The 144,179-nt window shown below is 40.5% G+C and overlaps 1 protein-coding gene and 1 long non-coding RNA gene across 6 annotated transcripts; one reads left to right on the top strand and one right to left on the bottom strand.

The window, feature by feature from the left end:
- Positions 1 to 71,378: 71,378 nt before the first annotated feature.
- LOC140121755 (uncharacterized) lies at positions 71,379 to 123,355 on the bottom strand. Of its 5 annotated transcripts, none has more exons than XR_011854174.1 (5): positions 121,341 to 123,355; positions 120,189 to 120,320; positions 108,310 to 108,396; positions 76,001 to 76,071; positions 71,379 to 71,858 (listed from the first exon to the last, which is right to left on the bottom strand). It is a non-coding gene; the product is annotated as an uncharacterized lncRNA (long non-coding RNA). The 5 variants fall into 5 exon arrangements; XR_011854176.1 differs by having other exon boundaries at positions 71,379 to 71,733; XR_011854178.1 differs by having other exon boundaries at positions 121,968 to 123,355.
- Positions 123,356 to 123,404: 49 nt separating this feature from the next.
- On the top strand, positions 123,405 to 126,694 carry MARCKS (myristoylated alanine rich protein kinase C substrate). Its single transcript, XM_072141760.1, has 3 exons — positions 123,405 to 123,559; positions 123,734 to 123,841; positions 124,738 to 126,694. The coding sequence occupies exons 2-3, from the start codon at positions 123,740 to 123,742 to the stop codon at positions 125,491 to 125,493; spliced, it is 858 nt and encodes a 285-aa protein (XP_071997861.1). The 5' UTR covers positions 123,405 to 123,559; positions 123,734 to 123,739; the 3' UTR covers positions 125,494 to 126,694.
- The last annotated feature ends 17,485 nt before the right edge of the window (positions 126,695 to 144,179 follow it).

Raw genomic sequence — 144,179 nt, 5'->3', positions numbered from 1 at the left:
TCCTTCCAGTGTTTTCTGAGGAGTCATGTCAGTAGCCACAGCGTCACCAGGTATTCCCGAGAGAGTACTTTCGGATGGATAAATATGAAGATTTAAAGAACATAAAATGAGTAGCTAGATTCTTAGAGTTGAAGGTTGATTGTTTATGGGAAGAATCCTCCTCACTTAGACTATTAGTTTCCAAAAACAGGCAGCACTCCGAGGTAGTGAAAAAACGATGGGGTGTCTTTTATTCCATGTGCAACGTTTCAGCTCACACAGAGCCTTTATCAAGCATAGTGTGCATGGCCAGTGTGCAAACATATAAGGGCCAACATTACATCTCATTGGTCCATATTCGGACCGTGACAATTGTTTACATAAGTTTACAAAACAAGAAAATCCTTATTACAAGTGATAGAGGTTAGACTATTAGGTTATATGATAGGGTCTGGTTCCAGTGTATGCTGATTTATGACTAAAGCATCCTGGCCTGGTTTAGGGACAAGTAGAGGTATTCGAAGGGAGGGGGCACTTACGTCCAAAAAATGTTGTTTCCCTATTTTTATCACCACAAAAGTCATCCCTGAATTAATGACATTACAAAAAGAGCCGTATTCGGAATTCTTAAGAAATTATATTATGAACAGTGGTTGACCCCCTTCCTCAATTAATTACAATATATATTGCACATCAGGGAAAAATGTACATTATTCTAACCTCATTGATTAAATAAATATATATATACATAAATGTAGAAAAAATAGATTATATGCACACTGAATTAGTTATGTTTGTAGGTTTATTGCAAAGTTATTGTTTATTTGGGAGACAAAACAAAAACATTTAACATTAGGTTGTAAGTCTCCATTATTTGTACATTCTGGGACCATCCAATGCGTACATTCACATACTGCACTTCCTGGACAGATGGCAGGCTGTATAATATATGTCTCTTCACTTCCTGTTGGTACTGGTATGTGTATTTTTACCTTGTGTTTGGGGAGAGTAATGCACACAGTTGGCAGCAGCATAAAGCATAATTTCCAGACACACATGTACTTATAAGCTTGGTGTGGCCCATAGCGGAACAGGTGAATCCCCCAGCAGGTCCATGAGCTAAGGGGCTCCTTCAGCACCTGTATGATAGGTGCATGTCAAAGGGCATTTATTGTTCATTTACATTTTCAGCATACATCTCAACCATCGTTTGCATTTCTTAATAAACTTATTTAACAAACTCCCCAGTCTATTGTGATATGCCACTTATAAGTAGAATGCAGGGACTTATAAAAGTAATAAATCCATTGAGAAGGCCTTTAATACTAGCTTGAATAGAGAGCAAAATACATAGTTGACCAACTAGAAGTTGTCACGGGTGCTCCTGTGACCCACATCCCAGGTTCGCAGGCGCACCCGTGCCCCTCTCCGCGGCTTCCGCTCCTCCCGGCATCACTGACCTCTCCACACTCCTGCTCCCGTCCTGGCTCATAGGGAACGCGCGTGTGCCAGCACTCGTACATTTAAAGGGCCGGCGCAACGCTGATTGGCGCTGGCCACTTCCTGGAATTAGTTAAAAGACAGCTTCTGCCAGCATCCCCTGAAGAATGTTCAAGCTTTGTCTTGTGCCTGTGATTGGATTCCCCATTGTGACCCCGGACCTGTTCCTGTTTTCGCTCCTCCGCTGCCAGTACCGACCTTCCCCTCCGTCTCTGACCCTGAAAATTTGCCACCTGTCTTGAACTCAAGCCTGTCCCTGGCCAGGAACTTGACTGCTGACTTTGTACCTTGACCTTGGATGCCACTGCGGACAAGTCGCACCTGTGGAACGACCTGGTGGTTCCACGCCGCAGCAAGTCCAACCCTTTTTGCGAAGGGCTCTGGTGAATACCGGGTGCCACTTAGATTCAGGGACTAGGTGTCACCTTGTGTCATCGTCTGCTGTGGTCCAGTGAGTCCACTACTCCAGAAGCCTGAAAGAAGTCTTCCCTATTTACATTTTAATATATAATTTATTTTTCTTTAAAATGATTAATAAAAATTAATAGACATGCGTAATTATATGCAGTATATGTCATAAATCTTAATTGTTAACATAAAGTAACAGATGAAAATTAAAATGAGAAGCAAATAAGACAGTATTTCTACAAAGCAGGTGCTATACCAACTGAAGCATAGGGAGCATGGCAGTGTTTCAAGTACAGTGGTTGAAAAGCCATAAGTAGAAAAGCTTCATTCCTTTCCTCTGAACATCCAGCTGTGTGACTCCGTAAGCTGTTGAAACAGCTGAAGCTGCAAAGACACTGACACCTTGTCGCTTGTTCTGATGCTAGAGGGAAGACTTCTTCTGAGGAATAAACTGTCTTCTGAGGAATAAACTGAAGCTAAAGGTCTAGGAGCAATGAATAAAAAGATCTCCATGTAAATGTTGCTCAATATCAGAAAAGTTTGAGTATTTCTATATCTTCTGTTTTTCATGCACATATGGGTAACGTTGAAAGGAGTTAAATTAATATGGGTTGTCACAAATCTCAGACTCTGTAGCTCTATATACATTCCCATGTAGATGGCTTTTTAGTACAGACCAGTTTGGACCTGTCCCAATGACAGGTGTATTCATTAATAGATTAATTATTAAGTAGTAATAACATCTGTATAATGAAGGGATTTGTGCTTTGTGGAAACACTTAAACAATTTCCCAAAAATGTAAAATCAGTGTTCCACTATAAATGCACAGCATGTACAAATATGTAACGACCTTCATATGTTCTGACACATAGGTTAATACACAATAAGCATATTTACCAATAACATGCAACAAAATATTTCTGAAAAAAGGAGCTTTTACCCATTGGTTTTAGATGAGAAGCCCTTCAGCTATGGGCTCCCTTCTGGATCTAAACATGACACACATGACTGCTGTAGCTATTCACTGGTCCCAACAAATATATCACAAGACTAGTGAGGCCTTTAATTTGAAAAAAAATCTCTGTAATTGAAGTATGAAAAATAGATGATTGACCCCTTTATGACCACCGTGTCTGCTTTTTACGGTGGTCATAAAAGGTACTTATTCCAAAGCAATGACTTTCTATGTGCCGCCGCATCAGAAGAAGTTTTCAGGACATCAAGAGCTGCTGCTGCCAGAGCTGGGCTGTGAAAAGCTCAGATCCCGGGTGTTTAACCCCACAGTCCCCGCAGTCAAAGATAGACTGCTGTGCCAAAGGATCTGCAGGCATTCACAGGTTGCCAATGGGCACCTTCAGCCTGGCCTAATAGAAGCCTAATAGATGTCAGGGAGTGTATAATGCACTGCAGTGCTTTAAACAAAATGATCTCAAATGATTGTCCTCTTGTGAAACAAAGTAATGCCAAATAACTTCTTTCATTGTAGACTGTGAAGAATAATCATATGGAATCTTTCACCAGCTTCATGTACAAGAGATTCTCCTCCTCCTTCCTTTGTCTCATATCCCTATGAAATCTAATTCCACTGAGGAGGCCAACATCAGGCCTACACAGGACACTCTCTCCTGTACTATGTGTATCAAAGTCACAGCTGTACAGTACATACTTCAGTAAGTGGTAACACATTGCATTCCATATTTTGCATTCTCTTTTCTACAAAGATGCCCCTATTTTTGCATGTTACAGTGTATGAAAATTGTGTCTTTTGTTAGAAGAATATAAAAACTAGTTGAAATGCTGAAGGGTTTGAATTTCCTCTGCTATGCATAAAATAAACAATATCAGGGTCATTAACTTCAACAGATTCTTAACAGGGAACATACGAAGAATTTGTGAAAAATGTACTCAGAAAGGCTGCAGTTCTCAGGGCGCTGGAATATTTACTTGTTCCTAACCACATAATGCTAATTGTATGTATATACTTATAGTAACTAAAAAAAGGAAAATTAGATCAGTTTAACCCTTTCCCACAGAGGCCCTTTTTTGTTTTAGTGTTTTCATCTTTCACTCCTCACATTCAAAAATCTATAACTTTTTTATTTGTTGATGTAAAGAGCTGTATGCTTTTTTCTTTGTAACAAAATGTACTTCGCAGTGAAAGTATTTAATATTCCATGCCGTGTACTAGGGTTGCAAGATGCATCAAAACCTCGATACTTTTATACTCAGAACGGTTCAATACCAGGATTCTGTTATTTCCAGTACTGAATGACTTCTGCTTTTGTATAGATGTGTCGGGTCAGCGGCAGAGCAGGAGCCACGTTATCAGGGAAATATCTTGAACTGTCAATATATGGGGTTTGGACATCTCCCAGGGCTTCCCCTGACACAAGGGTCTAAATTATTTCATGTTATTAAATTAAATAAATTTTTGCCCCGATAGGAATTTGAACTCACAACTTCCACACTGTACATACCATACTGGTTGCTAATGGGAGGATTTTTTCTGACTACAGCTTTCATAGAGTCACACTATGACACAAGGTCAATGCACTGATATATAGAGATGCATCCCCTCAGAGGTCTTTCTATATATTATACTACATTATCTGTTTTTGTTTGTTTTTTTAACATATAATTATTAAAGTTAAATTGAATTAATTAAATGTATAAGACACAAAATAAATTATACATTTTATATTAACATTACCAGGACAACCTTCACCCTGATCTTTACTGATTGCATGCATTTAATTGGAAACACGTATGCGATTGGGCCGAGTGCCGCCCCAAGACATTAGTTTTGCGTTTCTAAACATAATGTAAATGCCCCATGTTACCACACCCTAAACATTGAATCCTGATAATACTTTTTTTCTTTTTTTCAAAGTAACATTTTAACATTTCAAGTATCATGATGCTTCTCTAGGTATCGCACTCAGAATTCTGGTATCAGTGCACCCCTACCATGTACTGCATTTCAAATGCAGTGTAATTGGTGAAAGATGTCTCCTATTTTCTGTGTCTCCCTCACAGGGATTCCTTTCCCCCTGGAATTGGGGCTCTTATAGATGCCCCAGTTACAGGGGAACACTTGTAAAAATAAAATGAACTTAAAAAAGAACCTGTGAAAAACACACAAACAAGTATAAATAAATATTTAAAAAAATACATTTACATTTCCCAATGTAATAAAAAACATCCCCTGCTACACAAAAAAAAATTCCCATAGTCGCCCCATTTGCCCAAGACTATGCATATTATATACTTTTAACCCCAAATAGAACTAAAAATGAAAAAAAAGTCTTGAAACTGTAATTACATTTTAACTAACCCTATGGGTCCCGAATATTTTCCATTTGCCCTGAATTGCACAGGGGTTTTTGGTGCGCACGATCAGATTGTGGTGCATCGGCCCCGGCTTGCATGTGACACAAATTGGGGGGCGTGGCTGTTGGACAACCCAACTGATGCTGATAAACAGCGGAATTTAAAATTCAAATTGTGCCGCAAGATCAGCACTCACATACACCGGGAAGAAGATGGTGAACTCTGGCGGACCTGAGCTGGGAAGCGACACATTCAAGAAATCGGGCGCACGCTGTAAGTGAATCGGGGCAGCTCCGAATCCTCGTCGGACATTCCGGATTGGCGAACACAATGGGATGGGTAAGTAAATGTGCCCCTATGTGTCCCAAAAAAACGCTGCAAAAAAATTTAAGGTAGCACGCAAAAAGAAGTTATGGCCCATAAACCATCACATACAAAAATTCGCTAAAAAATGCCCCAGTTATAAAAGGCTGCGTCATTAAGGGGTTAAACAAGAAGCACAGCTATTATTTCCCATAGTAGAATGTGGGGCTTAGGGTGCAAGCAAGATAACTTCCCAGGAAAAATGACACCCAGACTCATTACCAGTATTTCGCATTGATGTCAGTCTTTTTCTATTTTGACTGTGCATATATTTTGTGTGTTATTCATTAGGCTGCTACCACACAAGTGCAAATCTTCACATCCTGAACAGTTGGTTGAATATCTGTCTGGAAGCCAATGTTTCTAGCAGTCATATATTTGATCATAATAAACACTAGATTGGGGACAACTGATGAGTTTTTACAGATGGAGCCATATCAGAATGCCAAGCAGACGATTTTCTCTTCTTCCAAAAGGGTCAGGGATTTTCAGAATGAAAACACCATACTGAGAATGTATATAAAAGGATGACTAGCAGTCTTAGTCCCGTGGATAACTGACATACTTTATATTGTTAGACATTCAGTTAGTAGAAATTAGAATATTAAAATGGCATATCTGTAATGTGAAATGGTTACACAAAGCTTGAAATACTACCGCAGTTGGACGGAGATCCTATCATGGGTGTTCAACGTTTGAAAAGCTATAGCCCGCTTGGCCGCAGCATTTACATTCCTTCAGTGGGACAGCAGGACCAGATGACTTTGAGGAGACGGTGCTTAGGCTGAGAGTGATAAATACTTTGTAATACTAATTTATTGCAGGGTATTATAATGAACAAGCAATAGAATGATTGCTTGTTTATGTCCCATTGTGGGACTGGTAAAAAAGTTAAATAAAGTAAAAAAAAGTGTTTTTAAATAAAAATAAATGAATATATTAATAAAAATGGCCTAATTGCATATAAATTTTACATATAATGGGAAAAAAGTTATAATCATCACGTAAACCCTACCCATATGGTATAAACACATACAATAAAACTGTATCACTATTGAATCTATTGCACTATGAACACTACCAAAAAGTTTTACCTATCTTGTCTCACAATAAAAAGTTAAAAAATGTATCTGCTCCAGAAAATGTATCTGTTGTAAAGTACAATTTGTCCTACAAAAATTAGCCTGCAACCAGCTTTGTAGACAAAAAGTAATGAAAGTAAACAAAAACAAAAAATTGGCATTATGTGGTGCTAGGATCTATAAAGTGAGGAGTGTCATTTTTTAATGTTGACACGCCTCACTACATAGATGTCAGTGCCGCTATAGTGCCAAGTTTTTTGTTTTTGATTACTTCTATTTGCTACTTTCTACAAGCCAATTTGGGATTCAGGTTCCTTTGGCTAAAGTCAGCTTTTTTGAAACATCTACTGGTTACCTAAGACTGTACCTGCGAAGAACACTGATCTGGTCTGCCTGTCACCCAATTTGGGGCATTTGGCATAAATCAAGTGAAAACCAGTTTTGGTTTATTCTACTAAAGAATATCATCTGTGGCACTGTTCTCTATGGGGCAGATTTACTTACCCGTCCTGTCACGATTTCCGAGGTGCGTTGTCAGACGAGGATTTGGATCTGCCGCGATTTACGTAGCTCGTGCGCCAGATTTCCTACATCTATTGCTTCCCCAGCTGTGGTCCGCCGGAGTTCACCTTATTCTTCCCGATGCTTGTAAGTGCATGTCTTGCGTCACAATTTGAATTTTAAATCCCGCATGTAGTCCGAATCCGTTGGGTTGTCCGACAGCCACGCCCCCGATTTGGGTCGAATGAAAGTGGGCGCGATTGCACCAAAATTCAATCGCGTGAGGCAAAAACCCTGTTAAATGCGGTGGGAAACCCAATGAAAATGCGGTCCGCGGACCCTTAGTAAATGAACCCCTATATGTTCTTTGTTTCCTTTTTTGAATACAATTTGTTACACCTCTCTGAATACAAAAACAGATTTTTTTTCTCACATTAAGATTTATTCAGCAAAACTTGTAAAACGTAATAAAAATTTGAAATATGGTGTCGCTGTAATCATGATGACCCACAGAATGTGGTATATGGGGGATATGTTTTCATATGTGAAAATTTGCCGACTGCGTTTATTTCTACGCCAAGTTAAAAACACATCAGAAACCAGCTAATTTTGTCTGGTTGTGGAATTACCTCTGTATACATGGGGAAATAGTCTAAATCTGTGCAACCACAGATATAAAAGGTCTTGTTACAACCTTAAATTGCTTCTAAACGGCTTATCGCCCAAGTGCAATAAGATATTGTTATAGAAAAAATCACCATTGATTTGTTCACAACAGCCCTAGTGACAGCTGTCAGGGAAAGCTCATCAGTGGTTTAGAGCCCACATAATGGGCTCACTCCTTACACTTACACTGAATCAATGCGTACATGCTTCCAGCATTACTCACTCAATGTTGCATTACAGGGAAACAAGATGACTATGGAAAAATGGCAGTGACAGATTAATGACAACAGAAGTGGTAAGATGAACACACGTAGGCTTTGCTGTGCTCTTCAATGAAAATCTTGAAACACAGTCACACTTTAGGAAGCCAAGTCACATCTTTCTGTCAAAATAAAACAAGCTACATAAAATATTAAGTCAATTACACTATTTACATGTTCCAAGAAAGTACACATGAATTATCGCTATATAAACTGTCTACACATCCATCAATTTTCCACAATTTAAAAGATGTTCCAGCGCTCTAATAAATCAATTGAAAAATAATAAAAGGTGTTTTTCTACAGGTATTTTACAGAGCCCAAACACTCTGTAATCCAACAGCTATGCCCAATAACTTGTTATTTTTACGTGAAATAAATGATACAGTCAAAAACTTTTAAACTCAGCATATTTGCCTATTGGTTAGCTAGTTAACATTAGAGCTGCTATTTTGACATGGATTATAGGGTAGCAGGAAAAGATCACAATCACTTGCAAAGAAAACTATAACTCATCACAGATGATTTTGTCTGAGCAGGCCACACATGAGTAGGCAAACCAAACAAGGACATGTCATTCAGTCCTGAGCTTGACTGGCCAGTTCCCTTCTAGAACAAGAAGATAATAGAGCAATAAGAAACAATTGAGTTAATATAAGCCTCCTGAATAGAAAGGAGGCCAAGAATGAAGGAGGAAGAAAACAGTGTAGATCAAGGAAAAGGAAGGAGGGGTTAGGTGAGAGGGGGAATTGAATCCGTGTCTCATTCCAGGTTGGGAGGGAAGAGGGTAGGGAGGGGCCGCCATGTTCCAGGCTTCCTAAGGATGAAGACATGAAAATATGAAAGGCCAAGTTAATTTCCAGGAATCACAAAAGTATATGCATCAGACCGTCAAGTTTTTTTTTTTTTCGAATGTACTGACAATTGCGGCTGTTAGTTCTGACATGTGCATTATATTGTTGACCTTCGAAAACCAGAGGGACACAGATGGAGCATTCGCTTGACACCACAATAATGGAATATAGGAACATGCTGCCATTACGAGGTAATGGAACAGGGAACAGTTATAAACCTGGATAAAGGTCTTGCAATGCTAATCGAATAGGAATAGGGCAGCTTCAAGAGGGAAAGTGTAGTCCACAATCTGCCTAATGGCAGACTGAACAACATCCCAAAAAGGTGGTAACACTGGGCAGGACCAAAAGATATGGAGAAACATGCCTTCCTCCAACCCAGCAGGTCAGGTCAACCTAGGAAAATATACAATGGTAATCGGTACCATCTAGACAGCAGTTTATAGTTGCCTAAAAGTGGAATCTAATTGAACTTTTGTGAGCTAGAGTGAAAATCTGATTCCTCAGCTCAGGTGAAAGTGTCAATTTGAGGAGGAAGCTGTGCCTCTGCTCTGCTGCCCAAATATGAGAGTGCCTCAGTAGACTACCTGAAGGGAAAGGAAGTATTCCTTTGTACCTGCTTCAGGTAGCATGATTCTAAGTGCTTGAGAGTTAGTGAAATTATTTTTGAAGTTTGACCAGTGAGAGTATTCAGTGAGATGACTCATAAGGTTGGGCGAAGAAATCCCTGGATTGGACACAAAGAATAACAGGTTGCCAGGATAAACCGCTACCTTCGATTCTCCACCCCGCAGAGCCAAACCAACAATGTCTGTGTGCACTCTGATAAGATGGAGGAGAAGCTTGAGAGTAAGGAGGAAAGTCAAGGATAACTATATCCAAAAAACACGTGTTAAGTAGCAAACAAAATCCAATTTTTATTGATACAAAAAATTAATATATACACAAATCAGAGACATCAAACGGACGAAGGTAAAAGCAATTAAAAAGGGAAACAATGTATGCTCCCATATACAAAGGTCACAGCAGGTACCCGGCACCTGATAGAAGCCAGTATACCCACTGAAGGAGTCCCCAGTGCAATACTACACAAATAAATATACACTCACCGGCCACTTTATTAGGAACACCTGTCCAACTGCTCGTTAACACTTAATTTCTAATCAGCCAATCACATGGCGGCAACTCAGTGCATTTAGGCATGTAGACATGGTCAAGACAATCTCCTGCAGTTCAAACCGAGCATCAGTAAGGGGAAGAAAGGTGATTTGAGTGCCTTTGAACGTGGCATGGTTGTTGGTGCCAGAAGGGCTGGTCTGAGTATTTCAGAAACTGCTGATCTACTGGGATTTTCACGCACAACCATCTCTAGGGTTTACAGAGAATGGTCCGAAAAAAAAAAACATCCAGTGAGCGGCAGTTCTGTGGGTGGAAATGCCTTGTTGATGCCAGAGGTCAGAGGAGAATGGGCAGACTGGTTCGAGCTGATAGAAAGGCAACAGTGACTCTAATCGCCACCCGTTACAACCAAGGTAGGCAGAAGAGCATCTCTGAACGCACAGTACGTCGAACTTTGAGGCAGATGGGCTACAGCAGCAGAAGACCACACCGGGTGCCACTCCTTTCAGCTAAGAACAGGAAACTGAGGCTACAATTTGCACAAGCTCATTGAAATTGGACAGTAGAAGATTGGAAAAACGTTGCCTGGTCTGATGAGTCTCGATTTCTGCTGCGACATTTGGATGGTAGGGTCAGAATTTGGCGTCAACAACATGAAAGCATGGATCCATCCTGCCTTGTATCAACGGTTCAGGCTGGTGGTGGTGGTGTCATGGTGTGGGGAATATTTTCTTGGCACTCTTTGGTCCCTTTGGTACCAATTGAGCATCGTTGCAATGCCACAGCCTACCTGAGTATTGTTGTTGACCATGTCCATCCCTTTATGACCACAATGTACCCAACATCTGATGGCTACTTTCAGCAGGATAATGCGCCATGTCATAAAGCTGGAATAATCTCAGACTGGTTTCTTGAACATGACAATGAGTTCACTGTACTCAAATGGCCTCCACAGTCACCAGATATCAATCCAATAGAGCATCTTTGGGATGTGGTGGAACGGGAGATTCGCATCATGGATGTGCAGCCGACAAATCTGCGGCAACTGTGTGATGCCATCGTGTCAATATGGACCAAAATCTCTGAGGAACCATGGTAATGACAGAAACTGACGCATTTCGAACTAAATGCTGTTCTTAATCATAGTCAACACATCACCATACTATGTAAAAAGTTATATAGAAAAAGGAAAGGAAGTGGGCGGAAAAGAAAGTCGACAATACGTCACAAATTAAATGCAGCTGAGTGGCAACAGGAAAACATCAAAAAACAGAGTAAAGAAAAGCATGGTTTAAACATGATTAGTAAATGTACATTACATCATTCCTGGAATTTAGACCTAGTGGTATTCTAGTTTTCATGGTTAATATCCAGTAGGCTTCCCTATTTCGGAGAGCTTTGATCCAATCCCCGCCTCTTTTAGGGCGATTAACCCGTTCTATGGGTACTACTGATAGATGTGAAGTGTCTCCGTTGTGTAAATCCCTGCAGTGTCTGGAAACTGCTGAAATGTTATGTATATTGCTTCCTACATGCATGGTGGATGGATCATAGCGTGCCCCTGATATATGTTCTGCTATTTCTGTTTCAAAGCCCGTTTAGTGCTACCTATGTATTGCAGCAAACATTCATTGCAAATAATAGAATACACTACATATGTAGAGTTGCAATTTATAAACGAGTTTATTTTGTAATTAGTGTTGTTTTGTATAGATGGTGCAAATTGAGTTTTGGAGATGTATTTACATGTGCCACATCTTGGTTGAGCACATTTGAAACTACCTTTACTGTTTAACCATGTGGGATTCGTATGTGAAGAAGAAAATAAATTGGGAGACAAAACATCACCAAGGGTGGCGGAATTTCTAACCGAAAAACGGCATCCTGATTTTAATATTGTGTTTAAAATGGGATACTGGTATAAAATGGGAAGATGTCTTTTTATTATATGTATTACTTGATTAGATTGGCAAGTGTAATCAGTGGAAAAAGTTACCTGGTCAGTACTTTTATTTTTTCTATCTGTTTTAGTGTTGGTGGAACGATTAGTATAAAGTAACTGAGACCTGGATTTGTTTCTTAGGGTATCTTTTGTACGTGAAATAAGGGTTTTATTGTATCCTCTTTCGTATAGACGTTGAGTAATATTACTAGAGGTTTCTAAATATTGTTTTTCCTTTAGGTAAATTTCTGACTACATGTGGTGGGTGACAGCTAGTGGCATGTAACAAAGTTTTGCCTGCAGTGGGCTTTCTATAAAGGTTACATTCTACTTTGCGATTTTCTGGAACACCTGTCAAACATAAATCCAACAATGCTATAGAGGTGGCTGAAAAAGAATAGGTGAAATGTATATTATGATTATTGTCATTGAGATATGAAATAAAACAATGTCTGTTTCTCTACCAGTCCATATTAGAAGACAATCATCTATAAATCTTCCATAATACTTTATGTTGTGACGATAGGGATTAAGAGTAGAGAAAACTGTCTCTTCTTCAAACCAGGTCATAAACAAATGCGCTAATGAAGGTGAAAATCTCGAGCCCATGGGGCATCCTTGTTTCTGTAAATAAAAATTTTTGTCAAAAACAAAATAATTATTTGTAAGCAAAAATTGTAGAATGTCCAGTATGAAAGCAATATCCAGTTCAGAAAAAACACTGTACTTGCAAAGAGGCTACATGGCTACATGGCATGTAGGAGGCTACATGGTAACCTTTGCAAGCCAACAGCACTCATGGAGAAAGCCTATCAACATCTACTAGTCAGACCATAAAACAATGTGCAACAGGGGGAGAAAAAAAACTTGTAGGGCATACCAGTTAACCCTCCTAATAAAGAAGGTTTCAGAAGAACCCTATAATGAACAATGGCCATAACAAGGGTAACTTCATAGAATACCGCCTTAGAGCACATGTCGGATATTGCTAACTTGAGCCAAATTTACCTGGGCCCTACATACGTCCCCCTTAGAACAGCAATGGTCGCCCAGAGTGATACGGTGCCACACGTGCAGCACCATACAGCTCTGTACACAGGGAATGATAGGACATGTCCATTCTTGACTGGCCCAGCCAGAGCCCTGACCTAAACCCATTTGAGCATCTCTGGAGAAACTTGAAAATGGCTTCTACCAACGTTATCCATCCAACCTGAGGGAACTGGAGAGGATCTGCAAGGAATAATGGCAGAGGATCCCCAAATCCAGGTGTAAGAAACTTGTTGCATTATTACCAAGAAGACTCATGGCTGTACTAGCTCAAAAGGTGCTTCTACTTACTCAAAGGGTCTGAATACCTGTGACCATGTGAAGTTTCATGTCCATGGAGATGGGAAGGGGTCACCCCTCCTCCTCTCCATCACGGCTGACGTATGCCGTATACGTCAGTGTGCATGTAGTTTTATAGCAGCGCTCCCTACTGCAATGATGCCGGAACTAATGCACATGTGCAGATCTCTGATAGAGCCCTTTAACAGCAGGAGCATTAACAACCAAGACCAAATGCAGGAAGAAGGGCAACAAAGTGGTTAGGAAAAGTGGGTGACAACCAGAGTAGGTCCAAAACACTCACTAGAAAATAATAATTTCAGCTTGTCTAATAAATTATCAGAAATATCTACATTTCTGTTTTATCTGTCAAGATGGGGGGCACAGTGTACATTAATGAGCTAAAAAATTAACTTTTTGAACTTACAAATTGGCTGCAATGAAAGAAAGAGTGAAAAGTGTAAAGGGTCTGAATACTTTCCATAGCCATTGATTGTATATATAAAATAAGTCATGCCTATGTAAGTCATGCCCATGTTACTCTGCGCCTGCACAGGAGTCAGAGCTACTACACATACACAGTAGATCCTTAGAAGGCAGCTATGTCTGAAAAAAGAAGGAGACTGCTACAGAACATGCAAGTGGGAGTGCCTGCAGAGGCTACTGGGGTGTAGAGTAGCCTCTCCAGGCCGCAGTAGCCTCTCCAGTAGCCTCTCCAGTTAATTTACCTAAAATTAAGATTAGGGCAGATTTAGGAAGGAGAAATCTACTATCAGATATACTTCTGATCGTAGATTACTCATGGTAGGTTTCCATTAGTAGGTACATTTCTGACAGTGAATTTTCTTTAACATTTAACCCATGTATACATTTACATGATCAGCACATGTTAAATTTGTTTTAGATACATCACATTAAAATGTTAAAAATATATTTGTGTAGAGATTGTTTTAACAGGAAAATGGAAGTTCTTATAATATGCATACTAAACACACAAGTGACCTTAACAAAACGCTTTTCCATCATAAAAGGTATCTGTGTAAAATTTTAATGAGTTAAATACATGACATGACAGAGCTGCTGCATTTAAGTGATGAACATTTAATTTGAACATGACTCTATTGTTGTATGTGAAAGGCACTAAAAGATGGTTTCCTCAGAGGAGATGATGATAGGATTGCAAGGAAGGAAGACAGGAACTCATTGATCACAGCAATACTAAAGCGGAAGATCCATGCAAATATTTGACATATGACACAGTGGTAACAAAAAAGGAGAAAGGGCGTGTAAGTCAAAAGTGCAGTAACAAAGTTATAGATGAAACTGAAAATTTCTTTTAAGAGATATGAGGCCAATGCTATTAGATAGGTGTTTTATAGATATTTATTTTTTGGGAAACCTTTCAGACTTTTTTTTTAATTAGGTGATGCTTTATTACAGAAGGTTAAAGGTCAACATGGTTTAACATGTGTTCATCATTATCACCTTTGTATCTGTTAATCTGTACATGATGCTACGCAGTGACATATGGCACAGTCACTTACATAAGGCTGAACATTCATACAGTAGTACCATCACATTTATTTAAAAAGATCCCTACATGTTGCAAATAACTACACTGTTATCAGTCATCCATGTCTTCAAGTGCCAAGAAACTGAGGACTTTGTAGAAAGAAGTCCACTTCTCTCTTTAGATAAAAAAAACAAACTGGACTTACACAGAGGGATAATGACATTAGAGTCTGTGGTTAGAGAAACAGATGTCTCACAGGTCCAGAGGTACAGCAGTAGTTTCCTTTTTAGTGAATTCTGTGTTCATAGAAGGTGTGGTTCCATTGTTCTGCATGCTTTATTCACTAGCTGGAATAGACTTTCTGCTGGGAGAGCCTGGAATGTTTTACTTTATACAGACATCCATTGATTTTTAAGGAAACCTGTCACCTTGCAAAAGCTGTGCAATACGTGGACATGTGACTGAATAAGAGCTACTGTGCATATTGACATTTGTTGTTTTGGAAAAAGATTTTGTAGAACTTGTATTTTATTTTCTTAAAGAAATGCTTTTTGAAAGATTATGGGCCACATATGTTCAATTCCAATGAGTAGTCTCACCACCTTCCCTCAAGTTAAAAATGGAAGATCTCCTTGCTTCTCTCTTTCTTGCTTCTCTCTCCTTTCCCCTCCACCAGATCCAAATGTAGTCCCCGTATCACTTCCGTGTTCATGGTGTACTGCTGGTCCTATGTTGGGAAATTAGTGGATAGATAGTGCAGGTTTCCATGGTAGAAATTTTTATTGTATATATTCACAAAAATATGGTTAAAAACAGCAAACACCTTGCCAGACCCGGGTTTTCGCCTCTTCAGGCTTCTTCCGGGGCTTAAGCCTAGCAGTGCAGAAGTAGTGCATATTGCTTTAACATTTAACACAAGTATACATTTACTTTAACATTTACATGATATAATTCAGTGCATGTTAAATTTGTTTTAAATACATAACATGCCATTAATATGTTAAACAGTAGCTCTCTGCATCATGGTATGTAATACATTAAATGTCAGGTTGAAGTTTGGTATATTTGTGTAGATAGATAGATAATTGATACCAGGAAGCAGAGTGGCAGCAGACTAAATTCACCAAATCAAAGTTAAAGTAGGATAAAAATTTCAGAGTTAAAAACCAAACGTCAAATGAGAATGAAGAGATAAAATAACAGAAGCCAGACTATACAAAAGCTAATGACCTCACAGCTAGCTGATGTCAAAAGTTTCCTCAGCAGCATACTATAACAAGGGTCAGACCTATCATTGTGGTTATGGGTTGTTGAGTGACAAACTCATAAGTAAACAAGTGACAACATTGGACCAGCACTGGGACATGATCTGACCACTCATTCATGAACTATAAACCCTAGTGCCCACTTTAACCAGTATATAGCAGTAGAATCATATTGTGCAACATTGTGAATCCTCAGGTTGTGTTACCCTAAGTTGTTGTAATAACACTAAAAGCTAGCTTTTCTAATGGCAGCTAAAGTTTATGATAGCAGAAACTGATCCTTGAAGCAACACAAGCTAAGCTTCAGGAGTGTCTGTGGGACTAGCAAAAGCCATACCTCAGGAATGCTTCAACTGTGCAGCAGGTGGAATCAATAAAAAATTGTCCCAGCTTGGGTTACCGCCAGCTTTCTATAGAAAATTACATGAATACTATATATTAAACCTCTTCTTCAACTACACTGACCAGTTTGGTATAATTTTTCACAAAAATGTTAGGGCCTAATAGAAAGACCTTAGAAAAGAAACTCTTTGAGTCCCAAAGCTTTACAGTAGTGGATTTTCACTGAAATACAGGAGTAATGGAGGGATATACATAATGGGAATTATAGATTACTCAATCTATAAGAAATTCATTTGGCAAAACCCTGGTCATATAAGGGTTGCCGTGTGGTATAATAAGGATGAGTTGGTCAGCCACTTGCATCAAAGAGCTCAGGACCTTCCAGGCCACCTGCACTAATAGATGTAGGTCCTGTCCACTAGTACAAACGTAAACAGCTCCCGAAGTCTAAAAAAGCAAATACAGTTTGATTCCTGCTAGGTATATTTTATGTCCCTTAATAGCAGCCATAACAGTGGTCACTTACTGAGTATTCCCACTTACACACCCTGCACAGTGCCGACAAAGAGACACATGTAGTAAATATACTGAAACATACAGTAACATAAAGAAAGCAGAAGCCAAATACGGCTCAAAAGCAGAGAATAGCTAAAAATGAGTAATGATGAACAGGAGTACTAAGGAAGAGTATGGCTGTGAAGCAGAAAAGAGGCAAAGCAAAATTGTTTTTGATTTTTTAAGGGCCTTTTATTAAGTGAATGGAGCTAACAAAAGTCTCTCCAACTTTATAAACTTTGGAAACTGCTGATTTAAGTTATTCTTTGTAATATTATATCAAATATCTCATTCTATTGTCCTTCTATAATCAACATATCAACTTTTAAAATTATGCTAATGAGCCAGAAGGGCTTTACTGGGATGTTTATAGACTGATACTGCACTTCCCCCACATTGGTCCACATTTATTAATAATTATATATGATTATGGTTCAACTGAGTGCACCAGTTTTTTTCTAATGCTTCATTAATACATGTGCAAGCAGTTTGCACATGTATTTATGTGCAAAATGCATCTGAAAACTGGCATAGCCAGTTTGATAAATGTGGACCAGAGTGTGCTAAAACTTCCTCTGCTGCAGTGAGATTACATTGAGGGAACAGGGGGCGAGTGAGACAGTATAACAGCTTATGAAAGTGTAGCACAGAGGGACTCTGGTAACACCCCCAGGGGCTCTTCAGGCTTATTGGCATAATTGTTTAGTTGATTTTAGATGGAAGGAGGCCATGATTAACAAATATAAGAATATTACCACAGTTACAATGTCTGGATCTATGAGTAAGTGTCCCTAGTTTATCATGCTTGGTTTGATGGTAGATTTCTTTTAAAGAATGTGGAACAATTATATTTTTTTAAAATCTGTTGAATGGCCGGTATGTTACATAGGCCTTGCTACCACAAGAAGCATAGCGATCATGGTCTCAGGGGTGGAAACGGCAACTGAGCCCTGGGACGTAAGGGGGCTCGCAGTCTGCCAAACTACAGGTCCATCAGAGGGGAACCATGACTATACATCTAGGTATATATATGTAATTTTTATAAAATCTTGTTAAAAAGAGAGCAAAAGGGGCGTGGTTTTCTAAATTGTATTTCATAATGGGGAGATGTATTAAAGTGTCTATATTTAGACCAGTGCAAAGTAGAACTAGACAGTTTTGTGCCAGATTAATCCCTGTGTCTGATGCTGTATGATGAATCTGGTGCAGTATAAGACTGGTGAGTCCTACTTTGCACCTCCTATTAATTGGTCTAGTTTTTTGTGCCACAATATTTAATTTTCTGGTGCACGGACTGAATTTACTGGCGCATGGATTATTTTCTACGATGCCATGCCCCTAGTTACCAATACCACGCCCCTAGTTACCGAGGACACGCCTCTTTTCCGGACAAGTCGGAAATCTGCCTAAAAGTGGTGTAAAACCTTCAATAGATGTGGTCCATGGTATTTCAGGTCCAAATTACTCCAGTTTTTTTGCATAGACAAATTGATACATCTCCCCCACTGAGTTTTAATGTTAACCTTTACTCTTCCCAAAGTTTCACTTTCTTGAAACATTTGCTTGTTTCCACCATACCTAACTAATGAGTAAACAGCATTAAGTGGGAACAATATGTAAATTGGCAATAAATCGAACATACTGTCCCAAATCTATTAAAGTGGCTGTGTGTTTTCTGTCTAACTTTGAACTAGAAAGAGCTTCTTTGGAGATTACACATGTATTAATGAAGTGTTTGCGCCAGATTTATGTTGCTGCTGCACTGTGTCCGACACTTTAGAAAAATGTGTAATTAAAGCGGTGTGTTAGTACTAAGTTGGCGTTTGTGACACATTTATTATTGCAGCAACTAAATAGAATTGTGTTGCATGCTGTATGTTAAAGGTGCTCCCAAAAAAAAAATCAGTGCAGGGTGTGCCAGATAATTGAAGACCATGCACCAGTACTCAATTATCTAGTGCACCCTACACATTCGTGAGGCAAAGAGCTCTAAGGCAGCCTGCCTCACTTTTGATATATCAGGGCCACTGTGTATAAAAGCAAATAGAAGACAGCACTCTAAATATTTCTAGTCAATAATTGCAATATACACTGAAATGTTAATGGTTAATGTTAATAGTAAAAAGCCCCACAGTCCCATTCAGTTTTTTTGGATAGTTGGATGCAGTAGATAAGAGATCAGTAGCCAAATGATAAGGGATAGGCTACTTAAATTATTAAATATCTGGTTCTTTATCATGTGAAATGCAAAACATTGTTGCAAATGAGTAATGGGAAATGCAAATCAATCTCTACCGCATGTTTGTAGGCAGAAAAACCCTGCTCTGAAAAGGCAGATACGAAACATTATTATTCTTATTATATGGTTTTGCTGGTAAATCTATTATTACTCTGCTGCAAAGAGTAGATTTATCATAGCATATACAATGTAGTTAGCTGTATATGTTTCATGCAAATGAAGCTGAAGATGAATGAAAATGGACCTAAGCTGCAACTGCCAGGTGTATTTCGGCCAATGCGACTCTGTGGAACAAGCCATGCCAGTCAACGTCTCCTAGCAACCAGTCCATCCATGATAAAGTCTTTCAGTGTGCAGCTGCTGTGGAACTAAAACTGACATATCATCCTTCTAAACATTTCCTCAGACTCATTATTAGGTCGCTTGGCTGGCTACAGAGTCAGGAAATGAATAACCTGGGGGAAGCTTGAAAGAAAGCGAGTGTAGACCTACATTGCTATATCCCTTCTCCTAGAAGTGATATGGAAATTATACTGTACAGTAAAGTTACCAAAGTTATATATAGTATAGTAATATTTTGTCGAATAATCTAATTTTAAATATATAAGAGGTTTTATGCTATGATCTGGAAAGTGTAGAGATAACCTGTCAACAAGAAACAATGCGGGATAATGGGGCACATTTACTTACAAGGTCACTCGAGCTTACTAAAAGTGCATTGTCCATCTATAATGCTTTGTGCAGTGATTCCCTAAAATCGTAAGCTGGAAATCATTAGCCTGGCGCTATCCCTCAAAAGCCCGAAAGGGTCCACCAGCTTTTTTGTGGGGCACCTTTAACATAGGGCGTGCAACACAATTTAAAATTTAAAGGGGTATTCTCGTCTGGTCATTAACATTCAGTTTCTTTAATCTGCCATATATAAACATTTCTTCAATTAGATTTTATAAAAAAAAAATTTACCTGTGTGAAGAAAATTTCTCATAAATGTAGTGATATGGTCCCTTAGAAACAAGATGGCTTCCTCAGATACGGCCCCATCTGCTGGAGGGATTGCACAAGGAAACAAAAGTTTTTGTATATAAAATGTCCAGGAGTTACTACATGTCCCGCAGCCATCCTGTGGTAATGATTGCTGAATCCAGGAGGTCAGGCAGGACTCAATATTGCATGTCTGGCCACTGCTGCCAGAGTGTGGGGTGGTCGTATCCGAGGAAGCCATCTCGTTTCTAAGGGACAACATTACTACATTTATGAGAATTTATCTTCACACAGGAACATTTTTTTAATAACATCCAATTGAAGAAATGTTTATATATCATATTAAATCTGATTGCTGAGATGAGAATACCCCTTTAAATATGGCGCTCAGTTCGAAGTAGTCAGACCATCTGATGGCACGCCCCCTAATTTGTAATTGCCAGATGTGTTAATTGTAACAGTCACTTTATTAATCAATATAGTTGTAAACAAAATCACAAAAAATACATTATATGATAAAGAACATGGACCAGCTCAAACCTAAATTGGTATGTATATACAGGGAAATAAAGTATATGTAATGGGGACACTGGACTGTACAACAGACAGGACAGGAAGCCCTAACCTCCAGCCCCCAACAACCTTGCCTGCTTGCCTTCATGTATTCAAAGGATAGTCACAAAAAAATCAAATACCAGGAATACAGGATTAGTGAACTACAGCAAGTAGAGAATATAGCTATCAAATTAAGTTGACCAGTAGGGAATGAGCTGAGCGCAGGGTATTTATAATGAGCAGGAACTCTGCCCCAGGTAGGAGCAGGCACTCACAGTCACATGGCATTAACCATTGCTGGTTTAGAACCTTGCTACAGAGAGACGGGAGTGGTGAATACATTTAACAGCCAGCCACTTGAACATAGTTCACACTACTGGATGACGTAAACCACAGGGAAAGTAATTGTTTCCTCAACCTATTAGCGTAGCTGAGGAAGGCACAGATGTAACAGTATGGTATGTATCCTCCTCATTAGATGTATAGCATGCACAGCTGTATTAAACCCATATAAAGATGAAATAAGTAAATACAACACAGACACCAATCAATTGTGATATACCCAGATCCTAACCAGCATGATTGTAGGAATAAATATATGACCATCATACAGTGTAATACCTGTGGACATTATGATGGAGTTCCAAGGACCAAACCAGACTGTTGCTACACAGTTTTGTCAGGAAACCTGTCAACAATTTTTGTATGCATGAATCTATGGTAATGCAATACCTGGACTTGTTCTTACAACAGTAACTCAATAAAGGCAAGTCTCACTGTAAAAAAGCAAAGAGTAACTGATGGGTTAAATGGAATGCCTAGTAGGACTTTTTGCCAAACTTTCTTTCAATATCCATTGTGCCATCCCCCAGAAGATAGCAGCGTAGTGATCAGTGGGACAGTGTACAGGACTACCCATGGAGACAAGATGGAATAAAGACTACTCCTGTCACTTCTATGTTGAAGTCAAAATCAATATAACATGACTAGGCCTGCCACTCATTGGTGATCAGCTGTTGAGGTTAAGCTACATGGTAATGAGTGGCAGTAACAAACCATAGTGTTAAAGCACAAACAATACGGCTCTATCTTCATGGTGGAGTTGAGGCTGTTAATAGAGTAGATTTGTACTGTGTTAGCCATGGAGAGCAGAAGAAGACTGAAGAAATCAGATTGTACCTTTTTAGTCTAACTGAGTATATTTGATGGCGGGCTTTCTAAAATACTAGTTCTCTTCGTCAGACATGATGTTAATAACATCACAGCCCACCATCATATATACTTATCCTCCAAAAGGTATCACCTGATTACTTCACTCTTCTGATGCAGTTAGGTGAAGTTTTGCCATACATTCACCATGATTACCACAAAACTGCAGAAAAATTTAAACAAAACCATAACAAAATCACATGACACTGCCTAAGGGTTTATTTATCTTTAGTCAGGACATTTGTACATGTCTTTTTTTGTTTTGTCCGGGTGTTGGGCTTGTTTGATTTATATTAGAGGGTGATATAGTAGGCAGCTGTTGGTCTTTGTGGGTTTTTTGTGACATTTTTCTTTAAGTCTAAAATCTCCTGCAACCCCTACTAAACTTTTTCCTATACCTGCTTGGGACTAGAGTTTATTTGCACAAAAGTCGCAACTTTTCACCGCAAGCAGTGCCAAAAGTGCAACTTTTTCATACATCCAAATCTGGATCTGAAAGATCTGAAAGATATATAAGGCCCAACAATTAAATATTCTGGCACAGCTAACTACATCAGGCAAGTGGAAAAGTCATAAATATAAGGGAAAAAAACAAGATAAATGACTCCATTTATGTTCCAACCAATAAAGCAGATTTCCATCTGATCATTTTAATAATTATGGTATATCCAAATAAAATCAATATAATTGACAATACTGTTATTGATATGGCAGTAAATGAAAACATAAGAATAATTATTCATTTGAATATATTGTCTTAATTTATGAATTCAGTATGAAGGCTTCTTATCATTAGCAACTTTTTTGAGTGAATAGCCTTAAGTCAAAGACCTTCATATTGGATTCAGAGCAGATGCTATAGAAACTCTAAACAAAAGGTCATACAAGGTTAATGAAGTATATGGCAGATTCACTATTTTATGTTAAGAGCCATGTAAAGGGCTTAACATGATGTATTTTCAGAACATTGCATATTTAGAAAGGTGCAATTTTAGGTTTGTAATTGTAGATTAACCTGACACATGAAAATAAATTTTCTTCACTTTTAATTATGTTATTATGTTTGCATCATGCAAAGGATTAGAAAACAGATACAAATCAACCATCACTATCAGTTTTCAGATGGGAGTAAGTGATCTGCTTGAATGCACCCCACCCATTGTTATACAATTGGGAATGACATGTGTTAGTAATCTCAGTAACCTCACTTGATGATGAAGACCCAGATGTTACTGATAATGTACATGGGTTGGGAAAATGTATCCCTTCTGGGGAATCCTTGGACAAATAGAAACAGGCAATACATCAAGAATTACAGTAGTTTGCAATGCATTGCTTTAAGAAACCATTTTTAAAAAATATACCGGTATGCTAAAATATTTAGATACTTAATTAAAAGTATTTCCAACTACTAAAGATATTTATTAAGTAATCATATTGTAAGATGGATACATCTCATTTTAAAACAATTGCAATTAATCTTAAGTTAGCCCCCTATCCTGACCTGCTTCACCACATTTTTTTTTTCATTCCAGATATTTATGTCCTTACAGCCTAAAAAAACAAAGTATAACAATTACCTATGTTAGGAGTTCAAGTGTAACTTAAAAATGCTAAATTCTATGGCTGTGTTTTAAACTTAAAGGAAATCTAGCCGCAAATCAGACATGATAAACCCAGGGACACTTACTCATAGATCCAGGAACAGTGGCTGTGGTAATTTTATCTTATTCCTTCTAAAAGCAACTTCAGATATTCCTTCTAATATCAACTTTTTACATTATGCTAATGAGCTAGAAGAAGCCCCTCCATGCTCTGGATTCACAGGTTGATACACTGTCTCACCCTTGCCTATGTTCCCTTAGTACTTCCCCCTCCACCTGTCTGACATTATCTCATGGAAGCAGAGAAAGTTGCAGCACACAGTGGCAGCTAACAACCCCCAGAGCCCTTCTGGCTTGTTGGCATAAATTAAAAGTTGATTTTAGAACAAAGGAAGCCATGAATAACAAATATAAGAGGATCACAATCACATTTTCTAGATCTCTGAGTAAGTGTCCCTGGCACTTTATTTTTAAATAAAGAAATCATTCTTTATTTTGATGGTAGATTTCCTATAATACTTCTTTGTTTCATGATATAATAGTTCATCTGGGAAGGATGTGCATCAATGAGAACTAACATATTATTACATCATGAAAATGAGAATAGCTCAGGAGCAGACAGCTTGTTTCGATGTGCAAGATAAGAAATGACACTAATTAGGCTACATTCACACGATGTATGCCCGCTGTACCGTAGTACGGTGGCCATACATCGGTGCCTGGAGAGGAGCAGGGGATGAGCGCTGCTCACCCCACCCCTCTCTATAGGAATACACAACACACGGTGCCGTATTTCGTCGAAAGATACGACATGTCCTGTCTTTCTACGGCTATGGAACGTGTGCTGCACTGTACTGCTCCTTTACGGCGCCGTGAGGCCATAGAAGTGTATGGGGGACGTATAAACGCTGTATATACGTTGGCCGTATATACACCCCCGATACGTTCTTGTGAATGTAGCCTTACATGTATAATGATTAGGCATCAAGTCAGCTAAAAAGCTAGATTAAAGTTAACTCTATCAACAACCGTGCAAACGGACTGCATATTACTGATGGGTTCACGGGACAACCCAACCTTAATTGCTCTTCACCGTGAATTAAGCAAAGTAAAAAACACAAAGAAGCAATGCTAGAATTTGGCATTTTAAAAATTTTAAAAAAATTGTTAAAGGGAATTTTTTTCTCCATTCTTTTTCATACTCATCAGGCAGCAATAGACTGGAGTGGACATGTTGAAGCTTATAGGAGAGTTTTTTTTAGACCTGCTTTATGTAGGTAGGGTGTAAGCCTTTACATCATAATTTGAATTGGATATAATGAATGGTGTGTGGTGTAAGTGTTTTTTTCCATTGTACGCTATAAGGTCATAAGAAAAAACCTACAGAATAAGCAAGTGTTAGTCAATTGTTAAAGAATTAAATACTTTTAAATGCCACTTAAGAAGAAAAATATTTGTGTAAACCATTGGTACATAAATGGAAGTAATTGTTCATAATAAATGTTGTTTGCATATATATTTAATATCTGGCATCTAAAGGCAGTAAAAAAACATTATTATATTTAGAAAAATCTGTCATTTTCCGATGCTGCAATACCTAATGTCTTTATGATTTTTACTGTTTATTTATATTTATATCAGTTCTAGGGAAAAGGTGGGTGATTTGAATGTTTAGGTTTTTTTATTATAATTTTTTTTTACTTTAATTTTTTACTATTTTTCAGACTCCCTAGGGTACATTAACCCTAGGTTATCTGATTGATCCAATCATATACTGCCATACTACAGTTTAGCAGTATATGGGGATTTTCCTCCTCATTCATTACAATGTGCTGATCGCAGATCGCCGCTCCCAGATGTGTTTAATGACAGTGAGTTGTATTCATTTATTTATAGCATTCTGTGTTTTTGTATCAGACGTTCAAATTCCAAGAATACCACTTTAACCCTTTCTGCACTCTCCATGGCTGTAGCATGCTTAACCAAACACAGGGAGATTAGATGTGAGCACAAGAAGCCTCCATAGAGACACACTATACAGGCTGGAATGGGAATCTCTATGGGAGGGAGTAGCCTGAATTTTTTTACAAACTAAAAGCAAAATTTGTTTATGAAGTACCATATATACTCGAGTATAAGCCTAGTTTTTCAGCACAAAATAAATGTGCTGAAAACCCAAACTCGGCTTACACTTGAGTGTAAACCTTTCCAGATTCCCCCCCTGCTGGCTATTTAATGGAGCAGGGGGCTGGCTATATACTGGGGCAGAGGGCTGGCTATATACTGGGGGATATGGGGCAGGGTCCGGCAGGCTATATACTGGGGAGGCTGTGACCAATGTATTTCCCACCCTCGGCTTATACTTGAGTCAATAGGTTTTCCCAGGTTTTTGTGGTAAAATTACAAGCCTCGGCTTATACTTGGATCAGCTTATACTCGAGTATATACAGTATATTAGAAAAATGTCCCCCGCAATACTAAAAATTATCTCAAATGACAGTTGCCCTTTAACTCCTTCGCGGGCCGTGCAGCAAAGGCTTACCGGTAACATCCGCGATCGGTGGTAGCACCGATCGCGGGTGCTTTCACGCCGATCACCGCCAGCAATGCTGCCGGCGACTTGTCTCGTTTTAACCCATTCATTACAATTGTAATGAATGAGGAGTAAAATCCCCATATTGCAGTATGGCAATATATGGTAGGATCTATCAGACAACCTAGGGTTAAAGTACCCTAGGGAGTCTGAAAAATAGTAAAAGTAAAAATAAAAAAAGTAAAAAAAAAAAATTAAAAAACCTAAAAATTCAAATCACCCCCCCCCCTTTCCCTAGAACTTATATAAATATTAATAAACAGTAAAAATCATAAACACATTAGGTATCACCGCGTCCGAAAATGGCCGATCTATCAAAATATAATAACGTTTTTTCACTGCGCTTAACCCCGTAACAGAAAATAGAGTCCAAAGTCAGTTTTTTGCCATTTTGAAAAATATAAAAAAAATTTATAAAAAGTGATCAAAAGGTCGCACAGTCCTAAAATTTAAAGCAATGAAAACACCATCAAAAGTTGCAAAAAATGACACCACCCACAGTTCTGCACACCAAAGTATGAAAAAGTTATTGGCGCCAGAAGATGGCAAAATCTCCCCCAAAAATTTGCTACAGGTTTTACTTTTTTTAAATGTATGAAACCGTTATAAAACCTTTAGAAATTTGGTATGCATGTAATTGTAGCGACCCAAAGAATAAAGTAGACATGTCATTTGGTACGCCCAGTGAAAGCTGTAAAATCCAAGCCCAGAAGAAAACGTTGCAAATGTGTTTTTTCACCATTTTCACTGCATTTGGAATTTTTTTCCCACTTCCCAGTACATGGCATGGAATATTAAATACCGTCACTACGAAGTGCAATTTGTTACGCAGAAAATAAGCCATCACAGAGCTCTTTATGTAGAAAAATAAAACAGTTATAGATTTTTGAAGGTGGTGAGTGAAAAATGGAAGTGAAAAAACTAAAAAAGGCCAAGTCATTAAGGGGTTAAGAAGGCTACCCTGGGTACAGATGGGTAAATAAGAGAAGGATCACTATTTGCAATGCTCAGTGATGTTTACAAATCAAAGGTAATTTTTAACCCCTTACTTTACAATTTTAGTCAGTTTTATTGCTGTTTTAGCTCATATCACTCAATGATGGTCAGTGTAAAATGGTCAGTGTAAAATTTCAGAGTGTGGTCAGAGACTCTCTAAGCAGACACATTATGATCCCTTTAGTTCTGTAAGGTGACAATGTGGTTAGATCTTCAGGGTACAGGTTTATATATACTTTCATGTGGCTTCTCAACATTGTATAAGTATGTGACACATAGAAAAAGAAATGAGACAGATCAGAGATGAGAGATGATGAGATCCATGAGATGGATATAACACACAATTACACTCTCAGCACTGCTAAGTCAAATATAACACCCACAGTTCTTCTATATACCTCCCTCCCCTTCCCCTGATATAAAGATCTAATCTGCCTGTAGCTTTACTCTCCTCAGGATGTGTTGCTGTGTTGCCGGCAGGAAGTCTCTCTGTATGTGTGAGCTCGCCCTGGAATGCAAGGGTGGGGTCTAGAGGCAGAGGAAAGCACAGCTCTGCTTCAGACAGAAAAACAAGATGTCTGCCAACCCAAATCTCAGTAGATCCACGGTTGGGTCTAGGGGCAATCAAAATTGTGTACACCAGGACTGATAGAGACAAGTTGGAATTATAAATGTGAAATGCAGTATTTTTGTTAATAACAGTGAATTAGAGAATGTGTTATTTTATTATGCTGAGTACATTTAAGAAACTTGTCTTCGTGGGAACATGGTGATTTTCAGATTTTTAATTAAACATTGAACAAGCTATAAATGGTTTATTTTTCTATAGCACAAACCAGCAGCAGTGCCTTGTGCAGCATGTAATCTGCTTTCCTTATAACCACTTGCCATAGTTAAAGGGGTTGTCCGACAGCTAAAAAAAATGATATTTGGCTGGGAGGGGGCTGCATTAAAAAAAAAACATTTACTTACCTCCGTGTTCCCTCCTGGTCTCCTGCCCCCACCATCTCTCTGGTCCGCAATACAGCTCGGAGTGCAGCTTTCATGTCCCTGTAAACAAAAGGGGCACAGACCTGATGAGACGGCGGCTTGGGACACCAGGAGGGACCGTTGTGGTAAGTAAATATTTTTTTTAGAAGCCCCCTACCGGCCACATCTTATTATTTTTTTAGCTCTCGGACAACCCTTCTTAGCTCCGCGTCCCCCTCCATTGTGAATGATGTTTAAAGCTGCACAGATTTCCAGATGATTCAGACATGTGACATGTCTGTTGGATGCATTCTGGTTGCAGTGTGTGAACAGTGCATGCGCGCAGGGGCGTAATTTGAGGGGGTGCAGAGGATGCAGTCGCAATCGGGCCCAAGAGGTTTAGGGGGCCCATAAGGTGTCAATTTCCCTTATGAATAGATTAGTATTATATACCATACATAAAGTCGGGGGGCCTTGCACAGACTTTGCACTGGGGCCCAGCAGCTTCAAGTTACGCCACTGCATGTGCAGCAATCCAAGGTACACAACACATGCAGAAAACACTTCAGAAATGCTGGACACTTTGAAAGTAGAGAAGTCAATCACAATGGAGGAGGCGCTGAGTCTGACTTTCGCTTTCAGTTCCCGCCTCCCTGACTATGATGCTTCTTAACCGACAGGTTTAATTTTCATTTTTTCAACACTGCAACAGGAAAAGTGGATGACTTGCTGCACACGGCACTAGTTACTGGGAAACTCCCTGCTGACACATTCCTTCTACATATAAACTGTTTTATTTCTGTATATTACCCCCAGATATCTTACATGCTGCACGTCTATCCATTTTCCAAACTGTTTCCCATCATGAATTTTAGTACTGGGCCCGCTAAAATTATACACACTGGGCCCCCTCATGGATTTTAAACACTGGACCCCGTCATGAATTATAAACACTGAGTCCCCTAATTTATTATATATACTGACCCTTATACACATTGCCTCCCCCCCTGAATTTTACATAATGGGCACCCTCGTTATGCATACTGCCCCACCTTAATTTTATATACTGGCCCCCCCCCATTATTTTTTATACTGGGGCCCATCATTATACACAGTGCCCCTATGAACTTTACACAGGGCTCCCTCATTAGACTCACTGCCACCCCATGAATTTTACATAGGCCCATTCATTTTACACACTGCCCCCAGGAATTTTACATAGGGCCCCTTCATTTAACAATTTTGAACAGGTCCCCTCACTATACACACTTCCCTCCCATGAATTTCAAATAGGCTCCCTCAGTATACACACTGCACCCCCATGAATTTTACATAGGCCCCTTCATTCACATTGCCCCCCCCATCATTTTACACACTACCACCCCCCATGAATTTTACAAAGGGTCCCCTTTTTTCACACATTACCCCCATAAATTTTTGATAGGGCCCTCTCATTTTACACACTATCCCCCAAATTTAAAATAGGTCCCCTCATTGTTCACATTGAACCCAGTGCCCATGAATTTTACATATGGTCCAGGCCCCCTCACACACTGCCCCCCCCCCATGTATTTTACACTAGGCCCTGCATACACACAACCTCCCCCATGAATTTTAGACTTGGCCCCGCACACACACTGCCCCCCATACACACTGCCCACCCATGAATTTTAAACTGGGCCCCGCATACACATTTCCCCCCATGAATTTTACATTGGGCCCCCATGTACACACTGGTATTTATACTAGAAAATAGAGCATTTATGTTAGTTTATTTTGACTTTATTGGAGTTTATGTTATGTTATGTAAGATTTCCTATATGGTCTCACTATTGGACTAAATCAGATGGCCATTTGCAAGAATAAAACACTACAATACTAATAGGCATTGCAGTAGCTGTGTCTAGAATGCTGACAGAAAACCCTGGAGTCCTTGTTTAGACTATGGGCAGCCATGTAGCCATAAAGAGGGGCAGAAGGAGGGGGTCGATCGGGGTTCACAATCTTATAAAACACCTGTAATGATATATGATGTTAATTTAAAAAAAGATGGAATTTGATAAAAACCCAGTATTGCCCCACATGAAGAAGCTGCACCATCAAGAGTTAACTATTGGCTCAGCACCCCTTCAGCTCCCCTACTCTCCCAGCATACCACTAGCAGCGTGTAGGGAGCTGGGAAAGAGTGAATTGATCACCCAAGGATCGCCATCTTGGGATTAATCATGCACGGCTTTTTCATGTCCATCTTTTGACACAATGGGGCACATTTACTAAGGGTCCGTGGACCGCGATTCTGTCGGGTTTCCCGACTATTTCTATTCTGTACTGAATCGAACAGGGGATTGTGTCACACGATTGGATTGTGGCACATCGGCACCAGCTTGCATGCGACACAAATCGGGGGCGTGGCCGTCGGACAACCCAACTGATTTGGACAAACCGTGGAATTTAAAACTCAAATTGTACTCACGTACACTCACATACACTGGGAAGAAGATGGTGTACTACGGCGGACCTGAGCAGGGAAGTGACACATTCAAGAAATCTGGCTGGAATTGAAACGCGGCAGCTCCGAATCCTCGTTGGACATTCCGGATCGGCGGACGCAACGGGATGGGTAAGTAAATGTGCCCCAATAATTGGGACGTGAAAAGAGTCAAGCAGTTAAATTATATGGCTGTAAACTGAGGGATTTCTCACCAATAATAAATGGACACGTCTTACTCTATAGTACAGGATAGATGTAATACATAATCTATTTTATAAATAAAAACATATGATAAAGAAGGAAAATAACATTACTTAGGCACGGCTCAGGCATAAACACTCCATTAACTGCCCTCATAAAAAATAGAAAGATTAAAATGTTCCATTTTAACATTGAAAGTTCTCATAATACAAATACGTTGAAACGGCAGATAACAAACAGGTTGTGCCAAATCTAGTGTTAAGTGTTGAAACCAAAGTTGGCAAGCATCTATTATATAGCATTACCTTGTATTGTTGGTAGTAAAGAATTATTAATAGCCTCCAGCTTCTGCTTGGCACTGTAATTCTAACTAGTGCCAACATTCTTCCAGAAGGATGTGGATTGGTGCAGAAAAACAATTCATAGTTCAGCGGACTATCCATATGCCCTTAAAGTCATACAAGGCAGTTCCTCAGGCAAGTATTTGAGAACCTTTTAGAGACTGGGTGCCCAAACTGCAACCCAAAACTCACTTGTTTAATGCAAACATGGCAATTAAAGATGTAGTTTGTTGCTCCCTGCTCTGATACGGCTGGTAAGATCAGTATCCTGAAGATACCAATTACACCAAAAGTGTAGATTTTTGCTTTAATTTTAGGACCCACTGAATGGGAAGAATCACAGGGTCGCTGCAGGAGTTCCAGTAATACGACCCTGTGTTTACCTTGTCAATTTTCCTGGAGTCTCAGCGGCTTAGGATGTTGCATGTCCTGGGTCCTGTCTGTCAAAATAGTTGGTTGGGGGGCGGCCAGTGTGTCCACAGAGAGGATTTACCACCACTGTTTACAAAAAATAAGAGAAGCCAACAGGGCTCAATGGAACCCACTGACTACAATGGCCCAGATTTATTAAAAGCTTTGCACCAGTTTTCTGTTTGACTTTGTACATTCTTTACAGTGCAAACCGCTTGTACATGTAAGAAGCTGCACTATGCCCGATAATTAAAGGGGTATTCCGGGAATATGAACATCTGGCACAAAAACCCATGATGATATAAATAAATGAATACATAAATAATCAATGTCATTAGTCACAAAACAGAGCTTAAATAGTTTGATTTTATGATTTACAAAATTTATTGCCTCTCTAAAGTAGGTGGAGTTATCACTAAGATGGCCGCCACTGGATACTGCAAGTTCCATGATCCTTTAGTTCTCAGTAACTCCTCCTCCCTTTTATGGTCTGTTCCCAGTGATGATGTAACAGATTTTCTTGCTCTGTTACCATAGTAATGATGTGTAACTGCCATCACCACAACACTTGCCATACTGGATGCACTGCAACCAACCCACTACAGCCAAACATAGTGGTGATCACATGACCTGCTCAGGCAGGTGAAGGACATGTGATGTGGACATGTGACCAGCGGCCATCTTGTGTCCTGTGTATGCTCTGCAACGGACCGCGCGGAGGAAATTAACGGACTGATTAAAGGGCCAGTAGCATTTTAATTATTCATTACAGTCTATGTCACCAGCATTTTCTGCTAAGGGGAGCAATATTTTAAATAACAACTAATTACAAATTAGCTTATATTTTGACTACCCACCTGTATGTGAATTATGCTGATTCCTGGAATAACTGCACTGAAATGAGCATTCTGTTGCTCTGTGTGCGCCACATGCAGTGATAGAATTGTGTTGCAATGGGGGGCAGAGTGCAACTTCATCCAGCCAGGATATATATGTAGTAATGTTTACTTATACTCTGTTGTATTCATCTACCATTGTATGTAACATTATGTTTACAGGATTGGCTGTGCACTTTTTTTGTCCACCTGGGATTGTTTTATGGGTTGATTTTAATTGTGGTGATTAAACATGTGTTATTGGTTTGTATCATGAATAAAATTTATTGAATCTTGCATAAACTGCTGTTTACAGTCTTTTGAATAGTTTGTACGAGACCTGTATATAGGTATGCAATGTTAAAGGTGCACTCTGTAAGAGTAGTGCAGGGGCGCCAGATTTATGAAGATCATGCACCACAATTCATGAATCTGGTACACCCTGCACACTCCCAGCAAGGAGTAAGTCCAAAAGGGAGTCAGAGATAGGGCCCATAGAGGATAGAAAGTTGGGGGAATTGTTAGAACAGGTACGTTAGCTGTGGCTCAGTATTAAACACTGATTGTCTCATATATACCTGTTTCACAAAGTGTATTGAATGCTGCAATTTTGTCTGAAATGGATGGAAAGATGCAACGTGATCTAGATGTGATGTAGATACAGTGACCTCGTGGTGAAGGAATAATTCCTAAAAGGGGTAGGGTATTCCCATGAAGACAAAATTTTTAAATATACTTAGTATAACAAAATAACACATTCTCTAACTCAATGTTATTAACAAAAATACAGCATTTCATAAACATAATTCCAACCTGTCCCTATCAGTCCTGGTACATTTTGGCTGTCGCTGGATCTGACCATAAACCCCTGACAATAGTCGGCAGATTACTTTCTCAGGAATAGCTTCTCTTGTATTGCAGGGGAAGTGGCAGAAAGCAGAGAGCACTGTGTGTGGAGACAAGACCAGCTCTGCAAATAACAGACAAGCAGCATGCAGAGACCGGCTTTACAAATTACAGACAAGATAAGGTCTTGATCCAAGGGCAGGAGGTGACACAGCAGTGCTTGTGTGTTTTATAGGTGAGATATCCGAGCTGAGTGTTTTATTGTGTCTTATATGCATCTCATGACTCTTATCTGTCTCATTTCTCTTCTTCTGTGTCAGATATAAGTAGAATATTCAGAAGCTAAATGAAAGTGTAGTAAACCCTGTACCCTGATAATCTAAGCATATTGTCAGCACACAATATCTCATAGCACAGAGGAATCATGAAGTGTCAGCTTAGAGAGTCCTCGCCCACATTCTGGAATTTTACACTCCCCATCACTAAGGATGACTGATACGACCGTAAACAGCAATAAAAATAAAATTGTATGGGGGTTAAAAATTATCTTTATTGTATAAACATCACTAGGGGATTAAAATTTGAGAACTTCCTTTCTTTAATGGAAAGTTTAATGTAGTATGGATTCTCTATATTGCCAGGAAGTTGATCATGCAGAATTGGGTTAGCGGTTCCAGTACAACAGAATACATCAACAAAGTGAGTTGTTTGGTGAAAATGGAGTGTACTGCAGGAGTCATGTGATGGAGAATTTTGAATTTTAATACCTCGGGTTGGCTTCTATGGAACAACTTCTATGGAACAACTACAGTACAGGGTGGCATAGTTAAATTCATTCACATGGGGGTGTACTCTTTATTATCAGTATTATCATAGGGCCTATATGAAGGATTTACTTTATGGACTTCAAGTTAAGCAACGTGTTCTACCTTGGGAATCTTGGGTGGTGGGTTGGTAGAATGGGAATTTGTATTTATATTGTTAGACTGTTTCATATTGTGATGAAAAATCTTTAATGAAAATATGCAATTAAGGAAGGGTAATTAAGTATGAAGCAGTCATGAGATTCCAATTGTAATAACATGCATATTTGGTCAATAAAAAGCTGCATTCTATCACAGAAGATTAAATGAAAGTTTTTGCTGAGAAATTTTCCATTTCTTATCTATGATGGAATCAGGCAAATATTAAAATACCTGTTGTATCCACAATTTCCATAATGTTTACTGCTTGGCAGTCACTGTGTTCAACATTGTCTAAATTCAGTACAAAATCTAATGTCTATTAGTACATATCACTTTATTGCATTTACATATAACCAGTTAACAACATAATAAACCCAAGTTGATGATTATTATGTACCGGTAAGTATGGTTACACCATAAAATAAACTGTCTTTAGTATGCTTGTGAACAGGTGCAAGGCGAACCTAGCAGGTCTGGTTATTGCCCAGCTGTCATTGAAGCAAACAAGCTAAGGCACAAAAATGCAGATAAAATATTTCCAAGAAAGACCAACAACAATAGTAAGTAACTAGGTGTACACATAACACCCACCCTTCTCTACTCACCTTTTATGAATGCAATAATTGACAACAAAATAATGTGAACTATTGAAAAAAAGTTTATTACTAGAGATGAGCGAACACTAAAATGCTCGGGTACTCGTTATTCGAGACGAACTTTTCCCGATGCTCGAGTGCTCGTCTCGAATAACGAACCCCATTGAAGTCAATGGGAGACTCGAGCATTTTTCAAGGGGACCAAGGCTCTGCACAGGGAAGCTTGGCCAAACACCTGGGAACCTCAGAAAAGGATGGAAACACCACGGAAATGGACAGGAAACAGCAGGGGCAGCATGCATGGATGCCTCTGAGGCTGCTTAATCGCACCATTATGCCGAAATTATGGGCAACAGCATGGCCATGACAGAGTGACAGAATGAAGCTAGATAGCATGTAAAACATCCAATAATTGACCCTGACACTATAGGGGACGGCATGCAGAGGCAGAGGCAGCGGCAGCAGGCTAGAGAGTGGCATGGCGACATACCCTAATTGGACTCAGGCTTCAAACCAATGGGTGTCAGAGAGGAACCAAAGGAGGTGAGCAAGAAGCGCTCAAATAATATCGGTACATGATAAAAGTTTGCCAGTATATTTTGTGGATTACACAGCAGGGTGGCGACAAAGTTAACATGGAAGCCATGAAAACAACCCAAAATTCTGCCTGACACAGCTCGTTTGATAAGGGGACCATGTATGCTTACAGTTCATGCCAGTCGCTGCACTGGCTGCCAGTCTCCTTTCGAATACAGTTTAAAATAATAATAACCCTCATCCATAAAGCTCTGTATAATGCTGCACCCCCCTACCTCTCCTCTCTTATCTCAGTCTATCGCCCAACCCGTGCTCTTAGATCCGCCAGTGATCTTAGATTAACCTCTACCCTAGTGCGGACCTCCCACTCGCGTCTCCAAGACTTCTCTAGAGCTGCACCAATTCTATGGAATGCTCTGCCCTGGACTATCAGACTAATACCTAACCTCCAAAGTTTCAAACGTGCTCTTAAAACCCATTTCTTTAGGCAAGCCTATAACACTCATTAACTGCATGAAGTTTTAACTCTTCTACTAACCCGTCCTGTGTCGTCCTCCCATCTGTTATCCAGCAACCAACAGGCACCAGACTTCTCTGCAGTCCCATTCACCCTGGACCTGGTATATAAGATGACGGCTGAGTGGTTCAAGCGACAGCAATTCCATTTATTATATTTTTTTCTATTCCCTAAGAAGAATGGCTTGACCATTAAATATTCTTTTACCTCGTGTTACCCCATCATCTTCATAAACCGTAAGCTCTGGCGAGCAGGGACCTCACTCCTGTTGTTCCATACAAATGTTGTGCTCTGTTACATTACATTTGTATTTGTTTCCTATGATTTGTAAAGCGCTACAGAATATGATGACGCTATATAAATAAAGATTATTATTATTATTATTATGGAGGCAGTGAACTAGTAGTAGATTAAAGGTGCTGCAACTATGTTAGTTGGATCTTGGGATGGAGCTGGCGCTCTGCAGCCAGGCGAGCTTTTGCCAATCCAAGCCCCTGTCTCTAGGCTACTCCCCAAACAGCACTTCTAAGAACCTTTTGTATAAGATCAAGTGTAGTAGCGTTCTTATAAGTTTAGGATATGGCGGGTGAGGGGAATGTAAACAGATGCGCAAGAAGCGCTGAAATAATATCCCTAAATGGTAAAAGTTTGCAAGTATATTTTGTGGATTACACAGCAGGGTGGCGACAAAGTTAACAACTTTGATGTGGAATGCCCTGTAATAGCTCTTGGGCGGTGTGCCTTTTATCGCCTAGGCTCAGCAGTTTCAGCACCGCCTGCTGTCGCTTAGCGACGGCACTGCTGCTGTGCCTAGAGCTACCGACTGATGGCGCCATGCCCACGGATGGTAATTCGGAGGAGGAGGAGGTGGAGGAGGGGTGGGAGGAGGTATAGTAGGCCTTTGAGACCTGGACCGAGGTAGGCCCCGCAATTCTCTGCGTCGGCAGTATATGACCAGCCCCAGGGTCAGACTCGGTCCCAGCCTGCACCAAGTTAAGTGTAGTAGCGTTCTTATAAGTTTGGGATATGGCGGGTGAGGGGAATGTAAACAGATGCGCAAGAAGCGCATGATGCGCATGGAGCTGGCGCTCCGCTGCCAGGCGAGCTTTCGCCAATTCAAGCCCCTGTCTCTAGGCTACTCCCCAAACAGCACTTCTAAGAACCTTTTGTATAAGATCAAGTGTAGTAGCGTTCTTATAAGTTTAGGATATGCCGGGTGAGGGGAATGTAAACAGATGCGCAAGAAGCGCATGATGCGCATGGAGCTGGCACTCCGCTGCCAGGCGAGCTTTCGCCAATTCAAGCCCCTGTCTCTAGGCTACTCCCCAAACAGCACTTCTAAGAACCTTTTGTATAAGATCAAGTGTAGTAGCGTTCTTATAAGTTTAGGATATGCCGGGTGAGGGGAATGTAAACAGATGCGCAAGAAGCGCATGATGCGCATGGAGCTGGCGCTCCGCTGCCAGGCGAGCTTTCGCCAATTCAAGCCCCTGTCTCTAGGCTACTCCCCAAACAGCACTTCTAAGAACCTTTTGTATAAGATCAAGTGTAGTAGCGTTCTTATAAGTTTAGGATATGCCGGGTGAGGGGAATGTAAACAGATGCGCAAGAAGCGCTGAAATAATATCCCTAAATGGTAAAAGTTTGCCAGTATATTTTGTGGATAACACAGCAGGGTGGCGACAAAGTTAACAACTTTGATGTGGAATCCATGAAAACAACCCAAATTTCTGCCTGACACACCTCGTTTGATAAAGGGACGATGTATGGAGGCAGCTATATGGACGACTTTTGGAGGTAGCAATGGAGACAACGTGTGGAGGCTGCTATGGAGACAATTTAATTTGGATAGTGCCTGTATGTGGCAGTCCCAAACATTTTTCAAACCAGAGGAGCAGGTAGGTGGCCCTCCAGTAAAATGGAATAGATTGAGTGCCTGTATGTGGCAGTCCCAAAAATGTTTCAAACCAGAGGAGCAGGTAGGTGGCCCTGCAGTAAAATGGAATAGATTGAGTGCCTGTATGTGGCAGTCCCAAAAATTTTTCAAACCAGAGGAGCAGGTAGGTGGCCCTCCAGTAAAATGGAATAGATTGAGTGCCTGTATGTGGCAGTCCCAAAAATGTTTCAAACCAGAGGAGCAGGTAGGTGGCCCTGCAGTAAAATGGAATAGATTGAGTGCCTGTATGTGGCACTCACAAAAATTGTTTCAAACAGAGGACCGGGTAGGTGGCCCTCCAGAAAAATTAAATGCATGAAGTACTATAGCAAGAGCCAGTGGGCCCTGTCAAAAAATAGCCATTTTCCTCTGCTTTACTGTACAAAGAGGAGGAGAAGGAGGAAAATGAGGAGGAGGAGGAGTGGATCAATTATTCAGGTTGAGCTTCCTTCACCTGGTGGAGATTGGAAATTCTGAGAAATCCAGCCTTTATTCATTTTAATAAGCGTCAGCCTGTCAGCGCTGTCAGTCGACAGGCGTGTACGCTTATCGGTGATGATGCCACCAGCTGCACTGAAAACCCGCTCGGACAAGACGCTAGCGGCAGGGCAGGCAAGAACCTCCAAGGCGTACAGCGCCAGTTCGTGCCACATGTCCAGCTTTGAAACCCAGTAGTTGTAGGGAGCTGTGTGATCATTTAGGACGATGGTATGGTCAGCTACGTACTCCCTCACCATCTTTCTGTAAAGATCAGCCCTACTCTGCCGAGACTGGGGACAGGTGACAGTGTCTTGCTGGGGTGACATAAAGCTGGCAAAAGCCTTGTAAAGCGTACCCTTGCCAGTGCTGGACAAGCTGCCTGCTCGCCTACTCTCCCTCGCTACTTGTCCCGCAGAACTACGCACTCTGCCGCTAGCGCTGTCAGAAGGGAAATACTGTTTCAGCTTGTGCACCAGGGCCTGCTGGTATTCATGCATTCTCACACTCCTTTCCTCTGCAGGGATGAGAGTGGAAAGATTTTGCTTGTACCGTGGGTCCAGGAGAGTGAACACCCAGTAATCGGTGCTGGAATAAATTCTTTGAACGCGAGGGTCACGGGATAGGCAGCCTAGCATGAAATCTGCCATATGCGCCAGAGTACCAACGTGTAAGAATTCACTCCCCTCACTGGCCTGACTGTCCATTTCCTCCTCCTCCAACTCCTCCAACTCCTCTTCTTCTGCCCATACACGCTGAACAGTAAAGGACTCAACAATGGTCCCCTCTTGTGTCTCACCAACATTCTCCTCCTCTTCCTCCTCATCCTCCTCCACCTCCACCTCCTCCGATATGCGCTGAGAAACAGACCTGAGGGTGCTTTGGCTATCAACAAGGGAATATTCTTCCCCTGTCTCTTGTGACGAGCGCAAAGCTTCCGACTTCATGCTGACCAGAGAGTTTTTCAACAGGCCAAGCAGCGGGATGGTGAGGCTGATGATGGCGGCATCGCCACTGACCATCTGTGTTGACTCCTCAAAGTTACTCAGCACCTGACAGATATCAGACATCCACGTCCACTCCTCATTGTAGACTTGAGGAAGCTGACTGACCTGACTACCAGTTCTGGTGGAAGTTGACATCTGGCAGTCTACAATCGCTCTGCGCTGCTGGTAAACTCTGGATAACATGGTCAGTGTTGAATTCCACCTCGTGGGCACGTCGCACAACAGTCGGTGAGCGGGCAGTTGGAGGCGGCGCTGCGCTGCCCTGAGAGTGGCAGCATCTGGGCTGGACTTCCTGAAATGCGCACAGATGCGGCGCACCTTCGTGAGCAAATCAGACAGATTGGGGTATGTCTTGAGGAAACGCTGAACTATCAGATTTAACACATGGGCCAGGCATGGCACATGTGTCAGTCTGCCGAGTTGCAGAGCCGCCACCAGGTTACGGCCGTTGTCACACACAACCATTCCCGGCTTGAGGTTCAGCGGTGCCAGCCACAGATCAGTCTGCGCCGTGATGCCCTGTAATAGCTCTTGGGCGGTGTGCCTTTTGTCGCCTAGGCTCAGCAGTTTGAGCACCGCCTGCTGTCGCTTAGCGACGGCACTGCTGCTGTGCCTAGAGCTACCGACTGATGGCGCCGTGCCCACGGATGGTAGTTCGGAGGAGGAGGTGGAGGAGGGGTGGGAGGAGGAGGAGGCATAGTAGGCCTGAAACACCTGGACCGAGGTAGGCCCCGCAATCCTCGGCGTCGGCAGTATATGAGCAGCCCCAGTGTCAGACTCGGTCCCAGCCTCCACCAAGTTAACCCAATGTGCCGTCAGCGATATATAGTGGCCCTGCCCGGCAGCACTCGTCCACGTGTCCGTGGTCAGGTGGACCTTGTCAGAAACGGCGTTGGTCAGGGCACGGATGATGTTGTCTGACACGTGCTGGTGCAGGGCTGGGACGGCACATCGGGAAAAGTAGTGGCGGCTGGGGACCGAATACCGAGGGGCGGCCGCCGCCATGAGGTTGCGAAAGGCCTCGGTCTCTACTAGCCTATAGGGCAGCATCTCCAGGCTAAGCAATCTGGAGATGTGCACATTAAGGGCTTGGGCGTGCGGGTGGGTTGCACTATATTTGCGTTTCCGCTCCAGCGTCTGGGGTATGGAGAGCTGAACGCTGGTGGATGCTGTGGAGGATCGTGGAGGCGACGATGGGGTTTTTGTGGCAGGGTCCTGGGCAGGGGGCTGACTAGCAGCTGACACAGGGGAAGGAGCAGTGGTGTGCACGGCCGGAGGTGAACGGGCTTGTTGCCACTGAGTGGGGTGTTTAGCATTCATATGCCTGCGCATACTGGTGGTAGTTAAGCTAGTAGTGGTGGAACCCCTGCTGAGCCTGGTTTGGCAAATGTTGCACACCACAGTCCGTCGGTCATCCGGTGTTTCCTTAAAGAACCTCCAGACTTCTGAAGATCTAGCCCTCGCCGCAGGAGCCCTCGCCACGGGAGCTTCACTAGTTGACACATTTGGCGCTGATGCACCAGCTCTGGCCCTGCCTCTCCGTCTGGCCCCACCACTGCCTCTTCCAACCTGTTCTGGTCGAGGACTCTCCTCCGTCTCAGAAGCACTGTGTTCACCCGGCCTCTCAACCCAGCTTGGGTCTGTCACCTCATCATCCTCCGATCCCTCAGTCTGCTCCCCCCTCGGACTTCCTGCCCTGACAACAACTTCCCCACTGTCTGACAACCGTGTCTCCTTATCGTCGGACACCTCTTTACACACTTCCACTACGTCAAGAAGGTCATCATCACCCACAGACTGTGACTGTTGGAAAACCTGGGCATCGGAAAATTGCTCAGCAGCAACCGGACAAGTGGTTTGTGACTGTGGGAAGGGTCCAGAAAACAGTTCCTCAGAGTATGCTGGTTCAAATGCCAAATTTTCCTGGGAGGGGGCAGACTGGGGGGGAGGAGGCTGAGGTGCAGGAGCTGGAGGAGTGGCGATTTCGGTGACATGGGTGGACTGCGTGGAAGACTGACTGGTGGTGGACAAATTGCTCGAAGCATTGTCAGCAATCCACGACATCACCTGTTCGCACTGTTCTGGCCTCAACAGTGCTCTACCACGAGTCCCAGTAACTTCAGACATGAACCTAGGGAGTGTAGCTCTGCGGCGTTCCCCTGCTCCCTCATCAGCAGGTGGTGTCTCACCCCGCCCAGGACCACGGCCTCTGACCCCTGCAGTAGTTGGACGCCCACGTCCCCGCCCTCGTCCTCTACCCCTAGCCCTCGGGTTAAACATTTTTAAAATGAGAGTTATAACTTTATTTTTTTTTTTACTTTTTTTTGTTTTTTTTGTGTTTTTTTTTTTTTTTGTGTTTTTTGTTTTTTTTTGAGTTTTTAAAACCAAACAATGCTATCCTATTGCTATGGCTATTTTCTAGCCAAGTATCAAAGCACACTACTATGCCAGATGAGATGACACTGAGTTAGTGCCTAATTGAAATCCAACCCCTACTAAATTTTCCCACTTCGGTCTTTGCTATGGATATGTGCGTCACTAAGCGCAGAACACAGCGGTCGCAAGTCTCACTACAAATTGCTCAGAATTGGCTAGTACATGCACTGCAGAAAGTACAGCCACCAGCAGATCAACCAGAAATCAAATATATAGAACGCTACTGTATGCGTAAGTAAGCTCTTTGTATTCTCCTATGGCTATTTTCTAGCCAAGTATCAAAGCACACTACTATGCCAGATGAGATGACACTGAGTTAGTGCCTAATTGAAATCCAACCCCTACTAAATTTTCCCACTTCGGTCTTTGCTATGGATATGTGCGTCACTAAGCGCAGAACACAGCGGTCGCAAGTCTCACTACAAATTGCTCAGAATTGGCTAGTACATGCACTGCAGAAAGTACAGCCACCAGCAGATCAACCAGAAATCAAATATATAGAACGCTACTGTATGCGTAAGTAAGCTCTTTGTATTCTCCTATGGCTATTTTCTAGCCAAGTATCAAAGCACACTACTATGCCAGATGAGATGACACTGAGTTAGTGCCTAATTGAAATCCAACCCCTACTAAATTTTCCCACTTCGGTCTTTGCTATGGATATGTGCGTCACTAAGCGCAGAACACAGCGGTCGCAAGTCTCACTACAAATTGCTCAGAATTGGCTAGTACATGCACTGCAGAAAGTACAGCCACCAGCAGATCAACCAGAAATCAAATATATAGAACGCTACTGTATGCGTAAGTAAGCTCTTTGTATTCTCCTATGGCTATTTTCTAGCCAAGTATCAAAGCACACTACTATGCCAGATGAGATGACACTGAGTTAGTCCCTAATTGAAATCCAACCCCTACTAAATTTTCCCACTTCGGTCTTTGCTATGGATATGTGCGTCACTAAGCGCAGAACACAGCGGTCGCAAGTCTCACTACAAATTGCTCAGAATTGGCTAGTACATGCACTGCAGAAAGTACAGCCACCAGCAGATCAACCAGAAATCAAATATATAGAACGCTACTGTATGCGTAAGTAAGCTCTTTGTATTCTCCTATGGCTATTTTCTAGCCAAGTATCAAAGCACACTACTATGCCAGATGAGATGACACTGAGTTAGTGCCTAATTGAAATCCAACCCCTACTAAATTTTCCCACTTCGGTCTTTGCTATGGATATGTGCGTCACTAAGCGCAGAACACAGCGGTCGCAAGTCTCACTACAAATTGCTCAGAATTGGCTAGTACATGCACTGCAGAAAGTACAGCCACCAGCAGATCAACCAGAAATCAAATATATAGAACGCTACTGTATGCGTAAGTAAGCTCTTTGTATTCTCCTATGGCTATTTTCTAGCCAAGTATCAAAGCACACTACTATGCCAGATGAGATGACACTGAGTTAGTGCCTAATTGAAATCCAACCCCTACTAAATTTTCCCACTTCGGTCTTTGCTATGGATATGTGTGCCACTAAGAGCTAAACACAACGGTAGCAAGTCCCCCTGCTAATTCCTCACAAAATGGTACTAGATGCAAATTAAAATAAAAAAAGTAGAACGTTATTGTAGCCCTAAGAAGGGCTGTTGGGTTCTTTGAGAATCACTCCTGCCTAACAGTAAGCTAATAGAACACCCTAACGCTTTCCCTGACCAGCAGCAGCTCTCTCCCTAGCGGCATCCAGACACAGAATGATCCGAGCAGCGCGGGCAGCGGCTAGTCTATCCCAGGGTCACCTGATCTGGCCAGCCAACCACTGCTATCGACGTGTAAGGGTACCACGTCATGCTGGGTGGAGTGCAGAGTCTCCTGGCTTGTGATTGGCTCTGTTTCTGGCCGCCAAAAAGCAAAACGGCGGGAGCTGCCATTTTCTCGAGCGGGCGAAGTATTCGTCCGAGCAACGAGCAGTTTCGAGTACCCTAATGCTCGACCGAGCATCAAGCTCGGACGAGCATGTTCGCTCATCTCTATTTATTACTCATTCATGCAATAACATAAATTTGATATGAATCTTAAGTAGACATGATTTAGATGACTTGGTCATAGGGGAAAATATAGAGATCTATAGAATGCTATGTACTCACCCACATGGCCATGGTTTTCACTGTGTATGCCCCATGTGTGCGCCAACTAGCTTGTCCAGTTTTGTCTCCTATCATCGGCGCATGAGTGGAAGGACTTTGCAAGAATATGAAAGTTTAAAACAGGCATGGCAGTACCAAGACCTACAAAAATCTGTGATTTTACCTAAAGTGGGCTGTACATGGAAACTGTCCTTGACTCATTTGAAGCATTTTTGCAAAGAAAGAGGGGCAAAAAATGTCAATTCTATGTGTGCCACACTAATAGACTCCTATCCAAATCCTGAAAACTGACATGAATATGATGAGTACTTCAACAAAGTATTCATTTAAAGTGGACCTTTTACACTGGAGCCCATGTGTCCCCTGTTAAAACATGTAGATATTGCTTTACAAATTCAAGGGCAAATTTTCTTTCTAGCCCCCAGGGTATCAGTCCCAGTACCCGACTATTGTAATCCTGTGTAGTGCCATAGAGGAGGAGCCAGGACTGGAGCTGGAGGCATGTGTTATGCTAATCTTCTCTCAAACTGTCCAAACAGTGTTGGACAATGTCAGACAGGCTATTGTGGAGTACACATTTTGATCACTCTATGTGCATCAAGATGCTTGCTCACACATAGTGTATTTACACCGCATTTATACAAACACAATGGGGACTTCTGTGCAAAGCCCTGAAATAATTTCAAATGCTAGCACCTGCAATTTTTACCCTTTTTTGCCACCTCCATGCTAAGGGGGTGATGTGTATGGCTGCGTCGGAGGGTTGGCGGGTGTAATATACGATAGGGCATGACAGCCAGTGTATGATAAATATTCCCGATGTTACAAAATTGCGATATAAATAGGATGTATATACAATGTGAAGAAAAGTGCATGTAAAAGCAAATGCAAACACGATGTAAATGCAATGTAAATGCAAAGTGAATGTAAATGAGATCTGAATGCAAATGCAATGTAAATGCGATGTTAGCACAATTGCAATGTAAAAGTGAAGTGAACAAAATGCAGTTTCACTCTGATTTGAATTCAAAGCAATGTTGCCGCAAAATCAATGTAAAGGTAAATACAATGTAAACACATTTAATTTGCAGTTGCACAAACATGGATAAGCATAACATATGCCCCTCCTCCAACTCCAGCACCTCCTATTTGACAGTACACAGGATTAAAATGGTCAGATACTGGGACAGATATATCAATAACCTTGGGGGTTAGAAAGGAAATTCATACATTTCAGTCTCTACAGTATGGTATGTTAATCTCCACATGTGTGAGTTTGTGAAGGGTTCTATTTACGGGTGTGTATACTTATGCAACCACATTATATTAGTTGTTTTTTACCTTAAAAAAATGGCATTTTAATAGGAATGTGTAACTTTTTGAAAACATTCATTGTCAGAAATTGACACTGACTTTGAGACATTAAACACCAATATGTTATATTAATATCCACCTTTAAGGTCTCCATAGTGATGGTGTGCTGTGGACACTCTTCAGTGAACCAACCCCATACTAGGTGTGTTATCACGTGGAGTGAGAAACTGATAAATTGAAAAATAAATCCAGACATCTTTAGTCATTGCTAGGCAGCATATCCATGAATTTCTCAATACTAAGTTAATAAAAGACCTAAGCAGAGCAATTAAATAACCTAAGGACAAAGTAGGTGTCAGGTTAGTGAGCACACCTAACGCCATTAGAGATCTAGCAACCGGCAGTCATGTAAAACATCTCTGAACATCAAGGGATTGTAAAGGCAGCAATTACAATAATTATAATGGTTTAGTCCAACTGCCTACAGAGCAGCTTTCTGTAGATTAGTAAGAAGCAAGCAAAATAATATGTTATGTAAAATATGCAGAAAGAAATTTGTAACTAAATTTGCTTTTACAAGAAAATGGCTGCAGACAAATTGCATGTGTAATGTGTGACAGACACTTTTCAAATTTATTCCAAAATCAAAGCGAAAGATATTTTACATAATTTCTTTAATCTGTACTTGTCATGGAGCAGACAATGGCTATTTAACAACTGTTTTGAACATATTTAACTTTGCAGATGAGAATTATACTGATCTTCCTCTGTAAAAAAAATATCAACTTTAAAAAAAGTTGTTAAAAATTAAAAACACCAACATATGTAGAAATTCCTGTAGCATCCATAATTGTGACAACATAGGCAAAGGACTGCTTAATAACACATATAAAGCAGTCCTTTGCCTATGTTGTCACAATTATGGATGCTACAGGAATTTCTAAGTCAAGATGTAAAATTACTATGGGGATTACTTGAAATGAAATATAGAAATTTAGACAGAAGCTAAACTATAATTTTGGTCAATGATGTAACATAACAGTTGTAGGCTAACACAGAAGATGCACCTGCCATATGAAGCTGACTGTATGCATGGCCAAAAATTCTTAATACGGCGAATCCTGGCCACACACTCCACAATGTAGGAGATGCTCTGGAAGGGTTCTTACCCTACATACAAATCAAAATAGATCCAGGCACTCTGTTGTTGAATCAATTAAACTTTTTTATTGCGGCAGTGTATTAAAAAATCATGACGTTTCGCCTCCACACCATGAGTCTTTGTCAAACTCGCTGGCCACTGCAGGGAACGGAAGAAAGCACTGATAGCACTGCTGTGCTTGTGTATGGCGCAGCAGGTGATATAATACATTTAGAACAAAGAAAATATGTAGAAAGTGCATAATAAAGTATATGGGATTTATAAAAATATAAATCCCATATGCACAATGCAGAAAAAAGCCACAGTGCAAATGGATTTCTGCTGCAGATATATGATCTTCAGAATGTAGCCTAACTGCTGCAGATTGTGGTGTGGAAATCAACCTTTAAAAAAGAAAGCCTGCCATAGTAGAATTGTTACATGAAACCCATGTCTGATATGCACAGTGTTTCGAGTAAAATGAGATAAATGTCAGTTTTATCAATTAATACGGCCAGCTCTAAGTGGGTGGTGTTTCAGCCACATACATTGTTGGCTATATCTTAAAGGACATCTACCACCAGGATCAAGGATTGTAAACTAAGCACATCTACATACTGGTGTGTACTTCCTCTGGCAGGATCCACTCTTTTTTAAGCTTCCTATGCTCTTAGTTTTTAAAAAAAAAGGTCTTACAAATTATGCAAATAACCCTGAGGAGCCCCAGGTTCCATTAACACCTATAGAGCTTGGGACGCCTCAGTCTCATTTGCATAATTTGAAAAGCTTTTTATTGTAAAAACCAGGGCATAAGAAGCTTAAAGAAGAGCAGCTCCTTCCAGAGGGACACACACCAGCATGTCAGAGTGCTTGGTTTACAATTCTTGATCTTGGTGGTAGATTTCTTAGCAGTTTCAACAACAGTTTTCATATAGGAGATTCCATCAGGAGTCGACTTAATAATTCTACCTACCTCCTCACATCCTAAACCTAAACATCCTAAACCCTAAACTATCTTTTCTCTACAGTCTCCCTCTCGCTCATTTGTGCTGCCGGCTTCTTCGAACTCTACGTATGTGCAGTAGCTCTTGCTCATTGCTCATTGCTGAGGGCGCATGTGCACATTGTGGCAGACGCTGGCACTGAAGGGGCTACTGCTCATGTGCAGAGATTGAAGTAGCCAGCGGTATGAAGGAGCAAGTTGGACAGCACAGACTACTGGGGCGTGGAGTAGCCTTTGCTCCCACAGCCCAGAGACACTACTCCAAGCCCTAGTAGTCTCTGCCAAAAAGTTGCATATTAGTTAAAATTCTGGTTAGGTAGTTTAGGGTTTAGGATATTAGGAGAAACCTACCATTGGATCTACCTTAATAGGTAGATTTCTGATTGTAGGTTTCCTTTAATTTCATGCAATGTAAATAATAATAATAATAAATAATATTCAATATATTTTGGGGAGGTAGATACAAAACTAAGATATGAGCCTTTTTACTTTAGTAAAATAATAGCTGTTACTGCCTATGAAACAGATTGAATTTAATAGATGTGAGTGGTGGGCTTCAGATGGTATCTCACTTATTACTCTTGAAACATGATAGTAGTGTAACACTTACTACCCTTATAGTATGTTTCCCAGTCAACTAGGATTTTCTATTCTTATAAGTGCTGACAACTTTATCCAGTGTAGCAGTGGCTACTTAAGATTGGCACTGATTGTGGCGTGTTAATTGTCTCAAGTAGTGACTATTGATAAGAATACTTAGAAACACAAAGGCGGAAGGTTTGCAGTCAAAGTGATAGATTTTATTATCTAACATCCTAGGTCAAAAATACAATCTGTCAAAACTCATTTCTTGTCAACACATTTTTTTTACATAATATATTTTGCAAAATCAAAAATGTTTGTATGTGGGCATAATAACCAGGATAAGAATTATTATACCATATATGTGCTGAAAAACCTCAACTCGGCTTATACACAAGTCAATAAAAACAATAAACTTATATACTCACCCTCTGGCGCCCTGATGCTCAGCACAGCTCCCCGATGTCGGCACGGCTCCTCTTCCGTCTTCCCCATGGCTCCATGTTATCTGCCGGCTTCAGCATACTATGATGTCAGCAGCCACCGCATCATAGTATGCGCTGGCCGGTAGAGTGCATGGCCGCATCTCTGCTGGCTCTAACAGAAGACTGATGAGGAGCTGAGGGGAAGATAGAAGAGGACCTGCGCCGACATTGGGGAGCCGCATTGAGCATCGGGCCGCCGGAGGGTGAGTATATAAGTTTTTTTTTTAAGTGCTGGCTGTCTGTATACTACAGGGGGCTGGCTGGGCTGGCTGTATACTACTGGGGGCAGGCTGGTTGCATACTACATGGGGCAGGCTGGCTGTATACTACAGGTGGCTGGCTGTATACTACATGGGGAAGGGTGGCTGTATATTACAGGAGGAAGGCTGTTTATATACTACTGTGAGCTGGATGGCTATATACTACTGGGGACTTGGTTTTCCCAGTTTTTGGCGGTAAAATTAGGGGCCTCGATTTATATTTGGGTCCGCTTATACGCGAGTACATACGGTAAATAGTTAGGACTTTACTTTTTATTTCCAAAGTTGGTAATGAACATGGAATCACTTTCCCCACTACCTTGTAAACATCCTTTTTTGGAATAATTCATTTGCCAAACATATCAAGGGTCCCTTGCCAAGAGAACAGAATGTCCAACATGTCTAACATCAGGGACCACTAGTCCAGACCATACACTTTTTCAAGTAAGATTCATATCTGGTCAACTTTAAGAGACTTGCAAAAATTTGCTAATGAGAAAAATTTACTTTTTATTAACAAATAGATTTGCCTATCCCAGCACAGAAAACCCCAGAAAAAGATACGAACATATATGATTTTTATTAGTTTGCAACCCACAAAATATCATGTCAAAACATTTTTTGTCCAAAAGAGATACTTTTTGAGGGTACTATTGTATATGATGCAGTAGTGTATGATTGCCTTATAGAACCATATAATACCATCATATAGCTAAAGGCAAAGAACCACAGGAGCGAACAAATGTATATGGGTATTATTAAATTAATAAATTATTGTAGTATTATTTGGGACAAATATGAGTCCATAAGGGAGTATGATATGTATAGTGGACATCATTTAAATACTGCATGCAGGTATTATTTGGTTTATATTAGACAGGAAATATTCTCTCTCCTGCTCAGACACAAGGGACGCCTGGTCCTAGAAGCATGGATCCTCACTTCACCTGAGTTAAATCACAGTAATAGAAACACCACGATCCAGCTTATTCAGGTCCAGGCGTAAATTTCAGTAGAAATCTTGTTTATTTCATCGATTTAACAAAAAGTTCATTTCCATGTATTCTTTTAAATCGATGAAATAAACAAGATTTTCACTGAGATTTACGTCTGGACCTGTATATGCTGGATTGTGGTGTTTCTATTACTATTATTATTATTATGGAATATAAATTATGTGGGTATTTAAATGGGTTGGGCACTTTAACTCATGTTTTTAGCTGTGTGTGGGGGGTTGGCAGAATATTTATTATATAATACAGGCGGTCCCCTACTTAAGAACACCGACTTATAGACAACCCATAGTTACAGACAGACCCCTCTGACCTCTGGTGAAGCTTTCTGAATGCTTTACCATAGTCCCAGACTGCAATAATCATCTGTAATATGCCTGTAATGAAGCTTTATTGATAATCCTTGGTTCCATTACATCAAAAAATGTTTAAACTCCAATTGTCACTGGGGCCAAAACTTTTTTTGTCTGGATCTACAATTATAAAATATACAGTTTCAACTTGCATACAAATTCAACTCAATTCAAGAACAAACCTCCGGACCCTATCTTGTACGTAACCCGGGGACTGCCTGTAGTTCTGCTCCACTTTCTTGATATGTGAAGTGAAGCCTCCTGTTTTTTACCTTATCAGCTGGACATTCCTGTCCATAACATGGCTGCAGATAGAGGGTCTTGTGATCTCTAACTGTCCATGATCAAGGCTCTTGATCTTATATTTATGAATACTATCATAAGGTCCTGGCAGGGCGATTGTTCATGGACAGATAGGATCACATGACCCTCCATCTACAGCCATTTTATGGACAGTAATGTCTGACTGATAGGAGGCTTCATTTTACATATAAATAAAGTGATAAAGGCATTTCAATACATGTATAATGGTAAATTACCTAACATCCTGCCCCCCCCCCCCCCCCACATACACACTTACACACACATTGCAAAAAAAACATGAGCTATTGTGGCCAACCCCTTTATGGACTGGCCTACGAAAACAAATTGTAAAAAATACAAAGTAAGAAAACCTTTCTATATGCTGGGGGCATTCACAATAGAATCACTGCAGCAGACATTTCTTTGAGATTTCAACCAGAGACTGAGACCACATTTACCCATGTTTTGCCTGTGTCATGGTGGGGGTTGGCAAAAGAAAGGTTAAAGTCAGCACCTAGAATCTTCTTAAAGGGGTATTCCCACATAGACAAGTTTCTTATATGTACTCAGGATAACAAAATAAGGCATTCTCTAATTCACCGTTATTAACAAAAATTCAGCATTTCACAGATATAAGTCCAACCTGTCTCTATCAGTCCTGGGGTACACAATTTCAGTTTCCCCTAGACACAACCCAGTAACTTCTGACCTAGGGTTGTGCTGCCATCTTGGATGAGTTAGTGGAGCTGAGATTTCTGTCTCTGTCTGCTGTGTGTCTGTAGCCACGCCTCCTGCATGGAGCTCAGAGATACTCACTGATTCAAATCCTGCCAGGAGATCGTGAGCAGAGAGAGAGGCTGCAGACTACAAGGAGATAAGTGATTGGGGGAGGCAGAAACATATCTGTGAGATGGAGCAGAGCTCACAGTGTAATCAGCCTCTGTGTAATCTCATGCATCTCTGATCTGTCCTATCTCTTTCTATGCGTAAGATGCTAATACAATGTCAGAAACCATATGAAAGTGTATATACACCTGTACCCTAATAATTTAACCACATTGTCACCCCACACAACTAGATGGATCATAATGGGGCACATTTACTTACTTGGTCCTGTCGCGATCCACGATCCGGACGGTCCGACGAAGATGAAGTCCGGCACAATTCACCAAGATCGTGCACCCGATATCCTGCATGTGTCGCTTCCCCGCTGAGGACCGCCAGAGTACACCTTATTCTTCCCGGTGTATGTAAGTGCGACACAATTTAAATGTTAAATCCATTAGTCCGAATCCATTGGATCGTCCAATAGCCTGCCCCCCAAATTTGTGCCGCATGAAAGCTGGTGCCGATGCGCCAAAATCCGATCACATGTGCCACAATCCCCTTTTAAATGCGGCGCAAAATGGTAATCGTCGGAATGTTTGTGTGGTATGTGCGCCCTTAGTAAATGAGCCCTAATGTGTCTGCTTAGATAGGCCCCGTCCACACCCTGGGATTGTGCACTGAGCAGCTTAGAAAGTGATATGAGCTAAAACATCAATAAAACTGAGTAAAATCATAACGAAAGGGGTTAAAATGATCTTTATTGTGTTAACATCACTAGGGGATTGAAATGTGAGAATTTTCTTTTGTGGGAAAACCACTTTAAGAATCAATCATTTAAAGTCAATATTTTTCTCAGAATGTGATTGAGGTTTTAAATAAATAGTTTTTAGTCAAAACCAAAAGCAGATTCACAGGAATGACCAATATATGTCTTTCCTTCATTTTCCCATTCCAACTCCCGATTTTGGCTCAAAAGACTGTAGCATAAGAGAAGTAAAAACTGTATACTGCAAAGGCAGGAAAAGTGGCATACCACCCCTTTTTCACAGTGTTGCCATTTTATTTGAAAAAAATGTGATCAAAAACTAGGATTTATTAAAACATAAACATAACTAAATACATGTTGTATCTTCGTGATTGTACCGACCCAAAGAATAAGAGGATTTATTATTTGGCTATGCTAGACAACTGGTCCAACTGCAATATTTGGTGATTTGGAATGTATTTTTACAGCTAAGTGTATTGTATGGAATATTGAATGCTGGCACTAGGAAGAATAGTTTGGAGACAGAGAAATAAAAAGTTTCGGCTTTTGGAAGTTGGGGAGTAAAAAGATGGGACACTCATTAACAAATATAAAGGCTTGCAGGGTTGAAAAAGGGGTTGAACAAAGAACTGATGAAGACAAAGTATTTTGATATTTAATAACAGCATGAACATTTCATTTATAAAAAAGGTTAACTTGCTGTGATGCTTTAGAATAGCCACATAAAACAACTGCAAGCATCCGGATGAAGCGGAAAACACTTAGTGATTCCTACTGTTAATGAACATAAATAAACTGTTTGTATAAAACAAAACACCAATGAAACTCTTACTATCAGAAAAATGAGTCGAAGGTAAATGTAAATATTTCCCATGATCTTGATTGTACATGTCAGGTCATTAATCACAGATGTGAACAATGGATTGAATGTCACATAGTAGAAAAGAATGAAACATAAATACAATCTTAGATTACAAATAAAGTAATTCCAAACAATTATAAAATGCAATCAGACAGGAAATAAATCAGTAATGATATATCAATACTCAAATGTAGACTAAGCAAACAACAAAAACAAATGACAAAGATTTTCTTAGGCTAAATAGTTTAGCTAGGCACATAAGGGGCCCCTGAATCACTCTAGTTTTTATAAAAACATTACACAAAATTCTGCATACTGCCTGATATATATGACAAACGACTTTCTCAGGTTATAAAATACTACATTTGCTATATGTCAGAAGAGCATGATAAGTGTGAACAGATAAGTGGTTAAGAGCATGATGACAGCCATAAATAATGACAAACATAAAGATAAGGATAACAGAGGGGGCTGGAAATCCCTAAGGACTCTCTTACATGAAAAGGTGATCTGGAGATAACTTTCAGGAACAAGCCTTATTCCCAATCCTTGTTCTGTAGAAACAAGTTAACAATTATAAGCAGATCACATCTCCCATGCAAGCCATAAAAATTAACTGGTAGGGCTTGGTTCACACCACTATTTTGACCTCCAATGTAAGGATATGTTAGGCAGAATTATAAAGCTCTATGGAATATGATGGCGTTATATAAATAAAGATTATTAGTATTGCTCAAGTGTCCTTACAAGGGCTAAGATGAATCCCACTGTATGAACATTCAGTTTAATACCTCATCCTGTTCTTTGCCTCCCCCCAAAAGCCAGAGGTGGAGTTAATGTTGACAGTAGCCATTAATTGGATGCTGCTGATGTTCAGGGTGTTTCCCACAGTCAGGTCATCGTACTAATATGAACAGTGACATCTGTGCGGACCTCTGAGTCTACAGGAGGGAGAAGTAAGGAATACTTTGTATCCACCCCCTTTTGCCTCCAATGGGTTAAGATGAGGGGGGTGAGAAATAAAAAATGTAGCTTGCTCTGTCGTGCCATCCTGTGTTTCCTTAAGATACATCTAATGTATACATCGGGAGTTTTCCTGGCATATGCACTGAACATATATAAAATACATTATATATTCAGCTATGGGAATACATCTCTTCAAGTAAAAGGGGATGGGCTGGCAACAAACTACATGGAAGATAAGTAGACAATAATATAAATATTGTGATACAGCACTTTTAGCTTTCTGCAGGGTTAATGGCCATCTCTAACCAAAGATAAAAGTTTAAGCTCCTTGAGTCATTAGGGGTAATTTTTAGGGACATTTTGTCAGCCTTACAGTTTGAGTGCCCTTATTCATGTTATACTATGGTAGAGATACTGTTACATGGGGGAAGGGATATGAAATAACAATCCTAAAAAAAAGATGTTATAAGAAAACCATCCTCTTTAATGTTTACTAACTGTGTTGTAATGCCAAGTCCCATGTTGCCCCTTCCCTATCATATGCCCATATTTGTACTTCTGTAAGCCTCAAATTTTACACGTCACTGTTTTACTTTCACAGACTGCATGAATAACACAGTAAGTGACATATTAGAGAGGTACTTTAATGGAGATACCATGTTTATGAGAACTTAGAAGTGGTTGGCCAACTTCTGTAAATATATGATTTTGTTTATATAGTAAAACAATAATGCAATTTTCCAATATACTTTCTATATCAGTTTTGGGTTTTAAAACTGCTTTCTGCCATTCATGGTTTACCTACAGTGGAAAGATATGTCCAATGTCATGTATTGTGCTCAGCTTCTTACAGTCAGAGCACAGTTATGTTAGATCTCTGTCTTATACAGGCTTTTTACTTAAGTTGAATTTGTATGTAAGTCGGACCTCTATATTTTATGATTGTAGCTCCAGACAAAAATTTTTTTGGTCCCAGTGACAATTAGATTTTTTTACATTTTTTTCTGTAACTAGACCATGGATTATCAATAAAACTGATCATTGCAACCTGGGACTAAAGGAAAGAATCCGGAAAGCTTCACCAGAGGTCACAGTGGGTTTTATATCTTATGCCACTCTAATAAAAGGAGATAAGTAAGTTATTGGAAACATTTTCACAGTTTTCTCCCAACTCTATTTTTTTTTTTAAACCAACTGCATCAAAAGTGACAACCATTGATGAATAAAATCTAGTTAAGCTGGCAGTAGATCTTCAAAATATTTGTCCCCAATGAAATGTCAGCAGGCAGAGATGAAATCCAGCCAAAACTTTTTTAATTATAACTTCTGCTGTCAGACAACCTATGTTCCAGTTCATTTCACATGTTCACCATCCTAAAAGGGACACTGGTGCTTTCTGAATGTTATACCCTTGCTTCAGACATTTGAAACAATTTCTATATTGGAGCAATTTCTATAAATAGCACATAAACACAGTTATTTGTGGTGCACAGTTTGCCCCTTAAGGAGCGACTCATGGTATAAGACCGGTCCACACAGTCTTAGAAAAAGTCCATAGAGATAGAGAAAATAATTTCACTATGACCGGAGCTCCCAATATTACTCTTCTCCCTCGTTATTCCATCTTTAACCACCGATGAACGGCACTAATCCACAGTTTCTCCTGCTGAAAGTATGCCACCATTCAGACTAGCACCATTGCACACTCATTATCCTCCTTTAATTATATTGTAGCTGGAAGAAAATATGCAGGCAGATGGTGTGGTACGTTCCAACAAAGTTAAAATTTATTTAAGTTCATCATACTCACAAGAGTCAATTAAAAATGTGCATATCACAAGTCAAATAGCGGGACGCTAGCTTTCATGTCCGCCGGTGACATACTTTCAGCATAAGAAACTGCGGATTAGTGCCGTTCATCGGTGGTTAAAGATGGAATAACGAATGAGAAGAGTAATATTGGGAGCTCCGGTCATAATGAAATTATTTTCTCAATTTCTATAAATATTGTTTACATGAACTGTTGCCCACCTATCTTCTCAAATATTAGATATTGTCATAGTCTTGATAGAAAAATATGGAAACGCTCACCATTCAGATCTGGGGAGATATTTGGGTGTAAAAGACTAGCCTTGGTATCACAGGAAATACACAAAAAGTTGCTATACCAAGAATTATCCGGGCAATGGAAGTTACTATTAGTTGTTTATTAACCCCTTACCAACTACTACTACGGCGCGTGTCAGGTCCCGGTGCATGGAGAGGGGTCACGGGCTGAGCTCTCACCATAGCTGGTAAGTGTTTGCTGCACATTGCAGCAGTGCTATGATGCATGGGCGCCGCCATCATGCTGAGGATCGTCGCTCCCCATGATGTCTTCCGAAGACCCGAGGCTGTCTCATTTTAACCCTTTTATTACATTGTGCTATCAGCACATTGTAATGAATGAGGAGGAAAATCATACAAACTGTAGTATGGCAGTATATGGTAGGATTCATCAGACAACCTAGGGTTAAAGTACTTTATAGTCTTTAACCTAGAGTCTGAAAAATAGTAAAAATAAAAAAAGTAAAAAAGAAGAAAATTATAAAAAAAAAACCCTAAAAATTCAAATCACCCCCCTCAAATCATAAAAATATTAGGTAGCGCCAGGTCCGAAAATGCCTGATCTATCAAAATATAATGACATTTTTTCACTGAGTTTCACTCCGTAACTGAAAATAGCGCCCAAAGTAAAAAATGGCACTTTTTTGGCATTTTAAAAAGTGATCAAAAGATCGTACAGTCCTAAAAATGGCAACATTGGAAACGTCATCAAAAGTTGCAAATAATTATACCACCCAAGCTCCCTATGTACTCTATTGTCTTTAACCTAGAGTCTGAAAAATAGTAAAAATAAAAAAAGTAAAAAAGAAGAAAATTATAAAAAAAAAACTAAAAATTCAAATCACCCCCCTTTCCCTAGAACTGATATAAGTATAAATAAACTGTAAAAATCATAAACACATTAGGTATCGCCAGGTCCGAAAATGCCTGATAATGACATTTTTTCACTGAGTTTCACTCCGTAACTGAAAATAGTGCCCAAAGTCAAAAATGGCACTTTTTTGGCATTTTAAAAAGTGATCAAAAGATCGTACAGTCCTAAAAATGGCAACATTGAAAACGTCATCAAAAGTTGCAAAAATTATACCACCCACAGCTCCGTATGAAAAAGTTATTAGCGCCAGAAGATGGCAAAATAAAAAAAAAATTGTACAGGAGGATTTAATTTTTGTAAATGTATGAAAACATGATAAAACTATACAAATTTGGTATCTCCCAGATCGCACTGACCCAAAAAGTAGACATGTCATTTGGGGCGCACAGTGAAAGCCATAAAAATCCAAGCCCACAAGAAAATGATGCAAATGTGTTTTTTCACCATTTTCACCGTATTTGGAATTTTTTTCCCACTTCCCACTACACTACATGGAAAATTAAATATCATCACTATGAAGTGCAATTTGTTACACAGAAAACAAGCCATCACAGAGCTCTTTACGAGGAAAAATAAAAAAAGTTACCATATATACTCGAGTATAAGCCTAGTTTTTCAGCACAAAAAAATGTGCTGAAAACCCAAACTCGGCTTATACTCAAACAAATATAGGTTTTACCAGGTTTTTGTGGTAAAATTAGGGGCCTCAACTTATACTTGGGTCGGCTTATACTGGTATATATGGTATATATTTTTGAAGATGAGGAGTGAAAAATCGAAGTGAAAAAACTAAAATGGGACAGGTCGTTAATGGTTAAAATATAAATCCCATATAAAACATGAACCACCGGTAAGGGAATAGTGGGGCTGACACAATATTCAATATCATTAAAGTAAAAATAAAAATAAAAAATATAACCCCTATCAGGATATACTGCTGAGGAAGGAACAGGAGTACCAAAACGTGTTCAGTCTATGTCCAAGATTATGCCCAAGATTAAAAAATACAATTTCACATATTTGGTATCACCTTGATGGTAGTAACAATTAGAATACTGGTAAAATGTGAACTTTGCAGCATAGTAATTGTACAATATTTAACCGGTTAAGGACCGGGCCCTTTCCTGTTTTTTCATGTCCATTTTTCACTCCCCACCTTCAAAAATCTATAACTTTTTTATTTTTACACGTAAAGAGCTGTGTGACGGCTTGTTTTCTGCGTAACAAATTGCACTTCAGAATGATGGTATTAAATATTCCATGCCATGTACTCGGAAGCGGGAAAAAAATTCCAAATGCAATGAAAATGGTGAAAAAACGCATTTGCGCTATTTTCTTGTGGGCTTGGATTTTACGTCTTTCACTGAGCACCCCAAATGACATGTCTACTTTATTCCTTGGGTCGGTACGATTAAGGGGATACCAAATTTGTATAGGTTTTATAATGTTTTCATACATTTACAAAAATTAAAACCTCCTGTACAAAAATAATTTTTTTGATTTTTCCAACTTCTGGCACTAATAACTTTTTATACTTTGGTGTACGGAGCTGTGGTTGGTGTCATTTTTTGCAAAATTTGATAATATTTTCAATGATATCATTTTTAGGACTGTACGACCTTTTGATCACTTTTTATAGATTTTTTTAGATTTTTCAAAATGGCAAAAAAGGGCCATTTTCGACTTTGGGCGCTATTTTCCGTTACGGGGTTAAACGCATTGAAAAACCGTTATCATATTTTGATAGATCGGGCATTTTCGGACGCGTCGATACCTGATGTGTTTATGATTTTTACTGTTTATTTATATTTATGTCAGTTCTAGGGAAAGGGGGGTGATTTGAATTTTTAGGCTTTTTTATTATAATTTTTTTTTACTTTTTTTTTATTTTTACTATTTTTCAGACTCCCTAGGGTACTTTAACCCTAGGTTGTCTGATCGTTCCTATCATATTACATATTACTACAGTATGGCTGTATATGGGGATTTTCCTCCTCATTCATTATAAGGTGCTACCAGCACATTGTAATGAAGGGGTTAAAACGAAATACCCTCGGGTCTTCGGAAGACCCGAGGCTACCATGGAGAGGGATCGCCGCTCCCCGATGACGTCACGGGAAGCGACGAGCCTAGGCAAGATGGTGGCGCCCATGCGCCGCTATCTTTTTGAGGCTGCCGGCAGCTTTGCTGGCAGCCATAGCTGTGAAAACACCCGCGATCGGTGCTAGCAATATGCAGCAAAGACTTACGGGCTATGGAGAGGGCTCAGCCCATGAGCCCTCTCCATGCAGCGGGACCCGACCGCCACCGTGAATACACAGCGGGCAGTCGCGAACCAGTTAATATTACACAATTCTTAAAGAGAAGCAATTCAAGTTATTGTACATTGAAGTCTTCAATATACATTTGCTATCTACATCCTCTGAATTCCAAAATCAGTCCATTAATCTTTGAGTATTTGATTTTCTAAGGCCACATACTGAAAAAATGTAACTATACGACACAGCAATGTAATAAATACTTGAGGCTTGTGTGAAGAAAGTGATGATCGAAGTGACAACAGGGTTCCAAGTGTTAAACCTGACATTGAATGTCTGACAGTTTTCATAATTAGCTTTAAAGTGTAACTGTCATTCTGAGAAAAAAAAAACGAAAAAACATAATTCTGCTCCAGGTGTCCCTGGGAATCATTCTTCAAAGTATTTTGACTCTTGGTCCTCATTTATTACCTTTCTTGGCCCATAGCAACCACAGTTTCCAGCTCTAATAAAAAACTACAATCAGCAAAATGGAGGGGTGGGACCTACTTCCTGTCACCTCATCACAAGTGCATGTTGCTGACCAATGACACCATATCTATCTATCTATGTTATCCTATCTATCTATCTATCTATCTATCTATCTATCTATCGATCTACCTACCTATCTAAGAAAAGCTTTAGCACAGCACATGAGGGGACAGCTTGAAGACTTGGAGAGTCTCTCTTGCCATTTTCTGCTGTGGAGTGTGAGGTGATGGGGGAGGGGGATTGTGATCAATCTGCATCTTGCGTCTGTGTGGATTATTTGTTTATATACAAGTGTAGGGAAAGCTGAGGGAGAGATAAGTGTAGGTGTTTTGTTACTACATTAGTTAGTGTTCCTGGTAGCACATGGATGAGTGCTGGAGCACTGAACCAAGAGGTAAACAGCTGATTGCAGGGAGAGAGATGGGGGTGTGTCTCTACCACCATAGTCAGCTCCTCAGTGAATGTGCCTAGCAACAGCCATTTAACTAGTCACTAAGACTGTAGAATGAACAAGATTCGGTTAACCAATCCAATTGCAAAAGGGCTTAAAATGAACTGCCCTACAACATATCAAAAGTTTTTTGAAATGACAGTTACACTTTAAAGAGTACCTGTCACCTGTAAAAACTGCACTAGGAGCTGTTTACTAAAGTAAGCAGCTCCTAGTGCTATAACAGAAGCCGCAGTGTTACACGCTAGCGTTATTGGAAGCCCCTGCCGTACTGTACAATAGAAAACGCCGGCTCGCACTGTAAGTGGTCGGGCATATTCATGAGGAAGCAGGATTAGGGGCGGTGACTGCCGAGCTTCATGTGGCAGTCACCGCCCCTAATCCTGCTTCCTCATGAATATGCCCGTGGAGTAGGAGGGGTGGTTTCTAGGCGCAGCGATTTCTATTGTGCAGCGCGGCAGTGTTTGCTATGGTTATTGGAGGTTTCAGATAACGCTAGCAGTGTAACACTGAGGCGTCTGTTGTAGCACTAGGAGCTGCTTACTTTACTAAGCAGGTCCTAGTGCAGTTTTTACAGGTAACAGGTCCTCTTTAAAGTACAATACATATATATATCCCATATGCACATTAGTTATCAACAGTAATTGTAAGCTTATCTTAAGGTTCATTTAACCAAAATGTTAAAGTCTAAGCTACACAAAATGTTCATCCTCTATAGGTCAGAGCCTCTTGATATATCTAGTGGTGCTGGAGGGGCAGGGACTTATATGTTATATGCTGGCTCAGGAACCCCAGCATATGATAAATGTTTCCCATAGTGTAAATGAGAACACAAAGTATACTTCAATCTCTAATGTATTTAATAATATTTGTAATTGTAAAAATAGAAAATTGAGATACAGGAGCACAAAATGACATAGGAGGAAGAGCATAGAGAAAGAAACATTAGAAGCTGGAAGCTATGAACACAGGCAGGATCTGGAACAAGGAGGTCCGGACTAAAGCACTGTAAGTTGGAGCCAGATCCAGGGGGAAACAGGGGGAATAGCTATGAGGCTTTTCTTGAAGATATTTATATTCTACAGTCGTAATAATGCGTAATTTAAAAGTATACCCACAATCAATGAAAGCGTTATTTTACAGTCTTGCATGTTAAAGACATGAAACTCGCTATGTATAATATTTCTTCCCTCTGACGTCATTCTGGAAATAGCTTAACGTTCAAACACTTGATTTCCAACTGAGATAACCCTTTGACATGTATGAGGACTAGTTACTGAAAAACTCTAGACATCCCTTCCGTTTCCCTGCTAATTCTTTTTCTTTCCAGGGATATCCTATATTTTACTTGACTGGTGCATGAAGTAGGTTGCTCAAAGTGTATATCTGCTAGCAAGGGGAAACAGGAATCTATTCCTCCCTTGTGTCTATTTACTCGGATTTCCTCCAATGTCATAAATCAATGGGACTTCCATCGCATTGTTTACTATGCCTTAACACAAATTTGGAACATTTCAGCATGTGGACATTTACTGCTTCCTGTTATCTCTTGTTGAAATTGGAAACACCAGAACAACTCAAAGTTCTGAAAATAGTTCTTAAAAACTTTATAACTACATAATATATGAGGTGGTGTGTATCAGGAATGAAGAATGAATCTGTTGAGGATAATGCAGATGATAATTAATAGCAATAGAAAGTGAGATACACCAAAGAAAACAGTTCAATCTTTAGAAACACTCATATCTTAAGCAGCTAGAATACATATTTGCTAACTTCACAACAATCAGCATAAAGATATTTCATTATTGCTTTATTTTGCTATCAAAAATGTGTCAGAAATATTTTCATGCTTGATTAATTACCCACCAGAAGCCACAGACATTTGTTATGGAAATAAAGGTCATATATTTCAAGTTCATACCTCCATATACTTTCATTTCATTAAAACCAGTAGAAAATGAGTACAATAGTTTTGACTGTTGTAAATTTCATTTACTGCATTTTATTTACATATTATTTTAGGATATCCGCATAACTAAACCATCAATGACATTTTATAAATCAATAGTGCAGATGATGATAGTAAATTTTGCTATAAACTTTATTAAAGAAATATGCGGACATGTCCTTCTTTTTCCCCTTCATTCCCCCTTTTTCTAAGCATTTTATGCAAATCAAATTTCTGTTATGTAGTCCACTGACAATTACGGGAAAAGAATAATAAAGTGTATACTGGCTTTACTCTTTACAGACAGTTACTAGAAAGTCTAATCACCTCACAGTGGTAGAATCATTAAAGGTAATATTCTCTAGGTATGGAAAGAGTTAATCATTAGCCTTTTTATCTGCCTGAGGTAGAAAGAGCTCAGAAAGCTTTCCTGCTTACTATAGGAGAGCAAAGCAGAAAATGATACAGAGTAACAATTTTAATTAAGTGTATTACAAAGTTTACTATTATCATCTTCTCTACTACTTTATAACATAAAAAATGCTTCTTTTAGTTTAGTTACTCTTTGATAATTATTTCATAGGCTATACATTACAAAATAGAACATAGAGAGGCTCATTTACTAATGGTCCGTAGAGCACATTTTCGTCGGGTTTCCCAATGATTTCCATTTTGCGCCGCATTTAACAGGGGATTTTGGCGCATGTGATTGGATTTTGGCACATCGGCGCCAGCTTGCACGCAACACAAATCGGGGGGCGGACCGACGGACAACTCGACGAATTCGGACTTCGCGCAGGATTTAACATTTCGAATTATGTTGCAAGACACGCACTTACAAGCACCGGGAAGAAGAAGGTGAACTCTGGCAGACCTCGGCGGGGAAGCGACGGATGCAGAAACTCGGCCGCACAAGCTCTGTGAATCGCGTCTGACTTCATCTTCGGCGGACCTTCTGAATCAGGGATCGCAACAGGACAGGGTAAGTAAATTTGCCCCACAATTTCATTAATTTCCCTCTTTTTGTATCTATGTTATGACCAGTAAAAATGGAATTTGGTTGAGTAATAGCTGCAACTGTGGTTATTCTACTTTCTTTTATATGTTATTTTATATGTTATTTAATCACAAAAATCCCACCAAATTATTAGAAAAATAATAAAATTAAAAGCCTGAAAAGATCAGCTGTTTATAATACAGCTTTGCTCACAGCAATTCAGGCCCTGATTGGTACTCCACTTTGGACAATCCTAAATTGTTAAGAGTCTCTTCAGCTTTAGGCCCCTTTCACACTTGCGTTGCAGATCACATCAGAGTCTGATCAGGGTGCGATCAGGATCTGGTCAGTGAAAAACTGACATTTTGCATCAGAGTTCAATCAGTTTTCAGTCAGAGTTTGTTCATTGTCTCAGTTTTTCATGTGCGTTTTCAATGCAATTTCAATGCGTTTTTCATGGGCAGATAATGCCCGTGAAAAGGACTCAGGACTGAGCTCTATGTTTTCTATGGCAATTGATGTGTGAAAAAAGCATTGCACTTGTATTGCACTTCCATGTGTCTCAGAGTGCAATGCGTTTTTGATGCGTCTCCATAGACCTGTAAGGTGCGTTTTTCACACGTGTGACTTGCAAAAGAAGAGCATGCTGAGATTTAAATGTGCATGTTTGCGTGAAAAAATGCAAGTCTGTAAAAGCCCATTGATTACAATGCGTCAGAGTGCAATGCAAGTTTTGCGTGTCCAAAGCACGTGCAGAACACGTGAGTGAAAAACGCAAGTGTAGACGGGGCCTAAGGGCGGCGTCACTTTGGCATTTTTATTACACCAGTAAGTTGGTGGAATAGAGCCGTTTATTTGTGTGTGAACTGTGGCTTAATTCGTCTGTTTGGATTAACTGAGCCACACCCTGCTCCTTGCATTTCTGTCTTGCCCAGCAAGGGTTACTAGTTTGATGGACAGTTCCTCCAGTGTGCTACTGGGGGCGTGTTCGGGATCGGCCTTATATACCTGCCCATTCCCATCTTACCTTGCTGGTTATTTTGAGTCTGACCTGTGTATAGCCCGCCTGTACCTGTATCCATCAGGCTTGCTGGTTATTTTGAGTCTTGTCTTACCTGTGTATCTAGTTCAGTTTTACCTGTCTCTGTTTGTCTGCCTGTATCTGTACCTGACCTGTATATATGCCCGCTTGATCTTGATCCGTACCTGACCTGTATATAACCCGTTTGATCTTGACCTGACCTTTGTATATCCTGCCTGTACCTGTACCTGTACCTGGATCTGACCTGCGATTATCTGCCTGAAGACCTGTATATATCTGTCCCTGTCTCAGTCCTGCGTTTGTATTCTGTGTACCAGTGTGAACACTGGTCTATACCTGTATTTCCGTTACCTGTCCGCTCCACCATCCAGCAGCTGCCAGACGAAGTAAGTGTCCCCTGTCCTGTTGTAGGGTCACTCAGGGACCGTCAGTTAGGTTCCTGATAGTGGGTTCACCCTTATCAGGGCGGTTTATCTGCTTTAGATATGGCCTTAGCCCCCAGGGACGTCCCAGGGTGAGTTCGCCATCACTTACGTAGTCTGACAACTAGCGCCAAGTCTGGTTGTGGTTGCGCGGTTGCTGGACTGGTGCTGACAGTAAACTTCAAAATGATCTTTTACCATCTCTACCAATTTTCTCCATTCCTTCACAGGTGATGCTCAACTGATTCTGCCCAATTATAATTTTTTTCCTAGCCCCACTGTTCTGGTGCTGTAAGTTTTGAACCCAATATGTAAAAGAACAACTTTAAAGGTTTTTTTTCCACAAATCAATAACTCTGGTAGAACAACTTTGCCTATCATCTTTGTTACCTATATCCAGAAATTTCTTTGCTATACAACTAAGATTATATCAGTGCTGAAATAGCTCCTCCCTCTGCTTGTGCTGACAAGCCCTGAAGTCTATAGTATAAACAAGCTCTACAAATCTACAATCTCAGTAGAGAGATGGATACAGGTAATAGGGTTTTTGGGGAGATAAGAATCGTCCCTAAATATACACAGGGCCAAATATGGGACTCTCTGTACGGTAACCCTATCTAATAACACACTTAGTCATATAAGTCCTTAATAGCCAATATTGAAAACAACTGTACCCCTCAGGCCAAGGGGAGAAAAGAGGACCGACTAACAAGATACTGCAAACATTATCTACTAGTAGCCACTTCACATGCATTTGGTTAGTCTCCTATTTATGTTCCTCTGTTATTTATACTTTACTCCATTCTGTCCAGATCGGAACTCCCTGTTCCTTATCAATCCCATCATCCCAGTCTGTGATTCTACAGAACTTTCTCTGTCTCTCTCTTCACCTCATGCTGCTCCTCTACCCCACTTTGTACTCGGCACTACCAGCTCTGTGCTGATAAGCTATTAAACCTTAGTGCTCACACTGCTATACACTTCATGTAATAATGATTTCTACCACTTACTCTATGATCTATGCTCCTCCATATGATGGAAGCTGCTAGGCTACTCACTGTATACATCCTGTATGTGCACTGTGCAGTGTTCAGTGGATTTATCTGTAGGAATCTTACTGGGTTTGGTGTTAAATTACTTAGAGAGAAAAAACAAGGCATTATGGAATCTGTGGAAAAACTAATTGGAGTGCTTGAGGGCAGGTTCATGAAGACCCTAGTTTCTGCCCACTTCACATCTGGTGAGAAAGATTTTTGTCAAACAATTTCATAACAGAAAATCTCATAGCTTTGGAAAGAAAAAGGTGAGCAGCACAATATGAGAAATAGGTTAAATCATTATGACTTTACAAAGACAAGTTTCTTAAATATACACAGGATAACAAAATAACACCTTCTCTAATTCACTGTTATTAACAAAAATACAGCAAATCACAGATATAATTCTAACCTGTCTCTATCACTCCTGATGTACACAATTTCAGTTGCCCCTGGTTTCCCACCCTGTATCTTCTGACTTTAAGGTCGGCAGCCATCTTGCTTTTCTGTCTGATGCTGTGGAGCTGAGCTATTCTTTGCTCTCTACCTCTAGCCCCCTCCCCCCTGCATTCCAGGATGAGCTCACTCACTGACTTCCTGCCGACAAACAGCCTATCACATTGCATTGTAAGGAGAGCTACAAGCTATAGGCAGATAAATTCTTTATCTGGGGAGGGGGAGGAAGGTACAGCATATCTAGCAATTTGTTGTGTAATAGCAGAGATGTAGGAGAGTTGGATAGTGTCATTGTGTTATATATATCGAACACATTAGCATATCCTTTACTATGTATTTTTCTATTGTCACTGAATTTCTTCCAGACTGCTTACCTTAAATTATATATAATACTTAAACATGCAACTTTTTACATCAGAAAACACAGTTTAGGAAAATGATTGTAAAGTAGCCTACTTATGAAGAAATAAATGCAGCAGATTTACTGTATTTTGTAACCAGATTTTCCATTCAGGATTCTGGTAAAGCACAATGACTATTTTACAAAATCAGTTATTATCTGATGCCACTATAGACATGGTGTCTATAAGATGGTGTAATAGATGTAACCATAACCAGCTTGACAAATAATTTTCTAATAATGTTTTCTAATAACAATTTCAACTGCTCTAATTTGGTATTTTCAAGGAAATTGTTTCAATTCATTAAAACAATACTTAATCCAAAAGACTAATTATGTCTTTTGTGCATTTATTAACAAATAATTTCATTAATAGCAATATGTAATTCATAAATTCTATAATGTTCTTTAAGTATGTGATGTACAGCTGACTCAAGTTATCAGATCATGTCCAACAGGCACTGTCACACTGATGCTCTTCACTTTTAGATGGTGTTCTTCCCACATGATCTGAGTTTAATGGTCCGTGTAGAATAAGGGAGCGCACAAACAAAACTAACCTCTCACCCAACCAAGGAGTCATCAGCACAAGATAAATTTACTTCAGCTTGTGTCTGACTGCTTGACATATGCATACCTAATCTAAAGGAAGCGATGGATCAAGAAGACAATATTACAGTCTATATTACTTCTTTCCTTGATTTTTTCCTTGAAATTCCATGAATTTTCAGCCAGCTGTTTACAGGTCATGCTTACTGCATATGATATGGATGCGTTATGATACATAAAACTTTGCTAACTTTTCTTTTATAAGCTCTATTCATCCGGAAATACCATAACATTTTTTTAAAACATACTAAAGTACATGTCAGAAAATTTTTCCCGTTGTAAAAGTTACTCCCTATCCACAGCATCTGGAAAACCTGCAGATCGGTCAGGGTCTAATCACTGCAACCTCTAATCACTGCAACCACTGCAGGGTCTAATCACTGGTGTCTATAAGATGGTGTAATAGATGTAACCATAACCAGCTTGACAAATAATTTTCTAATAATGTTTTCTAATAACAATTTCAACTGCTCTAATTTGGTATTTTCAAGGAAATTGTTTCAATTCATTAAAACAATACTTAATCCAAAAGACTAATTATGTCTTTTGTGCATTTATTAACAAATAATTTCATTAATAGCAATATGTAATTCATAAATTCTATAATGTTCTTTAAGTATGTGATGTACAGCTGACTCAAGTTATCAGATCATGTCCAACAGGCACTGTCACACTGATGCTCTTCACTTTTAGATGGTGTTCTTCCCACATGATCTGAGTTTAATGGTCCGTGTAGAATAAGGGAGCGCACAAACAAAACTAACCTCTCACCCAACCAAGGAGTCATCAGCACAAGATAAATTTACTTCAGCTTGTGTCTGACTGCTTGACATATGCATACCTAATCTAAAGGAAGCGATGGATCAAGAAGACAATATTACAGTCTATATTACTTCTTTCCTTGATTTTTTCCTTGAAATTCCATGAATTTTCAGCCAGCTGTTTACAGGTCATGCTTACTGCATATGATATGGATGCGTTATGATACATAAAACTTTGCTAACTTTTCTTTTATAAGCTCTATTCATCCGGAAATACCATAACATTTTTTTAAAACATACTAAAGTACATGTCAGAAAATTTTTCCCGTTGTAAAAGTTACTCCCTATCCACAGCATCTGGAAAACCTGCAGATCGGTCAGGGTCTAATCACTGCAACCTCCAGTGATCATGTGAATGGTGATCCCGTTGACCCATTAATTTATTGATTGATAGATTCATTGAGCAGTAGGTCAAGTTTGTGCATTGGGGCTCTATTTAGAGCACTGTTCTGTATTTGGAGAGTACTAACTCTGATCCAAATGATATTATTCAAATATGATGCCATAGCAGGCGGTTCCGTAATAGTTCTATACCGCCGCCAATGTTCTTCTTTCCCTGTCCTTTCTTGGCTGAATGCACTCATCCACTACAGCCTTTCATTGGGACCAGTGCTCAGATCCAGGAGGATGAACACATAGCCGGCACATCAGGAAGCAAGAGGCGGGCACAACCGTGTCCGGACTTGACCTCCATCGCCAGTGTCAGCATCCAGCCCCGACGATTGAAGCCTGCATCGCCAGCAGCAGCATCTAGCGCCGTCACACTGACATCTATCAGCCCCTGCGGAGGCACACACTAGAACGGCCATGAGTGTGTCCTGCACTCACAGCCACGAAGTTGCCCAGCACCAGGCATGTGTCCTACACTTACGGGAGTATCCAGTCCCCCGAGGCCTGATTCCCCAGCATCCTGGTGCTGGTCATTTCAGGCCGTATAGTGTCTGCCCCCTCTTTCTCTCTATCCGCAGACACTCACCGTAGTACCCTCATTTGGGCACCAAGAGATCAACTGCACCAGGAGCTTTATCTCGCAGGATGTGGTGCAACAGAGCGCTGGACTGGAACCTGGTAACCAGAAGCACCAGTCACAGCATCACTGGAGCACCTGAACTGTAAGTGATTTTCACATCAGTACCTTACAGCTAGTCAGGAAGAACATTGCACCCAAGGCTCAAACAGTAGCTGGTAACCAGGTAGTTTAAAAAACATCTACCTCCAGTTTATCAGTGGGAATGATGAGCCCATTTTCAGCGACATCCCACGACTCTGTATGGTGAAGAAAAGAAGGATTTAAAAATATGCAAATTATCCTGAGGTGCTCAGGCTCATGTCATCTGAGCGCCTAATGGCTCCTCCACTACTTAATTTATGTACGCCCCCTGGTTCATTAACATTCACCCCTCCCACCACTCGCTCTGGCCAGAATGCTGATGACGTCGCCCAGCTGTCTGAAAATCTCACGCGTGGATTCCTTGCACAGCTGCATTGAAAACCTTCAGGCTGTGCAAGGTAGAAGATTTCACACATTCATGATATTTCCATACATCTGGATGACATCACTGGCTGCCTGGCCACAGTGAGCTGTGGGAGGAGTGAATATTAATGAACCGGGGGGCTTGCATAAATTAAGCAGCAGAGGAGCCATGAGGCGCTCAGGTGAAGTGAAGTAATTTTGCATCCCCTATGTGTTTATTTGTTATTGTCACTAGTAGTTTGTTGTACTGAAATCACTTTTCCCCATATGTAACATAATGTGGTTGTTATAATTATTTTAATCTGTCTCGCAATGTTCTGTAACTATGTCTGTACACATCTAAGAAATGTGTCGTAGTGTATGTATGTATGTAAATGTAATGTAAAGCCTATTCTACCTCTGTAGAACAACTGGCGGGACACTGGGTACAAACCAATTTCCCCAGAGAGGATCAATAAAGTATCATAAATGATCCATTCAAACTCACATGGATCAGCTAGATATCTCCTTTTATTCTTGGCAAAACCCCTTCATGCTTGAATAATGTGTACAATGTGTACTGTGTGGCAAAATAAAAGGGCCCATACATAGCAATGCATTAAAAGTGCTGCACACTGATTTATGAATTGAAAAGAATATTTGTGAATTTGTCATAAATAATGACACAGACTTGAAAAATTGCACAAGTAAAATTTATTCTATTTAGACTTTTGAAAATCTTGGTTAAAAATAAAAAGTACATCACCACATCAACTGTTAGATGGCAGCTGCTAAAGGTAGATCATGATGGTAACTTTACCTGTATGGAAACATTTAAGGAAAGAGTCCACCCCATGACTTCTTAAAAGTTATTTCAACTCAGTGTTTTATTTCTGCGTAATACTGAATCCCAGAACATAGAAGTATATTATTGAGAAGCTGTCACTATTTTGGTTAACAGGTTAGTAAAGGTTTGTGGATCATAATCCTCATGTCAGGTCCCCTAAATATAACAGAGTAATTCAGCAACAACAAAACTTAAAAAGATGATGCAAGATGCATAAGTACAGCTGACACACTTCCAGGTCTGCACAGTCCCGGCTCCACACCTTTGTTTTCTTACACTGAACAAAGATACAGAAATAAAACGTTTGTTTGTGAATGCTGTATCTACACAGTGTTCAGGAGTTATTGTCATTGTACTTGCAAGGTTTGGTAATAGATCAAACAAAATCAATATCTCCAAGATTTGCACAGTGAAAGGACTGTGTGAATAACAACATGCACAAACACCAGTTCAGTAAACAAGAAAAGCTTTTTTATGCTATGCCAGACTGGAGAGAAGGTTTTATCTTGGCAAAACTGTATAAGGTTATATAGATGTCATTGCTGCCACATCATCTGGTAAGGCAAGCTGCCCTAACCCATTTGGAAAATAATACTCTAAAAAAGAAGTCACACAACTTAATTCTGTCAAATTATTGTGCTGTGCAAAAATTATATTTCCCAAATTATGCTCTGTGGGACAACTGTCCTTCAGCCCCACAGTGTCCTCTATTCAGTACAATGACACCATCTGTGTGCTTCTTCAACTTCTTGTAAATTCTTAGCTGTTAGTGGTCCCATTTTTATACCAGGGTATCCCATAAACTGTGTGTATCCCTAAAAAATTGATGTATCACCTACATGCTGGCTTTGCCCCCCCCCCCTTCCCCCACAAACGTTGCTCCTCTTACTGTTATGCGAAAATGTGCAAAAGTCTCAAATAGTAACAAATTTCAATGGTGCACCCATTAATAATCATCCAATAAGTATACCACAATGCATAGCCTTCTATCAATGCACATTTTTTAATTTTTCTTCATAGTTATATATACAGTTACAGCATTTTTCTTCACCCTATTAGTGGACATTCAAGACTTTATAGTCTATAAGGAATCTTATCCAAATATACCTGTATGTGATAGCTTATAGGTACTCCACAATGAGATATATCTTAAATATTCGGTTTTAGCCCAATCCTCATGCACATGTTGTAATACTGAGATGCTCCACTTCAGCAATGATGGTTGTGTACAGATATGTTTACTTTTTCATACCTTGAACGTCAAAAAACTGGCAAGATACATTAGTCCTATGAGTTTCATATTAAAATATTTTTAATATATGAACAAAATCAGTGTTGTACAGCTTTAACAAGTTTACCAACATAGAAAGGAAACAAATCTCATTACATAGTGTATACCTCCAAGTCCAGTCACCATATTATTTTAACATTATTACTCAAAGTCAAAATTGGTAAATACACTGGTATAGCACAATGTTTTTCCATCCCGAGAATCGAGAACATGTCCTAAGTTAAAAAAAAAAAAAAATCTTCTTCTCAATTTACTCCATAATGGAAAGAATAATATTATATCACTTAAACTGTAATATACATAGAGCCAGGAGTTTAACCCAAGAGGTCTTTTCTAAATGTCTTGCTTTGATAGAAGTTGACATTGCCGGACCTTCAGAATGCTATGGGAAAAGATGATCTAAATTATTCTCAAGGCAGAGATGTTTTCTTAGATGCTCTAGTTTGCTAGGAAGGTCATTTATTATCATGTTAGGAGCTTAAAGAGGTTTTGCTACAAGAAGACAATCTGCAATATAAGAAATAAAGTGCAAAATCATTCGGCACTCAGGACTCTGTATTTTTATAAATGACCTAGTTCGGCGACTCAGGCTGTTTATTATATTCTGAACTTTCACCATTGTGGGTAAGCTGGGAATGTGGGACGACTACTTAAATTACATAGAACATTCTTTAAATAACTCTTTTCCATATGGATCTAAAACATAAAGCAACCATCTCAATATCATTAACATATCATTATTGACAAATGGAATGCTTGCAACCTATCTATTTAAAATTACAGAAAAATATACGATGTCAAACCACAGCAAGCAGGAATTTTTTTTTGCTAATATAAGCCGACTGCCAAATAAGCAATTTTTTAATCTATTATAATAAAAATCTTTTATGAGTTTTTCAGCCTCTTTTTATTGACTAGAACATTACCTCTGACACAGCAGGATATGTTCCTCATCCCTTTTAACAACGATTAGTCATCACACTGGTTATAAACATTATAGACAATTTTTGTACGGTGACATTTGAACTCAGGGCCTTTGGTATCATATGGAACAATTTAGTGTAGGGAGCCATATTCATTTTCTTAGCCTAAAGGTCTTACACAATCATCTTCAATACAAGTAATTAATACACGGATATGGATATGGAGTATGTATACAAATATATTTCAATATATCAATATTCTGTGGCTGAAAAAAAAATTATGATTGCTTTTCCGCAAAATCCTTATTTTAACAGGTGAAATAATAATACATATCTTCTCCAAAGCAGTTATAGGTTTTTTTACAAGCATGAATATAACAGCTGCCAGGCATATCTGCACAATATATAAAACAAATTTATCTGATCCTAAACATCTGGGGCAGGTTTGATGCTGAAATCAGCATGGTCCACTAAAAAAGTCTTTGAACAACCTGTGTTCCGTCATTAAAACATAGATATAACTTATTCTCTTAACAGTTAAAGGGAACCTGTGAGAAGAAATTGGCTGAATAAACCACTACCAGTATGTTGTCAAGCAGCTTAGCACCTCCCTGATCAAGTTTCTTTCATGGTCCAGTGTGGCGGCATCATCCAGAAAATCAACTTTGAAGTGAGATGTAAACTGGTTGTATAAAGTCATGGAGGGGGAGGCTTGAAGACTTAATTCAAGCTCTCCTTGCCTCAGAATGCCCCTTTAACAGGGGGAGTCGTTCAGAGGCAAGGAGTGCTTGACTGTAGTGATAAACTCTCTAACTCCTTGACTTTATACGACCAATTTACATTTCACTTCAAAGTAGATTTTTTTGGACGATGGAACCCTGCTGGGCCATGAAAGAAACATGATCTGGAAGGCGTATAACTTCTAGACAATATAAACTGGTAGTGGTTTATTAGGCCAATTCCTAATGACAGGTTTCCATTAATCCTTTCATGACACAATAGCACAGCAGGTGCATGGAGAGGGCTCACGGGCTGACAGCTGACGGCTCAAAGCTGCCGGCGGCTTCAAAAAGATGGCGGTGTGTGGGAGCGGCGATCGGTTGCCATGACAGCCTTGGGTCTTCCGAAGACCCGAGGCTGTCTGGATTTAGTCCTTTCATTACAATGTGCTAATTGCACATTTTAATGAATGAGGATGAAAATCACCATATACTGTAGTTTGGCAGTATATGAAAGGAGCAACCAGACAACGCAGGGATTAAGTACCCTAGGGAGTCTGAAAAATAGTAAAAGTAAAAAAAAGTTTAAAAAATTATAAAAATAAATGTAAAAATAATAAAAAAATCTTTGAGTTGCGCAGGTGCGAGTGTTCCCGAGAGCTCGGTCACCGGCTCTCCGGCACTTCCTATTCAGTCGCACGCACGGTCGCGTGCATGGTGTGCCGTGAACGTGTTATGGTGCGTCGAAGGGGGGTTGAAATCAAATGAATAACCGATACAGCGGTTTATGAAAATAAGTTAGATATGCTCCGGCACCAGGTCACCCTGAGCTGGTGCAAGGTATTTGAGGCCTATAACTAACATTTTTATTTATAAAAGCAGGGATTTGGGTGGTGTACTACATTTAGTCATGTGTTAGTGCAGAGGAGGTAAGATATCTGAAATATTCTTAGCAAATAAACTGTGGACCTAAATCAAGCCATCAAGGTTTATAATACACATTGCTTATAATACACATTGCTTATAATACACATTGCTTATAATTATTATACTGGCTAATAAGTAAATTTAAGTGAGTTACTGCCATAATCCAATTCATTAAGATATTTGCAGGTTTGCCAGGGGTGAACTTTCACTTTTAGCTGCTTTCTTCAATGTATTGTCCAAAAAGCCAACAAAAAACTATTCTACACTAAAACAGTGTTGTTAATGAGTAACTGAGAGACTATTTCAGAGACTCATGGAAGTTTTCTTTCACCGCTCAATTATTGTTTTGCAAATCGACCTCCATTGTATAATCTTTTATTGTAGTACACAGTAGGAGACTTTTTTGAATGCTCTCACACCACAAGTCAGCTACATTCAGTTTCTTGTTGTGTCCACAAATAGATCCAATTATTACTTTGCGATTTATCAAGACTACATATTGGCAGCCAGTTTGCATCTACATGTCCTATCATGGTGTGAGAATAGGGAGGGTCTTTTCTTTTTTTTATTTTTAAATATGTATTGTATATTTGTAATGCAATGATAAAAAAAATTGGTTCATATACACATCTGCTTGTGCATGGTATTTAAATAATTTATTGAATGTGTGTACACCTTTATACTCAGTATATTTGCCCCCTTCTTTATATGTACACAGATAGATCCAGTTATATAACAGAAATATTGTCAGGACTCCAAAAGTGAGAAAACTATCAAGATACTTTTTACCAGTGTCCACAGCAATAGTTAAACTGTATGTACAACTATGAACCACATAGAACTGAAAACTCCCATTTTTTATTCAGGTGTTCATAAACTGTGTCTCTAAATTACCCTGTACTATTTCGCAAGGATATATCATTTTGTAATTCCTTAAAAATGCTTTCCACAAAGAAGCAGATGAAAATATAGTCATGGAGCCCACAAAATTATTTTTAGATCTTCACTGCAAATAAACCAGAAACACTTTCTCCTAAATGCATTGACCACATTGTCCAGCTTGTGAACCTTGTGATGCTCTCTATTGTGATAACTATTGCGATTACAAAAAAACTGAATATTTCCATCTTAACAGCCTTTACAACCAGAATAAAACAGGAACTATATTTAAGTTGATACTTCCTAAAAGGTTTTACTTCAGCTTGTTATCTATGCCACTGATGTAACTGATCTGTCTGGTTTCTCCAAACCCAACATGTAAACACACACACGCTTACAACTAGGTAAATGGACCGCATTTATAAATTCAACAAGAAAGTCAGGTCCCAGAAACTGATACACCTGGAACAGGGATTTACTTCTAATGGCATGACTGTAGATTGCAAAATAAGCTTGTATTACATCTTCAGGAAGTGGAGAGTGTTAGTAAACAGAGCACAGGGTGTGGACATGTAATGATCTGATTACATGTGTCACGGCTGTTCTATTCGTTCAAAGTTCACATTTTACTAGAAGACCATATACAGACAAAGAATCACACTAGTTATGTGATATGAGCACTAATAGCACACCTTTTCCTATTTCATCATAAAAGTATCAAAGAATGGCATATAAGCCAAATATTAGTTGTATTCCTTAGATTCCACCTCACAATCCCCGATCCGGAATGTCCGACGATCATGGATTGTGCCGCGATTCACTAAGATTGTGTGCCCGATATGCTGCATGTGTTGCTTCCTGCTCAGGTCCACCTTCTTCTTCCTGGTGTATGTAGGTGCATTGGTTGCAACACAATTTGAAAGTTAAATCCCGTGCTCAGTCTGAATCAGTCGGATTATTCATCGCCTGCCCTCCAGATTTCTGTCGCATGAAAGCTGGTGCAATTGCACCAAAATCCAATTATGTGAGACACAATCCCCTTCCAAATACCTGTCACAGCCATGCGAAATCCGAAAAATTCTAAAATCCGACGAAAGTGCCTTCTACGGGACCCTTAGTATATGTAGATAAACCACCAAAATCACCATATGGAAACCTAAAGAGTGTTTTTTTGGTATCCATCAGGTCATGTCATACTTACTTTTTCCATAGTGCTGTAGGCATTTTTGTCTTCTGGCTGATGGATGACTATAGATATACAGAGGCAAATATCTGTAAAAGTAAAATGCACTTAAAAGATTTTATTATTGTGCAAACTAATCAATGCTAAATGAATAAACTTAGCGTAGCGTAATTGCCAGTCCAATTCAGAAAAAGTTGTTCTGGCACTGGTGGCTTTCACACAACTTATACTGTAGGCCTATTGCCCATGAGTAAGTGGGATTCGATTTACTCACATCAAACCTATTTCGTAAGCTTGCCTGAATGTCCATCCCAAACTTGTAGAGACCAGAACTGAACAGCTCAGTCTCTAAGCTTTCGGGATGGACATTCAGGCAAGCTTATGATGCGAGTTTGTAAAATTGCATCACACTCTCTCATGGGCAAAAGGTCTAAAAGTTGTGTGAAAGCCTTAGGTGAAAGCCTTAGTAACTCTTTTAGCTTGACCTCGTATAGCGTTCAGGTTTTAGTATGAAATTTCAAGCCCAAACCCTGTGAACAATAACGGTATATAACAAATAAAATACATCGGGAACTTCTCTAATATTTTTAATACACTTTAAAACCTGCACACACTAACTTGAATATATAAACTAGGCTAGTTAAGGGTATGTTCACACAGCAGCATTCTGCTCAGTATTTTGCATCAATATATGTAAGCCTCGAAGTTGGGTCTGAAAGTACAGGTCACAAAATTTTTGTTGACTTACTCATGCAGTCAGGACATTTTGAATGCTAGTAAGTAAAAGAAAACCTATATTTTTCTCAAGCTAAGCACATAATGCAAACTACCGTTTCACAGGAATAGGGAAATAATGCATAAAGAAAGCGGATAGTCTAGAGAAACAGGACAAACCAGTTTCGTAAGACTTTTTCCAGTGTTCTATGGCTTACAAAAATTGAAAATCTCCAGCTTATAGTAAAAGCGTGGAAGAAATGACTTCAGAAATGCAACGGGTGCTTCAGCAAAACTTACAATGTGTTCCAAATTAAACACAATCTCAGGGTTGTGCTGAAAACTTGTGTCAGCCCCTGCTTTGTGATAAGCAGTGTCAATATTTGCCTGCTAATACAACACATATGCACAGTGACAGCTATTGTATCTGAAATATTTTTTTACCCTGCTCCATTTGAACAGAATGGCAAAGTCATTTATCCAAAGTAATTGTCCGTAATGAAATTAGATTTCTGTTAGTAGCACTTTGTTGATGTTTAAGGACTTTCTTTTAAACTACATTACAATATAATTATATTCTTATATTTCATGGAAAGTATAGCTCTTAACATAAAGGTAATAGTATGTAAATAACCAAAATTTGCATGTAAACTATATGGAAGCACGGTGCGGTGTATAAGGGAAACTGCATTATTTTCAAGCCCCATGACGCATTTAATTGACACTGAGATACCGCCTCTTGGTGTATCAGGCAGGCTTTAGAAGGTGTTGCCGAAGAGTTTGTGACTTTTGTGTGACTCAGTTGTTCGATAGATCATATTTTAAAGGGGTTTTCCCACGAAAACCCTCACCGATCAGCAAGTCCAAACCCTGGAATAACCAAAAAAAGACAAGCACAAATGTCTTAACGATAAATTACCCCAAATGTGTCATATACCAGCCAGCTTTAATCAAGTTAATAATATTGATTAAGGTTACATGAAAATATTGATTAAGATTGCTGAGATTACAGTGGGTAGGGCACACTTACAAAACAATGTATTCATAAAATTGATTATGTGATCAATGGTTTATGCTTTAGATTATCATTTCATTGGTATATGTTCTCCCTCATCAAAAACTATGACATTTCCTATTACTCACAACATTACTATTTAAACTTCTGTAAATTTTGACTGTAATTGCAACATACCCCGAAGGGTCTTTCCACTCCTTAAAACATTTCCTTTTTAATACACCTCTTCTTGTAAAACCGTTTTGAGAATGCACTGATTTTCTTAGTTCCACAATTCCTAAGATGTGTCTACCTGTTACTGTCAGAAGCTAGTAAATAATATTTAAGTGTGGCAAAATAAGGTCTGATTCTCAACTTAGGTTAGTTAATATGCATGCTATGCTTCCTATATGAAAGATGAGTCTGTAAAACTGGGAAATCCAGATTTTCACAACAAAGAGGAAGTATATTTCAACAAAGTTGAAACTTTCAATTATATTCTTTATAGACAACAGATGACAGCTAATGAAGTTTTTGATATTCACTACTACTAAAATAAAGAAGAAAAATGTCTACTCTTTTTCCCACTCTCCTCTGCTTAAAGACCACAGCCCATCTGTGCTAACAGAGCAATGACGGGGCTAGATAAACAACCCTTAGGAGTGCTTTTAAATACTTTTCATCTGGTAATCTGCACTCATTACAGGACTTCAGGATTGTAAAAAGACATTAGAGATCATTAAATCCTGAACTTAAGTAAGCAGAGGCATTCCTCATAGTAAAAGGGGGGAGGCACAGATAATTTATCCTCCGCACCACTAACACAACTTCCTAATAATAACATGCTTCCTACAACAACCGCCATATGTCTGTAGATGGAACCCAGGGAAGAGAATCAAATTCCAATTATGTGTGGTAGGTCAAATGCTGTTGTATGCAAAGTTGCTCTTACTGTGACAAAATTATATAAAATTATATAAAAGCACAGCAAATCTAGACATTGAAAGGATCAACCAAACCACTAGATCTGAATATAGCTGTTTTCCAGTATGGGGTTAGGAAAACATTGGCTCTGAGCTTTACTGTAAAACAATTCCCTTAACATCAAGCATGACTTTGTCAGAAAGTCTGATGACTGTCAGGATCAGTGGTAGTGGATCCTCTGTACCACTGCGGACGATGATGTAAGTCAACACCTGGGACCGGAGTCTAAGGGTGAAGACACACGTGGCGTTTTTAGGCCGTTTTTGGGCCATTTTTAGTTAGTGCGTTTTCAGATTGTAAAAAACGATGCGTTAAAAAACGCATGCGTTTTTGACAGGTTTGACCAAAATAATTCAAACTGGTCAAAAACGCATGCATTTTTTAATGCATGCGTTTTTAACGATGTGAAAACGCACTAACTAAAAACGGCCCAAAAACGGCCTAAAAACGCCACGTGTCTTCACCCTCAGGGGTACCTGGTTTTCACCAGAGCCCGCCACAAAGCAGGTCGTTCCACAGGTGCGACTTTGCCCTGTTTTGTGACTTTCGTGGTGGCCAAGGCCTAGTACAAAATCGTCAGGCAAACTCGTGGTTGGGGACAGGCATGAGTTCAAGACAGGGAGCACAGAATCAACGTCTGGGAGGTAGCAATAGGTCAAAGCAGGCAGCAGGGAAGCGTAGTCAGGAACGGAACCGTGGTAACAACACAGCTTTCTCTAGGGCACAAGGCACGAATATCCGACAGGGAACACAGGAAGGGGCTGAATTTATCAAGGCAGGCAGCTGGCCAGTGCCAATTATCGGCGCGCTGGACCTTTAAATTTTACAGAGCCCCTAGGAGATGGGCATCGTGGAGATTGCCGCTAGAGCTGGGAAAGGTGAGTTTTTCGCTGGGGCACACTGAGGTACACGCGATAGGGGTCGCAGGGTCACCTGTGACAATGACATGATGATGGACAATAACCAAACCAATATATCTATTCCAAAAAGAACAAATTCCCAACTGTGGACAGCACTGTTTCAACATGTTTGCATCTCTTCGGCACAGTGAAGGGAATTGATTTGGCCAATTAAGTCTCCATATAAAGGAATAGCTTACTTAAGGAATCTGCTAATTCCCATTCCTTTGAATAAAATAAACATGAATACTTATTGATTCAGACTGATGCACACTTGGGAATAGCTTTTAGTAAAATAAGTTTTGACTACTGTAAAAAATGTAATACTTGAGAGTTTATATAAACTTTCCTGGATCCAATGTGGGACCCTGGCCTGCAATTATGCAATAAGAAATTTAATGTTTCTTCATTCCTTATGAAGTTAATAATAAAAAAAACCTTGAAGCATTCAACTATAAATAGGAATTTACACAAATTACAGCAAAATTGGGTTTTGATTTTCTCAGTGTTTTCTCCAATGGAGCTGATACACAACCAATGGACAAATGTCATGAACACATTCTCTATAGTAGGGAGCTATAGGGACTCCTTGTATATCCAGAAAATTGAAGCAGAAGAGCAGCACTCCTTGGTTTTCAAAATTTATTCACAAGTGGAAAGTACAGTGCAACGTTTCGGCTGGCTCAATGCAGCCATCTTCAGCTTGAAGATGGCTGCATTGAGCCAGCCGAAACGTTGCACTGTACTTTCCACTTGTGAATAAATTTTGAAAACCAAGGAGTGCTGCTCTTCTGCTTCAATTTTCTGGATATCCGTTGGGGTTTTGAGTCTAATCCCTGGAGCCTGCACCCACTTTTGGATTACAATCCTTCAGTCTCACTGTGCCGCCTGTATTTGTTTATTGGGACTCCTTGTATAGATATTAATCACTTGAGTACTGAACTTCAACATGCTAAATTCACTTTTCCCTATTGGATACAACGACAAAATGTACATTCAGGGGTAGATTTGACCATAAAGCAAACCATACAATCGAGGGCTTGTTATCCGGTGGACACATTTTTCTTCCTAGTTGCACTATTTAACATTTCTTATTACGAAGAAATAAAAATAATCCAAATGCAGTGAAATTTACAAAGATAATTTTAAAAAAAGTTTATTTAAGGGGAGTGATTAAAACCTTTAATTTATTTTTCTTAACTTTTCTTACTATATTTTAGTAAAAACCAACATCTAAATAGTATCAAATAACAGTAAAATCATACAGTGCATCCAGCCCGGATGGTCACAGTATCATAGGGATCAAACAATGTACACACCAAATCCTCAGATAGAAGGTCTCTTGATCTCTTACAGACACATAGATGTAGTAGAAAATATTTGCATCTTACCATACATGCTGGTGTCTGTACAGAGGTACCTGGTGGGTTGCTGGGTCGGGGGTAAAAGTTCTGGGGAGGATTGGATGTGAGGAGAAATCAACAGTGCCCTACATTCTCCCTATCGTCCCAGAGTTGTCTCCCGCCCTTACAAGGGCAGTACCATTTAGACTTGCCCTATGATAAATCAAAAATATCCCCGCATCCCCCCACCCTGATGCGTTTCTTCACACATGGGATTCATCAGAGGGTCTACATCGGTGAAATGCAGACATTAACAGTTAGATACAGTGGCCCCTGTTATGGGGTCACTAAGGGGTATCAAATATGCAGAGTGACTGATAAACACTCCGCAGCAGCGCTCAAGTAAAGTGGCCATACTCATGATCCCTAGCTGGTCTCTCTGGGACGATAGGGAGAGTGAAGGGCTACTATTGATTTCTCCTCACATCCAATCCTCTCCAGGAGAGAACTTTTACTTCCGACCCAGCGACTCACCAGGTACCTCTATACAGACACCAGCATGTATGGTAAGATGCAAATATTTTCTACTACATCTAAGTGTCTGTAAGAGATCAAGAGACTTTCTATCGGTGTGTACATTGTTTGATCCCAGTGATACAGTGACCATCTGGGCAGGATTCACTGTATGATTTTACTGTTATTTGATACTATTTAGATGTTGGTTTTTAATGCATATCCAATAAAACAGTTATGAATTTTAGTTACTCACTTGACTAGCTGGTATAAGATTGATATTTGCAAGGTGAGAGCGACATTGCCCCTCAAAACTGTGTATGGCAACCTCGCTTGGTATCTATATATTTATATAGAATTCATTAATTCATTAATTGTATTGCAGCATACTGCTAATAAACGGCTTCACTATAACAACATGCCTTGGGAGCCACAAGACAGCAATAAGTGTCTTCCAGCACCAACCATTAGTGATAAACATGGGTGGGCTCAGCCTGAAACTCTCTAATGTAACAAGGCAGTACATGTACAGTGAAATTAAATTTGCTTGCCACTATCTGAAGATCTAACTGGAGCACTCATGACAGGGGCTCCTTGGGTGAGGACTGACACTTCAGCTCACCCTATCTACACTTTGGGGGGAACCCTATACATGGGGCTGCCATATGCATCCCTATTTAAGACAACCAGAGCATCAACCGTATACCCTCTGATGAATCCATAGACTGAAGGATATGCATCAGAGTTGGAAAATAGAGAGTTGCCCTAACCATTAGGGCAATATCTGTGGAATTACTTTTTTAAGGCAGGGGTCATCTTTTTTTGTGGGTGATAGGGTCAGTTTATTTCTGGTGTCACCCTTAAGGTGGTCCTCTGGGATGTCATAAAAACTTTGGCACATGTTCGAGCATGCTCCCAGATATCCCGACCCCGTTATAACTAGGACTTACCGTATATACTCGTGTATAAGCCGAGTTTTTCAGCACAAAAAATGTGCTGAAAAACCTCACTTCGGCTTATACACGAGTCAATTGAAAAAAAAAAAATTTAATACTCACCCTCAGGTGCCCGGATCCACCCGCGGCGGCTCCCAAAGTTCAGCACATTAAATAAATAAACTTAGTTCTCACCTGGTGGCTCTCGATCTCCGGCTGCGGATGTCTTCTTTCTTCTTTTGCCGGCGGAGTCGCGTCAATGCGATCTCACCGCCGGCGCTTACTATGATGCGGTGGTGTGACGTCATCAGCGGCGACACCGCCGCCTCATAGTGAGCGCCGCCGGGGAGATCGCATGGACGCGCTTCCGCCAGCAAGAGAAGACAGAAGACGCTGCCGGGGATCGAGAGCCACCGCAGAGGATCGGGGGTCAGTATCGCCGGAAGGTGAGAATTAAGTGTACTTTTTTAAATGTGCTCAACATACATGGGGGGGCAGGCTGGCAGGCTGTATACATGAGGGGGCAGGATGGCAGGCTGTATACATGAGGGGGCAGGCTGGCAGGCTGTATACATGAGGGGGCAGGCTGGCAGGCTGTATACATGAGGGGGCAGGCTGGCAGGCTGTATACATGAGGGGGCAGGCTGGCAGGCTGTATACATGAGGGGGCAGGCTGGCAGGCTGTATACATGAGGGGGCAGGCTGTCAGGCTGTATACATGAGGGGGCAGGCTGGCAGGCTGTATACATGAGGGGGCAGGCTGGCAGGCTGTATACATGAGGGGGCAGGCTGGCAGGCTGTATACATGAGGGGGCAGGCTGGCAGGCTGTATACATGAGGGGGCAGGCTGGCAGGCTGTATACATGAGGGGGCAGGATGGCAGGCTGTATACATGAGGGGGCAAGCTGGCAGGCTGTATACATGAGGGGTCAGGCTAGCAGGCTGTATACATGAGGGAGCAGACTGGCAGGCTGTATACATGAGGGGGCAGGCTGGCAGGCTGTATACATGAGGGGGCAGGCTGGCTGTATACCACTTGGGGCTGGCTGTTTACTACACCCTCGGATTATACTCGAGTCAATAGGTTTTCCCAGTTTTTGGTGGTAAAATTGGGGGTCTCGGCTTATACTCGGGTCGGCTTATATTCGAGTATATACGGTACTTCCAAAGGCAAAACTGCAAGTCAGGTAAAACCTGCCCTTTACTTACTTTTTGCAAGGTAATATAAGGTGGCTGTGAACACTGCCTTTGAGTCCAGTTTGAAATCCTCTATTAAGCACTGCTACGCTTGAGTGGGCTGACACTGTATTCATATTCTGGGTGTTGCTTTCAATTTATAATTATTCAAGATTTAAAATTTTTTTTTTAATTCTCACATTTTTTCTGGTTTATGAGATTAGAATATCTGCCAAAGGATGCAAAACAGTATACGGTCCCTGCTCTCTCATTCATAGCAGAACTTAGCAAACAAAACTTTGTTTAGGGCGCTGGGAATGGCAAATCCACCTCTGTGAACAGTATGAACAAGTAAATTTCTTTTCCCCCGGCACAAATCATAGCTTGCTAGGTGTCCATTACATATGTGTGCATGTCAAGCTTGAGAGGAAGGTTTCTCTCTATAAAACATCATTCTGCATATCAGTTGCAAATGTTTTTGATCTATGATCTATAACTTGTTAACGCTCTGTACAGCCACTTCATAACACACCATGTAGAATCTAAGGAATTTAGAAACAAACTGTATCTACATTTTTTGAATAACAGACATGACTGTATAATGTCTCATTGTAAGTTAAAGATAATGTATATAATATGGAATGTTTTACATGTCTAAAAAAAAGGACACAGTACAGTAAAACACAGTGAAGGGATTACAGTGAGTGTTTTCAGTGAGTATACCATCAGTCTTACTTCACACAGGACCACACGCACACCTTACATAGAAATGAAATATCTAATATCTACATTGTTACTGCCAAAACTATCACCATCTATATTTTATAAATTATAATCACAATAACGTAGTCTATGGACTCAAAAAATAACATCAACCTTTCTGAGACATAAATTATCCAAGGATATTATTATTCATATAAAACACGACTGTTTCATACTGTCTATACCCTATATGGCCCACTTAACCAGATGTGGTTATTAAATTTTCCATAGCGTCCCCCATGACGGCCCCAACTGGAGGATGACCCTTGACCTCTGTAGGGACAGGAAGCAGAGAGGTTAAATACCCCACCCCGGCATCCGTACACCAGTGGCTTCCTGTCCCTACACAGGGCAGGTGGTAGAGAGAAGTCTCTCCTCATCCCCAGCGGTTGGGACGGTGAGGGGGGACCTAAGTGGCACAGGGAATCGTCCCTTACCCTAAGGCGGTCTCGGCCTCGATCGGACTTCGGTCCTTTCCTCTGCCACAAGCAGAGACCCCATTTTCTCCGGCTCTGCACGCAGCTCTGCGCAGCTAAGGACACCCGGAGCGTGTCCATCGCGGAAGTCACGTGGACCGGCTGCCGTCCGACTCTGGTGACGACTTCCGCCGGAAATGACGGGACCAGATGTGACGTCACGATGGCGCGGTCCGGAAGCAGGAGCGTGGAGCGGTAAGATTCAAAAGCGAGATAGTCATGTTGATCTGAGGTCTAACAGTCGCTCCTTTAGCCCTGACTCAAGCATCTCTGAGATCGGACGCTATTCTAGGCATTTCCAGCCATCAAGGTCGGTTACATGCTGTTTGGTTGCCTCATATGTGTCTTATCCAGATCCAGGCCTATATACATGTGTGTGTCTCTCTTAGGGACCTGTGCAGTATATTCCTCATTTCAAGATACCTCAGGTACTCCTTTATTTGTATTCCACTTGGTTAAAAGCAGAATTTATTTCACTTTCTGTTAAAATGTTTAGGCTTACTGATACCGGTGGTCCCACAATTGGGAATATGGAGACGCATGGCATGGAGGCTTCGAGTCTGGATCTCTTATCCTTGAACCCTGTAAGTAGGGTTAATTAGGGATAGGGTGGTGGGTCACCCACATATCCCTGTATTGTCACATAGGGTCCGGTTAAGGACTAATTACTTCTCCTTCTCCTTGGTAGGAGCCCAGGGAAAAGGAGAAGGATAAAGGGAGAGCTAAAGATCAGTCGAGCGCGAAGAGAGCCGCTTCAAGGAAGTGCAACATGTGCTCAGAAAAGCTCCCTGCAGACTACAAAAAAACATTCTGTAAAACCTGCGTGGATAACCTACTCAGAGAAGAGAGGTCTTCTTTTGTGGATGAGATGCGCAGTTTTATAAGGGATGAGGTTAAAACATCTATAGCCTCATCTATAACAGCTCTTATACCTCAAGAGCCTCTGCATAAAAGACAACGAGTTATGGAATCCATGTCAGACTCCGCATCGGACTCGGAAGGGACCAAGGAATCTATTGATATGGAGCCAGGACCATCCAATTCAGCATGTAAAATGGAATCTAGATATTTACTAGCTTCAGAAGATCTGGAACCACTTCTAAAGGCTATGAGGGATACCCTCAAGATCGAGGAGATAGAGGAAACTAAATCCATTCAAGATGAGTTATTCGGACTCCTTAAGGTTAAGAAGAGGCGAGTGTTTCCCATAAATAACACTCTTAAGGAGCTGATACTTGAAGAATGGAGAGAACCGGAGAGTAGAATCTCCATTTCTAGAGAGTTTAAAAACCGTCTCTCCTTTGATGAAACAGAAGCAAAAATTTGGAACTCTACCCCCAAAGTCGATGTTCAAGTCACCAAAATGACTAAAAAGACGGATCTTCCATTCGAGGATGCAATTCAGCTAAGGGATCCTCTGGATAGGAAGGCGGACAGCCTTCTAAAAAAGACATGGGAATGTGCCATGTTGAATCTAAAATCTAATATTACTACGACGTCCATGGCGCGCACTTTGTTTCATTGGATTTCAGAATTGGAAGGTCATGTTAGAGACGGCACTCCAAGAGAAATGTTATTGGGCACATTCTCCACCTTAAAAGCAGCTACAGCCTTCATTGCAGATGCCTCAGCGGAGGGAGTAAGAATAAGTGCCAAGGAAAGGGCACTGTCAAATTCGGTTAGAAGGTCGCTCTGGCTTCGCCAATGGACCGGTGATTTCAGGTCAAAATCAAAGTTATGTGGAATTCCATTCGAGGGGGAATATCTTTTCGGTTCAGAACTCGACACGCTTTTGGAGAAGGCGGCGGATAGAAAGAAGGGGTTCCCGGAGTCCAGGAGTAACCCCAGGAAACAGCCCTTTCGGGACGCTAAGGACAGGAAACAGCCCTTTAGAGGGAAAGGCAAGCAAGGTAGATGGAGCTACCCTAAAGGAGGGAAAGGAAGAGGCTTCCTACTCAGTGCCAGCAACTCTGCCCCGGCTTATAGAAAACAATGACGCCAGGGTGGGGGGAAGACTGTTAAAGTTCCACTCTCAATGGACTCAGATAACATCAAACCCCTGGATACTAAGTATTCTTCGGGAAGGTTACCATTTAGAATTAACCTCTCTTCCTCCCAGAAAATTTGTTCTGACCGAGCAGCCCTCAGAAAATCTCTCAAACTCATTATGGTTGGAGATACAAAAACTAATTCGACTGGACGTCATCATCCCGGTAGCTCAAAAACAGTTAAGAGAGGGACACTACTCTCCCCTCTTCTTAATAAAAAAACCGAACGGTGCCTTCAGAATGATTTGCAATCTAAAAAGATTAAACAGCCATATACTCTATCGAAAATTCAAGATGGAAACCGTGAGCTCGGCAGTCGTCCTGATACAACAAGGAGCGTTTATGTGTACAATAGACCTGAGAGATGCATATTACCATGTGCCGATACATCCAAAATCTCAGAAGTTCCTCAGATTTGCAGTTCGATCGCCTTGGGGAGAAGAGGTCCACTACCAGTACAAGGCACTGCCCTTTGGGATTTCTTCAGCCCCAAGGACATTCACAAAGATCATGGTCGAGGTGATAGCTTATCTGAGGCGAAAAGGGATACTAGTCATCCCCTACCTGGACGATCTGCTAGTGGTGGCCGGTTCAGAACAGGAGCTAATACACCACCGAGATATTACAAGGACAATCCTACAACAGTTAGGATGGATGATAAATTTGGAAAAATCCAGACTAGTCCCAAATACAAAAGTCGTGTTTCTAGGAACATTGTTGGATTCGATCCAGCAGATGTCCTTTTTGCCACCAGAAAAAGCAGCAAGACTGAGACAACAGATTATGACGTTTCAAAAAAGGAATCATTGCACAATAAGGGAAGCCATGAGGATACTGGGACTTATGACATCCTCCATTCAAAGCGTACAGTGGAGTCAAAGTCACACCAGAGCCCTTCAAAACTGGGTTTTGACCTCCTGGGACAAAAATCCCCAACACTTGAATCAGAAGGTTCGGATATCGATAGCAGTCAAGCAATCCCTGGAGTGGTGGACAAATACTTCAAACCTGGAAAGAGGAGTGTCATGGCATCCCTGGCCAGTGATAAACATTCAGACGGACGCAAGTCAGTCAGGTTGGGGAGCAGACATAGCAGGGCGACCCATTCAGGGGCTATGGCCATCGACAATCAGATCCCGTTCCTCGAACTTTCGAGAATTAAGAGCTGTCCTAGAGACTTTAAGAGCCAGCACTCAAAGCCTGAAGGAGAGTCATATAAGAATTTACTCAGACAACACCACCACAGTGGCGTATCTCCGTCATCAGGGGGGTACCAGGAACCCAGATCTCCTCAGTCTCTCAGACAAAATATTTGCTTGGGCAGAAGCCAACATCTGCTCTCTCTCAGCCACCCATCTAAAGGGAGAAAAGAATTTAATAGCAGACTATCTGAGTCGTCAGACTATAGACCACAACGAGTGGTGCTTGAACGAGAACATCTTTCTACATCTCACACAAAAATGGGGACAACCAGTGACAGATCTCTTTGCCTCCAGCAAAAATACCAAGGTTCCCCATTTCTTCTCTCTGGAACCAAATACTCCGTTTGGCCAGAGGGATGCCTTCAGTCAGAGCGGGCCTCTAATGTACGCTTTTCCTCCTATACCTCTCATAGCGAGAGTTGTTCAAAAGATCAGAGAAGACCAAGCGAAAGTTATTCTCGTTGTTCCCTGGTGGCCAAAGAGGAACTGGTTTCCGTGGCTAGGGAAGATGGCATTAGAAGAACCTGTCATGCTGGAACCAGTAAACAATCTCCTATTCCAGGGTCCAGTTTACCATCCAAATCCACAGGCTCTCCAGCTCTCGGCGTGGATCCTGAAAGGATGTTGCTGATTGCCAAAGGACTGTCAAGCGAGGTAATTTCTACACTTAAAGCAAGCCGCAAACCAGTCACCCACAAAATCTATACAAGAATATGGGGAAAATTTGTATCCTTTTGTGGCAGGACTCCTCCTAACCAACTATCCCCTAATATTTCACAGGTGCTAGACTTCCTGCAGGCGGGATTCGACAAGGGCCTTAAAACGAGTTCTTTAAAAGTCCAGATTTCAGCCCTCAGTGCCTTTTTCGACACCTCATTAGCAGAAAACAGATGGATCCAAAGGTTTGTCAAAGCTACTGCTAGGCTAAGACCACATATAAAGCAAAATATCCCAAACTGGGATCTTTCATTAGTGCTAGACTACCTCACAAAAATACCGTTTGAACCTCTCGAGACGGTTAAACTCAGAGAATTAACGCTGAAAATTTCCTTTCTCATAGCCATAACAACAGCTAGGCGTGTAGGGGAAATCCAGAGTTTATCAATTAAAGAACCATATCTTAGACTGTGTGAGGATAAAATTGTGCTAATGTTAGATAAAACCTTCACACCTAAAGTAGCATCATCTTTTCATCGTAATCAAGAGATTGTTCTACCTTCCTTCTGCCAGAACCCAAAGCATGCCAAAGAACGGGAGTGGCATACATTGGATGTCGGAAGATACCTGCTACATTATCTCGAAGAGACCAAATCCTGGAGAAAGGACGACAACATTCTCCTACAATTTAGGGGAAAAAACAAAGGCAGAAAAGCTTCAAAAGCATCCATCGCCAGGTGGATCAGAACGGTCATCAAAGAAGCTTATGATGCCAACAACCTGGACATTTCAGGGACTATTAGGGCCCACTCGACCAGAGGGGTGGCAGCCTCTTGGGCGGAGAAACGTGGGGCCTCTCTAGAGGACATATGTAGAGCAGCTACCTGGTCTACTCACCTGACCTTTGCTAAACACTATAGGCTAGATGTCCAAAGTGCTAGAGACCTAACCTTCGGAAGGAAGGTCTTACAAGCTGTTGTCCCCCCCTAACTATGTAATCTGGTACATCTCCAGTTGGGGCCGTCATGGGGGACGCTATGGAAAAAGAGAATTATTCTCACCGTTAATTCGGTTTCCATTAGTCCACCATGACGGCCCATATATATTTCCCACCCTGTATTTTGATTAAGTTAAAGTTGCCTATTTGTTATGTGTGAATTGATAACATACAATAAATGGGTTGCATCCAAGGCCGGTGTAGTTATTTGGTAGCCACTGGTGTACGGATGCCGGGGTGGGGTATTTAACCTCTCTGCTTCCTGTCCCTACAGAGGTCAAGGGTCATCCTCCAGTTGGGGCCGTCATGGTGGACTAATGGAAACCGAATTAACGGTGAGAATAATTCTCTTTTTTTTATTAAAATGGCAAAAAAGTGCCATTTGCGACTTTGACCGCTATTTTTTGAGGTTGAAAAACTTAAATTTAGATTTTCTATCTTAACAATGATTTGCATCACAAAATTACACATGAAAATATTTTAAACTTTTTTTTACGAATTGGTGTAAGTTTTCAGTGAAGCCATATTGGAAGCTGCACAACCCTTTCACTTTTTATTTAAATGTCTATCAATAAAATGGGATGATTAGAAGTTTTTTGTCTATAAAAGATTTCACTGGGATAACATATTTTTAGATTATGTATTTTGGGATGCAGTGTTTACTTGAGTGTTAATTAGTTTCTTAATATATTTTTATGTGCTTTCTAGGGGGAATCTGCATTTTTCTGTATTTTTTAAATAAATGGCTGAAATAAATAAAGAAAGTAAGGAACACAAAATAGTCCTAAATGTCATGTAAAAAGCAGTCAACAGCCAAGCTTAAGAAAATAATGGCAGATGTATTGCTGGTGGCCAGGATGCCAATATCTCTTCCCATTAGGCCCCTTCCACACTTGCGTTGCAGATCACGTCAGAGTCTGATCAGGGTGCGATCAGGGTTTGGTCAGTGAAAAACGCACATTTTGCATCAGAGTGCAATCAGTTTTCAGTCAGTGTTTGTTCAGTGTCTCAGTTTTTCATGCGCGTTTTTGATGCAATTTCAATGCAATTTCAATGCGTTTTTCATGCGCAGAAAATGCGCGTGAAATGGACTCTAGACTGAGCTCTATCTTTTCTATGGCAATTGATGCGTGAAAAACGCATTGCACTTGCAAGTGTCTCAGGCCCCTTCCACACTAGCGTTGCATTTCATGTCAGGGTGCAATGCGTGAAAAACTGACGTTTTTGGCTGCGTTTTTGTTCCATTTTTCCTTGGAGTAATTAGCGTTTTTGGGTTTTTCACGCGCGTGTTGTTAGCGGTTTTTTTGCGTTTTCGGCGCATTTTTCACGCGCGAGTCAATGGGAGACTCGAGCATTTTTCAAAGGGACCATGGTTTGGGATTAAAATGTGTTATTTAATTGAAAAATAATGTCTTCTGATAAGTTGCAAACATCTGCGATCTATTCTTCACTGTTCCCCGTGTATATTATCTCCCGACAAGTTAGCAGATGTGAAGAACAGTGAAGAATAGAATAAAAACAGTGAACACAGTGAACACAGGATCATTTAAGAGAAAAACACAGTGCAGAACACAGTGCAGAATAGATTACAGATGTTCGGCACATCTGCTTACTTGTCGGGAGATACGCGCGGAACGGTGCACCCAAAATAGCATGTGAAGAACAATATATATGTGTGTGAAGAACACATTGCAGATGTTTGAATACATCTGCAATGTCTTCTTCACACAACGCCTAGTACTAATTCTAATCCTACAATATAGAAGCCTATCAGTAGCTTAATATAGTTCTTCACAATGATTTCTACCTGTCCTCAATCCCAGCAGCCTTCACTCTATACCTAAGTGCCCTGAAAAGGGTAATTGTTGGTATCTGAGAATAACTCTCTTTACCTCTGTCTCCTGCCAGTAATTGCATCTAGACATGTGAACTGCTCTTATACAGAAGAGTCTAGCATGGCCAATCACAACCATGCAGACAGAGGACATGCCTGTGGTTGCTAAGGGGCTGCAAGCTGGTTGATTGGTTCTTTTCCCCTGAACATGATTTTGAAGCAGGAACAGCAGCGGCTGTTTGGTGCTGAAGGTTGTGGGTGCTGAATCTGCCAAATCTTGAAAAAAACTGAATTTGGTGGTTCTGACCTGCTCATCAATACACACAATCATACTGAATGGTCGCAACAGTAACCCAGTACAGCCACTACACAGTGGATTTTCTGTCTCCACACAGTAAATAGTTCCATTGTCAGAGAAGATAAGAACAGTCGCAACCCAAAAATCTGATATTGACAACCTATTTTAAGGATATATACTTCAATACTAAACTCCCAGTAAATATCTTTAAAGCCTGACCATTACGGGGTCTATAAATTTCTATTGTACACTTCAGAATTAAGAAAGTTGCTCTGAAAACTTTAGGATATATGAAGCCTGTCTTATTGGGTTATGTGAGAATGGTTATAAGATGATGACCATAAGTCATCTGTCATTTATATTTGTTTCTTTATAGCATGAATATAATAGATAATAGTTTGTTTTATCAATTTCTCTAATGGCTTACTACACAATTTTCTTCAATACTTTAATGTTGTAAAGCAATCTGTCATTTTACACAAATGGAAACCGAAGAACTGCCCAATTCCATGGGGATATACATAGACTTAATTATAGCCTGGCTGTCCCACTATAGAAGATAACTCCAGTATGTGTGCAATGTAAACAGAAGAGCAGGATAGTTATAACGTAACTAAACTTATGTGATCAGTACAAATGGTGTATCATTTGGGATGAGGGCTCATGAGGTTATTATTTGCAAGTCTGAGATAGTATTGGTGAAAAATGATCTTTCCAATGTTAATGCCAAATAAAATGAAAAATTTTAAATAAATCCCAGTAAAATGTATGTGATTAAAACACCATGTGCATCAAGAAAACAAAGCATCCCTTATTCTTTCGTAAGCCAACAAATAATAATAATCTTTATTTATATAGCGCCATCAAATTCTGTAGCGCTAAATAAAAAAGTTATGTCTTTTATTATCCGTAATAAAATTGAACAGTGTTTGGTCATAAAGGCCTTTAAGGCCTGGTGATTAAGGGGTAAAGGGCTTATCAAGGACTTAGTGGATCTAAAGGGGTTGTCCACTATCAGCAAATAAGTGCTATTGTTTGTGTAATGTAAAGTTATACAATTTTCCAATATACTTTCTATATCAATTCATTAAGGTGTTCTAGATGTCTGTTTGTTGACATTGAACATAAAACATAATTGTCCATGGTCATGTGATGTCACACAGATATGCAGCTTATTAGGATTACAGAGAGTAATCAGAGCAATGTGTTATAAGGAACAGTGCACCTATGTGACATCACACGACCATGGAAAAGTTTTTATACATAGAAAGTAAACAATGAAGCTTCCTGTTGAAAAAACAGCAAGCAGAGATCTAGAAAACCATGAAGAATTGATACAGAAAGTATATTGGAAAAATTGTATAACTTTTCATTACACAAACAATATCAACTATTTGCTGAAAGTGGACAACCCCTTTAATTTTATATTGATATCTTAGCAAAGTTTATTCAAAACACATTGGTGGTAGTTTTCTGCTTCATTAACTATAGATCATCAATATCATCCCCATAAGGCCTGGACTACTCCCTTTTCTTTCTGCAAATGCTATGGATCTAGTTCTACAGCAGTATTACTGGTCACCAAAGAAATACCTGTACAGCTGAAGTGAAGTGAAGCATGTTGAAATGAAAAAATGAATTGTAGTGAAAACTTCTTGAAGTCTGTCCTCTAGGTTTTAATTTTTCACTTTCTATTTGATATTAAATTAGGGCAAATAATAATAGAAAAGAGTAACCTCTTCAAGACGACGCAGATATAAAACTAAATGTATAATATAAAAACTTTTCCTTCAAAAATATTTATTTCAAGTTTGTTCCGGACAGAATGACATAATAAATGAAAGTTTTTCTCGAGAAAATGTTTACCCCAAATGCCCAGAACTTTCTGAATAATCACATCAGAAGATTAGAGTCTTATATTTGTGTTGTGCTAAAAGGGTGAGCAGTGGCTGGCAAACAACATCTGCTCACACTCTCTCTGCAGCCACACCATTTACCGCTCGCTGTCTCCTTTATACTTGGCTGACTGATCCAAGGATTAGTGAGTATTAGGAAGGACAAACATACTTCATTGTATGTGAAACTCTGACACATAGGCAATGCCTGATCAACAGCACATTTCTCACTGCCGGTTTTAACCGTACAACAACACTTTATGCTGTGTGGGGTCAGACTATAGTCAAATCTCATCATGCAATCTCATTTTTATCAATTGTTATTCCCTACATACTATACAATGGCATTGAATTAAAAAAAAATCCTACATTTTGTTTTATTTCAAGGCAACCTGTCACATTAGCATAGTGATGGACAACTACCTGAGCATTTTTATACCTATAGAGCAGCGATGGCGAACCTTTTTGAGACCCAAACTAAAACCAAAATCCACTTGAAGTATTAACACGACATTTTAAGCATTAACTTATGGCTACCTGTTCTTCTACATCTTTCAATCGTATCGGCCAACTGAGGCCACCAATACAGTTAGAAAAGAGATGGCAAATTCAGACTCTCATTGTAGCTTCTCTCCAGGGTCTCTCTGTAGAGGAAGAATGGTAGGTCCAGCAGGATAAGCTACAAAGATAATGCCGTTTGGTCAAAACCTTCTCACATTTCTCACAGTTCCAAACAGCCAATGAAGTGTCACTTTAAAATATCAGCATCTCTTAACTGGTTAAGGACCGGGCCCTTTCCGGTTTTTTTCATTTCCATTTTTCAATCCCCACCTTCAAAAATCTATAACTTTTTTATTTTTACACGTAAAAAGCTATGTGACGGCTCATTTTTTGCGTAACAAATTGCACTTCATAGTGGTATTAAATATTCCATTAAATGGTATTAAATATTCCATGCCATGTACTGGGAAGCGGGAAAAAAATTCCAAATGCAGTGAAAATGGTGAAAAACCGCATTTGTGTCGTATGCTTGTGGGCTTGGATATTACGGCTTTCACTTCACGCCAAAAATGACACATCTAATTTATTCTTTGGGTCAGTACGATTACAGGGATACCAAATTTGTATAGGTTTTATAATGTTTTCATACATTTACAAAAATGAAAACCTCATGAACAAAAATTTTTTTTTTATTTTTCCGTCTTCTTGTGCTTATAACTTTTTCATACTTTGGTGTATGGAGTTGAGGGTGGTGTCATCTTTTGCGACTTTTGATGATGTTTTCAATGATATTATTTTTAGGACTGTACGACCTTTTGATCACTTTTTATAGAATTTTTAATTCTTTAAAAAAAAGTGCAAAAAAGTGCCAGTTTTGACTTTGGACGCGATTTTCCGTTACGGGGTTAAACGCAGTGAAAAACCGTTATTATATTTTGATAGATCAGGCATTTTCGGACGCGGCGATACCTAATGTGTTTATGATTTTTACTGTTTATTTATATTTATATCAGTTCTAGGGAAAGGGGGGTGATTTGAATTTTTAGGTTTTTTTATTATAATTTTTTTTTTTAACTTTTTTTTTAATTTTTATTTTTACTATTTTTCAGACTCCCTAGAGTACTTTAACCCTAGGTTGTCTGATCGATCCTACCATATACTGCCATACTACAGTATGGCAGTATATGGGGATTTTACTCCTCATACATTACAATGTGCTGATAGCACATTGTAATGAATGGGTTAACCCGAAGTAGCTTCGGGTGACATCAGCGGCTGTCTGCACTGAACGGGCAAGATGAGGGGGTGCATATTGAATGGCTGTGGGCATGCGTATTTTAGAGGACAGCAGAGCCAAAAGCGCTCTGGTGTGTTGGCCGGAGCACTTCAGGCTCATTTACATATTTTATTTTTAGTTTATATCTGAGTAAAACTGAGGTTCCAGGAATAAATAATATGGTTTTTATATCAGAAGAAAATACAGTAAAATGGCCTCACAACTGAATGAGCATGTGACAGGAAGCACAGATGACTGATATATTCACTGAAAACTTTTTGGTAAAATTTTGTTGGGAAAAGATAACTTGCAGATCTAACTCAACATATTTAACATTGCCTGTATTCAGCTTTTCTGTTCTCTATTTAATGTATTACCCTTGATGGGGGTGAGTAAAGTATGTTTAGATGCAGCTGTTGACTTGTAGCCAAGAGTGCTTTGTATCTACTTAACCATTTCATATTGTAGACATTCAGACACATTACAATAGTACTTATACTTTCCTGAAAGCAGTGAACTTTATGCTCAGTTGGCCAATAGTTTATTCTCCATAAAAGAGCTAAATGCGTGATATTAGCAGAGTTTTTCAAGTACAGAAAGTCAGAGTGAGATAACAGTAACTGCCAACAAAGCCGGGACATCCATGTCTGGCTACTTATCTGCTACTGTAACAACTGTTTGTATGGTATGCATCATCCAAGTGCTCACCAGACAGGTTAAAAGCCACTTACTCATTGACATATTGATTTGTCATTTCCATTTTCCACCACTGCAGTATAGGTTATCTATAGTTTCAGATACGTATTTCTAAACATATATATGGCATAGAAGGAGTGCTAATTCTATTGAATGCCCTATTACACAGATATGATTCCATACAATACTTCTTTATTGATCCTGTAGAAAATTGTTTAATGATAGATGTAAAAAAGTATTCCATATGAGAGCAGTCTGTGAAGCCACTTGGTCTGGCCACCAGATATTATCCCCCTATCATCTCTATCCCTTGGAAACAAGGGGGCACATTTACTTACCCGGCCGCTGGAGTTCACCAAAAGTGCATTGTCCGACAATAATGTGCGCCCAATATTCTGCATGTGTCGATTACCCCCTCAGGTCGGACAGATTTCACCTTCTTCCTCCTGTTGTATGTAAGTGCATTGGCTTGCAACACAATTTGAATCTTAAATCCCGCGCTCAGTCCAAATTAGTCGGATCGTCCGATAGCACGCCCCTCAATTTCTGTTGCATGAAAGCCAGCAAAGCTGCGCCAAAATCCGATTTGGTGCGACACAATCCCCTGTTAAATACTTGTCACAGCCGTGCAATCCCCGAAAACGTCGGAAAATCCGATGAAAGTGTGGCTGCAGACTCTTTGTAAATAAGCCCCAAGGTGTATGTGTTCCTAATAGGAGGAGAATAAACTTATGCCAGTCACCTCTGGTGGTAGCTTATTGCTACTGTGTATGTCTGTGTATGATTTTATTTCACAAGGGAGTGTATTTGTGACATAATTTACTGTATTTCCAGAATGTCATAGAATGTAAGCTGTTGTGAGCAGGGCCCCTTACTCCTATTATTCCATATGTCTATTTGTATGTATTACTATATTTGTATATGTCCCCTATGATTTGTAAAGCCCTACAGAATTTGCTGGCGCTATATAAAGAAAGATTCTTATTATTAACATAAGTGAGCAAGTGAGCAAGGTGTGAGCCTAGGGATGCTGATGACCTAAGAAGACCCGGATACCAGTGGTGTAGTGGTTGGACACACATTTCCTGGCTATGAATGGACAGTCATGGACAAATCAATATAAAATAATTTTTTTTAATGGCTGTACATTTTAACCCAAAGCAGATCTTCAACGAAAATGTTACAGAATAATATTAAATATTACTAAAATATTACAGATATTTAGATATATCTTTAGGGGAATATTGGGACCACGTACAAACACTTTAATATTCTAATGGAAGGTGACTAAGAAACAGAAAGCGAATGATGATTACAGTGTTCAGGGAACCCCCTGTGTAATTTTCAGTTTTGTCCTCTCAGCCCCATTATTTACTGCTTCTCCCTTCTGTCTGTTGTACACTAATCTCTTTAGATCCATCATCCAGAGCCCTCCACTCCTCCAGTGGCAATTAACCCCTTAATAGCCATTAACCAGTTCAGGACCAGGTTAATTAACACTTCAGGACCAGATACAATTTTCCTTTTTCTGCATGGTCTTTAACTTTTTAATTCATAATTCCTTTATTTATATAGCGCACAAAGATTATGCAGCGCTACACAGAGCTTGCCATTTTTTGGATAGCTAGAGGAAATATAGGATTCTTATTTTATCAATTATTATATGTTTCAGAATTTTTACTTTTAAACACAATTTTAGGCTTATAATGTGATAAAATAGTAAAAAATATTTTTTTTATATTTTCCTATTTAATTTTTGGACTGTAACAAATTGTTACCCTGAAACAGACAAATAGTGTAGGCACTTTATTCCACAAAATTTGATATTGTATGTTGTGGAGTAACTGGTTGTCATACTGGCTGACGTTACTGACTGGAAGGGCAAAAACATTTTTGGGGACAGGCTCTACGCCTAGAGGAGAGGCGATTTTACCATCAACATAGACAAAGGTTCTTTACTGTAAGAGCAGTGAGACTATGGAACTCTCTGCCGCAGGAGGTTCTTATGGCGGACTCTATGTACATGGTCAAGAGAGGCCTGGATGCCTTTCTGGAGAGCAAAAATATCACGGGTTATGGGGAAAAAACATTTATCTAATTCTTAAAGGTTGGACTTGATGGACTTGTGTCTTTTTCTGGCCTTATATTCTATGATACTATGATACTATGTCGCCTGCTTTGGTAATAGCAATCTGCTTCATTATTTCAATTTAAATTCTGTCATTGACAGTTCCACAGCAAACCGAGATAAAGTCAGTTTAGGCTCTAATCTTTACTTTACACTTCTTACAACCAAGCATCTGTGTGTGGTCTGTGAATGTCAGTCACAAGTCTTCAGTGTGTAGCCTGAAGCATATTGAACAAAAAAATGCAATAAAGAAGTCAGAGCGTGGCAAATGTCTCTAGTTAATTTATTATGCAGGTAGTATAATGTAATTTACAGTACTCATTATGATTAAACACTTCTAATATTTATGGTGTGCACATGAACAAAAACTGACTAAGTACAGAATGAACAGTCCTGAGCTCTTACCGTTCAACTGAATCAAACACCAAAAAAATGTATAAAATGAAAATGTCTCAATTGAATCAATGATGGTAAAGTATTTCACATTTAGATTAGATACCCTTTAGATGGCAACACTCACAGCTGGACATAAATATGACTGAAAACATTCTAAGTTTTAATATTCATTTCTTATAAAGTATAAGGTTATTGTCCCTGTTTAGGGAGTAACACAAGACTTCAGGATTAAAATAAAAAGAAGGTGTGAAAACATGTTAATATACATGTTTTGTTGAATATGAAAAGGGGAGGCTACTATTTCTTTATTTCTCCTTAGAAGATTTGTCCTGCTTATCATAGTGCTTTCCATTAGTCCAATTTACACCACTTGCTATAAGGCCCTCAGGTCACCACATGACCACTGATGGAGTCATGTGGCCCCTCACGTCCATCAGCAGCTTTCATAAAATAACACTGCACAGTTCTTCTGGTCGTATGAAGTGTCATTCCACATAGGCTGATGTTAGATGGGTGAGTTCATGTGTCCTTCCATCAGCAGCCAGGTCAGTGCTGGAGCGCCATACAGACAGTGATGCAGATGGCACAACAGGAAGCAGGACATCAGCACAGTTCTTTATATAGAAAGTAAGGCATTTTTGGTATGTTGGGACTGGAGCTCCATACAGACAGAAGATGCTAGATTGCATTGCAGGAAACAGCACATTAGCATAGTTCTTTATTAGTAAGGTATCAATTAAAAATGTCCACTTCTCACAATTTTTTTTTAACTTGATGATACAAAAAGAAAGATATCAAATTATTGTGAACTAACAAATCAGAAATGGTTGCTTGGCTTTAAAGGAAATCTAACATCTAAATCCATTTTGATATACCAGGGACATTAACTCACAGATCCAGGCACACTTAGAGTAGTAATCTTCTAATATTTGTTTTCCAATACCTCCTTCCTTCTAAAGTTCTGCTAATGAGCCTGAAGGGCTACCCTAGAGCCTCTGTGATCTGGATTTACAGACTGTTCCACTGATTGACCCTTCACCAATGCTCTATCAGCACTGCTTACCTCCTGTGTAACAGTCTGTAAAGCCAGATCACAGAGGCACTAGGATAGCTCCTCAAGCTCATTAGCATAGTTATAAAAGTTGATTTTAGAAGGAAGGAGGCCATAGGTAACAAATATAAGAAGATTACCAAAGTCACAGTGCCTGGATCTAAGAGTAAGTGCCCCTGGTTTATCATGATTAGTTTTGATAGGAGCTTAAAGGGGTATTCCAGGAATCAACATAATTCATATACAAATGGGCACTCAAAATATAAGCTAATATGTAATTAGTTGTTATTTAAAATTTTGCTCCCCTTAGCAGAAAATGCTGGTGACATACAGTGTGATGGAGAATTAAAATGCTACTGGCCCTTTAATCAGTCCGTTAATTTCCTCCACGCGGTCCGTTGCAGGACAGAAGATGGCTGCTGGTCACATGTCCACATCACATGTCCTGCACCTGCCTGGGCAGGTCATGTGATCACCACCTTTTTTGGCTGTTGTTGGTTGGTTGCAGTGCATCCAGTATGGCCTGTGTTATGGTGATGGCAGTTACACATCATTACTATGGTAATGAAAGTCTGTTACATCATCACTGTTAGCAGAGCATAAGTGGTTGGAGGGATTACTGAGAACTAAAGGATCATGGAACTTGTAGTTTCCAGTGGCGGCCATCGTAGTGATAACTCCACCTACTTTAGAGAGGCCATAAACTTTGTAAATCATAAAATCAAATTATTTAAGCTTCGTTTTGTGACTAATGACATTGAGTATTGTTGTATTCATTTAGTTATATCATCATGGGTTTTTGTGTCAGACATTCATATTCCCGGAATACCCCTTTAAGGGAAATCTACTAACAAAATAAAAGTTGATGAAACATTCTTCCGTCCCACTGTCTAGCTGCAATTAATTACATTACTGTTTGGATTCATTCACTTCCATTAATAAATAAAGAAGCTTCGGATCTTTGTGTGCTCTAGTAGCAAATAAATGGTTTGTTTTTGTTTTCTTGGAGCTTATCCATACAAGTTGTTAAAGTTCTGAACTGGGAATAATGCAATAAAATCCTTATTAATATTAATCATTTACAATGATTTGTACAAGACTACCATTACGTACAGCTCAGCTTCCTTTATGTATCACTATTGGCACAAGATGAACGAGAAACTTGAATACCTCTGCATTATGGGGTCAATGGCTACAGGGATCAGTGCCACCACTGATCTTGAGAATTAAGGGTCCATGGGCACCTGGTGGCCCTTTATTGCCATTATTATTTTACTGGCAGAGAAAAAACTACAGCATCCCCCTACATACACACACTCCTTATTTAAATGAGAAGAAAGGAGACTTGCAATACGCAGGGGTGAACCTAGCCTTTCTGCTGCCTGAGGCGAGCTATAGAATGACGCCCCCCCCCTCCATATATGTAATATATCAAGGAGTGTCAGCACCAGACCCAATCATATTGAAAATAAAGCAATGCAAAATACATAGAGTGCCACCATGTACTATATAATAAACACAGCGAGCTACCACAGAGAACAAATTACATACAACAATCCGCCATATAATATAAAATCAATCCATCATGCCACCATATATTATAAAATACATCCGGCGCCCCCCATGTAATATATAATAGGTCCAGTGTGCCGCCATAAACCATATAATACATACAGTGTGCCCCCATATACCATATAATACATACAGCGTGCCGCCATATACCATATAATACATACAGCGTGCCGCCATATACCATATAATGCATACAGTGTGCCGCCATATACCATATAATGCATACAGCGTGCCGCCATATACCATATAATACATACAGCGTGCCGCCATATACCATATAATACATACAGCGTGCCGCCATATACCATATAATACATACAGCGTGCCGCCATATACCATATAACACATACAGCGTGCCGCCATATACCATATAATACATACAGCGTGCCGCCATTTACCATATAATACATACAGTGTGCCGCCATATACCATATAATACATACAGCGTGCTCCCATATACCATATAATACATACAGCGTGCCGCCATATACCATATAATACATACAGTGTGCCGCCATGTAAAATATACTATATGGTGGCACGCCGTGTGTATTATATACTATATGGAGGCACGCTGTATGTATAATATGGTATATGGCTGCACACTGTATGTATTGTATGGTATATGGCGGCACACTGTATGTATTATATAGTATATGGCGGCATGCTGTATACAGCGTGCCACCATAAAGTATACAATACATACAGCGTGCCGCCTATATATATATACACAGTATACACATACAGCAGGTACACATATATAGCATATATATTCATATAGCATGCATATACACACATTCACCAAACACATACAGTATACACACACTTACATACAGTATACATACACACACTCACTGTACAGTATATACATGTATACAGAGATGCATCTAAATATATAGTAGCTACATACTTACCATAATCGTTGAGGCGGGCCGCGGACGGGTGGGGAAGGGGCGATCGGAGCCGGGATCCGAGACCCGGGGGGGGGTGGGCGGTTTCGGTGCCAAGCACCGTGGTCGGAGATGGTTCGGAGCCGGGAGCGATTGTTGAGACCGGAGCTGGGACCGCGTGGGCGGGAGAGGGAGGGATCATCGCTGACAACTTTCTGAGCAGAGAGCGGCAAGCGGCGGGGTGGGGTGAGCTGAGGTATGCAGAGGGCAGGAGTGTCGGCCGGCGGGCGGAACTAGGTGCTGGGCGGAGCTATGGAGTGCTGATGGGCCGGAAGCACGGTGCTGATGGGCCGGAAGCACGGTGCCCCCTCGTCGAGCAGAGATGCTCAACTCACCTCATGGCAGGTGCGCCCCTGGCAATACGAGACAACCACAAAGATGATCCCTCCCTAAGCCAAAGTGCAAACAAGACAAAAAAAAACAAACACAATTAGGCCACTTTCACACTTGCATTGCAGATCGCGTCAGAGTCTCTCTGATCAGGGTGCAATTAGGCCCCTTCTACACTTGCGAGTGTGATGTGGTGAACTCGCATCACACTCGCAACACGTGTTGCTCGGAACGCACGGCCGAAGGCTGAAAACCGGAACCGAACTGATATGCTGAGTTCAGTTGCGGTTTTCAGGGTTCGGGCCGGGCGTTCCAAGCAGCATGCGTTGCGATTGTGATGCGAGTTCACCACATCACACTCGCGAGTGTAGAAGGGGACTTAGGGTTTTGGTTGGTGAAAAACTGACTTTTTTCAATCAGTTTTCAGAGTCTGTTCAGTGTCTCAGTTTTTCATGCACATTTTCAATGCATTTTTAATGCAATTTCAATGCGTTTTTCACATGCAGATAATGCACGTGAAAAGTCCTCAGGGCTGAGGTCTATCTTTTCTAAGGCAATTGATGCAGAAAAAATGCACTGCACTTGCATTGAACTTGCATGTGTCTCAGAGTGCGATGCGTTTTTGATGCGTCAGAATAGACTTGTATGGTGTATTTTTCACGCACGTGACTTGCAAAAGTAGAGCATACTGAGATTTAAATGCGCATTTAAAAAAACACGCGCTTGTCCATGAAAAAACATCTAGTCTGAAAAAGCCTCTTGATTGCAATGGGTCAGAGTGTAATGCAAGTTCTGCACGTCAAAAGCACGACCGTGAAAAATGCAAGTGTGAAAGGGGCCTAAGGCTTGTAACAATCAAGGTCACAACTGAGATAGCATATAAGCTACAAAATCTCATATTCAAAAGGAAAGACATAGAATACCCTAGAATCAGTAACCAGGAATACCGAGAAAGCTGAAACAGTAACACAGATAATAGAGCTGGCAAAATTACCTTAAATGGACATAGCATACACAAGAAAGTTATGTGTTAGTCAGGAACTCTGCTCCAGATGAAAGGGGCCAGGCTCTGATCTGAATCCAGGACTTCTGAAGATCAGAAATGTGCCAGTGGCACATTGTAACAGATCATGTGAAAAATCCACATACTACTATACAATAGTATTGCAATATATGGTAGGATTGATTAGACAACCTAGGGTTAAAGTATCTTTAGGGGGTCTAAAAAATATTTTTAAAATATCAAAAAAGGTAAAAGAATAAAAATAAAATAAAACCCCTAAGTTCATTTCACCCCCTTTCCCTAGAACCGATATATAAATAAACACTAAAAATCATAAACATGTGAGGATTCGTCACATCCCGAAAGTTCCAATCTATGAATATTTTCAAAGTTTTTCCCATCAGTTAGATGGAAAATAGCACCTGAATTTTTTGCCATTTTGCATCCAAAAAAAGCAATCAAAAGGTTGTTCAGTCCCCATAATGGTAGCAATAAAAACCCTGACTCCACTGGCAAAAATGATGCTTTACACAGCTCCCAAAAGAAAATGCCGCAAATATTTTTTTTTAATGTCACAGCATTTGGAATTTTTTCCAGCTTCCCAGTACAAAGTATTGGATATTAAATATTGTCACTAGGAAGTACAATTTTATACAGGCCTTTATACAGCTCTGTATGTGGGAAAAATTGAAAAAAGTTATGGAATTTTGAATGTGGGCAGTGAAAAATAGAAACGCAAAAACAAAACAGGGCTGTGTTCATCGAAAGGAACCTGTAACCAGAAACCCTTTTATAGCCTCCCCCATGTCCCCAACAGGCATTTAATAGCATATCTCTAAACTGTTTATATCAAGATTCTGTCATTTGTGGATCAAATGACAACTTTAATATTAAACTTTACCTGACTCCAGCTGTGTCCCTTGGGCGTGTTCATCACAGATTCACCCACCCCTCCTGTGTGAAATGCTTCCCCCTCCCCACAGCTCTATGATGAACACGCCCAAGGGACACAGCAGGCAAGGGGCCAAGTAAAGTTTAATATAAGCTACCATTTGATAAACAAATTACAGAATTTTGATGAAACTGTTTGGGATATGCTATTAATTATCTGTGAGGGCATGGGGGAGGCTAAAGAAGGGTCTAATAAAGGGTTCCCTTTAAGGGGTTTGTGTACTGGTTATTTTTGTACTATTTGTTTTGTAATGTTCTGTTTTCTCTGAGATATGACTAGCCTGGAGCAGTGATGTATAAAACAATTTCCTATCAGGATAAATAAAGTTTTATTCTATTCTAATCTGCCTGGGCAATCCTTATTTGGATTACAATGGAATTCTTGACCAAGCTAAAGTAATCATACTCACAACCAATAAATTGTTACATAATCAACAAAACAAGGCTATATTGACACTGAATAACGGAATCCAAATATAACGATGTCTTATGCCAATGCATGCACCACGAAAGAAGATGCTTTTAGCCAAAAGGCATGAATAAAACATTTCATCATATTCCATTACCAACAATCTGTTTTCACACATTTATGTCACCTCTGGAATAAAGATAACCTATATCCAATCAAGTAGCAACATAAAGCGGAATTAAGGAACTTTACATTGTCACAGCAGAATCTGAAATGTCTAGATACAGTTCACTAGGAAATCTTACTTAAATATTCTCTAATTTTGAATAATTTTAGGATATTGTTTTTTTATATACAGGAAGACAACCAGTATCATTATAAATTATTGCCAGCATATAATTTGCTATTTAGACATATTTCTAAAACCCAACTGTGACTCCAACCTGGTCACTATCTGCATAGCTTCTTTCAGTTTCCTAATAAACTCCAAAATCTATTGCTCCAAAGCAAGAATTATGGGAATAAGATAGTGAGCCCCATTGTAGACAGAGATCAATGTCAGAGCATGTGGGTCCTACTCCAACCGTGTAGCTTCAGTGAGTGGTGAGGTGGGCATAGACAAGCTGCTCATCCTATTTACTGCTGTGGGACTTCTCACAACTCTTATAGAAGATGCTAGTGCAGAGAGCAGGCGGGAAGGCGGGACAGCATAACAGCCTGTAAAACCAGATCACAGAGGGGGTAGAGTAGTCCTTCAGTCTAACTGCTACTGTTTGGAACATGTGCAGTACAAATACAGCTCCTTGGGCATGGGATTAGTTTGTGGTGTTTTATCCTGCTGTCAGATTTCCTTTCAATATGGAATCTGACAGCAGGATAATTGTCTTACCACCCACATGTAGCCCATAGATTTAGTGTGTGGGGGGGGGGGGGGGGGCGTATGGGGATGTTAGAAAGTAAGTTAGGTGTAGGACAGATAGTAAATAGGGAATTTAGTTTAGGGAAGGCTTATTTTCCCAATAGCCAATGAGGGAAGAATCATAACTCTTTAAACTGAGATTTTATTTTAGAGGCTGCTGAGGGAGTGTCACTTCAGATGCCTTTATCTTAAAATCTATAGTATTACAATCATAATATAGTGTAATATTAAAGATAAGAATCTCATTTATTTATCTCGCACCAGGCTTGTGGTTTTTGAGCTACAAAACTATGTAAGCTGACACCTGGGACATGGTACCTGGTTTTCACCAGGTTGTTTTACAGGTGCAATTTTGTCCACGGTGGCACAGACGTTAGGCAGAATCGTAGTCAGGGAACAGGCAAGAGGTCAGGACGGGCAGCACGGAATCAGAGTCGGGCACGAAGCAACAGGTCAGGGCAAGCGAAACAGGATCAAAGTCAACAGGAAATCACAATAAAAAAGCAGGGCATCAGGGAACAAGCTTTTTTAACGGCACTAGGCACAAAGATCCAGCAGGGTGGGCAGGGAGAGGCTTGAATATAAAGGACTCTGGGAAGTGGCCAGCGCCAATTAACGGTGTGCTGGCCCTTTAAATTTTCTGAAGCCAGCACGTGCCCTAGAAGACGTGGGGCACGCACGCACGGCCACCAACCGGATGCAGGAATGGGAACGTGTAAGTGGCGCGGGCGCCATGTTTGCGGGCAGAGAAAGGCACTGGTGAGCCTGGGACCCGAGATATGGGTCACAAGAGCACCCGTGACAAGGGGAGCAATAAACGCCCCCTTTGCAGGTCTAAGGAGACTTAAAGTTCTTGTGTCTTTCACTGGGGATTCTGGTAAGAAAATATGCAAAATTATTTTCCAGATGCACATGGTTTGGTTTCTTCCCTGACCTGAGCCTACAGCTTCTCACCAAGCCAAATCAATTCCCTACACAGTGCTGATGATATGAAAAAAAATCGAAACAGCTGTTTTTTCTTTTTGGAAAATGTCATGTCAATAGGTTTTTAAAAAGTCATGCAAGATGTAAAGGGGTTGCCTTGCAAGGTAGCACTTTCCTTATCCTACCCATGAAAACAGATTTTCATATTTCCTTTCCAGAAAAAGACTGGACATCTGAAATACAGTGATGAGAGAAAGGGAAAATACATGAGGGTAACTTAGTCCTATCTCAAAGCAAGAAAGGCATTCAAGTAACAAGGAACTATCCAAATGTTGTGTGAAGCCTAAGTCAGGGTTGGAGGATGAAACTTAGTTTGTGATATGTCTAGGTGACATCAAACTGAAACCGCTAAACTTGTCTGAAAATATAAAAAAGAAATGTAATGTTCCGCAGTTTATTTGCATGTTATTAATATTTAACAATGTAAACAGTTGCTTTTCAAAGACTAAGAGAGAAAGCATATGGGACTATGACAAGCCAGGGACTATATCACGTTTAATGGAGACTGTCTTCATATTTTAATTACGAGATGCTGTTAATAGTAAACTTCTTGACAATTCAGATTAGAGCACATTTTACAGCTCTAAAATATACAGTAATTTTTTATATATAAAGTAATTACAGTCCTGAGGCAGTGTTATTCCTACTAACACGCATATGTATTCATAGCAGTGCACAGTTTGGCAATGTGGCTTTAATGAACTTACACAATAGAATTTTCCAGTAATACAGACACTTCTATTGTTCCAGGCTGAACCAAGCTGAAAAAGATAGTACAACAGTATTTTGATAAGCTCCTCTTCATTTTGCTGCCTCCTATATGAATAGAGTGACATTCATCACTCCTACAGTATTAAGAGTTGGTAGACAAAGGAGCAGGACATCTAACTTTTTCTGCCACACCATCTGCTAGGAGAACAGAAAACTGACTGGAACTGTAGGGAACAATGCCATCTGTTTCTGTCAACAAAAGGCCACGTGTATCTGCACTAGGGATTGCCATGTCTGCTAAGCTTAAGTCATTTACAGCAGCAGTCTTACAAGCAAAGCACAGTACAGATTGATAATAAAATATCACTCACTGTAAGACCTTAGTGGAAGTACCGTAGAAGTGACTAAATGTATCAACATGTATTGAATATTGAATTATAATAAATATAAATAACATATATATACACTACATGTTATGCATACAGTACATTACTAAATACAATAAAATATACTATCTTAGATAAACACAGATTGAAAACTGTTGTCACTTCATACTAAAATGTAGTAAGATAAGTTCCTGATATTTCTTATATTGCAGTTCTGTATATGCAAACACAGGACCGTCAGGTTACATTCTTTAGTCAAAGCTTTAGATGTTTTTTATTGTTACTCCTATCTAAGAATCTCTATTTTACATCATGAAATAGCCAATATTAGAATTACCACTCAGCAGTTTACTGGAATGATAGAGAAGTCCTTGAGGTCTCATGAAGAATTGGACTTGTAGAAATTATATGCAGTTTTCTTAAGCTAAAGGCAGAGATGGATTTAAAAAAATGGAAAAATAAAGAAAAAAATAATTTTAGTTTTTTCTAGTTCCACAAAACATACTGGCCCACATCTATCAAACATAGTGCTCTATGTGCAGTTTGCCTCACTAATGTGCAGACTGCACCCGATTATTAAATACTGGTGCGCGGTCTTCATTAATGTGATGCACCCTGTAATGCTTGGGAAGTGTGCACCTACTTCTTTTTGATGCATTTTTAACTGTCAAATCGAGTAATAAACAGTCTGAATTGGCCCCAGAATGCCCCTTTAGGTGCAGAATTGTGTGGGGTGGCAGACACAGTGCAGCCCCGCCACAAAACTGTCGCAGACACTTCATAAATACATGCGCAAGCAGTTTGCATGTTCTTTTCATTGCAAAGTCATGGCAGAAAACTGGCACAAACACTTTAATAAATGTGGGCCATTTACATTTAATCCCATTTACTTTAACAAATTAGGTGCATGCATGTAACGCTGAATTAATACACATAATATAAGTTTACTATAAATATTTAAGTACATGTATTTCTAGTAAGTCTGTTAACTAAATGTCCGATTCCACCTGACCCAAACATCAAGACTCAGTAATGTGGTAATTTGTTTAAGTATTATTGATATGTTATGCTATGTGTTTGCAGACAAGAAGGACAAAAAGCAACACATTGTAAAATGCAAAACAGGATTGAGAATGAAAGCACCAGATCTCTTTCACTTTAGTTTTGTATTATGTCATTAGATCAGAACACACTGCTTCTCTTTGTGTCTTTTCAGCCATGTTTATCGAGGGAGGGGTATAAAAGTAACCCTGGTTCACTCTTTCTCCCCATCTCCCCCCTATGCGCCACCTGACCAGAAGCATTCTCTAGAATGGAGCTTCATTACAAAGATCGCTTGTACTGAGTGTGCGTCTGGGCAATATACATGCCAGTAATCCCCATCCTTTTCAATGCTTTTATACTTTTTTTACAATGGAGCACAGTGCATTTCTACAATATTATCATTGACTGCCTTGGGGCATATGACATACATCTATCAAAAGAGTGTTTGTGTGACTCCAAGGATGGGTGCTGTATTTTACATATCACTGACTAAAATATAAACCCGCAATGTCTGCTGGCCTGAGAATGTTCAAGAGTTCAGTGATGAAGTTGATGCATCATGAACAGCTCCCTTGTTAAGTGTTTTGCCTTAAGGCTTATGAGACATATTACACATTTAAAAGAAAGTGAAAAAATTACATATCAGTATATATATTTTTGTATCTATCATTTTTACAATGTATCTAGTAGTCACAATATCAATTAATGGTGTAGTATATTACACATGAGACAAGACACTTGTGATTGGACTGCATTATGTATGTCTTAACTTGACCATTGAAAGCAGATCTGAAAATGTGAGGAAAATACATGGTTCAGAAGTCATCTCCAGTCCATCTCTATAGGAATGAAAGAACTCATTCCAGTTGTTGTCCAATTGATAATTTGTCCATAAATAATTTAATGTTGATGTCTGAAAGAAGTCTTCTTTATAAGCACAGACTTAGGCAAATAGAAGAAAATGGTTATCACCATGATAATTTTGTACAATGGTAATCAGATTAATATAAACTTCATTGATTACAGAATTCAATGTTGTACAAATCAGGCGTTTTGTGCTTGATAGTTGTCGACTGATCGTACATGAATAGTGATCCAATAGGCTACATTCCCTTTTCATGCCCACAGTGGGGTTTAGAACTCTGCAACATCAGTTATTAGCAAATTAAAAGTTCCCCCAATGACCCTGCACTGTAGGTACAAATGCTCATCAATAGGAATAGCAGTGTCTGTGCTACACCTCTACCCATTTGTTCTGCCGATAGATGGACTTCTGGAACCACACCAATCAAATAATAATGTTCAATTCTGAATCCCCGAGAACTTGATAATGGCATATAGCGCTAAATCAAATAATTCAAAACAGTAAAACTCTATGGGGCTTATTTACTAAGGGTCCGCGGATCGCATTTCCGTCGGACTTCCCGGCATTTTCGGGATTTACGCCGCTGTGACAGAGATTTAGCAGGGGATTTTGCCGCACGTGATCGGATTTTGGTGCACTGGCGCCGGCTTTTATGCGACAGAAGTTGGGGGGGCAGGCCGTCGGACGATCTGACTGATTTGGACTGAGCATGGGATTTAAGGTTCAAAGTGTGTCGCATCCAATGCACTTACGTACACCAGGAAGAAGGTGAACGCCGGCGGACCTGATCAGGGAAGCGACAAATGCAGTATATCTGGCGCACGATCTTAGTGAATCACGGCACAGTGCATTATCGTCAGACAATGCACTTTCGGGAACTCCGAGGGACCACATAAGTAAATGTGCCCCTATGTGTGGGGAAAACCAGATACAAATTGTGAAATCTATTGGAAATGTCATTATGACACCTTTTTTAAATAGCAAAAAATGTAAAAAAAAAGTATAGATTAAAGTATATGCATCAGCAGATTTGACTCTAGGTAGGAGTCCTAGCAGGTAACTGCTGTGCTAGGTAGGAGCCCTAAGAGGTAACTGCTGTGTTGTGTAAGAGTCCTAGGAGGGGTTTGAACTGCTGTTCTAGGTAGGAGCCCTAAGAGGTAACTGCTGTTTTTATGTAGATGTCCTAGGACAGTGATGGCGAACCTTTTAGAGACCGAGTGCCCAAACTGCAACCCAAAACCTAATTACTTATCGCAAAATGCCAGTACGGCAATTTAACCAGAAAACTGACGGTTTAGTTTAGAATCAATTTACACAGGACTGCCTGAACTCGGATTACAGCAGTCCTATACACACTGAAACGCCACTTTTACACCATTTTACATCACCTAAAAGAGTAATAAAAAGTTAACAAAAGGTCACGCAGTCCTCAAAATGGTAGCAATGAAAACAACGGCTCATTAAGAAAAAAACCCACACCTCTCCAGCTCCATGCACTAAAGTTATTAGCGTCACAAGATGGCGAAACTATTTTCTTTTTCGTACACTGTTTTAATTATTGAAAAAGTATTAAAACACAATAAAACCTACAAATCTGGTATCACTGTGATTTTACCGAACCAAAGAATAAAGGAGACAAATGATTTGGAGCGCACAGCGAAAGTATTAAAGTCCAGCTTCTCAGTACACGACATGGAATAATAAATGAGAAGTAAAATATGTTACGCAAAAAATAAGCCATCACACAGGTATAAATATATAAAGGCACATATAAATATATAATATATGTATATACATAAATACATACATAGAAATACATTTGTTACTTGCTCTTTGGTTGTCCAAGTTCAGGTGTCTGTTGTTCCAGGGGGAGGTAGGGGAGGTGGTCGGTAGTGTAGATGGGTAGAGCGGCCAGAGATAGGGCTGGGGGGGGGGGGTAATGCAGCATCTGGAGTTTGGGGCAGTGGGGTTATGAGGCATGAGTTCCAGGGGAGGGGGTGATGGGGGGGCAGTGACTGGAGTTGAGGGGGGGGGGGGGGTTGTCAGAGCGGCCGGAGTTCGGGCGGGCAAATTGCAGTAGTGGGCGGAGGGTAGGGGTGCGATAGCGGGCAGAAGCGGGCTGGGGTTCGGGCGCGGGGGGGGCTTGTGGTAGCGGGTGCAGTGAGTTTCGGGCCGGTTGCTTAGGGGAGGGGTGGGAGCGGGCAGGAAATCAGCCTTCCTGCTGATCAATTTTCCCCCCGTGGATGCGCTGAATAAAAAAATAAAATAAACTCACCATCACTGTCCTAGGAGGTAACTCTATGCTTGGTTGAAGTCCTAGGAGGTAACTGCTGTGCTAGGTAGGAGTCCTAGCAACCAACTGCTGTGCCAGATAAAAGTCCTAGGAGGCAACTGCTGTGCAAGGGGGAGTACTAGGAGGTAACTACTGTGCTAGGTAGAAGTCCTACCAGGTAACAGCTGGGTCCCTGAGGAAGCGGTGACAAGCGAAACGCATCTTCACAATACACTTTACATTTGGGTAAGAGTTGTTTAACCCCTTACCGACGTGCACCATAGTAGCAGCATGGAGAGGGCTCACAGGCTCCATAGCCCCTGATAGCAATTAAATTGAATATTATTCTAGGCTAAAGAAGGCTGTGGGAAAATTTATAGCAGGAGGGTGAATTTGCCACTGGAGCTACTAGCATAACTAGATTCCAGATGGTAGATTTCCTTTAAAGATACAGCTGAAGAATGACAGTCCATTGGCAGTGTCAATGCTGTACCCGAATGTGCAACAGATTCTGAACACAATAGATGAGATTATAAAAAGTCAGGCATGCCCTCTGAAATTAATATAATTTTTTTTAAAACTCATCTTTATTAACAGATGTGCAGGTATACATTAGATACAGGATGAGATGAAATTAATATAATTTATTAACAAAAATTTAAATCTTTAAACCAAAACTGGCACTTGGGTAGTAGTCAACCTGAAAATACTGTCGGCGTCTTCTTCTACATTCCAGTGTATATCTTCATTCATTTTAAAACGCTGGGATTCCTGCAAAAAAACTACTATGACATTTCAGTCCCTGGAAGGGTACGCAAGGTCAGTTAATTACTGCTTTTATAGACACTTATGGAATGCACAGGTTTCGGGATGTGCAGGAAGTGAATTAGAGTTAGAGCTGCCCACACAACCTCTGGTATTGCACAACAGTTGCAAATATAGACTTACCCGAACAGTAGGAAGTATAGCAATTTCTCATTTGATATAAGCCCGGGTTGTAACAAGATTATATCGGGTCGGGAAGGCAACACTGGTGTAGAAAGTATAAAACCGAGACACTGATGTGGGGATTCGTGGTTAAGTTTTATATTTAATTACCTTAAGGGCACACTAGATAAAACAATACACACAATAGATATATATATATCTAGATATATATATATTGGTCCATATTGACATGATGGCATCACACAGTTGCCGCAGATTTGTCGGCTGCACATCCATGATGCGAATCTCCCGTTCCACCACATCCCAAAGATGCTCTATTGGATTGAGATCTGGTGACTGTGGAGGCCATTTGAGTACAGTGAACTCATTGTCATGTTCAAGAAACCAGTCTGAGATGATTCCAGCTTTATGACATGGCGAATTATCCTGCTGAAAGTAGCCATCAGATGTTGGGTACATTGTGGTCATAAAGGGATGGACATGGTCAGCAACAATACTCAGGTAGGCTGTGGCGTTGCAACGATGCTCAATTGGTACCAAGGGGCCCAAAGAGTGCCAAGAAAATATTCCCCACACCATGACACCACCACCAGCCTGAACCGTTGATACAAGGCAGGATGGATCCATGCTTTCATGTTGTTGACGCCAAATTCTGACCCTACCATCCGAATGTCGCAGCAGAAATCGAGACTCATCAGATCAGGCAACGTTTTTCCAATCTTCTACTGTCCAATTTCGATGAGCTTGTGCAAATTGTAGCCTCAGTTTCCTGTTCTTAGCTGAAAGGAGTGGCACCCGGTGTGGTCTTCTGCTGCTGTAGCCCATCTTCCTCAAAGTTCGACGTACTGCCTACCTTCTGCCTACCTTGGTTGTAACGGGTGGCGATTTGAGTCACTGTTGTCTTTCTATCATCTCGAACCAGTCTGCCCATTCTCCTCTGACCTCTGGCATCAACAAGGCATTTCCGCCCACAGAACTGCCGCTCACTGGATGTTTTTTCTTTTTCGGACCATTCTCTGTAAACCCTAGAGATGGTTGTGCATGAAAATCCCAGTAGATCAGCAGTTTCTGAAATACTCAGACCAGCCCTTCTGGCACCAACAACCATGCCATGTTCAAAGGCACTCAAATCACCTTTCTTCCCCATTACTAATGCTCGGTTTGAACTGCAGGAGATTGTCTTGACCATGTCTACATGCCTAAATGCACTGAGTTGCCGCCATGTGATTGGCTGATTAGAAATTAAGTGTTAACGAGCAGTTGGACAGGTGTACCTAATAAAGTGGCCGGTGAGTGTATATATATACAAAGTGTGGTAGACATGGCCTGGGCTCAATGTCTACTATGTCATAATATGCTCTAATAAAGAGTCTGTGTTTATAAGGCCGTTAGAACAGATTGAGACCCTGGTATGCCTTTGTCTTGCTGCCCTGATCCAAGATATGTCATGTATGTTATGGCAATGGGTTGGGATCTCCCATAACTTCATAACTTGTATATTGTTTATGTAAGCTACTGGCTTTTTTATGGCTCTTTTTGTCCTGGTTTAAAAAGTGAACTTAAAGGGGTATTCTCGTCTGGGCATTCACATTCAGTTTGATAAATCTGCCATACATAAACATTTCTTCAATTAGATGTTATTAAAAAAAATGTTCCTGTGTGAAGATAATTTCTTATAAATGTAGTCATTTTGTCCCTTAGAAACAAGATAGCTTCCTCGGATACGGCCACCTCTACTGGAGAGATTGCACAAATAAACAAAAAGGTTTTGTATATGAAGTGTCCAGGAGTTACTACATGTCGCACAGCCGTCCTGTGGTAATGATTGCTGAATTCAGGAGGTCAGACAGGACTCTATAGCGCATGTCTGGCCACCGCTGCCAGAGTGTGACGTGGTCGTAACCGAGGAAGCTATCTGGTTTCTAAGGGACAACATGGCTATGTTTATAGGAAATTATCTTCACACAGGAACATTTTTTTTAATAACATCCAATTGAAGAAATGTTTATATATGGAAGATTAGTGAAACTGAATGTGAATGCCCAGACGAGAATACCCCTTTAAGCTATTTCAGGCTGGGGAGAAAGTGTGGCATGGTGGTGACATGTGTGAGAATTGATGTACAAAGGGCCCCCTCCCTCTAGATGTATTTTCCTATAATTCAATCACAGCCGTTACTTAGCGCTGAGCAGCTGTGCATTAGGAAGCTAATAACAGATTCCTCCTCCGATGATAGTTACCTTCTCTTCCATGTTGGAGAGCCCAATGATGTCATGCAGAGGGTATACATAATTATTAGCCGATATTGCCACCTATGTGACATGCATAGGAGCACATGGCAATAAGTAGAAGCTTTTTAAAAATCTATTTTTTTGCAGGAATCCTGGTGTTTCAAGATTAATGCACCACAATGTAGACAAAGACACTGAGAGGTAAGTATCTTCAGTTTAAATGCCTACCACACAAGTGCCAGTTTTCCTTTAATTGGAAAGCACAAAAAACACAAGTAAACCAGAGAAAGGAATGTCTGCCTCTCGCTGGAAATATTCATGACATCTTGTCAGTGGTTTCTACAGAGAACAGAAACTGACTTACTTTTTCTAATATCTATCATAGAAGGGACTTTACAAGGAGAATTCCTGGCATTGTAGATGTGACCTTTCATAAGCGACTGAATAGAACTAGTGTGCAAACTATGAGATCCATGGTTATCATTTTATACCTATTTTCAGTATGTTGCACATCAAGTCACAGCAAGCTATAATACAAAATGCTGCATTCACTATAAACACTATGGCAGAGATTTAATAAAGCTGTCGTCAAGATACTGCAAAGTATCTGCAAAGTTAGACTAGAAAACTATTTCTATACCAGTATAGTAAAGGTGTCTCACTCTAAGATTCCCAGTGCATGAACCTCTAATTGTCTGTGTGCTACCTGGTACAGCAATGGACAGAACACAGAGAAATAGATTTCTAAGGGCTTACGCATAGAGCTGTGCTTTCCACAGCCCTACAAGTGAATCAGTTGCCTGGGCCACAAAACTCAGAGCGGGTCCTATTCCTGCCCAGACATCAGCTTGTGACACGCAGCCTGCAAACAATGGACTCTAGATCTGTTATCTGTTGGATATGTTTTGTTCCATGGATTTCTAAGTTCATGCCTAAACAAACTTTGGACAGTTTGCCATTAAAGGTCACCTTTGTAGGTGTACAGAGACTTAAAGAGCAAGCATGCTCTGCTGAATATTCTGGGTAAGAAATATGCAAAAATGTTTTAAAGGGAACATGTCACCAGAGCACTCTTTTTCAAATATGACAGGTTCCAATAGAGACTCCAATAGAGTCCATATCACACATGTTTTAGTAATATCCACTTATAAAATGTACCTGGTCCCCTGCCAGCTCGTGCATAATACTCCCTGGGGGCTGTGCCTTTCATATTACAACGGGCGCCTGTTCGTTTGAATCCTTGATATGCTTGTCCAGCTGCTCATTATTATTCACCCCAAACCCCCTCCCACATCCTTTCTTTATACCCCCTCCCACCCATGACGTGGGCTCACCGCACAAGCAAATCTCGAGCTTGCGTGGTAAGCCATGTAATTCTGACATCCTCGCTGCCACTGCGCATGCGTCACTTCGTACGCTATATATAGGCACTGAGGAGATACGCAAACTCACAAAACAGTTTGTGTATCTCCTTGGTGCCTATAAAGCTAGCATACAAAGCGATGCATGCAAGTACATGAAAGCATGACTAAAAGCAAGCTCAGTATAGTTGTGAGTGCAGAGTTGTGAACTTTTGTAAATCCAGCAATTCACTCGGAGGGATACCTTTTTCTCTACTTCTTTGACCTGTCAACTTCTTCCATCCAGAACTCCACACTGAAGATTAAGCAATTCAAAACTGTTAGATTCCTCATTTTATCATCATCTCCTCCACATATGGCAATTTTAATAATTTGTTCTCCTAGCGATCACAGTTATGCCCTTACGTTAATCACAGTGCTGCCCCCTTTAGTTAGTGCTTGCCCCAGTAGCTAGTGGCTGTCTCCAGTAGTCACAGTGTTGCCCCCACTAGCCAGTGCTTCGCTCCAGTAGCCACAGTGCTGCCCCAGTAGCCAATAGGGGAAAAAAAACATACTTACCTTGCTCTTCTCTGCCTCTGTGGATTCTGCAGAGCTCAGGCACAGGCAATGTGTGATGACATTAGATGTCCACTGTGCCAGTCATAGGCCTTTGTACAGATGGTTGTGTCATCGCATATTGCCGTGCTGCATGTTCCCTCCATGTCACACACAGCCCACACCCCTACTTTATATTCCTGGCACATTGCACCCTCACATTACATTCATGTCACATTGCACCCCACATTACATTCATGTCACACTGCACCCCACATTATTCCCCCCTTTCACAGCCTGCACCCCCACATTACATCTATGTTAGAATGCACCCTCACATTACAGCAAAGTAGTAGAAGTGTTTGATAAAGGTGTACAGAGGTGTATATTTGAACTTGGTCCAGGACTCGGTGGATCTCCATATCCCCCATAAAATGCATCAATGAACTGTTCATTGATGCCCTCACATTACATACATGTCACACTACACTCCACATTACATCCATTTCACACACAACCCGCACCCCCACATTACATTCATGTCACACACACACAGCCCGCACCCCCACATTACATCAATTTCACACACACAGGCTGCAACATCACATTATATGCATGTCATACACACAGCCAATTTCGGATCATAGGTTTGCTTTAAACTACAAGAAAATAGCCTCCAGCAAATTGGGCGTGACCCAAGCCCTAGGTTAGTGTGTGGCATTTGCCCGGCACTTTATTCAAGCCCTAGGTTAGTGTGCGGCATCTGCCCGGCACTTTATCCAAGCCCTAGGTTAGTGTGCGGCATCTGCCCAATGCCTGCTCCACCAGCACTGTCCGCTCGGGCAGACAGGGAGTCCTTGTATCAAAGATCTGTCCAGTGCTCGATCTGTATGATCCAACCAAAAGAACTTCCTAATTTCAGAGACCGAGCATGTTCGTATGCAGGATGCTTTATATAGTATGTCATCCATGAGCTAAAATAGTAGTTAATTATTAACTTTCACCATGAAAAACCCTTTGTTTTCATTAACATTAGTCTGATATAAATGGAAACCCTTCCAGTACAGTTATTCAGATAATTCTCCACCTCTCTGATAACAACCCTTGCAGCTGTGTGTCCATCACATCACCAAACATCTTTATCCTCTGGAATTTTTTTTTCTTTGAATCTTCCATATAATGTAGTTTATTCAAAGTAGTTTATTTTTAACTAACTGTTTTTTACACAGTTTCCTTTGTGAACCTGTGTTATGTCTTTTCTGTGGGTCAGAACAATTACAGTGATATATGACATATGTCTACTTTTTTCAGCACAGCTGTGCGCCTGCCATGTATGGATTGGGCTCAGTTTCTGAGCTCCTAGCACACCAGGGATGAACCAGTACCAAGCTTGCAAAAAAGCTTTCTGCACACAAATGAGCCAATTCTTGGCCAAAAAAAATTTCTTCTATTTTTTTTACAATCTGTTTTTCATAGATCCTTATAAACTATTATGTAACCAAAAAAACTGTTCCAGCTAGGTTATGATCAACTGGATCAGTTGCATGGTCCATTAAAATAATGGCTGTGGTCACTGATCCATATATAATCATATTTTGGTGACATAATAGATCTTATTTGTAAAAACAAGAATGTCCCTTATCTTTACATATTAGCAATTTGTGGTTGCTCACGTAATGTTGCATCCTATCCTTGGAAGAAAACTGTATTTATATTAAAAACATAATTGACACAAATATTCCACTATGGAATGCAATGCCCTGATCTACAGAGAGAAGAAGAGGAGACATAAACGCCTCCAAATGACTGGAGATCTCTGTGATGTGCATGTACTGTATGAGGCATCCTCAGACTTATACAGGTCCCTGCACAGGTCAGTATTAATGAGTTTCCAGCCTCCTGCGCCGATGTTAGTGTGGATTAGCTGAATATCTAGGTTCTCTGACAATCCATCCTGATCCAAGAGGTGAGCAGCACAGTAATCTAGTCTGTCTGCCCTCACATCATCCCACAATGTAACTAGTGGTCATATAAGTCTGGCTTTATCTTACTAGAGTGCTGTGTGTCTATCTGCTTATTAAGAAACAAAAGTGACACTTCAACACTAAAATCAATGGATCCTCCTGCAATACTTCTCCTCTAAGCAGTGTACAATGTAGACAGCTGTAAGATGTAGTCAGATAAATCACAAGCCATCTCTACCATCACCATCAGCTCACTCCATCCTTTCACTAACCAAACCATTTCCCCTGAGACAGTGAATTTATATGCATACAGACATCAATCCATCCCATCCCCCTCCAGCAGACACCCTCTCTGCAGCACCCACTCTTTCTATGATACACCTCCCCTCTTCCCCCAGCAGACAGCCCACACAGGAGTGGGGAGGAGGGGATACATTTCTCTACACTCCACACATCTTTTCGCTCTTCCTTCTACCCAGCAACACAAAACCAAGACTATCCTTCCTCCTCCACGTTGCTTTAGGGCTGTGCCCTATTGTCCTCCTCTTTTTTCCCCTTAACCTAGCATCCCTCCTCCTTGCACCCTCTGCCCCTCCTTTTCTATTCCCTCCCCTCACCCCCCAGCTCCATCTGCTCTCCCCCCACCATCTCTTAGTGTCAGAAAAAAAAAATGCACACATTTGGAATCTTTGCCCTGCTGTTGCCATGGAAACGAGCCCAGCATACAGGCTTGTGAAAAAAGAGAAGCGAGAAGCTGTGGGCACCTCTGTGTAGCTACGTCCTAGATTCCCCGCCCAGAAGACGTGTACTGATAGGGCTCTATTCACTTTGTAAACTACATCATAGATATATATACATTTATATATACACAATAAAGTTCAGAGCGAGACCACAAAGCCAGTGCTATGATAGAGAAGCTGCCGTGTATGTCTGTAAAGGGTTACACTGTGAAATACCAGTCACATCATAGAGCATATGCTTAGCATGAGATAATTACCATCTCCGTCTTACTATTCATTCTGTCCAAATCCCACTGACTTCACACACAGCAGATCTGCTGCAGGAACTGGATTTCATCTAAATGATGCTATTTTAGTAGCAAGTGGATTGCTGCCCGATATGGGACAATCTGCAGAAGATAAAAATTACCGTAAATTTATTTGTCCTCAATGTCAGTTCATCCCAACAGATCTACCAAAAAAAATCTTATTTTCTATCACACTGGATCTTCACACTTGATCGGCTCAGCCATTCTGGTCTCAGTACTTGGTTAGAAATGTGCGTGGGAGATATAGGGAAGGATTGTAGGATCTCAACATTCTTATAGATTTACCCTCTCCTGGGCCTACCTACGGAAAGCAATACATTAGTAGGACTTATCAGTAGAATTAATAGTGCTTGTACGCCTGAACTCTGGTGTGCAAGCCCTCAAATAAGTACAATTCTGGGTGCATGGTCATGATTTGCACCTATTTCCCCAATAATGTGAATGGGGGCAGGGATTGCAGAAGAGTGGGCTGACATGGTACGTTTTATATAGCCTGTGCCCGTTAAGTTGGAAGCTTTGGCGTCAGGAGGCCAGAGCCTCCTCATATATCCAGCGGGTTCTGAGGCAACATCATAGTTCTAGTGCACTTAGCACCAGTGTATGATAAATGTGCCCAAATGCGTCCATAAACATGAAAAAGAAGGACAGCTCTTGCCTTCTGTGTGATCCAGACGGCGCTGACGTCATTGATATGCGCTGGCGCCACCTGGATCACAGAGAGGATGCTGCCATTTTTCCACGTCCTGGAAGAAAAGAAAGCCAGAACAAGTGGGAGGCTGCAGGGAAAGCAGGTAGGTGAGTGTCGATTTTTTTTTTTGCTGTCCTGCATGTCTAATGGGGGCATGGGCTTTTATGGGCTACCCATATACTTAGGTCATGGGCGGGCATGGCCTACCTATATAATTGGGACATGAGTTTGCATGGGCTACCTATATACTGATGGAATGGGCTTGAATTGGGTACCTATATACTGGGAGCAAGTGCTAGAAAAGGTTACTAATAAACTGAGGATATGTGCTGACCTAGGCTACATATATACTGGGGAAATGAAATGACATGGGCTGACGTGGACGGCAGAGGGGATGGTTTCTCCTTACTTACCTGAGGTAATCTACTGGTTGGTTTTATTCCATGTTTGGAGTACTTGCACTTTCATGCATATAATATTGCACTTAATAATAGTTACTCTTAATACCTCTGAATATTCTGTTATTTTTTATGCTTTTTGATGTGAATACGTCCCTACATTTTGGGATACACCTCAGTGTATATCCTTGTATACATTTAACTATATCCAGGAATTACATGTATTATTGACCTGCACCAATTTTTCCTATGCATTTATCCACATTATTATTTAATGTACTGTACTTTTTTTTTTTAACTGGTGTATGAATACAATCACTATTTTATGGGATTTGTGGCAGTTTCCTCTCTGTTTTTTTTTCTTTTGATATTATTCTTTTGCATTTGAGACGCCACTTCGTACTCAGAGAAGCTAATTTAACATGATTGTGTGCAGTACTATGTACTATGCAGTACTATGTATGCAAGCATTTATTATATTTACCATTAATTCTATTGTTTTGGTTGAGTTTACGTGCAGTAACACACCGCGTGCTCACCGCATCGTGACCATGAGACATCTATGTCTATGGGGGCCGTGATCTGGTTGCAAATGATGCGACCAGATCACTGCTAGCGGAATAAGCCCTTACGTGACCTCACCATATCTGCAGTCTCCTGTGGTCCTCTTTACAGTTGAAATTCCATCATATAGCAGCCACTACAGGCCAAAGGGATATTGTTATTGCCCATGTCTAGTGAAGGATGCTATGGACACCTTCCCATATACCCCAGGATCTTTATACAACAGACTGATCAGACCTGCCCTGAACTATAGATCCCTATGATACATAAGCTATATGGAAGGAATGGGGAATGGGGTGCTTCCTGTGATCAGCCATTGCCATGTATAGGGACTGTATTTCCCTCCATCTGTACTTTGTTGACTATGTAGCGTTTTCTCCTTTTTTCAGAGAACTATTCCTGTCATGAGCAGAAGCCCTCTACAAAGGGACCATAGCTGTGTGTGAGTGTAATGGCCTCCCTTCCCTCACAGACAGTAGCAGGACATGATGTGTCAGGTTAACCGACACGGATCCCAGCTGCTGGATGGCGGGAAAGCTCTGTGCAGCTGTCTTATTGCCATCACATGGCAGCCATGGATTGTGTCACAGCGTATCAGTGTGTGCGGCTCCTGTACATGTCACTGGTGATAGCGTTACACGGGCCGCCCACTGCTCACCTCGGCATTGTACCTCATCTGTGTCTGGACCATTCCCACCCCCACCCAGGGGGCTAAACAAAGAACAAACAATGCTTGTGCCACCATTATTACTGCCACCCCTCCCCCAGGCAGGCCACCAAATGTAAAGGCGAAAATCCATATCCCTCAGCTACGTGGCTGATAAACACCCGGCAGCCATGAGCACAGCACATAGTACAGCAGGGAAGGACCAGACGAGGACATCTCAAGGGGCCAAATCTGATCCTCACGTACACACATTACCCAACAATAGTCCCTCAGCCCCCACCCCGATTCATTTCATACTATTCAGTCCCACAAATGCGCCCTGTTAACCCCTTATGGCTCCCAGAGAGATAATAGCAGAGCGCCCGCCATCCCCGGCTCCCGGACACCTCCGACCAACAAATCAGGAGTAATGTGACAGCGCCATTTCATTAGCCCCTGAGGATAAGTGGCCATAAATAAGAGTGACTGTATATGGCTCCGCACATCTGGAGCGCAGACCGAGTCCCTTCCCAATGAGCTGAGGCTCAATCACGTCCATCAATTAAAGAGGATGAGAGTGTGTAGTGCAGCAGCTGCGCCCCATACGTGTATAAATGGAGGTGGCCCGGCTGGGTGTGTGTTCGGAGCCCTGATTACTAGTGAGTACGGTTCTGGTTCTGTTAGTACATCTGCTCTGTGTATTAGCGCTGGGATTTTTTCGTATTTCTCGCAGTGCTGGGCTGCATTGTTCTGCCCAAATCGCAGGCCCCGCCCCGTCCTTTGTCTGGGCGCGCTGTGATTGGCGGGAGCGGGCTGCCGTCATGCCCTGGGAAGCCCATTCATCTGTGCACTTGGGCGTTGGACTCCGCATCTTATTAGCGAGCGGGGAGATTTCTCCATTTTCCTGTTGTATCCAGCGCGGCGGCGGCTCTAGCGGGCATTGGGATATATATCACAGCATTGGCGCCCGGGACACGAGAGGCCACTATTAGCGCACTATACAGCCACAGCCTGCACATCACTGGTGAATATCTCTCTCGTCCTCTGTCTTCTCCCTTCCTCCGCCTGTTGCAGAGAGGAGTAGCTCCGCTCTCTATTGTGGCATCTCTTTGTTTCTGTCTACTAGCCTGTCCTAGCAGTGTCTGGCGCTCTCTCTGCCTCTGGGGCTCACACCTACCTTTTTTTGTTGGATACACAGACAGCAATGGGAGCCCAATTCTCTAAGACCGGAGCCAAAGGCGAAGCCGCCACCGCCGACAAGCCCGGGGAAGCAGTGGCCGCCTCTCCCTCCAAGACCAACGGCCAGGTATGGAGCGGCACCTGGTGCTCTCTAGTATGTGTGTGTCATGGGGGCTAGCTACCTGATGGATGCATGGCGGGGATCTACCCCGCTACCTGATGGATGCATGCAGCGGATCTACCCGATGGATGTATGGAGGGGGATCTACCCCGTTATATGATGGATGCATGCAGCGCATCTACCTCGCTACGTGATGTATGGAGGGAATCTACCCCGCTATATGATGGATGTATGTAGCGGATCTACCCTGCTTAGTGATGGATGTATGGAGGGGATCTACCCCGCTATCTCGTGGGTGGACTGTTAGCGGGGTAGATCCCTATGTGATGAGTGGAGGGGATCGCTCACTATTTGATGGGATCTAGCAGCTCCGCTGGTGGCAGCAACATGTGGCTGCCGCCGCTCTATTGTTAGCCTCCATGCTTTGTATACAGTATGATTGATGCCATCGGAGCTGTGTGACCGTACGGATGACATTTCACTGGGATGCATGGGAGGGGTCTGTAGGCGCCATTGTGTAGATGGAAGCCCCCTCCTTCCAGCTCGTCTCCCCTAACATCTTGCTGGAGAGGGAAAGCTCAGGCTTTGTCTCCTTGCTGGAGCTGCTGCTGCTGAGGAGAAGGCGTGATCTGAGAGCTAATGCACTAGCAGGCTGCCGAGCTCCCTGGAGCATAGTGCTGCTGGTGGAGGCGCAGCGCCCTCTGCCGAGTTCAGGGCGGTACTGCAGCGCAGCGCTGTGAGGGATAATGGAGGGAAACGAGCTGCCATGCGTGACGTCTTGATAGTTGAAGGGAATTGTCTGTAGCAGTTGTGTTATGACCGGTTAGTGAAGACTGTGAGGTGTTGTTCATGTATTTTCACTATGGGCAATGCCTAAATGTCCTTTTTCTTGCCCTCCACAGGAAAATGGGCATGTAAAGGCCAATGGCGATGCATCTCCTGCAGCAGCTGAGGCAGAAAAGGAGGAAGTCCAGGCTAATGGCAGTGCCCCAGCTGAGGAGACCCCCAAGGAGGAGGCTGCAGCAGCAGCTGAGGCCGCTCCAGAAAAGGAGGCTGCTGCATCTGCAGAGGGCGAGAGCCCAGAACCAGCATCTCCAGCAGAGGGAGAGGCCTCAGCCAAAACAGAAGAAGCAGGCTCCACTTCCACACCTTCCACTAGCAATGAAACCCCCAAAAAGAAGAAGAAGCGCTTCTCATTTAAAAAGTCTTTTAAGCTGAGTGGCTTTTCTTTCAAAAAGAACAAAAAGGAGAACAATGAAGGAGCAGAGGGTGAAGGTGCAGCTGCATCCAGTGAGGGAGCAAAGGAGGATGCTCCTGCAGCTGCTCCCGAGGCCACCAATGAAGAGGCCAAGCCAGCCCAAGACGAGGCTCCAGCTGCCAGCAGCACAGAGGAAAAGAAGGAGGAGGCAGCTGCTGCAGCATCGCCTGAGCCCCAGGAGGCCAAACCTGAGGAGCCTGCACCAGAAAAGCCCACAGAGGAGGTAAAGCCTGCTGAGGAGCCAAAGCCTGAGGAAAAACCTGCAGAAGAGGCCCCTGCCGTTGTTGCTGTTCCTGAAGCCCCATCTACTGAACCAGAGGCACCAAAAGCTGAAGAGCCTGCAGCTCCCACACAGGAGGCTACATCTGAATCCAGTCCAGCAGCCGAGTCAGCAGAGTAAAGAGATGGCAATTTTGAGATAATCAAAGAACTTTTTTTCTCCCCTTGTTTGTTTGTTGGAGTGGTGCCAGGTACTGGTTTTGGAGAACTTGTCTACAACCAGGGATTGATTTAAAGATTATTTTTTTGTCTTTTTTTTTTTTCCTCCTTACAGATCCCATCTCAAATCATTCTGTTACCACCATTCCAACAGGCCGGGTAGAGTTTACAGCAGTCACCGGCCTTAATCCTTTTTCGCATCAGTATTAATGTTTTTGCGTACTTTGCATCTTTTATTGAAAAATGTATACACTTTTTTTTTTTTTTTTTTTTTTCTTTTGACAATTTATGGACATGCCCATACATGAAGGAGATGGGTGGGTCTATAGGGGGGTATCAAATGAAGTGATAGGGGCCACATTGGGTTTTAGGTGGTGCACACAATGCCAAGAGAATGTGCCACACAGAATGGGGTTAGGTTTCTGTTTTTTTGTTTTCTCCTCTTCTCTTTAATTTTAAGAGACGTAATGATGTATTTTGTGAGGGCGGCCTTCTACAAGGTTTACAACACTAAAGGTCTTGACAAAGATGGCAAGCAGAATAATAATAATTAAAAAAAATCAATACCCAGATCATAGTTTTAGTAATTCATTTAAACCATAGGAACTTTTCACTTATCTCATGTTAGCTGTATCAGTCGGTGATTAAGTAGAATTACGAGTTGTATAGGCTTTATTGTTTATTGCTGGTTTCTGACCTTAATAAAATGTAATTATGTATTACCAGCAGGGTGTTTTTAACTGTGACTATTGTATAAAAGGAATCTTGATATCCAAAAGCACATGAAGTTTGCAACTCTTTCCACCCTGCCCATTTTTTGTAAAACTGCAGTCATATTGGACCTTTTAAGACACAAATTTTAAACTCAACCAAGCTGTGATAAGTGGAATGGTTACTGTTTCTACTGTGGTATGTTTTTTTGATTCCAGCAGGCAATGCTTTCTTTTCCAGTTGTCTTTCAGAAATAAGGAAAACTTCAGATGCAATGGTTTTTGTGTAGCATCTTGTCTTTCATGTTTTGTAAATACTGGAGAAGCTTTGACCAATTTGACTTAGAGATGGAATGTAACTTTGCTTACAAAATTGCTATTAAACTCTTGCTTAAGGTGTTCTAATTTTCTGTGAGCACACTAAAAGCGAAAAATAAATGTGAATAAAATGTATATGTTTTGTGTTTCTTTGACATAGTTAACACTAATGGCTTCATTCAGTAATCTCATTTGCTTCTTGCTAACCTGCATGTTGCCCTTTTCATTGTGCTTGCTGACTGTATTCATAGCTATGGGGGTTCTCAATTTGGTTGCTATTGTTGAACTAGCATTTGCTTTTGGCACCATATTGCCTAAATACATGGTGACAATTTTTGCCTGTGCTAAAAGCTATGGAAGCTGTAGAAATTGCTCCATAAATGGATTTGTTTGAGTACCTCCAACTTGGACAAAGGCTGCTCCATGTAAATCCTCCATTTCACTCCGCACAATAGCCCTTTGTTTAACCCAATGAAGTGCATTTACATGTAACCCACCACAATGCCTTGCCCCCTGTAGAAGGCTGCACACTTGCTTCAGGGCACGCAGGCCTACATTCCAAGCTAAGACTTTTCTGGGGATACTTGGATTTATGCTTTGTCATTTAACTGCCTCTCTTCAAGCTGTGGAGTAGATTGTATTCACACCTCATAATTTAAAGTTGAGGATGATGACATTCAGTCATTAACTCTCTAGTAACTCCCCTCCCCCTCCTTTGTGTATATTTAAGATAACAAAATTGGGGAACCTGTGCTTTAGCCTCTGCTCTGTTTACACCATGCTCTTAGTGTTGGGGGTGTTTTTACCTCACTACTGGTGATGTGGATTTTGTTATCATTTTTCTAACTTTTTTCCTTTTGTGGGTGGGGCTTGTTGGTGAACATTGTCACTGCTTGTTATGAAAGCAGGCAACCTGCTGTAGCACCTTCACTTTAGAGCAGGGATTCTTAATGTATGGTACTGTAAATGCTTACAAGTATTCACTCTTTATGCAAAATAGTTGTCCCGTAATGTTAGTAAATGCCAGGTTTTGTGCATTTCTATGTGATTAGTTTTGCTTACTCTTGTATCATTTATTTATGCGATTGCAATGCCATTGGCGCATGTACCATGGGTTGGGAACATCTGATGCATTATGGCATGAAAGGCCTGTGCCAAGAGATGGCTGAAGCTTGACATTTAGCTTTCAGCCCTTTGTGCAGCTCCTGCTTGTTATACAGACTGTATCAATTTGTGTTCGTTGTATTCTGCTCTTTAAGGATTGCAAAAACTACAGCATAGTTGTATGCCTACAGTCTCCACTGACTCGATTCTGTCCCTGTTTACATTTTCTATACCAGTTTATACAATGCATACTTTTCAGATATGAACAGGATATAATGTCATATGTTGTCCTATTTTTCTTTCTATGACCACCATGTAATCAATGTTTACCACAAACTACCAATAAATGGACAACAAGTAGATGTCTAAAGTAATCTCGCTTATTTTTCTTTGCATACGTTACTGTAACGTCTCATAGATGGGGATGTAGTATTATGCACTCTTCTATTATGCTTTTCTAAGGTGGTTGTATTTCTCAATGTCCAACTACTGAATGTAGGTAGTGCACTAAAAGTAGTAGAAGTAGGACCATGTGCACTTTTTAAAGTGCATCCATATTGAGGGGAATGGTGCAGATGACCCAGTAGGCTTTAGTAATGTTCATATCTAAGGATAGGCTTATCCTGCCAGAACCATGTCTACCTTATCAATGAGCTGATCCGAACTTCCCATCCGGTGTGACACGGACATATTACAGATTGTCTGCTGAACAGCCAATCCGTCAAATTAACGACCCTATTAACTAGCCATGGCTGTGAATTATCATGGGTACTCCCTTTGGCAGCCAATCCGGCAATATGTCCAGGTCGTGCGGGGTGCACCCGAAAGGGCGTTTTGGATCCGCTCATGCCTATCAATAAGACATCAGCCAATCCTCCCAAATCCTCATACTTCTGAGAAAAGGGTTGTTGACCCCTGGATAATCCCTACTCCTGTGTACAGTATTCCAGTCCTTGGGTAAATGACTTGAAAGTTGTGTATATGTAAAAAATATGTTTTCATTTTCTATAAAACATTTAACAAACTGGATTTTAGCAGTATAGTGTTTTGGCTCATCCGAAAATCATGTAATCACGTGACAGAAATATAAATGCAGCAACCCTATATTCAATAGTTTTTTTTAACTAAGCTTTGGAAAATGCGGCGTGACCATTCCACAACTGCTATGGCTTGGAAGCAAAACTAGCAAGTGCTGTCTTAAGATAATTGTACCTTAATGGATTCTCACATATCAATAAATATTAGAGCTGGTCTGTCTTATAGGAGGTGAAACTCTTCCTAAACCTACCAACTGTTCTAACAGTAGTTTAGATCGGTACATGCACAGGGTTAGAGCATTTCATGGATGAAAGTACTTGCTTGTGCTTCGTGTGTAGCTTATTTCCTTTAGATATTATACAGACCAAAGCACATACCAAGCTGAGGGATCTGACATCTCTTCCTATTATATGAATATCCAAGTGACTGTAAACTTCTATTATGCTTCCCAGCTATAGCAGTTTATATTTTTAATATGCAGGAATTTTAGTTCTACCCTGCAGTAACTTCACAAAATAATTTTAACCTTGTGCCAACGCATTCTGCAACTTTTTAATAAGTGAGGAGCAAAATGATGGGGCTCTGTAAATGAGTTTTTACACAGCCAGCTTGTCTTAAGTCCTGCCAGTGTTAATGTGTGTACAAGGACTTGACCAATTACAGTCCAGATAATTGCCATCCCTTTAGAGGTTGACTACTGTAGTGCACACTTCAACCGTGTGTGTAATAGACTTAATAGTTTTAATAAAACTTTCTTGGCAAGATTGTAAGTTTGTATCTGAACTGCATCCTATACAACTTTGCTTAAATGTGGTGCTAACACGACTTTATTACCTATAACAAGATAAATATAGCTTAAAGTTAAAGGTTTTAATGGTATACAGGCGGCCCCCTACTTAAGAACACTCGACTTACATACGACCCCTAGTTACAAGCGGACCTCTGGATATTGGTAATTTATTGTACTTTAGTCCTAGGCTACAATAAACAGCTGAAACCGTTATCAAATGTGTCTAAAATGAAGCTTTAGTGTTAATATTGATTCTTATGACAACCCAACATTTTTAAAATCCCTGTCCCTGAGACCAAAAAAGTTCTGTCTGGGATAACTGATAAAATATACAGTTCTGACTTGCATACAAACTCAACTTAAGAACAGACCTACAGACCCTATCTTGTATGTAACCCGGGGACTGCCTGTAGTTTTGTAAACCAACTAATAGCTTTTAGAATGTTGTTAATTCACAAAATTACTGAATTTAGTTTATTAAACATCACAAGTTGTAGAGCAATAAACCAAATGGGTACTGTGGTTAAAGATGATTCAGCTCTTCATGTTGATCATCGAACATGAACGCTTTTTGTTGTATCTATTTTTGTTAATATATAGCATTTGGACATCCCTAATTGGGTAAGATGTTCTAAAGAACATTTAGATAAAATTAACAGACGTTTTAAGTATCAGCAGCTCTAAAAGTGGTGAGAAGAGAGAGCTGATGGAGAGGGGGTTCTGTCACACTTCATCATGAACATGATCCTTGTTTAATCCTTTAACTATGGATAAGTCTAAATCTATTGGTCATATCAGCAGTGTCTTCAAAAGAAAGTGTTGTAGGTTGTCTTTGGTAACTACGCACTTATGTCAACTTTTTGACTTTGCCAATTTCAATGGAGGTAGTCTGTTACCAAGGAAAGCTAGTAGTAGCTTACTTCACTCTCACCTTTTAGAATACATACATGTTTGGAAGGATGCGAGCTATAGCTGTCTGTCAAAGGTTTGTTCAGCCAATCTCAATCTGATGGCTTAAGCTCCTGTTGGCTACTAAAAAGGTACTATCTCTGGCAAAAGCGTAAACCAATTAACTGTTTATAGATTACAAGAATTGCATTGCTGTTCATATAGGTTTCTAATTTCTAAACATCAATGTATCCAGCCTTTGGTCGTAAGCTTATAATTGGTTTCATGTTTCTCAGCATTGGGAACAAATTGTAATTTTCTGTGAAATACCTGAACCAAGCTACCGTCTGGCACAAAAAAGATGCCAAAATCTTATTGCAATTTTTCAAATGACCTGTTTTTTTCATGTAATGACTAAGCTATCATTAAAAGGGAAAAGCTTTTAGAGATGCCATAATTTAAGAACTTCATATGTTCGTTATGGATTCTCGGAAAATAATCAAAGTTTTCCAGGATGGGATAAGGAAAACCACGCCACTTTTAGCTACCTTGTAAGGTAACTCCCTTGATATCAAGCAAGACCTACAAGAGGCCTTCTGACATGATGCAGGATTAAAACCAAACCAGTATATCCATTCCAGAATATGTTCCATATGGAAACATTGAATTCAACCTCCAGTTGAACTGAGGAGTGCTCTCATCCTAGTAAAAAAGACACGTTTGCATATACCTAGAAGTTATATATTTCTACACTGATTTACTCTAAAATGAGAAAAGAAGATACCAAAGCAATAACACAACTCTTCCCTTGGCCGGAATATGAAATGTGCTCTTTGACATGTCTTCTTTTGGAGAACACCATACTTCATTATGGATATTCCTGCACTATTACCCACTGACAGAGAGCAAGAAGAGCCACAAAACTTTCTATTATTATTATTTTTTTACAAGGATGGTTTGTTTCTTGTAGAAACTTAGCCTTGTGGACAAAAACTGTTTTTGAGTTCTGAACAGAGAATTTTATTTGATAGGAAATATTGGCTGACTTACTTATTAACATGGGAACAGGTAAAGAGAGGGGCGGAGAGAGAACAATATGGTTTTGTGACCAAATCTCCCTAGACCACTCTGTTGACCTAAACTGGAGTCTTTCTGGAAACAGTAGATCTAAAACTTTCTTACTATTCAGAAATAAAAGAGTAGTTGCTTCCTATATAAAAATTTATCTTTTATGAAGTCTAACACACTATAAAGAAACGATTATTGGAACACCGCTCACTGAATTCAAGTCAAGTTCATCAAGCCAAATCCAGCAACTAACCATGAGCTCACTGAATTTCAGCATCGGACTATATTAGGATGCTGTCTTCCATGGCTAGTGGCATCCAATGTGTATGCATATGGTGCACATAATTATGAGCTCCTTACTTGCTTTTTTTAAAAAAACGATTACTGAATCCTGTTGGTTCTATTCCCTTTCCTCAGTTTTTCCCTTTAGAGCAATGACTATAATTCTGCACTTGAAATTGCTCTCTAGTTCATCAAGAAAGATTAGACAAAGATACATAAGTATATCTTGGCTTTTGTTAGGCTCTATATGAATATCCAGAGTTTTAAGTGCACAATGCTATATTGATGGAATGGTGCCACATGGAAACCAGGTCACCATTGGCTCTGTACTGCTGTTAAGGACACATTCACTCAGGATTAAAAGGACTGACGACACTTCCTAACTTTGTTGACTTCTAGCAAAGAACAACTCATTGAGTTAGCTATGGAGTGACATGCATGGCACACTTTACATCGCATTAAAGCTCTGAAATCTCCAAATGAAGAGACGATATGTGAGGATGCCAAACGTTCTCCCAAGGCGTGGATGAATGAAAGCTGCTCATGGTGCAAACAGTAGCCAGATGCCTCACAGGACCCACAAAATAAGGCAGTGAAATAACCAATAATATGATTTAAGCAGTGACTTGTACTGTGTTGTTATATTGTGGTTATATAACTTAATGGGTGGATTTACTAATACTTTCGCAACCTCGACAGTCGGCAGCTGAGATCAGACTGGAAATCATAGCCTGATGTATTGAAGTAGCACATGGCTGTAAGTAATTAATGCGGAGATGGAACTAATCAGTCGGGCAACATAAAAATGCCGACACAAATGAGATGTGCGCCAAAATCTGACATGGACTGTGCCTTTTTTAAAAAAAAAATGTAAACCATTTTTTTCCTGGTTTGATTTGCGCCAAATGTGCCGGATGATGTGGAAAATACTTGCACCAAAAAAAGCTGGATGAATCGGGATTGTCGCAAAAAATCATTCTTTCTTCCGAAAAAAACCATTATAAATTATCCACATACATTATGCGTCACAAAAACACATAATAATTCCAGACACTTTTATGTCGCAGATATGATAATACATCTGCCCCCATGTGTCCAAAGAAGGAAAACAGTAGCGGTACTCACCCGTAAAAATAACTTATTTCAAGAGCAGCGTGGGTGCGGGAGGATGCCAGGCACGGCAAGGTTATGGTCTGTTTCGCAAACCACTGTGGTTTGAAAAAGTGTCATTGGTTGAAATCACGCTTTACAGCCCAAAAAGGACCATTACCTTGCCATGCCTTGCATCCTCCCACACCCACGCTGCCCTAGAAATAAAAATGTATTTTTTTTAAGGGTGAGTGCCGCTACTTTTTTCCTTCTTTGGACATATTGGGGCACATTTACTTACCCGGTCCAGTCGCGATCCAGCGGCGGGTTCTCCGACGCTGATTCGGGTCTGGCCGGGATTCACTAAGGTAGTGCGCCCAATGTCCACCAGGTGTCGCTGCTGTGCTGAAGTCCGCCGGAGTTCACGGAAGTTCACTATTCTATCCTGGGTGCAGGTAAGTGCGTGTCAAGTGACGCTTTTTTTTTTTTAAATACGGCAGGTTTTCCGAATCCGACGGCCACGCCCCCGGATTTCTGTTGCATGCATGCCGATGCACTACAATCCGATCACATGCGCCAAAAACCCGGGGCAATTCAGGGAAAAATGGGGCAAAACGTTAATATTCGGAAAACCCGACGCAAAAACGCAATTCGGGCCCTTAGTAAATTACCCCCATTGCCTCTTTGTTCCCTGCCGGGCAACCTCGGTTCGGCGGATCCATTGCTACCACAATAGCTGTGTACACACTTGTTCAGATGTCGGATGAAGATCGTGGGTAGTGCTGGTCTATATAACTCTTTCACTATACGAGTATAAGCCAACCCGAGTATAAGCTGAGACTCCTAATTTTAACACAAAAAGCTGAAAAAACCTATTAACTTGAGCATATGCCGAGGATGGGAAATGCATTGGTCATAGCCACCCAAGTATATAGCCTGCCAGCCCCTGTAGTATATGTATAGCCTGGCAGCCCCTGCCCGCAATATAATGCCTGTAGGAAAAAAAGTGTACTCTTCCATACATCGGCTCCGTATCCCGGTCCGTTGTAGCACCGATGTCGGCACACACATTAGAAGGTCAGCATGCAGCTGACGGACCGGGACATGGAGCCGTGATCTATGGAAGAGGACCTGCCGGGGGAGCGGTGTGTTGGAAGGTGAGTACACTTATTTTTTTCTTGACTCAAGTATAAGCCGAGTTAGGGTTTTTCAGCACAAAATTTGGTGCACCACAAGAAGAACAAATGAGCATGAGAAATGTTAAGCCACATTCAAGAAGGGATAAACTAGTTGGTAGACCTGCTTTTTGTTGGTCTAAGTATCACAAAACTAGAATTGAAGGAAAAGTTTTGGGATTGAAGAGCTGCAACCAAAACAAATGGTGGGAGCGTCGGAAGAGAATCTAAATTGTGGCACTGACACATCATAAATATGGCGCACATGTCACAAACCACAAAAAACTTTGAACTCTTAAACATGTAAGGAGGCCTTTCAGGTGTAAGGAAAAGACCATAGACAAGTTTTACACCAGAGCCAGGTTTGCTACTGTATATTTATAGCCATCATAAATCCTATTTTTATTGTAATAGTACATTATAAAGTTAACACAGTCTGCCGCCAAATAGGAAAATGTCAAACTTCTTCCTGGATGATGGGTTACTCTGTTTCTGTAAGTTTTGTGTCTTATATTTACAAATACATTAAAGGCATGTTTCTCATCTATTTAAAGACAACATATTAGAAATTGACGGATCCTATAAATAAACTATTAAGGATGATGGATTTTGGTGACCATCATTTGAAGGAACTGGCACAGCCCACTTCTAGTTCTAGTCTACAGAAAGGGTGCAAAATGATTGGCAAACCAGGATAAGCATGTTAAGAAGTCTGCTTTAGACAAAGGCTGGTCAGCTTAGCGGTGTACTTTAGGTTGTATGCATCAGTGTTTAATGCTAAGATCTCAGGGTTATAGGCTTGGTCACAATTCATGATTATTTTCAGTAACCCACAGGCATTAATCATCTGTGTCTCAGGACATGGTGTCTTTGTCTCTTAGCACGAGAAGTCTCAGCACCTAAGGGCAGTAAGTAGAGATGAGCGAATCTATTTGTTGGTTTGTAGATTAAGTACAAATCGAGAATTTTTTAGGCATTGATTCAAATCAGAATTTTTTTATATTCCCTTCAGACAAATCTGTCAAAATGATGACTAGCTAATCTCAGAGTTTATTGAGGGGAGATGAGAGAGAAACATTAAGAAAATGAGACAGGAGCTTTTTATGAAAAATCTCAGTTTTAAGGGCATGCCTAGAGCATTAGAAAAGCGATATCACCTTCATGCAGTCCATCTAAAAGATATGTATATTTATATGTACCGCGCCCAAATTATATAAATATGTAATAAAATATGCACAACTCCCTTATACAATACAAACCCCAGGTAGAGCTATGATATAATTATGCTACCTGCTTTATACAAAGGCTCATAGAAGAAGCCTTGCCATAACACTCTCTGTATCAATTGATCAATTGCATTTGCATCTTTTAAAGGTGCAGGTGCAATAGCTATTGGCAGTGTAGGCCAAGTGGGCCTAGGTCCCCTAGTGCTACAAATGCTATAGTTTCACCACTACTCATTCCTATTGTTTTGTATGACAATGTTATTATGATCTGTAGGATAACAAAGCAGTATATGGAGCAGCACAATGAGACAATGGGGATCTTGTCCAAAGCTGGGTGCAAGTTTCTAAACCAGACTCATTGGTTATGAAAAAATCCATTTGGTAAAAAGATGTAGTGAAGCTGCACTCCAAAAAGTAAGGATTAATTCACTCATGTTGTACAATGCGATGTATAGTATAGGTATAATTACAGGTGTAGTAAAGAGGGCATCAAATTGCATCTGAAATGAGGTGCACCACCTTTATTGAAGGACTTAGACCATTTTAGGCAGTTTTACAATCTGTCCAAAAAAGGGACGTGTCCTCAGTAACTAGAGGCGTGACTCTACAGAAAATAGCCCATGTGCCAGAATATTCAGTCTTTGCGCCAGAAAATTTGCATAAACATTTAATTACATTTAGAAACATTAAAAAGATGTGTCTGGAAAGCTTTTAATGATCTCTGCAAATTGCTTTTGTTTCTTCTATTGGGGTGATTGGGGTGATTTGGAGGCTGACAGAAGCCCTGTAAAGGTGGATTCTCACAAACAACACCTGGATAAGGAATAATGTTGGGTAAATGGTGCTCCTACTAGTGTACTCCTTTAGTCCCATAAAAGGGATTGCAGCCCCCAATTGGCATTGATAGCGGCCTCAACAGTGGGGTCCTCAAACACTTTTCTCCTAATCTATGAATAGAAGACATGTTGTATTTTGGAGACACTCTTTAAATGGAATTCTTTCTGCTGTAATATGCTTTCCAATAATAATGTCATTTGGCCCTTTTCTATGAGCAAGCACATACTTTTGGAGTCACAAACTGAAAGTAGAATAAAGATAATGACCTTTTATTCAAATGAAACTACAAGGTTTCAACTTCAACACAAGTAGCCCCATAGTAGGAATCTCACAAGAGGCCCAGGGGTGGATCTGCTCAGTTTTCTAATGGAAGAGCTGAACATGGAAACTTTGGTATCCCCTGTTGCACTTGGGGCTAATTTCAGGGCTGTTTTACTAAGGAATTAACGTGTGACACTTCCAGCTGAAAATGGACCATACTTTTAATGCATTCAGAAAAGTATACACTTATTCAGAGATCTAACTGCAGGAGGATGTGGTGCATGTTATTATCGTTCACAAAGGTTTTGAGACGGCTACAAAAGATTAATTGAATAGCGAAATCCATTACATTACAGTTATACAACTGATAAATATATATGGGCTATTGACCCAGGTTCTTACAGAATAGCGATGAACAGTTGTCAATGTACACTCTTTTATTCTATATAAATGCTACAATAATTCATTAAAAAGGCGTATAAATAGCCTATAGATATGTAAATGAGTAGAAATGAACAGAAGGAACATTGATTCAGTACATCTTACTACATGCTGTGCTAAATCCGGCACATGGAAATGATGTATCACTTGCTTTCAAGGTGAGAAATAGACTCTTCATATGATTTTATTCTTATTTGTCTTCAAATTTTTTTTTTCTATACAGCATAAGTTATTTGCATAAATTTCTACTGCTAAGGAGTTTATATGCAGTTTAAATATGGCATTTGAAAACAAAACCTATTTGTACAACAATTAGATACAAGCCATTGTATGTATGCTGCTAGTTCAAAACAGGAACTACATACATATGTAAATGATATGAATTAGCAGTTTTGTCCATGCAAAACTCCAGACAGAATTCAACATGTTTCCCCTCTGCAGTGATTGTCATCATGCACCAGTCTTGAGGAGAACCAGTTAGGGATGAAGAGAGCTTTACTTCAAAGCCCAGTTCTATGCCAATATTACTTTATACAACTAATTTATATCTCAATTCAAAGTAGATTTTTTTGTTTTAAGCTCAATTTTATTAGTCTCCAGAGCACTGGACAGATATCATTAATAAAATATAATTTGAGACTTGACACATACAAAAATAAACATAGCAATTGTATCCAAAATGAGGGGAGGGAGATGAAGTGTGTATTACACTAATGGCAATAAATGGCATTAGTCCAATTCTTCACAACTCTCAGAGACTTCAAATGTCCATTGGGAGAAAAAGCACTACAATATATTAACATCCAAGCTTAAATGACAGTTACATTCTTTATAAAAATAAAAACCTTACCGATAATAATAAGATCCAATTCACAACAAACATAGAAGACAGGACAGACGGGAAAAGAGGGTAGAATGGGGGTGGGGTATGAGGGATTAGGGACTATGTGAGGATCCCACTATATCTTTCATTCACAAAGGGACAAACCAAAAGGATGTCCACAGCCTCAAAAGCAATGGCCATCCGTAGCATAACCCATCTAGCCTAGTTTAGTTGGGACCATATAACATCTCATAAACACTTTATAACTGGACTCCACTAAGGATGTGTTAATTGATATTTCTTTCATAGAGGACACTAAATTCCTCCACTTAGGGAATTTCAACTACATCCCCCGGTCCTCCACGCATCACAGCATACAGTATGCAGTGTAATTTGCCAGCGGTAATCGTAAGATAATAAGAATAGAGAAGAATATAAAATAGAAATCTTCCCCTCCAATGTCGGGGTATGACATATGTATTCTAATGGGTTTAATTTGGAAATATCTGCATGTTTGGCATGTGCAAAGAAAGCTACAAAGATGTCTAAAATGGTGTTCCTAAGGAGGTGGAAGGGAATGCATACAATCGTCCACCCAGAAGTCCCTAATACACTAGAACCATTTATTCAACCACCATTGAAACTCCGTTTTTCTCATCCCTAGAGGAAAGTTTGGGTTGCAGCAAATAGTGGCCTAAGGTACATGTGGAGAAATCAGTGCATACGTCTTCAAGAGAGTATGCTATAGGGCCATTATCTGCGTTGAGAAAGTTGACAATATACACTCACTGGCCACTTTATTAGGTACACCTGTCCAACTGCTCGTTAACACTTAATTTCTAATCAGCCAATCACATGGTGGCAACTCAGTGCATTTAGGCATGTAGACATGGTCAAGACAATCTCCTGCAGTTTAAACCGAGCATCAGTATGGGGAAGAAAGGTGATTTGAGTGCCTTTGAACGTGGCATGGTTGTTGGTGCCAGAAGGGCTGGTCTGAGTATTTCAGAAACTGCTGATCTACTGGGATTTTCACGCACAACCATCTCTAGGGTTTACACAGAAGGGTCCGAAAAAGAAAAAACATCCAGTGAGCGGCAGTTCTGTGGGCGAAAATGCCTTGTTGATGCCAGAGGTCAGAGGAGAATGGGCAGACTGGTTCGAGCTGATAGAAAGGCAACAGTGACTCAAATCGCCACCCGTTACAACCAAGGTAGGCAGAAGAGCATCTCTGAACGCACAGTACGTCGAACTTTGAGGCAGATGGGCTACAGCAGCAGAAGACCACACCGGGTGCCACTCCTTTCAGCTAAGAACAGGAAACTGAGGCTACAATTTGCACAAGCTCATCGAAATTGGACAGCAGAAGATTGGAAAAATGTTGCCTGGTCTGATGAGTCTTGATTTCTGCTGCGACATTCGGATGGTAGCATCAGAATTTGGCGTCAACAACATGAAAGCATGGATCCATCCTGCCTTGTATCAACGGTTCAGGCTGGTGGTGGTGTCATGGTGTGGGGAATATTTTCTTGGCACTCTTTGGGCCCCTTGGTACCAATTGAGCATTGTTGCAACGCCACAGTAACATCTGATGGCTACTTTCAGCAGGATAATGCGTCATGTCATAAAGCTGGAATCATCTCAGACTGGTTTCTTGAACATGACAATGAGTTCACTGTACTCAAATGGCCTCCACAGTCACCAGATCTCAATCCAATAGAGCATCTTTGGGATATGGTGGAAGGGGAGATTCGCATCATGGATGTGCAGCCGACAAATCTGCGGCAACTGTGTGATGCCATCATGTCAATATGGACCAAAATCTCAAAAGGGGGTCCAACATGTTACTAGCATGGTGTACCTAATAAAGTGGCCGGTGAGTGTAGGAGGGCAATGTTGCGGTTTTATCTACAGTATAATTTTAAAGGAAATCAACTACTAAAAAAACCACTAGAAATACCCACCTCTGCTCCTCTTCATCTTGATACTGGTGATGTCCGTCTCTAGTCTTGAAACGCTGGGATCACCTAGGAAGGAAACTTATAATTAGCAGCATGGGGACAAGATCTCTGGCTCTCTGGGCAGCTAATGACAAGAATCCATGCCTCTCGAGTGACGTCACTGCTATCCTAGCAGCATAGTAATATTTCAGTAAGTTGGGTACCCCCAGACCATCAGAGATTTTAGGAATGTAAAGCATATTGTGTGCTACCCAGGAACGCTTATCGTGCAAGACAAACTTTATAATCCTAGCTTGAAATAAGGTGATATCTAAACAGGATAAGGGATATTGGGGCCAAGGCTGAAGCTCATTTTCCAGCTTACGGAGAAGAGAGGGGAAATTAGCCTTATACAAGGATGTAACAGTTGCGGTCAATTTAACACCAAGATAGGGAAGCACCTGACAAGCCCAAAAGAAATTAAGTCAGATTTATTTCACAATCTGTGTAATGACCTAAATTCAAAGCTACCGATTTACAGTTCACCACCAACCTGCATGACATGACAACGAACAGATTCAGGAGTGATGTGAGAGGGAAATAAATAAATGAGAGAATATCATCTGCAAATAATACACATTTATCTCCCCCCATCCCTATTTTGATTCCTGTTATTTAACTCCGGCAGCAGCTCAAAAGCCAGGGCAAACAGAGCTGGCGAAAGAGGGCACCCCTGTCTTGTCCTCCTTTCAATATATCTCCTCAGCATCCTTCAAGCCTCTCCTAGCAGTAGGTGTAGCATAGAGTTGATTCAATTCATTCAAAAATAGGGTCCGAGTCCATGACCAATAGCTCTCCTAGTCTGATCTTTAGATTGTCTGGGAGGGATAAAACCTGATTGATCCCTATGCACTTATTCATCTAAGAATGTGTTGAGTGGAGTTGCTAAAATTTCAGATCTTCAGATCTGTATTAATTAAAGAAATGGGTCTGTAATTGGATATGTCTGAGTGGTCATTTTGGTCTTTATGATGTGAATACATGCATAATTTGCCAGGTGCCGGGACCATGGTGCCTTTCCTGTAAGTACTATAGAACTGGACCAGATGGGGCATCAAAATATCAACATACTGAGGAGAACCCATTTGACCCAGGTCCTTATTGGTTTTTAGGGCCTCAATTTCCAATTCCAACTCCTCTGTAGTGAATTCAGATTTTATCTGTTTGCGATGGGAATCTTAGAGTATAAGTCGCCATAGAGTTACTTAAATGTGGCCAATTGTTTTAAAGGATTCTCTGTAAGTGTGCCATCTGCCAATCTGAGTGTAGGTAACGCCGTACAGTTCCTTCTACACGCCCCAACAGCTATAAACTTGCCCAGCATCTTACAGTGTTGTCCAAGAGCTAAAAAAAAATTATATGTGGCCGGGAGGGGACTGCAAGAAGTCCTCCCAGGGTCCCATGCTGCCGTCTCTCTGGCCTATGCCCCTGTTTATTTACATGGGCACAAAAACTGTGCTCAGAACAGCTTCTGGCAGGCCGTGGTGGCTTACCTATCCCCCTATCCCAGCACTATCATGCGCTAAGATAAGGAGGCTGGTGGCGGTGCGGAACATCAGGAGGGACCAGCCACATTACCTTTTTCTTCATCTCTCGGACAACCCCTTAATATTATTGGCTTCTCAATGTAATATGGGATCGTATCCCTCGGTTGTGTTATTACTTCCCCCTCAGTAGGTCTCTATGGAGCTAAAGGAGCTCAATAGAGATGAACGGGGCATCTGCGATTGGCTGCCCGTGCTACAAAAGGGTGCGATGGGGGGAACCCCATTGATTCCCTGGTATAGTGATCTGTGGGGCCCACACAGATCAGCATGGTAGGCCCTACCCTGTGGATAAGGTTTAACTTGCTTCAGGGAAAAACCTCCTTAAGTACTGCATGTACTTCATTTTAAAACTGTGATAATAAAGAAGTTTTACACAGTGCCAGGATTTCCTATTTTTGGACATCCCTGGAGGTTAAACTGGAGCTTCTCCTGCTGCACCTTTGGGATGCTACTCACAGGACTGTTTAATTCATACTGACAAAGCATCAGAACATTGCAGAGGTGAGCTGACCTCTTTTTTTGTGAGGATTGTTTGAATATTACGAGTTGTAGCACTGACTGAACTAATTTTTTATTTATGAAGAGTTTCTGGTGGTTTTTGAAACCTACACCTTTGGTCAAGAGCTCCTACAACAAGCATAGGGCCACATTTACATATGCCCCTGCGCCAGTTTTCTGTTGGATTCTGCAAGTTCTTCTATGTGCAAACTGCTTACATATGTATTTAAGAAGTGTCTGCTCCACATATGTGTCGCATGCTTCTCATTTGTGTGATTCAGCTCAGCTCCTTCTGTTGATTTTATTGGATATTGGTGACCTATTCAGAGAATAACTGTAAAGTGGAAAACCCCTTTATATCCCTTGCATAAAGATCCCATAAAAGAATGAGGAAGAGATTTATTAAATGTGTCACAAATGTAAACAGTTATAGTAGAGGGTCTTGCAGACAATGACAAACCGTATGTAGAGTAAAGATGGCTATACAGTATTGGTGGCGAACCTATGGCACGGGTACCAGAGGTGGCACTCAGAGCCCTGTCTGTGGGCACCCAAACTCTACATGTTTTATACTCTCATCCATGTATTTAATAAAACCTAACAATTTTTGGAACTTAATCAGCCTGGTTCCTAGTTAGGTTTTTTTGAACCTAAAGCGCCGGTGCATTGCCTGTGACCTCTCCTTTGGATACCCACATGAGACTACAGGAGGAATTAGAAGGGGTGGGCAGATCCGCATTATCATTGTAGCTCCAGTAACAGGCCTGACAATTCTTCATGTTCAGGGGAATCTGAATTTTTCCCTCTTCTTTCTACTGTATTGGTGTTCTCAGGATACTGATACCATTAACAGCTATAACAGAGAAGGGAGCCTTAAGTTTACTGCTTAAATTGCCATGTTGGGACTTTGTGATAAATAAGTGGTTTTGGTTGTAGTTTGGGCACTCAGTCTATAAAAGGTGATTTTCCTTTGAATTCTTAGCCATTAAGAAAATGGAGGCTCTATTTTATTTTGTTAAAGTTTTCTCATAGAAATAATTTTTTCATAATGTGTTACTAACCTTACAGTATTTCACATCAAGCTTGGAAATATGAGTAAAGTATGATGGTATTATAGTTGTCATGTATTGTTAAGAGCTCTGTCTGGGAAATCTGCAGATATAAACAAGTAATTCATTATTTTATGAACCTACTGTATAAAGAAATCTACAGTGCAGCGTGCAGGAATAGTTTGGATGCCTGATTCCCACAGTCTAGAACCTTATCCTTATCACAGCATTAGAGACGGCATGGAATTATCCTCAGGCAAGTACAAGCCAGTTATACAATGGCGCGTCTTTCTTAAGAATGTCTGTATCAATGAGTGTGCAGCCATGATTCATTTCTTACATTGAGTCATTTATTTAATTTTGTCCTTAAGAAGTAAACATTTCTTGCTTTTGTTTGCTTTATAAAATACCTTTTCTTTGCTTCACTTTGTTTCTTACTTTACCAAAGCTTTAACCACTCGTACTCCATGCGGTTTTTGTATTTTGTGTTTCATTTTCTTGCTCTCTCCTTTATATTCACCATATTCTGATGCTAATAACTTTTTCATACTTCAGTGTACTAACCTGTGTAAGGAGTAATTTTTTTTTGTGGGATGAATTGATGATCAGTTTTTATACAAATTTTGATCTGGCATTTTGATAAATGGCAAAACATAACATTTTTATTTAATATACCGTATTTTAGGGCAATTGGGTGATTTGAACTTTAATTTCCTTTTGTTTTTTTTAATACATTTTTTTCTTACATATTTTTAGATTCCCCTTGGTTAATTGAACCTTAAGGGGGCAGATAATTCATACCTTATACTGTAATACAGCTGAATTGCAGTGTATGGCGAATACACTACAGCTTTGTATTGGTCTGCCATCGGCTCGATCATAGCAGAATTCAAGTACTTACTACAGGTGAGGGATACTGACAACTGCAGCAGTCTGGCACAATACTTCTGATAATGTCACCACCATATAAACTATAAATGAAGACAGCTCTCTGTAAGTGCAGGGAGGCAAAGGAGTTTTAGTTCTTTCTTCTAAAAATGCATCCATTCAATATCCTCTAGCTGTGAGACAGGCCTTCCCTCTATATTGTCCCTTAATAACCCCTAAAATAATACTGGAAAGTCTGAAAGTTATAGTTTACTCTATCATACCCCCTTTCTGTTTTATCTCTCTCCAACACATAATATCAGCCTGGAGAGGCTGGGAGTTGTTATACCAATTCCCTGTTTTATCTCTTGCCTGGACATGCTGTTTGCAACTTGTTAACCTTGTTGTTCTCTCTCTCTCATATATTGGTGAACAATCCACATTTGTGTTTATAGTGGTGAACGTTGAAACGCTCATCAAGACGACTTGAGATAAATACAAAAGGAAAAAAGACACTTGTCTATTTCTACTTTTATTGTGGTTTATATTGAAGGATTTCAAATAAATATATACAAGATATGTTGGGTAAAAATCATGAAGTCAGTGGTGAATCAATAGATTGTGGAGGTTGTGAGGT

This window comes from Engystomops pustulosus, chromosome 3 (assembly GCF_040894005.1).
Source record: "Engystomops pustulosus chromosome 3, aEngPut4.maternal, whole genome shotgun sequence".
Lineage (NCBI taxonomy): Eukaryota > Metazoa > Chordata > Amphibia > Anura > Leptodactylidae > Engystomops > Engystomops pustulosus.
The sequence above is the reverse complement of the archived record's forward strand: the minus strand, read 5'-3'. Positions and strand labels throughout refer to the sequence as shown.

Bases quoted from the DNA above. Each gene is read 5' to 3' on its own strand.
- MARCKS (XM_072141760.1), top strand. From the start codon at position 123,740: ATGGGAGCCCAATTCTCTAAGACCGGAGCCAAAGGCGAAGCCGCCACC. The intron at 123,842-124,737 runs GTATGGAGCGGC...TGCCCTCCACAG, and splicing joins CCTCCAAGACCAACGGCCAG to GAAAATGGGCATGTAAAGGC.